Source organism: Orcinus orca, chromosome 11 (assembly GCF_937001465.1).
Source record: "Orcinus orca chromosome 11, mOrcOrc1.1, whole genome shotgun sequence".
Lineage (NCBI taxonomy): Eukaryota > Metazoa > Chordata > Mammalia > Artiodactyla > Delphinidae > Orcinus > Orcinus orca.
Genome location: NC_064569.1, coordinates 8107428 through 8251606, shown reverse-complemented (window position 1 = coordinate 8251606; position 144179 = coordinate 8107428). Strand labels below are relative to the sequence as shown.

Sequence of the window (144179 nt, the reverse complement as noted above, 5' to 3'; positions counted from 1 at the left end):
GTTATTCAAGAAAACAGCTGCATCTCATCAAGAACAGTGACTGTTGTGGAGTTTTCACTTGCTCTGTTCCCATCCCCTTCTTCTCAGCTTCATAGTAGCCTTGAAAACCAACAGTCTTGCAACTACAGTAGCTGTGAAAACCAGCAGCAGAACAGGAACTGGAGGGGACAGAAAGAATTTGGAAGTCCTCAAAAAATGAATCTCAGAGTAGTCATTATTTGAACTAGCTGGATTCCCTGGAAATTCCCATCTGTAGGGCATGATTTTTCTTGACCTGAGAGAGTCAAACATAACTTGCTCAGTGCAAACAGCCTTTTCCCCAGGGGCATTTGTCAAAAACGATCTGTACCAATTGCTGAACATTATAGCTTCCTGAGGTAGCAATAAGTGTTGGGGCAAAGAAAAGGCTGATTAAAAAAAAAACTTAAGAGAGAAACATGGGGATAAGATGCTCATAGAGGGCTTTGAAAAATTTAACATACTGCTAAAAATATGGAATGCTTCGTGCATGTTTATGGCTGTGAACATGCTCAAGGAAGACCTGAGAAGGCCCTAAATTCTCACTTCTGACTGACCTTAAGGCTCTGTGCAAGCAAAGGTTAAGACAGAGCTTTTCAATCAGCTATTTTAAATATGTTCAAAGGACTAAAGCAACCATGTTCTCAACCATGTATGAGAATAACGTCTCAGCAAGTAGAAAATCTCAATAAAGATATAGAAATCACAAAAAAGAAACAAATAGAATTTCTGGAGTTGAAAATTACAAGAAGTGAAATTAAAAATTGACTAGAAGGGCTCAACAGCAGTTTTGGCTAAAGAAAGAATCAGTGAACTTGAAGGTGAATTGACTGAGATTATCAAGTCTGGGGAACAGAAGAAAAAAAAAGAATGAAGAAAAATGAACTGAGCCTCAGAGAGCTGTGGAACACTAACAAGCATATCAATCTAGGTATATAGGAGCCTCAGAGGAGAGGAGGGGTGGAAAGGAGTAGAAAATTTGTTTAATTATAAGTATATAAGTTTCAGGTGTACAGCATTATAATTCAATGCCTGTATACACTACAAAGTGATCACTAAATACCAACCATTATTTTACAGTTGAACTTCTTCAACCGTTTCACCCAGCCCACCAACCCCCTTCCCCTCTGGTAACCAATAATCTGACCTCTTTACCTGTGAGTTTGTTTTTGTTTATTATTTTTGTTCATTTTGTTTTGTTTTTTTGATTCCGCATATAAGTGAAATCATATGGTATTTGTCTTTCTTCCTCTGATTTATTTCCCTTAGCATAATACCTTCAAGTTGCATCCATATTGTTGCAAATGGCAGGATTTCATTATTTTTTATGGCTGAATAGTATTCCATTGTATATATATATCACAGCTTCCTTACCCTTTCATTCACTGATGCACACTGTGCCGTTTCCATATCTTTGTTATTGTAAATAATGATACAATGAACATGGGGATGCATATATCTCTTCAAATTAGTCTTCCAATAAATACCCAGAAGTGGAATAGCTGGCTCATACGGTAGTTGTATTCATAATTTTTTGAGGACTCTCCATACTGTTTTCCATAGTAGCTGCCCCAATTTACAGTTCCACCAACAGTGTACAAAGGTTCCCTTTTCTCCACATCCTCTCTAACATTTGTTATTTTTTGCCTTTTTGATGATAGCCTATTCTAACGGGTGTGTGGTGATATCCCATGGTGCTTTTCATTTGATTTGCATCATGAATAATTAGTGATGCTGAACATCTTTTCATGTTCCTGTGGCCATCTATCTGTCTTCCTTGAAAAAATGTCTATTCAGGTCTTCTGCTCATTTTTAAGTTGGGTTGTTTGGGTGGTTTTTTTTTTTTTTTTGAGGTGTATGAGTTGATAATATATTTTAGATATTAACCTCTTGTTGGATATGTGATTTGCAAATATCTTCTACTATTCAATAGGTTACCTTTTTTGTTTTGACAGTGGTTTCCTTTGCTTTGCACAAGTTTTTAACTTAATATACTCCCATTTGTTTATTTTTGCTTTTGTTTCCCTTGTTTTTGGAGTCAGATCCACAAAAACACCATGAAGACTTATGTCAAGGGGTGTACTGCCTACACTGGGAATTTTGTGGCTTCATGTCTTACATTTAAGTCTTTAATCCACTTTGAGTTTTTTTGTGTGTATGATATAAGATAGTAGTCTAGTTTCATTCTTTTGCATATAGCTGTCCAGTTTTCACAGTATCATTTTACTAAAGAGTCTATCTTTTCTCCATTGTATGTTCTTGGTTCCTTTGTCATAAATCTATTGTCCATAATAATGCAGGTTTATTTCTGGGCTCTTAATTCTATTCCACTGACCTCTGTGTCTGTTTTTGTGTTAGTACCATAGTATATATGTTTGTTTCCTATAGCTTTGTAGTATGGTTCAACATCAGGGAGAGTAATACTTCCAGTGCTGCTTTTCTTTCTCAAGGTTGCTTTGTCTGTTTGTGGTCTCTTGTAGTTCCATACAAACTTTAGGATGATTTGTTCTAGTTTTGTGAAAAATGTCATGGGTATTTTGATAAGCATTGCATTGAATCTGTAGACTGTTTGCAGTACAGACATTTTAACAATATTAGTTCCCAATACATGAGCACAGGATATCTTTCCATTTATTTGTGTCTTCTTCAATTCCTTTCATCAGTATCTTATAGTTTTCAGAGGCAGATCTTTTGCCTACTTTGTTAAATTTATTCCTAGGTATTTTATTCTTTCTGGGCCATTGAAAATGGGACTTATATTCTCTGATAGTTTGTTATTAGTGTGTAGAAATGCCACAGATTTCTGTATATTGATTTCGAATCCTATGACTTTGCCGAATTCATTTACTACTTCTAGCAAGTTTCTTGGGGTGGAGTTGTTAGGGTTTCTTGTTCCTGACCTTAGAGGAAAAGCTTTCAGCATTCACCATTGAGTACGATGTTAGCTGTGGGTTTGTCATATATGACCTTTATCGTGTTAAGGTACGTATTTCCATGCCCGCTTTGTTGAGAGTTTTTGTCATAAATGGATGTTGAACTCCATCAAATGCTTTCTCTGCATCTATTGAAATGATGTGATTTTTACCTTACAGTTTGTTAATGTTGGAGTACCAGTCCTTAAATAATTTGATTACATAATAAATTTCTAGTTGCCTAACTTGAGGGCAATAATCTTGCAGTATGGAAATGCAGCAACAATGACAGCCACACAGACAAAAGCAGTATGTGAAACAACAGTTGAAAACATGGGTTCAAAAGTCAGGTTGTTTAGTAAAATGTACTTCTTTTTTTTTGGCGGTACACGGGCCTCTCACTACTGTGGCCTCTCCCGTTGCAGAGCACAGCCTCCGGACGCGCAGGCTCAGCAGCCATGGCTCACGAGCCCAGCCGCTCTGGGGCATGTGGGATCTTCCTGGACCGGGGCACGAACCCGCTTCCCCTGCATCGACAGGCGGACTCTCAACCACTGCGCCACCAGGGAAGCCCAATAAAATGTACTTCTAATGAGCAAGTTATTTATTTATTTGAGGTAAAAAAAAAACCTGTTGTGTTTGTTTCTGTGCAGTGTTTACAATATAAATAGAGCTGGCTGAATGAATTGTGAAATATTGAATTAAATGTGGTTATTTAAAAGTAGCTTGTGTTTTTTTAATATTTCTCATATTTTCCCTTTCACTGTTCTCTGTCCCCTTACAGTTACTTCTTTATTATAGAAACTATTCTTAGATATAGATTTATGTCATATAATTGAAATATTTCTCTAGCAATAGATACTGTAAGATGTTTAGAAGAAAAGATATTATGCAAAAGAATTAGGAAGATTAAACCATTCATAGGAGTGGGGAAGAAAACCATAGAAGATAGAAGAAGAAAATAAAATCAGCAGTTAAGCAGTAACGTCAGTAGACAAGAAATAAAATTTATGGGCTTGGCAATAAAGGAAAATTAGCTCTGAGGTGGCTTTTAGAAAGCAGTCAAAAAAAGTTCAAACTGAATATAGGGAGAAACGCTATATCCATGAATTATGGTTGCCAGATATATTCACTTTCAGCATGATTTTATATGTGTGTCATTGTGTGTTTTGTATAGGAAAATATTGTAGGAGAAACGGGAGAGGTTGATTATTCTCACAGCAGGGACTTTTAGCTTATGCTTCTGTAAATATATCATATTGAACTATAACATCCTTCTTTTATCATAAACACAAAGTTAGGCTGGATAAATATCACAATAATACTAAATCTTTGTCAGTTTGCTTTTCATATTTAGGTCTACAATCCATGAGGAATCAATCTGTGTGTGTGTCATAGGAATCAAGTTAGTTTTTTCTCACATGGACATCCAATGTCCCAGCACATTTATTGGAAAGGGCATCACCTAGTCAATACCTTGCCATATCACTTGTATCATAAAATAATCTTTGCGTACGAATGGGTGTCTCTACTCTGCTCTGTATATCAACTTCTCTATCTGTACCATGACACACACTCTCTAAACTACTGTAGGTTTATAACTATTGATGACTGGTAAAGCAGGTCTTGCAATCTTGTTCTTTGTTAAGAGTGCCTGGACCACTTACAGACTTTTGAAAAGTTAACTAAACTTAGTACCAGTTTGTCAACTTTCAGTTTAAAACTTGTTAAGATTTTTGAGTGGGATTACAATGAATTTAAAAATCAATTTGAGAAGAACGGTCAAGCTTACAATATTAAGTTCTCTAATCCTTAAATAGGATATGTTTATTATTTGTGTCAATATTTCATAGTTTTGTTAAATGTCTTTTGCTAGACTTATTCTTTTTTTTTTTTTTTTTGCGGTACGCGGGCCTCTCACTGTTGTGGCCTCTCCCGTTGCGGAGCACAGGCTCCGGACGCGCAGGCTCAGCGGCCATGGCTCACGAGCCCAGCCACTCCGCGGCATGTGGGATCTTCCCGGACTGGGGCACGAACCCATGTCCCCTGCATCGGCAGGCGGACTCTCAACCACTGCGCCACCAGGGAAGCCCCTAGACTTATTCTTTAATATTTGATTTTTTGATACAGTTGAGCATGTCTCTTTTAAAAAATTTATCTTATATTTCTTATTCATTTATATAAATTCAATTATATATACATTTATTCCTCTACTATCAAGAAAATTAGGTAAACTGTCTTAAATATTCTAATAGTTTACTTAACAGTTTATAGATTCATTGGGGTTTCTTATGTACTCAATAATATCAACTGTGAAAACTAAAATTTATGAATCTACTTCTGAGAAGATATGAAGTATTTTCCCTATTCTCCCCACTAAGTACAACAAAATCCCTGGATATTACATATGAAATAACCATAAGAAGAGTGAAAGATGGTGAGGATAAGGCTAACGGGAGAATTCAGGACTAGAAAAGTGGTGCGGTGGTGAGTGCCATGGGTTTTCTTTTCGTCTCATTTATCCCCGACACGGAGCTGAAGAAGCCAGCAACCCAGAAATGCCAACCAGTGAAAACAGAAAACCATCCACAAAACCCTGCTCTCCACCAAAAATCCAGGAAAAGGGCAGCCTAGCAAAACAGAAAACTTGTAGCTAACAACTACTCTACTCCAGCCAAGCACCACAGGAAAAAAGCATGGTCCCACCGTCATGCACAGCAGCAAAGTCCAAGGTGCAAACCTGAATTGCCACACTTGCCTATCTGTAACAAGACACTCCAACTGCCGCCACTCCTAACGGGATGGTGTTAGAGACAGCCACCCAAGGGCCCAAGACATTCATTCTCACTGGGCAGTAATGAATGCCCTCCCTCCCCAGGGAGTCACTGGCAACTCTGTGCAAAAACTAGACTTCTCCTACCCAGCAGCTGGTGTCAGAGGAGGACTTTTACCAATGCCCAGTGGTGTTAGGTTGTACAAATATTTGCAAATGAAACAACACGTTTCTAAATCATTCGTGGATCAAATGGGAAATCTGAAGAAAAGTTAAAAGGACATTGAACTGAATGCAGTGTTTTTCTGACTTGATCTTTTTATATTCTCTAGAAGAATCTGAAATTTCTTATTTCTTCCTTAAATGTTTGGTAGGTGGGAACGTAAAACTATCCGGGCATGGTGTTTTTTACTTACGTTTTCATGTTTTATTTATTTCCCAAGGAGGATGTATTTAATTATGGGTTCAATTTATTTTAAAATTTATAAAACAATTAAGATTTTTAAAAATTCTTCTTGTTTCAGTTTTGTAAGAGGTGTTTATCTAGGATGTGTCCATTTTACTTAAATTGTCGAGTATGTTAGCTTAAAATTATACATGATACACTATTATGACTTCATGTCTGCCTCGACTTCTCCCACTTTCTGGCAAATTCCCTTCCATGGGTTTCATTTTCCTTTCCTAACATCTTGCCTCAGTAAAGGCTAATTCAATCCATCAAGAAATATTTTAATACATACATTCAAACTTTAAATTTATTGGGCAAAAGTGTGGTAATAATCCCTGAATGTCTTCTACCTGGAGATTTTTCTCTATGTCAGTAGGTACAAACATATCCACAGGAGGTGGGAGGAGCAGCTCTGTTCAAATTCATTGTGTATCTATCAAGATTCAGATACAAATGGATATATATTTTTCATCACCTAGTGACACAGGCCCTTACCTACCTAAAATTTCTACATGTTATATTTGCCATTTCAACACTATTGTCTTTGAGAATATTCCCCCAAAATATTTCCTACATGTAAGAAGCCTGGAATTAAGTTACATAAAGATATATCTCATCTTTGCTATAGTTCTTTTATGCCTTTTACTTTGAAAAATAGTCAGATTTTTCAGGGTCCAAGTTTATGTATTCATGAACATTGTATTTTACTATCACTATGTCAAGTTAGGAAGAAGGAACATACCAGCTCATACTTTCCAAACGAACTCATTTCTATGTTTTAGATGTTCTACCAAAGAGGAAAATTAGAAAGTTCAAAGGGTGAATTCAGAGAGGAGAGAAGGTTGGAAAGTGGTTACAAGTGGAAATTCCCCACTTACTTACTCATGGTTCCCTCTTCTGACCCTTTACAATAACCAGTGGGAGAGCACACACACATCTGTGATTTAAAAATAAATTTTACCAATTTACATAATTTGTATAATTCAATAGGTAAGACATTAGAAATGGCAGCTTTGATTCCCAAGGAGATTAAAAGCCATTCAGAAACCCAATTCACCCACTGAAAGAAAAAAAGATGATTAAAAAAAGATGAAGAGGTAGCCTCTGGAAATTCTATCAGGTCTGAAGTTTGCGGTCTCTGTGAACGTGGGCCACCAGAGCATCCTGCCGAGCTGCTGCCTGATAAGGACTGTATATCCTGTCTTCTTTGCATGCAGCTCACATTACTTCATTTCCTTTCTGGAACCTTTCCCCGGATTCTTCATATAAGGTCAAACATGAAAGAGACGTGCGTTGAGTTCTGGTGTCCTGAGTGACTTCTTCCAAATTTGTCCAGGCACTAATTTCTCTCTAAAACTCGGCTTTCTCAACTGAACTATGAGATCTTAATGATCATCTTTGCCCTGTGGATATCCCTTAATGTTTTGATGTATTCTTTATGAAATAAAACATAGAAAATATCTCTGAAAAATTTGAAAGTTATGTATTATGCCCACGTGTGTTTTGTAAGGAGATTTTAAAGAGTTTATTTGCCCAAGTTTTCTTTCTTTAGGTTTCTTGATGTGTTTCTTTGCTTTAGAGAATTGAAGCCATCAGGGCTGACCACACAGGAAGTTGGCTTTCACATTTAGATAAATAAGGAGGCAACTGAAAAACCTTCTGACCCCAAAATCTCTACCACACTGCATCCTGACCCTCTACACTTTGCTTTGTCCTAGTTAGTGTAATTTCACAGGTGAGATACCTTCCTTTGATTTAACAAATACTGATTAGTAATGTAAACTTGTAATTCATTATATATACATAGGAAGACACTCTTGCAAGTGAAATAACATGCTTTTAATAATCAGGACAACAGGTATCAAGCAGGACTGTGCTGGGCAACCCCTCTTCACTGTTCATGCCTCTGCATGGATTTAAGTTGACTGCTTTCTCAGGCAGATTTCTTACACTTAAAAAATTGATTATGAAAGGGGATGGAGGAGTAATAAGAAAATAATTAATTTTGCAATAAAGTTATTGTGGAGGGCTTGAATAGCATGAGGGCCAGTGGATACCTACAAAGCCCACTGATAGCATATGTTCTTGGTAATTTGGCTGGTTTTTATGTTTTCAATGTCTGCTTACTGCCACCTGTATGAGTGCTGATTTCAACAAAATACTTTGGCCGCTCTCCTAAAAACAAGTAGAGAAAAATGATTTCAGAACAAAAATAATAGATTTTGATCAATGTTATAATGTTTAAAAATATTTATTTTCATAAAGTAAGATCTCTAGACATCACTTTCCTGTGTCCAAGGGCATATAAAACAAATATTACATATATTATACATATATATGTTATATATAACATCAATTACATGTATTACACAATGGCATATATAACATATATTGCATATATTATACATTTATTATTACATATATTATACATTAATATATAAATATATATGCATGTGTTTGTATATATAGACATATGTAAATATATATATATAATATCTATTCACCTGATTATGGCTGTGGAAGCAAGAAAACTTGAACACATAAAAAAGTGTTTTAGTGTCACAAAAGCTGCTACAGTTGGTTGTAGGAGACGGCAGCTTCCTCTGTCTGTCTGTACCCTAGACAGACAAGCGTCACATTACATCATATCAGCAATTAGGCTGAGACTGCTCAGTTATTATCTGTTAACATCTTACATGAAATGAGGAACTTTTCTTTCTCATGACCTGAATCAAGCTGTTAATCCTTTACTTATCGCTAAATACCTAATCTACACAAACACTGTGGTAGAAAGTTAATTTTCTCATTTATGATGTTTTCTTCCCAAAAACTTTATAAGTTGGATGCTGATACCTTCATTGTACACATAACGAAGCCAAAATCCAGTGGAGTTGTATAACGTTCCCAAATCTGCATAGCTAACAAATGCTTGAGTTGATATTCACATACATTATTTCATGTATATATCCAACAAATATTCGTTGAACTCCTTCTATGTTCTAAGCCTTATTATAGGTACAGGTTATTCATTGTTGTATAAGACAGCCATGTCCCTGCTCTTAAAGACCTTACTTTCCGGTAAGGGAAGTAAATATTAATAATTATTATCTTAAAAACTATATATATATATTTATATACAACTGAACTACAAAGTCTCAGATGATATTATGTTCTATAAAATAAAAGAGTGAGGTAATAAGTCATGACCAATGGGAGGTAATTTGTGCGGGTGGTCATGGAAGGTCTTATTGAGTAGGTAACATGTAAGGTAAATATAGATGAGAAGAAAGACTTAGCCATGAAAAATCTGAGATCAGAGGGAATAAGGGCAAGAGCACAGCCTATAAAATGAAAATAAGTTCAGCTTTTTCGAGGAACAGAGTGAAAGTCAACACAGCTGGGCTATAAGGAGTAAGAGGCAACATTGTGGGAGACAACTATCTGTAAACACTACTCTATTTTGCGTGCCTGTTAGCCTGCTAATTGTTCTGAAACATTCAAACTTCGCAGGTAGTCTGTGTCCAGCTAAGAAAATTAGAATTTCACACTTACATGGGAATCATCAGAGGGGAAAACGTACACTGGAAAGTGGTATAACTGGACCATGGCTTTTGTGTCAGTCCAATAAGCTGTTGAAACAACCTGCTTTGCACTGGAAGAGACACAGCAAAGGTTATCAGTGTGTGTAAGTATGTATTCTTTCCTTCTCTTTATATCCCATGGACTTGGAAGATTGCAGATATATATATATATATATATATATATTTTCTCATGAATTCTTCACAACGTGCTGTGCGTAATTAGTGTCAAAGTGCGGACATTAACCCAGATTCCCAACTCTAGGAGATGAAATAAACATTTAAAAGATCGAAGTTTCTTTAACCCAAAGAAATTAGTAAAAACATCAGCTATTCCCTTAAGTACCAAACTTCACTTCCCCTTTGTCATTCATCAGCAGTACTCAAGTATGCCCTTGCTACCCACTGGCAGTGTAAAGGCATTCATTTCTCAGCCCTACGATCCCACTAACCTCCCTGAGCAGCACTTTATATTTTGGAACTTTTATGTTTTTTATACATACTCTTTCATTAACTCATATTTATTAATTCACTCATTCAACAATATGTACTGAGTACATACTAGGTCCTGTTACTACGTCACATGTTAGAGTCACAGAAGGGACAAGTCAGAAAAAGTCTTTACCCCCAAGCAGCTTACAGTCTGGTAAAGAAAGTAGGTGATAATAATGTAATGTCAGATCTTGACAAGTGACATAGAGAGAGATAAAGTCATGTGGAGTCATAGAGTAGGAGGTTCTATTTTACATAGAGAAGGCAAGTGAAGACCTCTCTGGGTAAATGATAGTTGAACAGTGAGTGAACTGAATTAAAGGGAGGGCAAAACATGCAACTAGATGGAGGAAGAACCTTTTAGAGAAAATGCATGACCCTGTAGTGGGAGGATGCTTGACATTTTTGTGGAACAGCAAAGCTGTGACTATTGGAGAGGGCAGTGGCTATGGTAGGAGAGGTAGCCAGGGGCCAGATCATGGATAAGGCAAAGTCTTCTCAAACATACAAGAAGGTCTTTGCATTGTATGGTAATTTTGATAAGAAGCCGTGTCTAGTGGGAGAAGTGAAGAAGTGAACTTCTCACTAAAATGATACTACTTAATTATAAAACAACCCCTCTAGCTGCTATGTGGAAAACATACTAGGAACTGAGTGAAAAATAAAGAAGAACAAAGAGAGTTTTAGGACCAACGTGTACCTCTTCATGTCTTAGGTAAACAAATAAATATGACGGTCTAACTAGCCTACAGTAGATGGTAATTTTCTACCCACTTAATCATAACATTTTCACAAAGGCTTTATTCTGAAAACAGAATATCTGTACTCTAGTCATATTAATGATAAAATTTGAGAGCACTAAGATTATTAACCAGAGTGATATTTTTATCCTTATCCTGATTTATCCTTAAATCACTAGACACAGATATTCTACATTCATTTTGTGTTGACCTTAATAACTTATCTGGATGATATTAATACTATGGCAGTATATTTTTATAATAATCATTCTCAGATGTCCAAAGTGTCAGAGATATATGAAAATAATAATCTAGAAGATTGGAGAAAAATAGAATAAGATATTACTGAGGGGAAATAGGGCAGTCTAAATGACAGTAAAATATGACATGAAAATTAACAGGAGATAAATGAAACAGATCATTTAAGATAAACAATTTTAGAGCATAGAAAGGAAGTACCAGCCACAAGGTCTATTTCCTCCATTAAGCCAGCTACTTACTAAATGATACCTTGAAAAACTAGTCCCCAGGGAAGAATCAAATGACACATTTCTGAAAGCCAGTTTATAGCTTGCTAAGTTAAACGCTTCCAGACTGGAGAAAGATCCATGAGAATAGAGGTGGTAACTTTCTTATTCAACAATACATCCTCTAACCCCAAACAGTGTCAGGTTCATAGTAGATGTTCAATAAAATAATAGTTGTTAAGTATATGATTATATGAATGAATGGGATTCCAGGGATATATTCCTCCCCACATTATTTCCATCTCAAAGATAGGAATCCCTAACTTTTAATTCTTTGCTTAGATATTCTGTTCCCTAAATTATTTGTTTTCTACCAATTTAAGAAAGGATATCTCGGATTCTGGGAAAACCGCGCTTGTCTCTTCACGCTGCACCTACAATTGTGAGAAAGCACGTTTCAGACAGCAGGGAAAACCCGTAGCTCACCACAACACCGCATTGTAAACTGTTTGGGCCACTAGAGCATGAATTAAAGAGGACAGGAGTAGCTGAACGATCAGGAGGTGAGAGGAAGTGGGTGGAGACAATGTAACTGAATATAAATGCTAAGATATCTCAGAGACTCAGAGACTGAACAAGAGCTCCAGCAAAGACTCACTGCAGACTGGCCTGACCTGAGATTAACCAAGGGATCGTGAGGAGGATAAAGATGAATTCTGAAGATTGTTCTGCAACAGAGACCAGCTCCTTGCATCTGAAAAGAGGACAACAAAGTAAGTCAGGTCTTACTCCTCATATACTGGTAGCATCTATCAATATATCTATATTTATATCTATCTACCTACCTATCTATCTATCTATGATATATAACGGTAGTTAGGGGGAAAATGAAGCTTGTCTTTTGAAGAACTTGGTTACATTCTATTTCAGTTGGAATAAAGGAGAAAATGGGGAAGAAGTAAATATTTCTTTTTCTATGAGAAGACAAATAGAAACTTGAGAGGAAATCACAAGGGTGAATTTCAGAAGCTCTCTAAAGGTTTGTTTCTTTGTTTTAGTTTATATCATCTCAATTTTTCATATTTAATTAGAAACCTCACTGCCCTAGCCCAGTGAACTGGCCATCATTTTCCCATATCCATCCTACAGGAAGCACTGACTCTCTTTATGGAAAACTCTGTTTTCCACATAAACAATTACATTCTTGATTGCCTTTACCTTGTACCATTTTGTGCTTTCTGTGTGGGCCTTCTCTGGTGTTCTCAAGACAGCATCCTCCAGTTGCTGGGAACAAAGGTTTCTAATTTTTGAGAGAATATCCATATAAACATCTGAACATTTACAGTGTCCAATGGTAACTTATTAGGAGAAAGTCATGAAAGAATTCTTGAAAATGAAATCTTCTATATTGTTCATGGGACTCTTTTCCTCCATTTCGCTCTTCTATTTCACCCTTCTAATCGTGGGCTTCAAATTCTACATGAATCAGATGTTTTTCTTCCTTTCTTTTATTTTTCATCAAAACATGATCATCTTTGCTATATGCTTTTTCTTCTTTTCTATTTGTCTATTCTGTCCTCAGACCTTTCATTTTCGATTACCAGGATTGTCCCATTGTTTTACAATAATTTGTTTTGGTGAGGCTTTCTTGATTGGTTTCATTTCTCTCTCTCTTCCTCTCTAATTAATGAGGTGCCCCAAGCACCAGCATGTAGGAACTAGAGTTTACTTGTAAGCAAACCTAACCAGTAACAAAGAATGTGTTATGAACAGCAGAGCTAAAAAAATCTAGAGGAAGGGATTGTTTTCTGAGTATGGGTCTACTAGAGTGGTTTGATTTAGAAAAGCATTCATTACCTCTGATAAACCCATCTTTCACTTAAGAACACAAAATCAAGTGTGGATAACACGTACAAGCCACAAAAATTTTTTGGTAACCAGATAGCCATAACTTGATGGCTCAGCTGAGCTGCCCCAAAAGAAAAAATATATTTAAGAATAAAACCACTCAATAAACAGCATAGTTGAAAGAAGAAGGAGCTATTGTAGTAATTCTTAACTTTTCCTGAGATCATTCCAATTTTCTGTTGAATATTTAATTTATGAATGTGTAGTCTACGCTGCTATTTGTACTTGCTTCATTAGTATAAACAATTATTGAGCACCACCCTTGGTGATTCAATATGTACTAGTGGATTTGTTTTCAATTTCTCCATTAATGGACAGGGCTTGTAATCCGAGCAGAAGTATGCTCTTAGGGGAGTGTTTTCTTACCTAGGGGATAAGTCAAACTGTGAGTAGCAATAGCCCTCACTAATGGATATAAAGTACAGTCTGAGAATCATCTCCATAGCTTACCCACTGGATAAGCCAATAGAGTGAGTCCAGTGGATAAGCCAATGGGCTCTGGCGTCCATGAGTTACTTGGATGTGTTGGCACTTGCTGAAGAGCCAGAGCTGTTCCTGCATTGAGTTTGAACCCCATGATCGAGTCTCACATGGTAAGAAGTGAAACTAGACAGAGAGCTCTGAACTTGCTACCCTAGCTACGAAAGGCTGCTTCCGGTGACAGTTGTATGCTGGTGAAAAAAGGAAGGTTTGCTTTAAGAAGCTGAGAGAAATAGAACCAGATGGGAGTGAAGTAAAGCCCTCTCTTGCAAAACCTGAATGCAGATCTATACTGGGAGAAACAATCCTCAGAAGAAGCAACAGTTGATGCTGACATCCATTACATAGCAAAATTACTGTGAAAGAAAGCAGTATCTCTTTGCCTAGTTTAACCTTAAAGAAAGGCTTTAAGGAAAAAAAATACACGAATTTCAAGTTGTGTCTGTATAGACATCCTTTTAATTATGAAAGCCACCCATACTGAAAAATAGGATATTTTTGCATATTGAGACTATCTTTCATGGTAAGTTTTAATATCATTCAAGTAGTTATTTTACATTTCAGTTTTTGAGAGCATAATAGGGATCTATATATTTCCTGTGAGGCCGAATTTTAAATATCCTGATAGCTCATCCTAGCAAAAATCAAATTCAAACTCTGAGTCACAAAATTCCCCTCTCTCCTTTCTCAATTATTTATTTCTAATCTAGAACAGATATCTTTCTAGCTTTGTTGGTGGTGGTGGTGGGTTTTTTTTGGTAACTAAGAATCATCATTCACATCATATTCATATTCTAAATCCTTCCACAAAAATATTTCTCATTGATGAAATAAAACTTTTACTTGGTTTTAGCATTATACAAAGGATAAATGAAAAAACCTATTTCCACCCAATATTTAGTCTATAGTACTGTTAAATTTCCTCTATTATTTAACTTCTCTTGGAAAATTCAAACATCTTATTTTTCAGTCACCTGTTATTTTTAAATGAGGTAAAATTGACATACAATGTATGCACAGATCATACATGTACAGTTTAATGAGTTATAACTACAACTCCAATCAACATTTGGCATTTTCCATCACCCCAGAAAGTTTCCCTGTGTTCCTTTCCAGTCAAATTAATTTTCCAACACATAAAAGCAATCACTTTTCTCATTTCTATCATCAAGTTTAGTTCAGCTATTCCTGAATGTCATATAAATGAACATATACAGTATATAATTGTGGCTGGATTTTTTTTTGCTCAACATTTTTTTTTGCGATTCATCCATTTTGTTGCATGCATCAGTTGTTCCAATTTTTTAATTTCTGAGTAGAATTTCTTGTATGGGTATACCATAATTTGTTTATCCATTTTCCTGTTGATGGATACTTGGTTTATTTCTGGGATTTGGCTGTTAAGAATAAAGTTGCTCTGAACATTCTTATATAAAACATTTTGAAGATGTATTTTCATTTCTCTTGAGAAAATAATAGGAGTAGAGTTTCTGGATCATAGGATAAGTGTATATTTAATTATGTAAGAAATAGTTTTCCAAAGTATTTTTTTCCATTCTACTCTCCCATTCAGTAAAATTTGGAAATTTCAATGCTTCACATCTACCAAATTCACAAAAAAGTACCATCCATCTTTTTTTTTAATTTTTAGTCTTTCCAGTTGTATATATTTTTATATCAATTCAACATTTTTTATTATATCACCCACATTTATACCCATTTATACCATCTCCCTTAAACAGTAACTACAGAGAATGTAAGGGATTGTACATAGGATGTTCTTTTTATATGTCTTCTAGGGTAATCAGATATTTATTAAATGTTCTTATTGTGATTAAAACAATACAATTATGATATATTTAGAATTTTCATAGCTACTGAGTACGTATTTGGGGGAGATATTTTATGATATCATTATTGTGACTGGATTGTTTTATTTCTAGCCAAAAGTAAACTATCCAAATTCACTCAACACTTGAGGGAAATTAACTTATAAATTTCATATAAGAAGATAGGGAGACACATAGCTATTTTTTTATTTTAAATGCCTCAAGAGAAAATCAAATGTCTCTTTCTTACTTCTATAGCCTGCTTGAATTCATCATCTACTTTCTCTCTTCAGATAATGCCACCAGGCTTCATTTTGCGGCATATCATGAAGGGTCCATTCAAGTTCCCATCCCATGTGCTGTAGTGAACGTGGTCTTCATCACCACTCTAATCATAGCTCTCGTTGCTTTATCAGGTGGGTCTGCACTTCATGAATTCATCAAAAGTTCTGATTAATTTAGGACAATCTCATTTTTCATACATGGTCAATTTCCTAGGAAATGCTAAATATGATTCCACATTCCTTGAATAATTGATGCAATACTTTAGTTTTCTAGTGCTTTAGAAATATTAAAAGTTCTTATGATTTATACAATACTGTGGGAGAAAATTACATGTGAGCAGATGTTTAAATCTGGAATAAAAGGGGCCGATTTAGAGTCTAAATATATAGACGTTTAACTGGAAAAATGTGGGCTGCACGTTCATTGTTGATGAAAAAAATAATACCTAAGCCATAGATTAATCAGGAATTGGTCAGTCTCTTATCTCAAAAGGAACAGAATATAGATATAGATATAGAATATATCTAGAAGCTCCCAGAGAGTCAGTTGTGTTATGGTATTCGAAACATACAGCTATACCAAGATACATTTGTGTCTTATACAAACATGAAATTTTACAGTTTTATGATACATCCCCAACCATAAATTTTTGTGTATTCTGAATTGCTCCTCTGCAAAGTATTCTCTCCTCTACCTTCCAGTATAGGTCTGTATATACTATGTCTTCAAATTCTTCCCCATCTGCATTTAGATACAAAACCTTACTTGGAAGTTTAATGTATTTTAGCCTTTCTAGTCCAAAGACTATTTTCAAGATTTTAAAATTTACCCTCCACTTTCTGACCAAAGTGACTCCCTCTTATTTCTTATACCTAGTACCATAATGATTAGGCACAATGAGAGATCAGATAAAGTGAGAAACTGCCTTCTTATTACTCTTTCCAAAATTCACCTTCCTTTTTTATAATTTTAAATGGAGTATATATAACGTATAAAAATTTTGAATCACCGTGTTGTACACCCGAAACTAATATAACATCTCTCGTCAACTATACTTCAACAAAATTTTTTTTAAAAAAGAATTCATTAAAAAAAAAAAAGAATTCACCTTCTTTCCTCTCTTCGTTTATCACCCAGCACAGCACAGCATCCCCTGAACTAGTTTTGCACACTGTTTGGTTTCTTGTGTTACTAAAACAAACACTTTTCTTGTTCACAGTGGGCCAGTACAACTGTCCAGGCCAATATATGTCCTCGGTGTCACCAAACACCCATGTTTCTTCTTGCTCAGATGATTGGATAGTATACCAGGGGAAATGCTATCTTATTTCCAAGAAAACAAGGAACTGGACTTTGGCCCAAAACTTTTGCTCCAAACACGGTGCCACTCTTGCTGTCATTGATTCTGAAGAGGACATGGTAAGATAGTATTCAAAAACAATTCCGTAAGATATTGCTATTCTATTTTATATAGCTACTCTGTGGTTTCCTTCTAAGGGAAGACATTGTATCTGTCTCTCACCCAGGAAAATTTAGTCACAGAAAGCCACATGATCAGTCTGAGGTCAAAATGAGAGTTCAATTTAGTCTTTAAATGTGATTTGTTTAGCCTCAAAGGCCAAAAATCCACATGAGCTGAACCTACGTAGAACTAGTAAATAATCAGCTTAGCTATCATGCCTACGAGTTGCAGATTTAAGAAACAAGATTTATTACATACTTATCAAGAGGGGTGGTTTAACATACAGTTCCTTTGTGCTTTCTTCAAGATCTTTTTAAAACAACATGTGGGTAGAACTGAACACTGGATTGGGCTGAAAAATGAAGCTGACCAGATGTGGAAATGGTCAAATGGCAAAAAATTTAATAACTGGTGAGTTTCAAGATATCTCTTTATCCTCCCCAGGATGGCAGCTCAAGGGAACCACTTTCCTTTTTTCCTTTAGAAGTACTATTCTACATGAAGATTGAGCTCTTTATAAGCAGAACTTTAACAATCTCTTTTGTATGTTATACTCTACGGACTTCTTTAAAGAAGGGCTTTAATATTATCATTTTTTTCTTTTTATCTGCTTGGAATTCATACGATAAATGCTTCTTAGTAAATTGATCTCAGCAAATTTGAGTGGAATAAAACTCAGAAATATTCCAGGTATAAATATGATGGGAAAAAAATCCAACATTTCCAATCTCGTATTTATATTTTATTGACAAGCTAGTAATTCCCTTTTTGCTTTGCCAGTTCTCCTCTCCACAGAGATAAAGAACAGTATTTTCAATACCTAATTAGAAGCTTCTATGGATCTGAGAGAAAACCTGCCCCAGAATTAAAGATGCTGACTTTATGGCCATTACCTGCACATTTTAAAGTTTGAAGGACACCGTATAAGTTTAGTGTTAATCTTTGTCATCTGAAAACTCAGACTTGAAACAATTTCTAGCTCCCTAAATAGTTTTATGAAAATTAAAGATACAGAAAATTACTTTAAATCTCTAGAAAAGGAATCCTTGGTATGTATCACACCCACAAATGGGCACCAGGGACTGTTACCTTCTAAAACTCTATGCGCTAGTACACATGATTGTTGAATGTTTATACTTTCTGGGAATGGTTTGTGAACTCAAAAATGAACGAGTCACTCCTGTGGTGATACACCAAGCAAACAAATGGAGACGTCTACTCTTAATTTTGTATCTTCTCACCACATACTATTCTTTTGGGTCTTTGTCTACTGTCTCTGCAGATTACTCTGTGATCATTTGATTGGCACACTGGCCTCATGCATTCCTACTAAGAAAAAAAAAAAAGCAGAAACCACCACCTCCACCACCACAAAGTTGATTCTCATGTAACTGAACGGAAATGATAAACTGACAATAATTCTGGTTTCTTTATTGTTGACAGGTTCAACCTTACAGGATCTGAGAACTGTGCATTTCTGAACAGCACAGAGGTCAGCAGCACAGAATGTGAAAAGAATTTACACTGGATATGTAGCAAACCCTCCAAATAAAGAGGAATCATATTTGCTTATATACTATTCTATCATGGAACTCAAGGAAATGTGTGTTGATGAATGGCACTCTATGGTCAGAAGTTTCCCATAAAGACTTTGTGAAAAAAACTTTTTACTATTTTGGAAATTTTCTTCCAAACAAGACTGTGGAAAAAAGGGAGAAAAATTCCAGGAATATCTGCACTGTGGAACACTTCTGCCATGAGCTGAAAATGTTACAGGTTGACTAATTTTGTCCAAGAATGAGAAAAATGACTTCAAAGCTTTTGAATGCACTTTATATTTTTTTAATTCAGAAATAATAAGGTAACTAAGTTTAGAGTTATTATTTATTGTTGAATGACTGTGAACAACGTGTGCCCTTCATGCATTTGCACTGGATGAAGGCATTAAATAGTAGTATTAAAAGCTGAATGTAAACAGAGGAAATTTTAACTGGCAACAGAGGTATTTAGTCTAAATGCATTTTTCTTGAACTCAGAGGACATTTATCAATGGGCAAATGCTTATGAAATGAAGCTTTGTAATGTTTCTCTCTTTTTAAAGAAGTTTGTCAAGTTACTTTGTCATTTGCCCCCCAAAGAATGGGGTGATCATATATTTACGCCGGTCTTTTTTTTTTCACTTCTTCAGCGTAGACTTGTCTTTTTCAATGGTACATAATTTATTGCCTTATACACAGTGTTTTACAGAGATAAGGACAAAAACAAAGAATATGAGGAATATTTGTAAAACAGATAAAAGTGTTGGAAAATGTGCAATATGTGATGTGGCAAATCTCTATCAGGAAAAAGTCTGTATTGTTCAAATCTGAAATAATGCTAGTCCTATCTGTTTATAACCTTGTGCCTTTCCTGATCTATTCTCCTTTCCTGATCTATTCTATCATGTGCAATACTTCATGAGAAGTATTTTCTAAGTGCAATAACGTGTGTTTATTTGTTTGTCTTTTGTATCCAGTACAATCATAACCTGCTTTTATGTATGTTAAAATGAAAGTAGAATAAACAAAATGGTTTCTAAAAAGTGGTCATTCCTTCAAAATATATTAAAACATATCTCATGCTAGAAAGGAAGAAACAGAATACTGTAACTTTTTTTCAAAGACATTTCTATTGTAAAACCTTAGATTTATAATATGGTTTGTACTTTGTAAGTTGTTGTCATGTGTGTTTTCAAAGGGCTGTATCTACTTTTCTGTAAACAGCAAAAGTTCAGTAAATATTCTAATTGACTTTAGAGGAATTTATGTCATTTAAGAATTTTTGACTCTATCACTTTCTCTCTTTCTTTTATTGTTTATCACCCTGAAGAGGCACAGAGAAATTTGGAGGCGGCTAACGTCACTTTGCAAGGATTTATTTATAAGCTCGTCCTCTCTCCAAAAGAGAGCATAATTTGTCCTTGTAACTGATGTTCTGAAAGCATCTTATTCATTTCTGAAATGCTATACTCGTAGTTATTTACATAAAATAATTCATTCAATAGAAATAAGGCACTCCATAATCTTCATGAGATTTTTCAATAAGGAAAAATAATACTACCTTCAAAATTGTTTTATGAATGTATTTCACAGTATTCTCCTTCTCTGAAAGTTGGAAATGTACGCTATATGTAGTATCTTTAAACTGTTGTCGCTAGTATGGCATATTGAAAAGAAATCTGGATTCCAGACACTGCTTAGCGATAAATAATATAGAGTTTCTTAATCTCAGTGTCCTTCAGTTCCTACAGGCTCCAAACTCTGATATCCTATCATTAATAACAACAATCTACTCCTGGGTCATGTTAGAAAGCAACGTCTTGGATCCACGCACTATGAAATGTGTAAGGGAAAGTGTAGATGTTGAGAGCTGGAGTGAAAGAGAAATACTGTCCAAGTTTCATTTCTGCCTCTCTCTAGTTGACTGGCTGTTTTAGTTAGAATTAGGTAGAAATTTTGTTAAAATTAGCTAGAAGTTAAGCTAGTTAATACATGAAAATGGACGTAGAAGAGCACCTGGCTCACAGTGAACCCCAAAGATGTATTAAACTTCAGTGGTCATCATTATAAATGGGAACACCATGCCCTCAAAGTAAGTTTAGCAAAAAGCAGCATTTCTACATGAAGTGTCTATTTCTACATAGCATTTTTTGAGGGTTTTTTTTAAAAAAAATTTATTCAGTGAATGATTATTAAGCAACACTGTGGTGGACAGTAAAGTTAAAACACTAAGCAAATTTGGCATGAAAACTAGTCTTGGGGAATTTATGGTCTATTTGTAAAACAAACAGTAAGTAAAGTGTTATATTATGGTGGTGATGGAGTCTTATAGCAGGGAATATGTAGGATGCTGTGGAAATATATAACAGATATCCTACTTTATTTGGTCCTGTATTCAAACTTTTAACTATCACTTTTCTGTGTTTTATTTGGTTTTTCCAACATAATTTCAATTTCTTCCTCTGGAAAGGGGAGTAATAGTTTACCTGCTTATCTCAGATGATTATAGGGATTCAATAAGTTTAAAAGTATTTTTTAAAGGTTAAAAGCTGGGTTTCCCTGGTGGCGCAGTGGTTGGGAGTCCGCCTGCTGATGCAGGGGACACGGGTTCATGCCCCGGTCTGGGAAGATCCCACATGCCGCAGAGTGGCTGGGCCCTTGAGCCATGGCCGCTGAGCCTGCGCGTCTGGAGCCTGTGCACCGCAACAGGAGAAGCCACAACAGTGAGAGGCCCGCGGACCGAAAAAAAAACCAACCAAACAAAAAAACCCACCAAAGTTGGCAAAAATTGACATCTTTATTAAGTCTTTTACTCCATGCCATGATTTAATTCTCCATTAAATTCTTTAATTTTAGTCTTCTTTAATTTCTATCTTTAATTTCTTTCTATACGTTATAGATTTTTGTATAGAACTCCTATATGTCTCTTTAAATTTATTCCTAGGTATATTACATGTGTATATATACATGTATATATTACGTGTGTATATTACCATTGCAAATGGTATCTGGTAGGTGAAGGGGAGCAGGATGTGTCACCTCAAAATATGTCTCTTTGGCTTAAGGATCATGTTACGCCGATTATTTAAAAAAAAAATTAAAAAACAGCATTCACAGGTGAAGCTCTGAAAACTGAATAGAAGTTACCCTTTTGTAAGCGACATTTACATTTATAAGAGAAATCTCCATTTGTAAGGGTGTCTCCCTTTCTGTACAGGAAGAGAAGGGACTCTAGAAAATCTTAGTGGAGAAGGCAACAACTTAAATCTGTGTAACAACCTTACCCTTGTTTACTGTGCGTTTCCTGGTGGCCTCCATACCTGGCCGCCCTCTCCCTCCCCAACATCTTCTTTTGTCTTTACCTGGAAATATTATTTAAGGTTATGGTTTGGATCGTTTTGAGGAGTTACTTGGTTTTCCTGGTTCTCTCCCACATACGCAGGAGGTATGCATGTTATTAAACGTCTGCTTGCTTTTCTCCCATTAATCTGCCTTTTATTACAGGAGATGTCTCAACCAAGAACCTAGAAGGGGAGAGGGAAGATTATTTTCCCTCCCCCACGTAGACAAGATAGTCGCCCCAAAAGATTCACGACTTGGAAAGTGTAAATATGTAACATTACACGGAAAGAAATTCAGATGGAATTAATGTTGCCGACTTTCAGATAGATTCTCCTGAATTGGCCAGGTAGTCCCAAACTAATTACAAACATACCTCGGAGTTTTACTGTGCTTTGCTCTATGGCATTTTTCACAAATTGAGGGTTTGTGGCAACCCTGCATCAAACAAACCGATCGGTGCCATTTTTCCAACAGCATTTTCTTGCTTCACATCTTTGTTAACACCTTTTGGTAATTCTCGAAATATTTCGTTATATTATGGTGACCTGGGATCGGTGATCTCTGGTGTTACTACTGCAAAAAGATTATGACTCATTGATGGCTCAGATGGTTCCCGGTGGATTTAAGATTCTTGCCTTGTCGTGAAAGAATTCGGAGACAAAGCGGGGAGGTTAAGAAAGTAAAGTGATTATTTACTTATGCAAGAATACGTTCTCAGAGGGAGAGAGCGGACAGGTGAGGAACTGCTACCCAGGGTTTCTTTGGCGAGCCAGTTACGAGAAGCTTACAAACGAAGGAGCGGAATATTCACTGGGGAGGGAGGAGTTTGGGGGTCGTATTCCCTGATTTTCATCCCAGCTCCTTCTTCCTAAGGGGAGGAGGGATTTTTGTCCTTATTTAGCTTAGACCAGAAGTGTCATGGCGTCAGTGCATGGCGGATACTTCTTATCTGCAAGGCTAATTCTATTGCAATGAGAATAAAATGAGCAACACGTTACATTCGGATGCAGGAGATTCCCACTTTCCTCACCTTTCTTTGTCTGCTTCCAGGATACTTACCACCCAAAATGTCTGGCTTCCTTTCAGTCTGGAGGCCGTTGCTTTTCTTTGTCTACCCTTGGACCCCCGCTGTTTACAAGATGCGTGATTTCCTGCCCCCTGCCCCCATTTCTCTGCTCACATCTAGCTATCTGCCTGCTGCAACAAGATGATGGCTAGCATTTTTTAGCAAGAAAGTATTTTTAAATTTAGGTATGTTTGTTGATTTCTTAGCCGTAATTGCTATTGCTCACGTAATAGACTACAGTATAGTCCAAACGTACCTTTTATATGCACTAGGAAACAAAAAAATCTGTGTGACTCACTTTATTGTGATATTCCCTTTATTGTGGTGGTCTGGAACCAAACTGAGGCAGGAGGTAGATGGGCCCCAGGCTGAATAGCCGGAGTCCGTCCCCTGTCGACAGATACTCCAAAATAGCAGGAGAGAGGAGAAGCTGAGTCCTCCCAGATGAGAGATAAAAGACCACATATTCCTCATTCTCGAAGTCAAGGAGACCTTCCTGACTACACATGCGCAGAAAGGCCCCTTGAAGATCAAAAAGGGAGGGGGCGCCACCTCCTAATAAGTGATGCCAGCTACCCATAGGCCTCTTCACTAGAATCCATCTTGGCTAAGAGATGTGGGCACACATATGGGAGGACCCTGAGATAATCCAAATACGGACCCAGAACCAGGTGAAGCAAGACGATTGGCCAAAGGAAACCCAGAAGAAATGCCCCATAAAAGTGATTCAAACCACCACGAGGGTGCGAATCTCTGAGGCCACCCATGTGTCTATCCTCCTAATAAACACTTTACTTGTTTCACTACTTTGCATCTCTATGTGGAAATTCATTTCTACACAGCAGACAGTACAGGGCCTTGGCATTGGCCACTGGTCCCTGGTGGTCTTGTGGCTAGGGTTCAGCACTCTCACTGCCGAGGACTGACATCAGTCTCTGGCTGGGAACAGAAACCCTGCTTCAAGCCGCTGCAGGCCGAGGCCACTGGGATAAGAACCTACAATATCTCTGAGGTTTGCCTATATATGAGCCTTTAAAAGCAGAGAGATTCTCTAGCTGGAGTTACCGAAAAAGAGGTCAAAGAAATGAGAAGCAGTTTTGCTGACTTGAAGACGGAGCAGGCAGCAGGATAAAGAAGGTTGTTGGCCTTAAGAAGATGAGAGAGGCTGACAGTCAGCGAGTAAGTGAGGACTCAAACACTTCAGCCAAAGACAATGGCATTTCCAACGACCTGCACCAACTTAGAAGTGATTCTTTCCGAGGTCCTCCACAGGGAAAGGAGGCCCTGCTGAAACCTTGATTTTGCCCTCATAGACCCTAAGCAAAGAACTAACCGAGTCACACTGAGCCTGAACTTCTGAGCTACAGAAACAGCCAGAAAAGAAATACGTGTTGTTTTAAGATGACGGATTTGTAGTAATTTGTTAAAGCACCAACAGAAAACTAATACAAAGTATTTTTAAATTTTCATTTTCAGCTAGTTTCTGCTGAAGAAAAGTACAATTGATTTTTTATATTGATTTTGCATCCAGGGATCTTCTCAACTCACTTATTAATTCTAATAATTTATCAGTAGATTCCCTTGGGTTTTCTATAAGCAGAATTGTGTCTATGGCTGATGTGTGCTATGATTTTTCCTTTCAAATCTTTATAACTTTGTATTTGCTAAGGCCACCAGTAATGATGTTAAATAGACGTGATGATCATGAACATTTTGTCTGGTTCTCGATCTCAGAGGGGAAGTTTTCAACATTTAACCTTTAACATGATGTTTACTATAGTTTTCTTTGCTTGTTTTGTTCTTTTTTCTTTTGGTGGTGGTGGGGATACATATTATCATATTAAGAAAAATCTCTTCTATTTCTTCTGAGATCTTAATTTTAATTGTTATAGTCTTTAGTTCTAGAATTTCCACTTTCATCTTTTTTTAATAATTTCCAAGTTTCAGCCTAAATTCTAATATACGTATTTTGTTTCCTTGAGCTCATTTTAAATAAGTTATTATTTCAAAATATTTATATTTACTTTTAAAATATGAAATATCTATATTTTAGAAATTATATGTATGTAAATCTAATTTTCTTTAAATTATATTTGAACATTCTTATGTCAAAGTCTGTGTCTCACTTTGCACTTTCTGGAGCCCTTGAAGGTCTTTAACAGCTGTCTATTATGTCTATTATTTCTATTTGTTAGTTTTCATGTTGCCTTATTTACTCAAATACCCATTTTTTTGTCATTGTTGTTGAGGGCTAGATCTTGTCTGTGAAGCATGGTATTAACTGTCTGAGAACTGAAATAAGGTTATATTATTTGACCAAGTTGGACTGAATATTTCTCTCACTGTAACTAAATCTTAGGTTTCTTCCTGACGACAGGCTCCTGACCTCCCTTTTCTTAGAGCACTTACTTGAAAAAACTTGTAATTGGAAATTCTTTCCCTGTCCCTTTGAGATGTAAATCTTCTTCCAGCCTTTTGCCGGTTTGACAGCCCAGAAATGTTTTTCTGAAGGACCTGTGAGCCATCCCTTCGAAATGTGATCACCAAGGAGAGAGCACCCCTACCTCCCAGTCTCTGCAGGAGGGTAGGGACCTAAACTAGGAGCAAAATACCAATGAACATATGAGCACCAATTAGTAAATACAAATGGCCTAAGCACATTGACCAGCTCCCCTAACATCCTCCAGCACCTTCTGACCCCAGCACTTGAAAATCTTCTTGCCGTTTGTTTCAGCAGAATTGACCTCGATTTCTTCACTTATTGCAATAGTTTTGAATAAAGTCTTCCTCTCCTGTTCAACTCAGTATAATTTTTCTTTGACATCTTGCAGAAGTTAAATTTGCTTCCAGCAAATCATCACAGTCACTAACAATCTGGGATCACTTCCTTTAACTCTTTAGAGACTGAAGGAATTTGAAGTTCAGCTCTTCCTCCTTCAAAGACCAGTCTACTCTCAAATCAACCTTACTCCTAGGGTGAAGTTTTTCAACCTGGGAGGATTTTGTCCCTCAAAGGATATTTAGCAACATCTAGAGATATTTTTGGTTCTTCAACATGGTATGGAGTAAAGGTGGAGGGAAGTTGCTACTGGCATCTAGAAGGTAGAAGTAAGAGATGAAGGGATGCTTCTAAACATCATACAACACACAGGACACCCCCCAACAGGAAAGAATAATCTGACTCAAATTGTCAATAGTTCCAAGGTTGGAAAATCTTGTCCTTGGGTATAGATTTTGGTGAACCAACTCGGTGAGATATACTGATTTTTCAGTCCCTTACCCCTGCTTGAAGACCAGAGTTACCCTCGCTTCTAAGACACCAAAGCCCTGTTCGGGAACTCAGCTTCCTTTTCTGTCTTTGAAAATCTTCTATAGGAAAAGCAACTCTTCTTTTCAGGTTTCAACTTTCTCTTGGACTTGCATTATGTTATTCTTCACTACTTTCTATCTCACTGATGCCTTTAATATGGTTTAAAATATTTTACCTACTTTACAGGTTGCTCTCAGTGGGGACAGGGTTGGTATCACCTAGTGAATGATTATCCATGCTTTTTAGGAATAGTCAAATAAGACTACTTGAAGTCTCCTGCTGCCTTTAAGAAGTCTCTTCTGAATAATTCCCAAAGTTCTTGGGGAGTGCTTAAAATCTTGTTTGTTGCTTAATATTTCTCACCCTTAACTGTTGTTCCAGGCTTTCCATTAGTTACATTTTGCTGAATTATACCTGATTCCATGTGGTGCAGTCTTCAACTCACGCTACTTTGATAAGTTTGAGGACATTTGCTCCCTGTGTTATCCAAAGCACCAAAAATATAAAAGTAACAAAAGTTTGCATTGAATGATGATATTGTTCCAATAAACATAATAAAAATATAGCTATGGGGCTTCCCTGGTGGCGCAGTGGTTGGGAGTCCGCCTGCCGATGCAGGGGACGCGGGTTTGTGCCCCGGTCCGGGAGGATCCCACGTGCCGCGGAGCGGCTGGGCCCGTGAGCCATGGCCGCTGAGCCTGCGCGTCTGGAGCCTGTGCTCCGTAACGGGAGAGGCCACGGCAGTGAGAGGCCTGCGTACCGAAAAAAAAAAAAAAAAAAAAAAAATATATATATATATAGCTATGGTTCTAAGCAACATTATTTGGTGCTTCTATATGTCAGGGACTACTTTGCATATGATCCATTTACTTAATCCTGACAACAACCCTAGAATTTAGGTGTTAATTGAGATCTCATTTTATATGCAAGGAAACCAAGTCATAAGGAAACTAAGTATTTTGCCCAAAGCCTTTACATTTCAGATCTAGGACTCATACCCAGACAATTTGACACTGAGAAAATATGACTTATTTAGGCACATAAAAATATAGAATATTTAAAACCGAATATATCAGATTTCATTGCTGCTACTGTTTATGCCAACCACAATCACACAGCGCCCCCTACCGACATGACATGTTTTTCCTTCAGCTTCCACCCTGTTGCTAAAGCTTGCCTGTTCATCTTCAGATGAGATGCTTTTAAAACCAACTACTCTTTCCCTAATTCCTATAAGTGTTTGTCAAAAACATCAGTGACTATTGCTTCACTTTCTAAAGCAGCAATAGTAACAGTGGAGACAAAAAGCTGACCAAAATTTAAAAGGAAAAACTTTCCTCATCAGTAGATTTTTGATACTTATTTGTGTTGTTGCATGTGGATTTTGAAAAGCAGGCTTTGAACCTATTCCTGGGAATCTGGAATGTCATACACATGTAACGTGTGCGTGTCCAGGAATGATTTGAAAAGGTCCAAAGGTCTCACCTCCGACTGACCTTGAGACTGTAGCAATAGGAAGTGAAGGCTAAGGAAAAGTTTTAACTGTGTGCCTGAGTGCTGAAGCTGCGTTTCAATAGCCACCCAGATTCCCTTAGCAAAGACTGTGAGATATAGACCTTAAAAAACTGAGAAATCAATAAGAAAAAGACAGACAACACAAAATTTTAAAGGGGCAATAAACTTGAAAGGGAATTGCATAAAAAAGGACATCAGAATGGGACATCAGCTTTTCAAAACCCTCAAATCTGTCATCAGAGGAATGGAAATCAAAGCTAAAAGGAGTGACTGCACACCTACTGCAACATCAAATTCTTTTTAATAAAAAGAAATGAACAAAAACTAAGAATACTAAATGCCGGTGAGAATTTACATCAGTTGGAAAAAAAACTTCTGGAAGGAGTGTAAATTGGTGACTACTTCCTTGGTTTGGTAGTCTCTACTAAAATTGAACATACAGATGCCTCATCCAGAAATTCCACTTCTTTGCTAACAAAAATAAATGTGATACGCGTCCAAAGAAAGGTGCAAAAAATTCACAGCAGTTTTATTCATCACAGCCCCGAACTGGAAACAAAGCAGATGTCCACCCACTGTAAAACAGATAAATCGTTGTGCAACTGCATTATGAAGCTCTGAACTCATCACAGTGCTGTGACAGCACAAATAAGTATCGAAAATCTGATGAGGGGAGAAGCTAGACATAAAAGACTACAAACTGTACGTTTCTATTTTTTTGAAACTTTTTGAAAGCTTGGAATGACAAGGGAAACCAGCCTAACACAAATTGTTGCATATCCTGAAAGCACTTCTTTATTGCACATTTCCATGTGGTTTGTCCACTTATTCATCAGGTTTATTTCTTAATAAAGCTAAGTGCTCTTTTTTCTTCAATGTTTACATCTCATTTCAAGTTTCACTTTCTCTCTGACTCACTTCCAGGCTGCAATAGAACCTTGTGCATGCTCTGTTGGATAATTTTTTGTTTCATATATTAATTGTTAGTAAATGGTGTGTCTAATTCACTAAAAACTCAGCTCCCTGGGGGGAGGACACTGTTTTGAATCTCAGCTTCCAGTTCTAGGAGAAGCCCATGAGTTTAGTCATTGAGTTTACATGCACTGGTGTCAAATAATGTTTCAAATTTCTGCTCAGCTCCTATCCTTCTGTGTGACGTTAGGTAAGTTACTTTGCTTTCTCGGCAATAAATAGGGATAATAAAATCACCTAGCTTTTATATTTGTTGTAATGCTATGAGGTTTAAATGAGCTAATGTCTGAAACACAAACTGATCTTAATAAATGTTAGCTTTTAGCTAATACAATTACCAGAATATATTTACAGATTTAATGTAAATGGAGGCTACTTTATTTATGTAAATATCTTTACAATAAATTTGTTAAAATTTAAAAAACTTTACATAACATTTCATGAAAATTAATCTACTAATAGAAATACACCCAATGTTTCCCTGAGCAGAAAATATTTGGCGATATCTATCTATCTATCTGCAAATAGATATGTACCTTACAACATACATATAACTCCAGGAATAGGATCAGAAATTGGAAAGATATTGTACTTTTTAATAACAATATGTCATCTGACAGAAAGTACCACTAAAATTCAGAGGAAATGTGATACCAATCTAATTATATTCAGTCAAACTATATTTCAAGTTCATATGTGTAAAAACACATTCAGACAAATTACTGAGAACTGTAATTTCTCTCTCTCTGATTCATATGTTTTCTTTGTTGACAAAAATCTCTTGACCTTATTTTGATCGATTTTCTGTGCTGATAACTAAATAAATGTCTCAGGTATTTTTTTACGCGGGCCTCTCACTGTTGTGGCCTCTCCCATTGCGGAGCACAGGCTCCGGACGCGCAGGCTCAGCGGCCGTGGCTCAGGGGCCCAGCCGCTCCGCGGCATGTGGGATCTTCCCGGCCCGGGGCACGAACCCGTGTCCCCTGCATCGGTAGGCGGACTCTCAACCACTGCGCCACCAGGGAAGCCCAGTCTCAGGTATTTTTGACATTAGTTACTAGTTGAGACTATTGGTTGTCCCTCCACTTCTGCTTAAAACTCAGTCTCTCTGTGTGTACTTCAAATTGATGATTTAATGGTTTCTTTTAAGGTAAAATTTTGCTCTTTATTTTAGAACATATTTCTTCTTTTTGTGACTGTCTGACATTCCTGATTTGCACAACTTCCTTTTCTTAGATATTCCCCGAAATGTGGTTAATTACTTAACACATTATATTATCTGTTCTGTGTCTTTGACATTTACCATTATTGACATTCATCTTTACTGTGCTGTTGTATCCTATTTTTCTTCGTTGTACTTTAATAACTGGTAGAAAAAGGGACTTTTCCAAATTCTTAAAAATGCATACAAGTTATTATTAAATAACCATTCTTCCTTAAGCATTATTATTTTTAGTCTCTTTTTCTAAACACAAAAATGCCTATTTTAGAACACGAGATTAATGGAAGGGGAAAAGTAAAATAAAGCACCATAAAAGGGTAAGAAAGAAGTTAGAGAAATAGTAAGGTAAATGTCAAAGGAAGCCAGTGGTGTATAAGAAAAAAATAGCAATATTTATATAGTTTACATGTTATAATGTTCTATATCATACAATAGTACTTTCATATTATTATATCTGTTGTAGATTAGAACTTTGGCATTAAAGAGATAAATTTGTCCAAAGTTGTTTAGCTACTACATTTTGAAGTCAAGACTCAGGCCCAGGCTTTTAAAATTCCTAATCCAGCATGCTTGCAATGGACTGTGATGGAAACTTGTAACCAAATAATATAGAAAAATTGAAACCAAAACAATTTAGCCATATAATATACACTTTTAAAAAACACTTGTTTAGGGGGGGCTTCCCTGGTGGCGCAGTGGTTGAAAGTCCGCCTGCCGATGCAGGGGACGCGGGTTCGTGCCCCGGTCCGGGAAGATCCCACATTGCCGCAGAGCGGCTGGGCCCGTGAGCCATGGCCGCTGAGCCTGCGCGTCTGGAGCCTGTGCTCCGCAACGGGAGAGGCCACAACAGTGAGAGGCCCGCGTACCGCAAAACAAAACAAAAAAAAGTGGACAAAAATTTGAAAAGACATTTCTCGCAAGAAGATATATATACAAAGGGCCAATAAGTACCTGAAAAGATGCTCCAAAGGATCAGGGGAATGTAAATCAAAACCACTTCTCACCCAGTAGGACAGCTATAATTGAAAAGGTGAAAAAATAACAAGCGTTGATGAGGATGTGAAGGAAATGAAATACTCATACATTGATGATGACAATGTATAATGGTGCAGCCTCAGGAGAAAACTATTTGGCAATTTTTCAAAAGTTTAAACATAGAGTTAACAAATGACCCAACAATTCCACTTCTATGTATACATCTAAAAGAATTGAAGACATGTTCACACAAAAACGCATAGCAGCATTATTAATGAAAGCCAAAAGTGGAAATAAATCACATGTCTATCAACTGATGAATGTGTAAACAAAATGTGGTATACCCATACAATGGAACAGTATTCTGCTCTAAAAAAGAATGAAGTACTGATACATATTACAATCTGGATGAACCTTGAAAACATTAAATGAAACAGCCAGACACAAAAGGCTACATATTATATGATTCCATTTACGTGAATTGTCCAGAATACACACATCATGAGAATTATATCAGTATGAAAATGTTACTTAAATATAATGCAACTGGCTGTACTATTATTTTTCCTCTCAGAAGAACTTCTTTGTTCACTGCTCTAGATCACCATTGGCAAATATTTCCTGTCTGGGGTTAGTAGCCACATCTCTTAGGTGGCTTCTGTACCTTCTTTTCTTTCAAGGATGCTAACTTAGATTTCAGCACCTCCATTATTTTAGGGATAGAGTGAACTCCTCCAGAAGTAAGCAACACGCTAAAACATCTTGATCTTTTCTTTAAAAGTCCCTAAGTAAACGTTAAGTAAACAGATCCTTAAGGCCCATCTAAGTTAACATATAGTCAGTTACTTCCAAAAATATTGCTGTGCCACAGCAGAGTACAAACTGGTGGTTGAAATAAGAAAATACTGACTATCCTGTACTCCTACTAAATTTAGGATCTGCAGATTTAGGACCTGTAACATGCAACATCATACTTCTCAAATTAATTAATGTGCTGTAATAACCAATGAAAATTCTCAAACATCTATCTACTTTTCCTCCAGTATAAGGTAAGTGTTATTGCTATACACACTGCCTCTGTTGTTTTATTTCTGTAGACTGAATTTCCAAGACACAGTCTCTAGGTCATGGAGACACCTGGGCACCCATGGACCAAAACCAATCCGTGGATGCATTTCCTTTAGTTCACATTGAGTTGTGGATCCTGTTTTGAAAAAGAAATCAAGGCCAACTTTTGAGTCAGGTTTTTCCCTCAGATCTGGTCTCTACTACTAAGGAGTTCCCCTGGTGTGGGAAAAATGATGGACCTTGTCATTGTTGTTGGTTTGGCATATAGGAAACGTGGTCTCTTATTCATCAGTGCTGCTGCTATTTCTGCTCCTGTTACAGCTGCCTGAGTTTTTCTTCTCCTCATTGCTGAACCTGTACATCACTCTAAACTCATGTGTGGTAGCTCGACAGTGTTCAACTCTGGCTATATATAGAATCACATATAGGAGAGATTTTTAAAATTCTGATGCAGACAAATGAAAAAAGTTTTTAAAGTCTCATGTGAAGTCCAGATATCTGTATTTAAAAAAACAAACAAAAAAAACTGTCCAGGAAATTTCAATGTGCAGTCAAGGTTGAGAACCACTAGCCTAGAATATTTGACAGTGTTGTAGATTACTGAAAAAGGCAAAAGGTATGTCATTTCTATATAAAATTAAATCGTTTCATGCATGCATACAAGCATATGCTTTTTAAAAAATATATATCATATTGTTGACCTTAAAAATGTATACACATACATACACACGAATACAAATATAGCATAGGACACATAATTCTTTTCCTGTCTTCGTATTCCAAAGTAGATATTTATCTGAAAAATAAAATTTTCTCTCCCCTCAGAAGTATTCAGAGAAAACACTTTCTGCCTTCCTCTCTTGCCAGCAAGCACAGGAGGAATTACTTTTCTGATTGGTAAACTTTCAATCATTCACTAAGTTCTTCCTGATTCCAGATGGCAGTATCTTCTCTGAGCATGTTCTTTGTCACAAGTTCATCTAAGTTGAAAAAGACTCCTTCAACTCAAATGAATGACTTATTACATGCCACCCTACCTCACTCACCCACACATAACTTCAAAAAGTGAGAGAAGCGGGAATCAAAGGAAAGATATTAAGCCCGAGTTTCTCCAAAGGAAGGGAGCCAACAAAAGAAAGAAGTGACACAGTGGAAAGAGCAGTAAAGTCTGGGTTACTTTTGATTGTTTCGAGTTTGACATACCGAAAAGCAGTTGGAAATGAGGACTTGTACTCCAGGAAATAGGCTGGGATTGAGAATTCGATTTGGAATCCATGCACAGAAAAGTGATTGGCAAAATTATTATTAACGTTAGGGCAGTGATAAAGATTATTTCAAGTACATATTACTCCATTATTTAGAAGTAGTATCTATCAATAATGATAACACCACACTAATGCTTAAACTTGACATTGAAAAAAGTTATACCCATGAAAGTTGTGTCACCAAATTTGAGAATATCACTATGGACACATAATACCTAAAATACAGCAGCTTAACTAAATATCTGTTACCCTTTCACATCTTTGCTGATGAGCATTTGATGAGTTTAGACTATTTAACTAAACAGATTTATTTTGTTTCCAGATGTGTTTTGTTTGGATTACTTAATAACATGCTTTCCAAGGCACTGCTACTTTTAACATTCCATTATGTAATTCATCCACAAGTTGACTTTATATAAACGGTCTTTCTGGCTAAGCGAACCCTACCTATAGGGATTATGACACTCAATTAAAAGCCATATCTCATCGAATTTATAGATTACTACAGAATGCATACCCTTTGTTACTTGGGAGCAGAGAGAGGAGACAGGGATCATTAATATTAAATTTGTATATTCCAAGGATTTATTATATAACTTATAATAGGTTCTCCACATACCAGTATTTGTTTTAGTTGTACATGGCTAGATCATCAATATTACTTTTCATATGATTAGAAGTCTACTTTTTAGTGAAAGGTAATTGCTCTCATTATGGAATGTTATAGTCCAGTAATAAAATTCAGTGTAGCGTTAACTGATTTGATAATCCAACACGTAATTACTAAGTGTCTGTTATGTTTCAGGCATAGATTGAACGATGGAAATAACAAGAATAATAAAACATGATTCTTACCCTCAAAATCTAGAAAGCATTATTGTATTATGGCCTAGGCTTTGGATTCAGTTTGTGATGAGTTCAAATCCTCACTCTGAAAATGGTTACGCAAACCATCTGCATATAACTTCTCAAAGTCAGTTTTTCATACATAAAATGCAGAACAACATATAAAGTGTTATAACAGCCCAGAAAAGAGGGAGTGTCAAAGTGGTGTTAGGAGACAGAGGTTGGTGTTCAAGGCTGACCTTCAAGGTCAGAAGCCTTGTGGGGTTAGTCTTTATACTGAGAGACCCCTACATGTCAAGAAGCCAAGATATGTTCTCTAGCTATTTGATGAATGTAGGTTAAATTACTTGGACTGGGGTCTGGGAGAGATGACTACAGTTTAAATAATTGTATGCAGTGCATTTGGGTGGAGCTTGAGGAAATCAACCCTATTGGCTATCAGCTAAGGTCTCCTGTCATTTTTCATACCTGCCATTTCTGAGCTCTGAGTGTTATGAGGGTTTCATGGGTAGCTGGGCTATCTCCTCAGTTATTTACCTTTAAATATTCTAGGCTTCACTTTCTTTTGCTTTGTTCCATCAAATATCACATCTCCATCTACTCTCCATTTTCCAGGAATTCACTGAATTTTTTCATCTGTTAGAACCCATTCACTTTTTTTTTTTTTTTTTAATTTTTTTTTTTTAATTGGGGTATAGTTGTTTTTTTTATAATGTTGTGCTAGTTTCTACTGTACAGCGAAGTGGAGTTCCCTGTGCTATACAGCAGGTTCTTATTAGTTATCTATTTTATACATATTAGTATATATATGTCAATCCAAATCTCCCAGTGCATAAACTTTTTTTTTTTTTTTTTTTTTTGCGGTATGCGGGCCTCTCACCGCTGCGGCCTCTCCTGCTGCGGAGCACAGGCTCCGGACGCGCAGGCCCAGCGGCCATGGCTCACGGGCCCAGCCGCTCCGCAGCATGTGGGATCCTCCCGGACCGGGGCACGAACCCGTGTCCCCTGCATCGGCAGGCGGACTCTCAACCACTGCGCCACCAGGGAAGCCCCCATTCACTTTTTAAATTGTTTTGAACTTATACATTTTTATTCCTTTAATATAAATTTAGTGGAGTTTTAGAAGAAATGGGAGATTAAAATCTATGCTTAATACATTGCATTCAGTGCTAAATTTCTGTGAACCTCATTTAAAAATGAGATTCATTTTCTTTTATGACAGAACCTTGAATTATTTTGACATAGGGTTATTTCTGTCTCATATAGATTATTTTGCAGTTTGGAAATCCACTGCATAATCTATGCCTCAACTTACTTTGATGTTAATATTATAAAGCATAGATGAGAAGAAATAGCTTTAAGGGTATTTTTAAAGTATTACCTAATTAATTACAGTGCATTTCAAGATGAGGAGTCTATCAATTCTTTCTATTACATTCATATTAAAAACCCTCTTTTTTTCTTGTCCTCCCTTCTAAATTGCTATTCCACTTTGGAGAAAATGCTGGAGGTCAAAGAGCTTCTGCCAGAGAATATTTCTTAGCTAAAAGAGCAAGTGGTTTATAGAGGAAAGTGAGGCAATATCTTCTGTAGTATTACTAAAAGTTAAAATTATTCCAAATGTAGGCAGAAAACTAACTGAAGAGCAAGAAAATACTGCATGGATAGTAGTTTTCTTCCATATCATGCACGTGTTCAAAAATCTATTGCCTTGATTGATAAGGCTGAACACATTGCTCTTATCTTTTATTCACAGGGGAAACCCACCAAACTCTGGAGAGGGGAAGGAAATCATCCATCTCAATTTATCTCACTTACAGGAAGTTTGCAAAAATACGGAACTCCTTCAGCAGACTACTACTTGTGATTTTTCTCTCTTTTTAATATATGCAATGGCTGGAGATATAATCTATGCTGATATCAAACATTCATCTTCAGAACATTCATCTTCACGTCAGAGATCTGGTAAGTTGGATTTAGACCTCTTATTAAAATTAAAGTTTTGTTTTTAATCTCCCTTATTTCTGTCCTGTGTCTGTACTTGTCTTACCGGAATTAGGAGACTGGATTCAAAGCAAAAGTTACTGAATGCAAGAATAAGGGTGAATGTTTTTAATGACACCAAGTGTTATAAAGTTAATTGTAACTTTAGTCTTAATATGTAGAACTTTGCTTTTGGTTTTCATAGAAGTTTAGAATTAACGACTATCTGAGTAATAGAATATGTTTGGAACATGAATAGATAGGCACACAGCTAAAGATAAGATTGTAACCTTAAACACAAACCACCTCAGAAATAATAGATTTTCAAATCCAGTGTATTTATACATGAAGCCTTAGGAAAATGTCCATGTTGCATTTATATTCTCTTCTCTAGGGTAAGAATTTTTATATTGTAAAGTTTATAAAAATGTTTAAATATCTTAAAGTCTCCTCATGGTGCTTTGTCCTTGTGGAGTGGATCTGATGTTTTGCTTTCCTATTATTTCCCAAGAATGTATTTTTTCTTCTATATTTATGCGTTTGCAGTTTTCAGGTGGATCTGGTGAGTTGCTTTCTCCAGTTGCAAGAGTCTGTTATTTTCTGTGTTTAAATATTATCTCTCTTAACTTGCGGAATAGAGGCTTTTCTGCTTTATTTTCTCAATAGACTGGGAGCTTTCATTTTATACGCGTTAACAGAACTTCGTTTGAAAAATAACATGGACTAGAACCTTACTCTTATTCCCCCCATTCCCCCCAAATCTCATATAATTGGTCCATTTTTCTAGAGGTTATTTTAACTCAGTTCAAGCAACAAAACCAGTATTTTTGATTCTACATTCCAGGATTTAATTTCTTCTGTTTGGAAAGAGCATTACTCTTTTCCTGGTTTAAAGATTTTGGGACAACATCTTTAATGCTGTCCAGTCCAATATTCTAATCTTAAAAATGAAGAAATATGAATATATAAAAATTAAGTTATCTACCTGCAGTCATGCTTATGACCAGAAGTCAAATATCATATTACTCTTTCACTGCATGTCTCTGTTGTGGATAAACGCAACTTCTGTTCTCATGTGTCATATTATTGAAGAGGGAAAGAACTATTTGATACATTGGATTGTAATGTCCTACAGAGTCCTACACAATTATCCCTGGCCTTTCTCTTCTAACTCGGTAAATTTCACTTATTTTGCTCTGGTTGTTGGCTTTCTCTTGCTCTTTAAAATTACCATATTCTTTTCCATTTCAGAGGCTCATATGTGCTGAAACCCTCTCCCTAATCTCTTAATCTTTGTATACCCAGCACCTCACACAGTACTAAGTACATAGCAGGCAATCGATAGATGCTGGGTAGGCGGATGAATAAATGGATGACTAAATAAATGGATTTCATTTATACTAAACACTTTAAATATTGTAGGTTCATCAGTTCTCCAAGATATAAAACAAAGAGGGCTATCACCATGACACTGAGTGAAATCTCAGTAACAAAGTATGATTCCACTGAGAATATCCCAGGCTAAGATTCAGAAATTCATGCCTTTATAACCTTTACTTCAGGGGCCTAAAAGAATGACCTAGTACCCCTTATATTAGTCCTTTCATGAACTCTGATGCTTTATTCTCCAGCTTTTTAAGTCTGTAACCCCAGTTCTTCACACTAGAAATGTGTGTTGGGATAGTATCACATTCTTCTGGTGATGGCCTTGACTGGTATACTTTGCATTGTTTTGCCTAATAAAAGAAAATACATGGATTTCTTTTAGTGCTTTGAGAATTAATAAATTCTTACTAAAGATGTTTTACTTAATAACAATAATAATGTGGACAAAACATTCTATAATAGGATTCCACTAAATAAAAACTCAGGTTAATATCTCAACACTTGGTTTTGTAATTGGTTATACTTCAACATCAGTTATAGTAGTGCACTCTCAGTATATTGTATGTGTGTGTGTATATATCACATATCTAGTGGAATTGATATACTGTAACTATTTGGGATAAGAGCCTATTGGTTTTAACTATCAACCCAAAGCTAAAAATGCCAGTTTCTTTTTATGATTTATTTATCTTTCAAGTACAAGAGATAGAGTAGATAGTGAACCCCGTACTAATTTTGGTAGTCAAGACACCCAAGGTACAGTCTCACTTCTGCTATCAAGTAACTGTGTGACTGTGGACTTGAAATCCCCATTTTTAACATGCGAATGTTGGACAAGATTATCCCTAAAATTACTTTTATTTTAAAATGTATGATTTTATGCAATTACAATTACATGTCACAGGAAATAGGTGTATTGTATAAAGGAGGAGGCATGAAAGAACGGATCAATCCAAATAAGTGAGTGTTGTCAGTAAACTTATTAGAGACCGGAGAATTTCACAGTCTTATATAAAAATTTAGGGATACAGAGAGTAAATTATAGTTAAGATTAATACTGAGGAATATGTATGGTAAATCAACAAGGAAAAATTTACATCTATTCACAGTTTTCTAGGTCCCCCTTTTCACAAACCAGGGGACCAAATATGCTGTGTGTGTGTGTGTGTGTGTGTGTGTGTAACAGGAAGCTGGATCTACATATTTCAAAGGAAAGTGACTCAAGAGCATAACTGACAAAGTTTATTCAGCCCTTCCCTACCTCTTACTACCTAAGGAATTATTTACTGGGCTTATTAGTGAAATCTATCCAATTTTATAGATTCTCACCACCATGGAATTTTCCTGAAAGTTGAATGTGCAATGATTATCATCCTTCTTGTAATAGTAATTGTGCTGAGCATTTTTGGTAAGTAATTATCAATACCATTTATTTATCCCAAAGTATTTTAGCACCACCTATTGTAATTGTGTTTGCTGTTCAAGTTATAACTTCACAAAAAGCATGAAATTTGATACACAATTAAAATTAGAGATTTTCCATAGAACTTCAGATTGTGATATAATACATATTATGGATTCATTTCATTGATAAAGAGATTAGATTTATATTTTATGACCAAAATCATAAAGTGCATTTTATGCACAATGCATTTCCCAATGCCGTTGATTATGAGTTATACACCATCTTCTCTGAAGCTGCGGTCAGTGAAAGCAAATTAAATAATGAAGCATATTTCTGTTTAAGCTTATCCATATTAGTTACTCCTGGACATCATCATCAATCTTGTATTCATGGATGGGAAATTTGTCTAAAATCAATCAATTCAATCAAGTATTTTAAAATTATACTCATATACTGTGGATATAGCTAAACATAGTCCAATTTCATGTGACAATTATTTAAATATTTTATTGAATAAATGCTTGGAGAAAAACTCCCAGATGATATATATATTCTAAGGAATTCAAATTTCCAGATTAAACCAAACTCTAGAACAGACAAAGGCCGTGTCTGCCTATGTTGCCCTTGTGAATGATATTAGTAATTATGAATGTCATTAGTAACTCGAGGTCAGTAGGCAGAGTCATAGAATTCAGAACTGAATGGGGCTCTAGAAATCAGCAAGGTCAAACCTCCAGTTGAGGTGAACAGTCTAAAACCCAGAGTGATAAGTGGTTTGACTAGTTTAATGTAACTAGTCAATGGCTGAATTGGGGCTTTAACATTGAGGGGAGGAAGCAAAAATACTTAGCATTAAACATCTCTGCTAGGACTTCCCTGGTGGTCCAGTGGTTAAGACTCCACGCTTCCACTGCAGAGGGCACGGGTTCAATCCCTGGTCAGGGAACTAAGATCCCACCATGCCAGGCAGCGGGGCCAAAACAAAAAACAAGAAACCATCTCTGCTATGTTTCCTTTTGTTATAAGATAATAGATTTGTTATCAAAACAGTTTTTTGTTAGTAAAACAGATTTGTTTGTTACTACAATAGATTTTAAAGATTTAATTGCCTAATACACACTATTGTGACATTATAAATTACCAAAACTAATTCCAGTTAAGTGGCCATCAGAAAGACAGCTGTCTTCTTCATGGTCGAAAAATACTCTGGGCTCACCCTACCCTTCTATGTGTACGATTTACATGCACAATCTCAAAAGGAACAGAATCATGAACTGAAGTCAAAACACATAAAACCCTTTCCATGAATCAAGTGATACCTGATACAGTTAATAAGAACTCACAAAATACAAGCTATCCAAATGAGGCTTATATCCAGAGCTGGTTATTTTGTGTTTATTAAAATAAATATGAAAAGTCCGAAAAAAAAAAGTGAGTATCCTTCTGGTCCCAGGTCATATTTTTCCAATTCCCCTAAAGTTAGCATTAATAAGGTTAACAAGAATGCTTGCAAAGGAACGTCCAAATCTTGGAAAAAGTAATGTTGTTTTTCCCTCTAAATTTTTAATCATTTAAATTACTATGGAGTTTCCACATTAATGAACTTCAGAGTCTCTAGAACCCAATGAATTTCTGCTTTGTATTTAATACAGAAAATATGTTTCTTCTTTTATTAGTTATCCGGTTCAAATCTGCAAGACATACTAAAGTAAATAATGAATCAAAAGAGAAATACTGTACTGGGCAAAATAAATCTGAAACAAGCACCTCAAAAGGTAATGTTATTTTATATTGCCTAATTCCTGAGTAAACAAGTATGGACAGTAGTGTGGATTTTACTTGGGTATATCTGAATAAAGAGGAGATTCCTCTACCCCTACAGAGGGATGGTTTAGACCATTGTTTTTCAGGGACCTATTACAGTCCTTGACAAAAATATTTAAAGATCCAAGACAAATGAGAAAAATAAGCTTATATAATGAGTTGTAAATGAATTTAGAGGTATTATATTGGAATAATTGCATTTTCTTTTTTTAACTTCTTTTGGGACATGTGCAGGCACAGAATGTAATCAAAATATTTTCATTCTTAAAATTCATGATCATATCAGGTAGCTTTTTGTCCATTTTTAATGTCATTACATGTAAAAAACTGTAAATGGTAACCTTTATCTTGCTTTCTTATCTGAATGTATTTACCTACTTTTTAAAGTCGAGAAGACACTCAGTCATTTGTCCTTTCTGTTTTCTTTTTCTTTCCAGCTGTTTTCTTTATTATTTTTAATCCATTAATTTAATTCTATATTGAAAAACGATATACCTTTCTTTTTTTGAACATGCATATATAATTCTATTAGAAAGACTCACCAGTCCATGTTATAGGATACATTCAAATTCTAGGAATTCATTAAAACTTTAAAATAGATTTTGATGTTCCCAAGCCCCCTTGACCACATTCTAAAAACTTTAATTTTTTTTAACTAGTGAGACTATGAGGGCAAATTCTGTGGGACATTATCCCCAGAACAAAAGCGTATTACTGTACTCCTATACCCTTGATACAAGTGGTAACAGTGGTATTTAATAAAGCCTCTAGCTTTAAATTCTGTCTAACTTGTTTTCTAATCCTTCTATTGTTACAGATAATCCTATCTATAACAGGCCCTAGAATCCTAGTTTCAATCCAGCAGGAAAGGATACCAACTCTAAATTTCTTTCATCTTAATAAAATAATATTTTGTTGATTTGAGTCCTCTCCCTCTTTTTCTTGATGAGTCTGGCTAATGGTTTATCAATTTTGTTTATCTTCTCAAAGAACCAGCTTTTAGTTTTACTGATCTTCACTATTGTTTTCTTTGTTTCTATTTCATTTATTTCTGCTCTGATCTTTATGATTTCTTTCATTCTACTAACTTTGGTTTTGTTTGTTCTTCTTTCTCTAGTTCCTTTAGGTGTAAGTTTAGATTGTTTATTTGAGATTTATCTTCTTTCTTGAGGTAGGCTTGTATTGACCTATGGTCAACTAATCTATGACAAAGGAGGCAAGGATATACAATGGAGAAAAGACAGTCTCTTCAATAAGTAGTGCTGGGAAAACTGGACAGCTACAGGTAAAAGAATGAAATTAGAACACTCCCTAACCCCATACACAAAAATAAACTCAAAATGGATTAAAGACCTAAATGTAAGACCAGACACTATAAAACTCTTAGAGGAAAACATATGAAGAACACTCTTTGACATAAATCACAGCAAGATCTTTTTTGATCCACCTCCTAGAGCAATGGAAATAAAAACAAAAATAAACAAATGGGATCTAATGAAACTTCAAAGCTTTTGCAAAGCAAACTACAAACAAGACAAAAAGACAACCCTCAGACTGGGAGAAAATATTTGCAAATGAATCGAAGGACAAAGGATCAATCTCCAAAATATATATATCAGCTCATGCTGCTCAATATTAAAAAACAAACAACCCAATCAAAAAATGGGCAGAAGACCTAAATAGACGTTTCTCCAAAGAAGACATACAGATGGCCAAGAGGCACATGAAAAGCTGCTCAACATCACTAATTATTAGAGAAATGCAAATCAAAACTACAATGAGATATCATCTCACACCAGTTAGAATGGGCATCATCAGACAATCTACAAACAACAAATGCTGGAGAGGGTGTGGAGAAAAGGGAACCCTCCTGCACTGTTGGTGGGAATGTAAATTGCTACAGCCACTATGAAGAACAGTATGGAGGTTCCTTAAAAAACAAAAAATAGAATTACCATATGACCCAGTAATCCTACTATTGGGCATATACCCAGAGAAAACCATAATTCAAAAAGACACATGCAGCCCAATGTTCACTGCAGCACTATTTACAATAGCCAGGTCATGGAAGCAACCTAAATGCCCATCAACAGAGGAATGGATAAAGAAGACATGGTACATATATATAATGGAATAGTACTCAGCCATAAAAAGGAACGAAATTGGGTCATTTGTAGAGACTTGGATGGATCTAGAGACTGTCATACAGAGTGAAGTAAGTCAGAAAGAGAAAAACAAATATCTTATATCAATGCACATATGTGGAACCTAGAAAAATGGTACAGATGAACCAGTTTGCAGGGCAGAAATAGACACAGAGATGTAGAGAACAAACGTATGGACATCAAGGGGGGAAAGTGGCCAGGGGGGTGGTGGTGGGATAAATTGGGAGATTGGGATTGACATATATAGACTAATATGTATAAAATGCTTAACTAATAAGAACCTGCTATATAAAAAAATAAATAAAATAAAATTCAAAAAATAAAAAATAAATAAAATAATAGAATAAACTTAAAATATGTAAAGTATAACTTAATAGAACTAGTCAGCCATCATTCCTAATTCTTTGTCTACCTTCTCTGTATTTTATTTCTAGGACTTAAATTAGATGTTCGATAGGCCTTTGCTTTCTATCTTCCATTTCACTTAACCTCTCATTTTTGTCCTCATGATTGTCAATTTGTGCTGAATTCTTGGCAATGTTTTCAGATATACCTTGTGGTTCACAAATTCTCTCTGTTCCTGTTTCTAAGCTGTAGGCTCATTCACTGAGTCTAATTTGAATGATTATAGTTTTCAAACCTAAGGACTTAGTTTCAAACCCTCCAGTTAGCTTGTGATAGTCTCCTGTTATCTGATCATTTTGTAATTTATTCTTTTATTTCTTAAAATAATGTAAACATTATTATTTATGATACATATAATTATTTAAATATCTAAAGTCCTCAGTGACCAAATCTCTTGTTTGTATTTCCTGCTAAAAAATGTTGGCTTGTTTTTTAAAGTATTTGATTTTTTAAAATTTGACTGATCCTGATACATTTCTCCAAAAAGTGTTGATTTTTCTTGGTATGGTTTGATTCATTTAAATTTCTATTTTGGGGGCAGCAGTTTAAATCTCAAGTCAGTTTTTTTTTCTTTTTCTTTTTTAATTTTTATCTGTAATCTAGCTTCCACATTCATCAGCCAGGGACTTAGAAAATTTTTATACACAGCAGTTGATGCACACCTTTTGTTTATTTCTTTTATGGAATTTACTCTTTATTTTCAACATCTGTAGTTGCCCCCAATTCTGTTCTTTGGTTATTCAGACTAGAGAGACTTCAAGTTGTCTACCAAAATTTTGCTCATTCTACATGGCACCAACATTGGTCTGTCTTAGGCTAAAAGTTGTAAAAACAGGAAATTTCTAAATTGTCATACCTTATTTCAAGTGTCAGCTACTCTCCAAAATCTGCCTGCTTTTTTTACTCTTCAATGGCTTCAAGTCATTGTGTGTATGTATATGTGTGTTTTTAAAGAATATTTATTTCAGGGGACAATAAATTATTGGTATGTGTAGGATACCTATGTGTCATCATCTAAATCTACTGGCAAATATTATAAATTAGATCTATTTGTTACCAGCACATTTTTGGATGCCAGGATCCATTTGTACATGGGTAGATCATGAGTTTGTGGGGACATCTATTACACAATTTTTTCCCAAGAAAAATTCTTCCAGTGTGATATATAATTCTCAAAAGGTCTGGTTCATTGGCAGACCACTAATTAAATTCTCTAATTTCTACTTTTCCTCCAAATTTTTATCTCCCTGAGGCTTGGATGTCCATTACTTTATCCTAGTGTCTGTGCATTGCCTAGCTGATAGAAAGCGTAATATATTTTTAAGAGAATTAAACTAAATGGAGAAAGAAAAAAGAAACAAGAAAGAGAGAAAGAAACAATATACACATATTGCAATTCTGTTAATCTTTATTTTTTTTCAAAATCCACCTGGAGGAAAGCACTTACTTTTGTCAAAGAAAGCTTAGGCCATAATTTAACACATTTTGAGAATCTTTAATTAGTATACACACAGTATTAGGGATACAGTCGCAAGTTCCTTTTAATTACTTATCCTTTTTCCTTCCAGGTTATTTCAACTCTTCTACTGCTAGTAAATCATGCCCCTCTGAAGACTGGAAGCTACATGGGGGGAAATGTTACTGGGTTGCTAAAAGTGAGAAATCTTGGAATGAAAGTAAAAATGACTGTGTCATGAAAAATTCACATCTCATGGTGATCCAAGACTTCATTGATATGGTGAGATATAAAATTTGGAGATTATAGCATCCTTCACAACTGCAATACCTTCTTTATGTTACAAATTTGAAAATTTCTGTGAAATAAATTTTTTAAACCTCATTGCTATTAACTACACAATTATTGGTTGAATGAATCATTGAACTATACTATTATCTCAGGCTTTTTTTTGGCTAGGTATAAGAGGAATTCATTTGGTATTATATACCTAAGTTCTTCTCTACAAGGGACCCCACTGCTTACCAGATTTCATTTTAAATGTATGACATAAAATATCTATCTCATCTCCCATGTTTAACCCATTGCTCACAAAGGTTGTAATCAGATTGCATGGCAGCTGAAATTAAAGATGATATTGGGGGAAAGGAAATACAGCATAGTCCTTCTCATGAGGTTTTGCTCTTTGTTGAAGAAAACAAGTATTTTTCTAGCTCTGGCTTAATTTAGATTGAAATTTTGCTACAAGAAGGTTGGACACTAAACTTTCTAAATAAGGCCAGTATTGATTTTATTTTTATAAATTTATTTTTTATTTTCTGGCTGCGTCGGGTCTTCGTTGCTGCGCGTGGGCTTTCTCTAATTGCGGCGAGCAGGGGCTGCTCTTCCTTGCGACGCACGGGCCTCTCATTGCGGTGGCTTCTCTTGCTGCGGAGCATGGGCTCTAGCCCTTAAAGCCCATTATAGTGATCAATTATACACGTGAATGCAACAAGGCAAACACTGATAGAACTGAAAGGGGAAATGGATAAATCCCCAATTATAGTTGGCGATGTCAACACTCTTCTCTGAGTAACTGACAAAACAAGTAGATAATAAATAAATAAATAAATGAATCTGAACAACACTATCAACCAATTACACCTAACGGATTCTACAGAATACTATCCAACACCAGCAGAATACACATTTTTTTCCAAGGAACTTTCATGAAGACAGATCATATTTTGGGACCTAAAAATTTACAAATACAGATATCACACAGGGTATGTCTCAGACCATAACAAAATTAAAGTGCAAATTAGAAACAGAAAGATGTTTGGAAATATCCCACACGTTTGAAAGTTAAACATCACACTTCTAGATAATGTATGGGTCAAAGAGGAAGCATCAGGGCAAATTTTTTTAAAGCATATTTTGAGTTGAATGAAAATAACACTATAATGTCAAAATTCATGGGTTTCAATTTAAGCAGTTTAGAGGGAAATTTATAGCATCAAATGCTTATATTTGAAAAGAAGATAATGTAGAATCATTACTCTAAGCTTCTACTTAAAAAAAAAACCTATGAAAAGAGCAAACTAACCCAAAGAAAGCAAGCGAATGGAAGACTTACACTACTCAATTTCAAGTCTTACTATAAACCTAAATTAATAAATATGGTATAGTATTGGCAAAGAAGAGAGTTATAGATCAACAAAAGTGAATAGAGAGGCCAGAAATAGACTCACACAAATATAGTCAACTGATTTCTTTTGACCGTAGGGCAAAGATAATTCAGTGGAGAAACACCATTCTCTCTTTTATATGCCTAATGACTATTTTCCAACAAACAGCTTTGTCATTTAGCATATGAGTTAAGCTGCATGTGACAGAGTTCCAGAATTGCTGTAGCTGAAACAAATGGATGTTTGCTTTATTCATTGAACCTAAGACACTTTCAATGATAAGATGTATCATTAGTACCCTTAAAAGAAATAGTGCAATTAAAAAGCAAAAACTGAGCTGCCAATGAAACTACCATAAGCCATTAGATTGTTCAATGTTTCCAAAGTCAAAGTGTTAAAATAGGGGAAAGATCTACCTTAGAATATATGTAATAAGTTATGTCACTCACATTGTAGTCTAAACTGCTATGAGATTTCTGCTCCCATCAGTAGGGTGCTGGGTCTACTTGTTTCTGATTGGTTCACCACTAGAACCAATCACAGTTCACAGTCTAGCCATCAGGGGAGAAGAAAATGATGAATAGAAGGATATGAACTTACTCTTTAAATGCTGAATTAGAATTTCAGTTTTTTGTTTTTTTTTTTCAGTATTTTTTGATTCTATCCCATTAGTCAGAAATTAGGTCAGTCACATTGTCACACTTAGCCAAAAGGGAGGCTGGGAAATGTCACCTTTATTATGGCTGGCCATATACTTTGGCTCAGGGGTTAATACAAAAAGAGATATTAAAAACCTATGGGGCTTCCCTGGTGGCACAGTGGTTGAGAGTCCGCCTGCCGATGCAGGGGACACAGGTTTGTGCCCCGGTCCAGGAAGATCCCACATGCTGCGGAGTGGCTGGGCCCGTGAGCCATGGCTGCTGAGCCTGCGCGTCCGGAGCCTGTGCTCCGCAACGGGAGAGGCCACAACCGTGAGAGGCCCGTGTACCGCAAAAAACAAAAAACAAAAAACAAAAAAAACCCCTATGAACAGGGCCTTCCCTGGCAGTCCAGTGGTTAAGACTTTGCCTTCCAATGCAGGGGGTGTGGGTTCGATCCCTGGTCGGGAGCTAAAATCCTACATGCCTCCTGGCCAAAAAACCAAAGCACGAAACAGAAGCAATATTGTAACAAATTCAATAAAGACTTTAAAATGGTCCACACCAAAAAAATCTTTAAAAAAACCAAAAACAAACAAAAAAACCTATGAACAGTATGTGTCCCATGAGCTCAGAGATTGCTTTCTTTCTGTAACTTTCCCTGTGTATTCTCTTGCTTCTAGATATTATTTCATACTTGTATTTAGTAGTAATCATTAACATTTATGCAAGGAGCATTTATTATGTGCCAGGAAGTGTTTAATAATATTATTATTTATTAACAAATCAATAATAGCTCTTTGAGATAGTACTATTATAATCTGAATTTTAGTGATTGGAAAAATACAGAAGTAAAAAGATTGAATAACTGTGCAAAGATGTGTAGTAGTAAATAGTAGTGCTAGGACTCAAATCAGGGAGCTGGACTCCACAGCTTTGATATCTACTAACATTGTACGTAATTGTTGTTTAGCAGTCATCCCATTGAGTTGCAGTAAAATTTCCCTCCACTGTGATCTATTTGAAAGCATGGAGCATGTCTAACCTGTTCATTCCCAGCTTCTAGTGCAGTGCCAAGCACACAGAAGGTGCACTTGCGCTATTTTTCTTGCATCTGTCAGAATCACTTTGTTTCATGTAACATTTCCTATTCTCTTTAGAGTTTCCTATGGCGGAACCTACAGGCTTCAGCCTCTTATTGGGTTGGTTTGAGGATCCCTCCTGGAGAGGAATTATGGACCTGGGTGGACAATAGCACTTTTGACCCCCAGCTGTAAGTTTTGTCGCATTTTTTGTGGTTTTAATCCCATATTGTATGTGACAAGATAGAGACGTTTGACATTGTTGGCCCTGAACTGATAGAACAGGTATAAATTTCCTACACTCTGATAAATATTTCTATAAAATGGTTCACACAGAAAGTTGAGAAAGAAAAGAAATCTCCCTCCAGCCACTCAGAAGATTTATGTGAGAAACAGGATTTGCCCCACTGCCTGATTTTGTCTTTTTATCTAAAAGGTAAATTAGCAAGTATAAACTCTCTTATGAGTGCACAGGTTTAGTTTACGAAACATAACTTCCTGCTTATTTCTTACAGTGATCAATTTTCAAATGATAAAAAAGTCAGAGGTAATATTTTAGCTATCTCTAATGAACTATGAACTTCTCTGGAGAGAGGTTTTGAGAAATAAAGCTAAAAGTGGGAAGAATTGCTTTACCCATCATACTGTTGTGTATTTAAATTGTTTGAATGATTATGTTTTCACCAAAAAATTAAAAAATATTTCCTTTTAAGTCTCTTGACATAAGCATATATTCATGGCTGACGTAAAGGTAACCATTTGCTTTCTTTCTATAGGTTTTCAAAGAAAAAAAAAAAGCCACGGACCAGGAGTATGAAATGTGTCCTGGTGTCTTATACTGAGATAGCTGGAGAAAGTTGTGAGAACCATCATCAGTGGATTTGTCAACTGTAATCCACTCGGCAGAAAATTGGTCTCCATTTGTCTGACTGAGAGACACCACATGAAGCTTGAGCTCAGATCATAAGAAAGTTCAGAGGGTTGCATGTGTCCTAGAGGGCTGTGTGTGTGTGTGTGTGTGTGTGTGTGTGTCCATTTATGATTCATGTGGGTATAATAATATTTCTCAGAAGTGTGGAAAGGGTAATAGAGAAAATGTTTTAGAAAATGAGTAGTTATGATGAATAGATTTTTACATGTGAATGATCAATGTAGTTATTCAATCATCCGTTTTGTTTTGCCCGTATTTTTGGAACTTCAGTCTTTATCTTTTCTGCATCTTCCCTCTATGATATCCTTAGCTAATCACCTACATTCTCATGATTTCAACTACCACATACAATGCAATGCCTATCAATGTTATATCTCTAGTCCAGATCATTCCCTGATCACTAGACCTGTATACCGTCCTGCCTGTTTAACGTAGCAAATCTACAATCTCAAAGGTACTCCGAACCCAACATATAAATATAATTCATTAAATTTCATCATAAAAGGAACCATCTTCCAGCACTCCATATCTCAATAAAGGACATGCCATACAAGACAATTATGCCATCTATAAACCAGCTGTGGTCTTGTTATAACCCTCTCTTTCACACACAGCTCTAGGCTGCTATCCCCTTTCCATCTCATATCACCAAGTTTTACTTATTTTTTTTATTAAATCTCTCTCAAACTTGTCCTCCTCTCTCCATCACCCCTTTCACGATCTTAATACAAAGGTACTAAAATATTAAATAACTGCAATAACAACATCTTCCTGTTTTACTTTTCTTCCATTTCAATCATTCCCTGCCTTGAATTCTGTGATGTTTTTAAAAATATATACTGACAATTCAATCTTCCCTTTAAAAAATACCTCAATATCTTCCTTATAATAATACCAAATTCCATAACATAGCCTAGAAATCCCTATCAGGTTTAACCTTTCCTTACTTATTCTGTCTCTTCCTACACCAAACACCCAAACTCTCAGGACCACAACTCCATTAAACTAATTTCTGGAACTCATGCTGTATTTCACCACATTGCCTTCACAGAAATTGTTCTCTAGACCTGAAATTCTCCTTCTTCTCTTCTCCATCAGGTTACCTCCCAAATATTCTCTATATCTCTGCTCAGTTTTTAAGAGCTTTTCCTTGAGCTCCATGACAAGGTCAAATATTCTGACATTATATTCCCCTCCCCAGTACTTACCACATTTTAGGTCTTACCTATACAAGTCTTTTGAGTGAATATTTGATTAATGTCCTCTGCCCTCACTTGACTGTAGATCACATAAAGACCCAATATCTGTTTTTATATTTTTAGTGCCTTTTAAATTACCTACTACATAATAACTACTCAAAAAATATTTATTATATTAAGTTTTCTCTAAGAGATCACAGGAGTAAAACGCTGATACGTGGCTAGGGAGATGGGGTGCAAAAGAAAAAGACTCAGCTGATGGAGGTCTAATTGTTAGGTCATTAAAAGTCAACTGAAGGGGGCTTCCCTGGTGGCGCAGTGGTTGAGAGTCCGCCTGCCGATGCAGGGGACACGGGTTCGGGCCCCGGTCCGGGAGGATCCCACATGCCGTGGAGCGGCTGGGCCCGTGAGCCATGGCCGCTGAGCCTGCGTGTCCGGAGCCTGTGCTCCGCGGTGGGAGAGGCCACGGCAGTGAGAGGCCCGCGTACCGCAAAAAAAAAAGTCAACTGAAAACCCAAGTATTTGTCTGCTCTGTGACTGATATAGAAAGAGAATCCTATAAATACCGAAGAAGTTTATAAGAAGGGTTAAGTGCTTCAGAGACAAACATTTTTGTGATGTTTATGCTCACCTCTTTACCTTGATTATATCCTTACAAGTTTTCTTGTGTATTATCTCATAACACAAACCACCTTATATATGCTGAGTTGGACATTGTGTATAAACTGGTAAGCAAACCATTTACATTGTGGCATGTTGGTACTACATCCCAACAACAAAAAAACATGTTTTATTTTATGGACACAGTAGTGTTCATAAAACAATTATGAAGGTCAACAAAGAACACATGAAAGATTAACAGAACCCAGTGGCCAAGAAGACTCAAGGCAGAGGTTATAAGACCATTGGTGCAGCACAAGGAAGTTGATTTGTCCGTATGTGCTGACCAATGTCAGAGTGGTGTCTAGTGGCAGGGAAGCCCAATGATTGAGTAAAAGGAGCTCTTTGGGAGCAAGACCCAGAGTGAAGTTATGACAAAATGAGAAGAAGGGAGATAGTGAGAGAGAATAGATCACAGCTGAGATAGGAACCAATAAGGACAGAAGGGCCCTATAGAGCACTCAGGAAAAGAGGGGACAGAAACACCAGAACTAGAGAGTGCTCAGCAGGGGTGGTTAGTGACTTCGAAATGTTTGCTGAGAGGGTGGACACCAGAGATAGAGAAGGCTAAAGACAGAGTTGTGGAGGCCAAAGAAGTTCCCCGCACAAGTTCCTTACACAACAGCCCAGCTTCCACCATTGCTACAGCAGAGATCTTGCTGCAAGAGCTGCCAGCAGCCACCCTTAAGGTAGAGCTTGTTCCGGTGGCTGCAAGAGACAGAAGATACAAGCTCCAGCCAGAAGCAGAACAGGAACTGGAGGACCCGGCCATCCTAGCAGGATTCATATTTCCCAATATCCCTGACTTCACCACATCCTTTCACTCTCGCCCTAGGGCTTTCTTCATGTTGCCTTTCCTGTGGTTTCTCCTACTCAATGTCAACCCAAGCTGTGCTGGGGCCCTGGAACTCCACATATCATGTGAGGAAAAAGGATACAGGAAAGAATGAAAGTAAATTCATCAGTTTTTTAGAAAAGAAAGCCAGTCTTGGGTCAAGCTCTCCAAGCTTGGAAACCAAGAGAATCTATCACAAGTGTTCAAGATCACTTATGTTATCATCTTACGTGAGGCTGAGTAGAACTAGTCCTTGGGGAAAACCCTTAAGAGATTAGACTTTGGTATCTCCAACCTTTAGCATACAAGGTCAAATGGTCAATGCCGAAAGGGTGAGATGTGTGTGTGTGTGTATGTGTTGTATTATCATACACAAAGTGATTTTATATACATTATCCTATGAGAAACTCACAATAATTCTGTGTGGTATGGAGTCTAGTTTTTATTTTTGTTTTTCTCAATTAGGAATCAAAGACATAAGAAAATGAAACCACTTGTCCAAAATCCAAGTCAACTTCTCCCTCTGATTACACCCGATATGGGAGGGTGACTGATTAATATTGGTAAAATACTCTCTTTCTGCAAGTATCCTGAACTCTTGTAATAAATCATGGCCATTGAATCTTCTGTGTTTAGATTTCATTCTGGAGCCCTAAACCATACTTACATGGTCTGAAAGCTCCTATCCATACTACCCCTGCCTTGTGCAATCTACCTCCTGAGAAGAATGATATCCTATTATTTTCTAAGAGTTTCTGTCTTGGTTGTCTCTCTGAGTTTACATAATCGATGTAGAAAAGTGGGAAGACAGCAGGACCAATATAGAATCAATATCTGCTGGGGGCTGAGCCTAGACTTCCCTTACCTAATTGACGTCTTTCACAAATATTAGCAAAAACTGATACAGTAAGGGTAAAGGTGACATATAGAGAAAGAAATGCACATCATACTCCAAGTGTGATTTTTTCCCCCAAGACTCTTTTGTACTCTGCCCTTGATGGTCTCAACTCCCCCCCCATCTCCAACCATTCAGGTCCTCACTTTTCTGGTCCCACTCTCTCAGGTATCCACCCTTCTCCTAACACTTTATTCTTCTCATTCATTTTAAGGAGAAATCCACCTCTGTCAAGTCCCTATATTAGCCTGACCCCACAAATCCACCATGTTTTGGAGAGCATCTGGGAACCCGCACTAACATAACCTAATTTCTTACAAGAGCAGTCAATATTATATATAACAATGCATTTTGGTTAATTCCATTAAGAAGAGTTCTTTGATTTTTCTCATATACTTTCTATTTTTTTTGACAAAAACTCCCTTTGACATCTCATTACTCATTTTTAAGAAAGCAACAGCCAGGACTTCCCTGGTGGCGCAGTGGTTAAGAATCCGCCTGCCAATGCAGGGCACACGGGTTCGAGCCCTGGTCCAGGAAGATCCCACATGCCGTGGAGCAGCTAAGCCCGTGTGCCACAACTACTGAGACCGCGTGCCACAACTACTGAAGCCCGTGCGTCTAGACCCCAAGTTCCACAACAAGAGAAGCCACCGCAATGAAAAGCCCGTGCACCACAACCAAGAGTAGACCCTGTTTGATGCAACTGGAGAAAGCCCGCGTGCAGCAAAGAAGACCCAACACAGACAAAAAAAAAAAAGAAAAGAAAGCAACTGCTAAGAGATTTACACCCAAATATAAAAGTAATTATATTGAATGTAAGTCAACAAATACTACAAGTAAAAAATATTGTCAGGGTATATTTAAAAACAAGGAAAACAAAAGCTAGTCTCTCAAAAAATGGCTAAGACAAATAAAAAATTTAAAAGTATGTGAAAGATTTGAAAAACAATTAACAAATCTAATAGAAATGACCTATCAGGAGCAGTACATGAAACAATTGCAGTTTTCTTTTCAATTATACAAAGGACGTTTATAAAATGGACTTTCAGCTGGGCTATTAAAGAAAAGAAAAGAGCTCTACAAATTACAAAGGATTGAAATCATAAAATATATATCTTATCAATATCACTAAACAATATTAAGAAAGGAAAAAATAGGGCTTCCCTGGTGGCACAGTGGTTGAGAGTCCGCCTGAACATGCCCGATGCAGGGGACACGGGTTCGTGCCCCGGTCCGGGAAGATCCCACATGCCACGGAGCGGCTGGGCCCGTGAGCCATGGCCGCTGAGCCTGCGCGTCCAGAGCCTGTGCTCCGCAACGGGAGAGGCCACAATAGTGAGAGGCCAGCGTACCACAATAAAAAAAAAAAAAAAAAGGAAAAAATAACAAAAATATAATATGAAAAAATTTACTTGCTTGAAAATAGTCTGGATCATATTAAAAGATCACAATAATAATTACAAAATAATTTTAACTGAGTGGTAATGTATATCAAAACTTGGAAGTCAAATCTAAAGTTGTGCTTATAGGAAAATATATATCATATATATATATATATATATATATATATATATATGCTTATAGGAAATGCATATGATCCAGCAATCCCACTACTGGGCATATACCCAGAGAAAACCATAATTCAAAAAAATACATGCACCCAAATGTTCATTGCAACACTATTTACAATAGCCAGGTCATGGAAGCAACCTAAATGTCCATCGACAGACGAATGGATAAAGAAGATGTGGTACATATATACAACGGAATATTAGCCATAAGAAGGAACGAAATTGGGTCAGTTGTAGAGACGTGGATGGATCTAGAGACTGTCATATAGAGTGAAGTAAGTCAGAAAGAGAAAAACAAATATCGTATATTAACACATATATGTGGAACCTAGAAAAATGGTACAGATGAACCAGTTTGCAGGACAGAAAATGAGACACAGAAGTAGAGAACAAACGTATGGACACTAAGGGGGGAAAGCGGTGGGGGATGGGGGTGGGGGTGTGATGAATTGGGCAATTGGGATTGACATGTATACACTGATGTATAAAATGGGTAACTAATAAGAACCTGCTGTATAAAAAAATAAATTAAATTAAATTTAAAAATTAAAAAAATAAGAAATGCATATTCTGAAAATACTGAATATCAATGATCTGAACATTTGTACAAAAATATAAAAAGCAGCAAATTATATCCAAGATAAAGGAGAAAGAAATTACCAAATTAAGAGCAAAAATAATAAATTGAACATGAAATAGAGATATGAAATACAGTTGCATTTTTTAAAGCCAATTAAATTGTTAAAGCTACTTTTAGATTGATAAAGATAAAAAGATGGAAACACATATAAGCAATCTCAAAAATAAAAAGGATACATTTCAGCAGATTTTGTCCATGTTAAAAAGATAAAAGGATAATATAAACAATGTTATGACAATAAACTTGAAAATTTAGTTAGAACATTTTCTAGAAAAATAAACACAACTTACAAAACTTCATACAAGAAGAAACTTAAATTTTGTTTTCTTAACTATAATAAAATTGGATCTATAAATTATAACTTTCTACAAAATTCCAGGCCCTGGAAAACAAAAAAAAGTAAAGCAAATCTTCCACAATCTCTTTCAGAGATTATTTGAGAAGCAAAATATCCCAAATTGTTTTATACATCAAAAAAATTGTGACACTCAACCCAAAAGGATATAAATAAAGAAAAGAAATAAAGGTCAACCTCAGTCATAGATTAAAAAATCCCAACTAATTTATTAATATATAAAAAGATTACTATAAACAATCAAATTTGATTTATTCAAAGACCCTATGTCACCCTCTAGTGGCAGCCTGAAAGGATACATGGGGCCCCATGGCCAGGACCTCATGATTCATGGGGCCTGATTGCTATGAGGTATGGGTTTTACTTGTTCCCAATTGGTGGCCCTGTGTAAGCAGCAGAAGGGATCCGTGAGCCACTCATTAGACAGGAGACATTCCCTTGTGGTGAAGGAGGGTCACCAGAATTCTCAATGAAGAGAGTTGAATTAGGCAGGGTACCACCAGAGGAACAAAACTAGTAGGATAGATATACATGATAGATAGATAGCTATACAGAAATAGAGAAATTTATTGCAAGAAATTTGCTTATGCACTGTGGGAGCTAAAAATAGACAGATGATAGATAATTTAAGATATAGATAGATGATAGATAGATAGATAGATAGATAGATAGATGATAGATAGATGATAGATTGCAAAGAATTAGGTTACACAGTTATGGCGGCCGGCTAGGCAAATCTAAAATTTATAACCAGACAATTGGAAGGACAGGCTGAAAACTCTCCAGCAGGAGTTGATGCTTCAGTCCACGGAAGGAATTTCTTCTTCCTCAGGAAACTTCAGTTCTGTTTTTAAGGCCTTTCAACTGACTGGATCAGGCTCACCCAGGTTACCTCTGGATAATATTCTTAGCTTAAAGCCTATTTATTATAGATGATAATGAGATATACAAAATACCTTCACAGCAGCACCAGGATTAATGTTTGTTGAATGACGGAGTGCTATACCTTAGCCATGGCCAAGCTGACACACAAAACTTACCATCACATCCCATGCTTTGTCGATTTGGCACCCATATTTAATCTTCTTAAACCATACTTCATCTCCAAATAAAGACAATAACAAAGTTATGCTTCTGCCTAATATGATACAACTATCTTGCCTACAACTAAAAACATGTTAAGCTTTCCACAGAAGAGGATGCAAAGTCCTTGGGCAATGTTCAGTCTTCTCCTTGACAATCATGGAATTTAAATACTGAGATTAAAGTTAACTACTATAAATACATCTTATTTAACATATGATATGAAGATAAGGGAGGAAAACAACAAATATTATGTGTAAATATACATATACATACATTCACATATTCATAGCAAAATAATGCAGAAATACTTATAACAATTACAGTCTTCATTTTGCAACCGGTCACATGATCATAGTTGGTATTTACAACTACCTTCTTCCACTATGCATTCCATATTCCCTTGGCCCTCAGCAAGCACCCCAGCTGGTTGTAATTCTTCGCCTGGTAGAGTGATTGAAACATTCATTCCACAAATTCTGCTTGAATTGAGCTGTTGTAATTTTCCTTGAGTTTAATCACAGGATATGGTAGTACTAAGAGATGTCCTAAGGAATTTCCTGTATCCCAGACATACTTTTCCTCTCCTCTAATGTGTTGTAGCAGTCCAATTATTCCTTAGAATCTGAATCAATTAACCCAGTCAGGATGGCAACTCCCTTTTTCACCCATTGATTCAGAGGCATGAGAAACCCAAACTGCTTGGGTGGCAGTATTCACTTCCAGTTTAATGGAATCACTGCTGTGGTCCTGATGGAAACATTCCTCCTTTTGGAACTAAGACCTATAGACAAGTAAAGCATACTAAGGTCACAGGGATAGGAAGCAAAAGTTTTCCAGTGAATGGATAGAGGTAATAGCGCGGTGCCACTCTCATTTCCACTCCTTGATTCCTGGGTTCTTGAATCCTGGCTATGGGAAAAACAGAATGATATCATATATTCTGATTTAAAACACATACTGCCTCCAAAACTGGTTGTAGGAGGGTCAAGATGCATCAACTTCTTCACCTTAGACGGGTTAACCTGACATGCCCTTCACTACTAGACTCCTAGAAATTTCACTAAGGTCAAAGGCCCCTGAATTTTTGTTGGATTTATTTCCCACCCTCTGACATGCAAATTACCAATATGTCTAGATTAGCTGAGACTTCTTGGTCCAATCAGCAAAACATCATCATTAAAATGGACTGGTGTGATATCTTGTAGAACAGAAAGGTGATCAAGATTTCTGCAGACTAAATTATAAGTCTGGAGAGGCGATATATCCCTGAGGTAGGACAGTGAAGATGTATTGCTGGCCTTGCCAGCTGAAAGCAAACTTTTGTGTTTATTGTTTTTATTGGAACCCATCTGAACATCAGGTTTACCTGGTGTCGGTTAGCAAAAACCATTTGTACAATTGATATTGATGGTGCCAAAACCAAAACAGTGACTGGACTTGATGGGGAAAGACATTGGGAACAAAAACCTGATTTTGGAGAGGAAAATGAAAGCCAGTCAGATTCAGTGAGGATGCAAAACCTGATACAACAAAATCCTTGTACAAAATATAAATTTATTATGAATACCTGGAAGGATAATCTGAGAAAGGAAAAGATAAAAGGAGGCCAACACGGGGCTTCCCTGGTGGCGCAGTGGTTGAGAGTCCGCCTGCCGATGCAGGGGACACGGGTTCGTGCCCCGGTCCGGGAAGATCCCACATGCCGCGGAGTGGCTGGGCCCGTGAGCCATGGCCGCTGAGCCTGCGCGTCCAGAGCCTGTGCTCCGCAACAGGAGAGGTCACAACACTGAGAGGCCCACATACCACAAAAAACAAAACAAAACAAAACAAAAAGCCTGATACAACAAAATCCTTGTACAAAATATAAATTTATTGTGAATACCTGGAAGGATAATCTGAGAAAGGAAAAGATAAAAGGAGGCCAACACAAAGGAGGCAGGAGGAGGGGGAGAGGAAAAGAGAGAAGACAAAGGTGAAATGAGAGGAAGAAGAAAATACAGCTGAGCACAGCAGAGGTGCAAAGCTTACCTGCCCAAATGGCATTAAAGTCTTGCTATGTAATCTCAACTTCTGGTAGTCTTTACTAACAAACAGGTATTGAGAAAAAAGCATTTACCAGGTCAGTAGGTGCATATCAGGTACCAGGGGATGTGTTAATTTCCTCAAGCAATGAAATCACATCTGGAATAGCAGCTGCAATAAGAGTCACCACCTGGTTAAGTTTACAATAATTGACTGTCATTCTTCAAGATTCTTTTTTTCTGCACAGGACAAATAGGTGCGTTGAATGAACGTTTGTTGGAAATCACCACCCCTGTTTCTTTCAGTCCTTTATGGTGGCAGTAGTCTCTGTGTTCCCTCCAGTAATGTGGTTGACTATTTTCCTTGAAAGAGGCAGTTCTAAGTGGCTTCCACTTGGTTTTTCCTACCGTAACAACTCTTACCCCACAGGTCATTGAATCAATGTGGGGATTCTTCCAGTTGTCCAGTAGGTCTATTCCAATTTTACATTCCAGATTTGGGAGAAAAACCACATGATGGGTTCTGGGACCCACTGGACTCACTGTGAGGCGGATCTAAGCCTCAACTTCATTGATCATCTGATCTCCTTATATTGACCTACTCTGATTAGTGTAATACAGTGATGTCTTTGGTCTCCTGAAATTAATGTCAGGTCAGAGTCAGTGCCCATAACTCCCCCAAAGTCTGATTCTTTTCGCAATGCACAGTCACCCAGGTAAATTGTCATAGATCTCTTTGGGGAAACGTGGGGAAAAGATTAACTATAAAAAGTTTGCCAGTTTAGCAGGGCCCTTCCTCAAGGGATTTGCCCCCCGACCCTTAATTAAGGAGGTTCTGGCTCTGTAAACTGACTCATGTCTAGGAATTGATTGAGGGGACAGTGGTCTGTTGATTCAAGTTAGCCCCCTGTTCACTCACCTCAGGACTCTTCTGCTTAAGGGAGGCCATTACAGTTTCTTCAGGCAAAACAAAGTTAACCTCCTCACACAGGGGTCACGGGGATACTTCTAATGGCAAAAAGGACTCGATAGAATTTAGTTTCCTATCCCTAGTTTGATTGGAATCTTCCCCTATGTCCCCATTCTAGTTTTCAAGATCTCGTTCTTTCCTAATCAGTGCCCTCATTTTAACAGAAGATGTCTGCAATGTTGAAAGCGCAGAACAACCCTATCTCCAGCCCCCTCACAATGCAGCTAGCAGTGGTTTCAGGAAATTTCATTTCCTGGAAAATTCCAGATATTTCTAGGAACTTGGCTAGCTTGTCCCTGCACAAGTTGTAGCTGATAACAACAAGCAGTGCAGACTCTCTCCAGCAGAGGGAGCCATTATACAAGGGCATTCTTTAAAAACATCATTAGGGGCTTCCCTGGTGGTGCAGTGGTTGAGAGTCTGCCTGCCGATGCTAAGGGACACGGGTTCGTGCCCCGGTCTGGGAAGATCCCACATGCCGCGGAGCGGCTAGGCCCGTGAGCCATGGCCGCTGAGCCTGCACGTCTGGAGCCTGTGCTCCGCAACGGGAGAGGCCACAGCAGTGAGAGGCCCGCGTACCGCAAAAAAAAAAAAAAAAAAAAAGCATCATTAGAAAAATTTTCTGTTTCTCTCAATCAAGACATTGAGAGCAACTCAACATAAGTAACTGATAAGTTAGACAAGAAAGAAAAGACATCCAAACTGGAAAGGAAGAAGTAAAACTGACACTATTGCAGATGACATGATATTGTATACAGAAAACCTTAAAGATTCTACCAACTGTTAGGACTAATAAATGAATTCAGTAAAGTTGCAGGACACAAAATCAATATACAGAAATCTGTTGCATTTCTATACACTATTAACAAACTATCAGAAAGAGAAAGTAAGAAAACAATTGCATTTACAATTGTATCATAAAGAATAAAATACCTAGGAATAAATTTAACCAAGGAGCTGAAAGACCTATACACTGAAAATTATAAGACATTGATGAAAGAAATTAAAGAACACAAATAAATGGAAAGATAGTCCATGCTTATGGATTAGAAGAATAAATACTGTTAAAATGTCCCTACTACCAAAGCAATGTGCAGATTCAATGCAATCTCTGTCAAAGTTACAAAGTCATTTTTCAGAAATAGAACAAACAATCCTAAAATTTGTATGGAACCACAAAAGACCTTGAGTAGCCAAAGCAATCTTGATAAAGAAGAGCAGAGCTGGAAACATCATACTCTCTGATTTCAAATTTTATTACAAAGCTATAGTAATCAAAACAGTATGATATTGGCATAAAAATGGACACACAGATCAATGGAACATAATAGAGATCCCAGAAATAAAGCCACACATGTATGGTCAATTAATTCATGACGAAGGAGCCAGGAATATACAATGAGGAAAGGACAATCTCTTCAGTGAATGGTGTTGGGAAAACTGGACAGCCACATAAAAAGTAATGAAACCGAACCACTATATTACCTCATACACAAAGTTAACTCAAAGTGAATTAAAGACTTGAATGTAAGACCTGAAACCAAAAATCTCTTAGAGTTAAAAATAGGCAATAAGCTCCTTAATATTAGTCTTGGTGATGATATTTTGGATTTGACACCAAAAGCAAAGGAAATAAAAAAAAAAACAAGTGGGACTACATCAAACTAAAAAGCCTCTGAACAGCAAAGGAAACCATCAGCAAAATAAAAAGGCGATCTACTGAATGGGAGAAAACATTTTCAAATTATATATCTGATATGAGATTAACATGCAAAATATATAAAGAACTCATACAGCTCAACAGCAAAAAAAAAAAAAAAAAAATCCAATCTGATTTATAAATGGGCAGAGAATCTAAGTAGACATTTTCCAAAGAAGATATACAGATGGCCAATGGATACAAAAAAAGATGTTTAACATCACTAATTATCAGGGAAAAAGAAAGTCAAAATCACAAGGATTATCCCCTCACACCTGTTAGAATGGCTACTATCAAAAAGTCAAGAAATAACAAGTGCAGGAAAGGATGTAGAGGAAATAGAATCCTTGTGCACTGTTGATGGGAATGTAAATCAGTGCAGTCACTATGGAAAACAATATGGAAGTTCCTCAAAAAATTAAAAATAGAACTACTATACAATCTGGCAATCCCACTTCTAGATGTTTATCCAAAGAAAATGAAAACACTAACTTGAGGGACTTCCCTGGTGGTCCAGTAGTTAGGACTCTGCACTTTCACTGCCGAGGGCCCGGGTTCAATTCCTGATTGGGGAACTAAGATCCCACAAGCCATGCAGCACAGCCAAAAGAAGAAAGAAAAAAACCACTAACTTGAATATGCGCCCCCATATTCACTGCAGCATTATTTACAATAGGCAAGACATGGAAACAATCTAAGTGTCCACTGATGGCTGAATAGATAAAGAAAATGTGGTATATACACAAGAGAATATAATTCAGCCATAAAAAAGAATGAAACTTTGCCATCTGTGACAACACAGATGGACCTTATGCTAAGTGAAATAAATCAGACAGAGCAGACGGAGAGAGACAAATACATCATTTCTTGAAAAAAAAATTTTCCCAAAGATACTTATTCTATACCACCTAAGTGTCTTTACTTAATTTTCCTTTATCCTGTGAGAAACTTTACCATGAATATTCATGTGTGAATAATCATCCTTTTTAATCACCTACTGTGAATTTTGTTCAACCAAGAATAATATTCTCCTAATTACTTGATACTGAGGAAGCAACATTTTGATAGGTAAAACAATCAAAAGAAGCATTAGGAAATTTAGGGTCTCCAAGACCAAGAGAGTAGAGCAAAGTGGTCTTTGTACAGCCATAGAACAATTTAGTCATCTAGAGACTGGACCAAAACATTCAAAAAGAGAAATAAATTATATAGAGAATAATTTTCTATAACTGTCAAAAAAAGACAGGAACAATAAAGAAAGAAATGGATAGATTTATTGACAATCATATGTAAAATATGTTTACACCATAACAAAAATTTAAAGACAAATAACATGGAAAACATTTGCAATGTATATGTAAAACAAGGAGTTATAGCCTTGATATATAATGGGCTCTTTCTTTTCAGCTTAAAAAAAACAGCAGTAGAAACGTGGAAGAAAACATGAAGTAACAATATGTGAAAAAAGGAAATAGGCTGTCAATAATATTTGAAAAAATTCTTATTTGTATAAATAAATAGGCCAGCTGAGAGCATTGAGTGTCTCTCCATTTGTTTATGAGAAGAGGCACAGTTGATACAAAGGCACAAATAAAACATAAAAACATAAACAAAAACCCACCAAAGTGTGTATCTAACCACATCAAATTATTTCAGCAATTTCCAAATCTTATTTTATTTTTTCCTAAATAAGTCACCTTAATATGTACTAGAAGTCCTCATTGTATAGCTGATATTAGATGAAGTCCAGTTGTACAAACTAATGTAAAAGAAAGACCAATATTTCATAATAAATGGTGGGGCAGGGGAGTTCAGTAAGCTTTATCTTGAAAAATAAAAAAAAAATAGTTTTGAAAATAAGTTTATCTTATACTTCCAAGATTTAAGGGGCTTCCCTGGTGGTGCAGTGGTTAAGAATCCCCCTGCCAGTGCAGGGGACATGGGTTTGAGCCCTGGTCCAGGAAGATCCCACATGCCACGGAGCAACTAAGCCCGTGCACCACAACTACTGAGCCTGCGCTCTAGAGCCCGCGAGCCACTACTACTGAGCCCGCGTGCCTAGAGCCCGTGCTCCGCAACAAGAAAAACCACGGCAATGAGAAGCCGGCGCACCACAACAAAGTAGCCCCCGCTAGCCCCGCAAGCAGCAATGAAGACCCAACGCAGCGATAAATAAGATTTAAGCTACAATTGTGTATATGCAGTAATTATTAGACTGAGAAAGACTCAAGGGTTGAGAGGGCCATTATTTCTCAACCTAATTTTATAATAGCGGAGTAGCACGACTCTAACTCTTGTTTGACTTCTGTAACATGTATAATGTGTCATTTTTGCAAAAAAAATAGAATACTTTTGGATTTTATTTTTACCAAGAGCATCTCTCACTACTTCGTGCTTCAATTCATTCTCCTTTGAAGCACCTGCCAATCTTCTTAGTGTCCCTGTTGATTTTCTATATTTAAATCATTAACGTGTTTAATTCTGATGTTCTCCCATTTGTCAATAACTTTGCCTTTGATTTAGACAAATCTCTACTACTACTTTCATGGCTTTCGTAAAATCTGAATTACTTTGAAAGTAAATGTAATTGCCATAGTACACACTGTGTTCAGTATTATCAAGTGTTAGCGTCTGACAGCTGGTGAAAGGCAGTCCACAATGTCCTTGATGTCATGACACAGATGAAGGAAGGCTAATGCCAGGTAGGAAGGGTGAGTGAGTGGCAGGCAATTTGCAAGTGTCAGCTCATCAGTAAATAATTTGGCTTCTATTGCTTTTAACGTTTATTGCTTCCTTATACAACCTCATAACTGCAATGATTCTGTGAATGAAAGTTTGGAGAATGGGGACTTCCTGTATAATATGGTAAAATTGAAGATGCTTTAACACATTCTTAAGTGATTCTCTTAGCTCTAATGTGATGTAGTCAAGACAGACATCATTACTTCCACTTTATACTTGACTTAGAGAGCTTACACAATTTGCTTGAGTTCACGGAATCATTGAATAATGTAGCTGAGATTTGAACCCAAATCTGTTTCTGTACTAAAATCCTGTTTAATCTAATGTATTATACTGCCTCCCAGTGGTATGAACTTATATTCACAGATATCTGTAATGAATAGTTACGTTATTTCCATTCTTCTGGATTTGGGAAGGTTGAAGATTTGTCTATTAGCAAAGTAATTTTTCCCTGCATACCAAGGATGCTCTTTTTAAATATTCACATCTTTCTGAATTTGTACAATTTTATGCTTTAGACATGCAAGGAGAAGTTAATTATACGAAAAGTTGACATGTATAGTGTTTATTTTATCCAAGACATTGTATCCTAAAAGGTATGAAACTATGATTATTATTCCTACTTTAAGAGTAAAATGAATGAATCTTGTAGTCTACGAAACTTGCCTATATTACACAGCTAACAGTGGCCAAGCTAAGGCTCACACTCTCCTGTTCATCTCTAAATCCAAACCATACCTTTAGAGCTGCTTTCCAATATAGTAGCCATTAATCACATTTGAGTATTTAAATTTAAATCAATTATAATTAAATAAAATTTTTAAAATCTAGCCACATTTCAAGCGCTCATGAGCCCCACTGTGGCTCGTGGCTACAGTTTCGGTTGCACTGATGTGGAATATTTCCACCATTGCAGAAAGCTGATTCAACAGTGTTAGTCTAGAATAAAGATAATAGTTTTCTTCCAGATGTTGAACAAAAGGAACTCCAGCTAATTTGTTTTTAAACCATGAATTATATATAGCTCAACACATTTTACAGCAATTAGAAACAATAGCCTTCTTCAGTATGTGTGCTTGTAAGAGGTGTAGACGATAAGAACCAAGTGAAGGAGGACTGAATACAATGATGGTGTTTAAAGAGAACCTGAATATAGGAGAGCAATGTCATACATGTTTTTAGTCCTTTACTGAGATCAAGTAGATACCTTTAAAGTAAATAACAGCACATGTCTAAAATGACAGAGTCTTCTGGTGAAGAATGACTTGTCTACCCTTCCAATTTCTCATTGAAATACCCAGCAATACATAGGACTTGGGGAAAGTCCAGAATGGTACCATAAATTAAATTTTAAACTGAATATGTGTCACAATACGGAAGAAATTTCTAGAGCTATAGCAGTTGATGGGATAGAATTAGTCAAGTTCCTTAATGGCCAGCAGAAATTTTCCCACCTGAACCACGACACATAGAGATCTGGGGAGTGACCTAAAAGCAGCTTTTGAGCACTGCTAATGACAGTCTTTAAAACAGGCATGGATAATTGAAGGAGAAACTGCCCAGAGGAGAAACGCTTCACTAACTTAGGGAATGAGATCGGGACAGTGCAGGAGGCCAGTGAAGAGCCCCTACGTCACGTGAGGGCCCCTTTGACTTTTGCACGCTAGCGGCACCGCAACTCTGCAGATGGAATAAATAAGTCCTAGAATTCCCACGGCTGAGGGTAGAAGATAGCCCATATCTCCACCTAGAGAGCTGGAATACAGATTTCAGCAAAAAGCCCCTTTGCATCACGTTTGGTTCTGCCAACAGTGGTGACACAAGGCTTGGGCTTGTCTGTCCTGCCCGCCTCCTTCTCTGAACCAAAAGCACAATTTATGGTTTTCTACCAGCCTCAAGAGGCCACTTAGGTTTACCCATGGAAAAAAAGTAGCAACGGGGCTTCCCCGGTGGCGCAGTGCTTGAGAGTCCGCCTGCCGATGCAGGGGGCACGGGTTCGTGCCCCGGTCCGGGAAGATCCCACGTGCCGCGGAGCGGCTGGGCCCGTGAGCCATGGCCGCTGAGCCTGCGCGTCCGGAGCCTGTGCTCTGCAACGGGAGAGGCCACAGCAGTGAGAGGCCCGCGTACCGCAAAAAAAAAAAAAAAAAAAAAAAAAAAAAAGAAAAAGAGTAACAACGTTTGGTAGTACAGTAATTCCCCTACATACAAATGAATTCTGTTTCAAGAGCACATTTGCAAGTCCAATTTATTCATTTTAAGTCCAACAAAGTTAGCCTTGGTACCCAACTAACACAATTGGCTATATAGCACTGTACTGTAATGGGTTTATAATACTTTTCACACAAATACTACATAAAAAACAAACAAACAAACACAAAAAATAGTGAAAACATTTTTAACTTACAGTACAGTACCTTGAAAAGTACAGTAGTGCAGCACAACAGCTGGCATACAAGGGCTGGCATCGAGTGAACAGGCAAGAAGAGTTACTGACTGGAGGAGGGAGAGGAGGTGGGAGATGGTAGAGCTGAAGGATCGTCAGCAACAGGAGACGGAGAACAAGCTGCAATTTCACTCACGCCTGACGTTGATGGCGCAGGGTCTGGTTCCTTGCTGGGTTCAATTTTATCTACCCTCTTGAAAAAACGATCCAGTGATGTCTGGGTAGTACCGTACCAGCTACATCACCACCACTTTTATGCTTCCTTCTGGACATCCTGGGCTTGAAATAAAGGTACTGTACTACTGTACTCTATACAGTAAAATACATAGAAGCACAACCATTTGTAGAGGATGCACACACATAACAACGTATACCAGACACGTGAGCTAACTTATGTGATTGGACATGTGAACGCACGTTTGCATCTCTGAAAGTTCGCAGATCGAAGTTTCCTATGTAAAGGACTTACTGTAACTCATTTATTTTGTAAAGTGGAGGGTTTTCCTCTCAATCTCCCTCACATATTTCCTTCCTTATGTTCCCCCTCTCCTTTCTGGCAAATACCTGTTTGTTCTGTGTATCTATAACTGTTTATATAATCTATATCTGTTTATGTTTTGTTATGTTTATTTTTTTAATATTTCACATATAAGTGAAATCATCTAGTAGTTGTCTTTTTCTGTCTAATTTCATTTAGCGTAATACCTTCTAGGACCATCCATGTTGTTATGAATGGCAAGATTTCATTCTTTTTTATGGCTGAGTAATAGTACATTGTATTATATATACCACATCTTCTTTATCCATTTATCTATCCATAGACCCTTAGGTTGCTTCCATAATTAGGGTATTTTAAATAATGCTGCAATGAACATAGGGGTGCATATATCTTTTCTAATTAGAGTTTTTGTATTCTTCAGATAAATACCCAGGAATGGTAATACTGGATCATATGATAGTTCTATTTTTAATTTTTTGAGGAATCTCCATACTGTTTTTCATAATGCCTGCACCAATTTACATTCCCATAAATAGTGTACAAAGGTTCCCTTTTCTCAGCCTCTTGCCAACACTTGCTATTGGTTGGCTTTCTGACAGGTGTGAAGTGCTATCTCATTTTTGCTTTTCCCTAGTGATAAGTGATGTTGAACATCTTTTCGTGTGCTTGTTGGCCATATGTGTGTCTTCCTTGGAAAACGTCTATTCAGATTCTCTGCCCATTTTTTAATTGCGTCTTTGTTTTTTTTGATGTTGAGTTGTGTGAGTTCTTTGTATGCTTTGGATATTAATCCCTTATCACATATTATTTGCAAATATCTTTTCTCATTCAGTAGGTGGCTTTTTGATTTTGTTGATAGTTTCCTTTGCTTGCAAAAGTGTTTTAGTTTGATGTAGTCCTGTTTGTTTATTTTTGCTTTTGCTTCCCTTGCCAGAGGAGACATATTTTAAAAAAAATATTACAAAGACCAATGTCAAAAAGCATACTCCCTATGTTTTCTTCTAGAAGTTTTATCTTTTCAGGTCTTATATTTAAGTTTTTAATCCATTTTGAATGTATTCCTTTGCAAGGTGTGAGACAGTAGTCCAGTTTGATTATTTCACATGTAATTGTCTAATTTTCCCAACACCATTTGTTGTTGTCTTTTCCCCATTGTATATTCTTGCCTCCTTTTTCATAGATTAATTGCCCACATAAGTGTGGGTTCATTTCTGGGTGTTCCACTCTGTTCCATTGATCTATGTGCTTGGTTTTGTGCCACTACCATATTGTTTTGATTACCGTAGCTTTGCAGGACCCTTTGAAATCAGGGAGTGTGATACCTCTAGTTCTGTTCTTTCTCAAGATTGTTTTGACTATTCAGGATCTTTTCTGTTTCTGTACAAATGTTAGAATTATTTGTTCTAGTTCTGTAAAAAAAAAATGCCATTTATATTTTGATAGGTAGTGCATTGAATCTGTAGAGTGTCTTGGGTAGTATGGTCATTTTAACAATATTAATTCTTCCAATCCATGAACATTATATACCTTTCCATCTGTTTGTGTCATCTTCAGTTTCTTTCATCAGTGGCTTATAGTTTTCCAAGTACAGTGTCTTATAATCTTCCTTAGAGGGACTTATTTCTAGGTATTTTATTCTTTTTGATACAATGGTAAATGGGATTGTTTTCTTGATTTCACTTTCTGATAGTTCATTGTTAGTATATAGAAATCCAACAGATTTCTGTGTATTGATTTTATACCCTGCAAGTTTATCAAATTCAATGATGAGCTCTCATAGTTTTTTGGTGGCTCAAATATTTGCATCATTAAATTATTCTTTCATTATTGATATTTGTCTTATTTCCACTGTGGATGATAAAACACTCTGAATTATTTTATTCCCTTAAAATACATTAAAATTTGTTTTATAGTGTCAGGGAGAGGGAAATTTCCATCCTACCCCTCTTGAGTTGTTGTGGCTGGACTAATAATAAAAATTAACACATGACAGGTTAACAGAAAAAAAAGAAGCAAATATTAATTTGTATGCACAGAGGTCTCATAGAAAAGGGACCTAAGAAGTGGCCAAAGCAGGCTTTTATACTTTTTAGAAGAGTAAACAATAAATTTGTGAGGAATTGACAGGAAAAAAAAAACCCGCAAAACTTAGGCTTAATTAGTGAAGAATCTAGACAGTTTGGGCTTGGGGTAATAAATTAAAGAAGTAACAAGATACCCTATCTCTGGTGATAAGTGCAACCTACCTCCAGACACAGAGAGTGCACTTTTCATATGAGAGATTTATTTTCTGTTTTCACGGAGACAGACAGGAGATTCAAATTGTTCTTAAGTAACTTTAATTCAAAATAGTCAATATCCATTGAGGTATATTTGGGGGTAGTCTGTCCTGGGCCCAAATGATAACCTGCGTGTAATCAATTTTTCTGAGCATTTCCAATTCCATAGAAAAAATGTGTATTCACTCAGCGTTGGTTAGCATGTTCTCTGTGTGACAATTAGTCAACCATTATTTTACTATTGTTTTTGTGCTTATTTGAAGATTAAAATCATATCCTTGACTTCATGTTGTCTCATATATTTTAGTACTTTACCACTCCCAAGAAATACTAGAACCCTAGAACACTTTAACTCAAATTACTTCTTTCCCAACATTTTATTGTGGTCATGCATCTAATTCTAGTTTTACTCTTTGCACTTCTCAAGGTATTTTTATTACTGCTTTGTATAATCGATATTAATTTATATTACCCTTTCCATGGCTTTTCATTTCTTGGCCACATTTCCATGTTTCTACCTGAAATCATTTTCCTCCTGCTTGAGGAATTCCTTTTAATGTTTCTTTCAGTGTAGATTTGGGGGTGATAAATGTCTTTGTGCTGACTTCACTTCCAAAACGTATCTTCACTTGTTATAAAAATCTAGGTTTTCTGTTGTTTTCTTTCACCACTTTAAAAAAATATTATTTTCTCATGTTTCCATTATAAAGGCACTGGCCATTCTTACTATACCTCCTTCTTTGTGCTGCTTTTTCTTTTTAACTTTGCCTTTAATTTACAGTCATTTTACTATAACGTTCCTAGGTATAATTTTCAAAAGTCTATCTTGTTTTAAATTTGCCAAGCTTCTTTTTTTTTTTTTCAATATTTATTTATTTATTTATGGCTGTGTCAGTTCTTAGTTGCACCACATGGGACCTTTCATTTGTCTGTTTGTTTGTTTTACCTCTTGGTACAATAAAAGAATTTTTGCTTGACTGTTTTCACTGTAATTATACATATATAAAATATGAAACCTTCTTCCAGATAGTATTCACATAATCCTCTGGTAAGTATTAGATTCTACAGATATTGTCTTAATCCAACAGTGACTGAGTTGATTAAGTCTAAATTGCAGTTTCTGCAAAATTCTATCTACCTTTTTCTTACCAATTCACCACTTCTTCTTTACCCCAGCACCTATGACTAAAGCTTCTAGAAATTCCATCTGAGATCCTGGATAATTACTACAGCTCCTTTTCCTTGTTGGAGACTGAATCTAAATTTTTTTCTCCTCAATACCACATGACTGTCACAACTCTGCTCTGCTTTTCACATTTTTCTTCTTAGTCTCTTTCCCTGTGAAGTTTAATAATTTGGCAAACGGCTTGAAGGAAAAATATTAATCTCACTTCTTTGGTCCTCTTTTGTCTTCAGGATTTTGGCCTTTCAAGTGCATTGGCAGAGATTTTTATCTCATCTAGGAGAGTGCCTGCTAGCCATGGCCCTCTGCCCAGATTCTGAGCAGGTGACCCTTCACCAAAATACCTCTAGGAGACGAGGGACTCCCAAAATGTTTACTCACTTCTCTGAATCTTTCCTGTTCCTCCAGTTACCTTAAAAACTTTCCAGTGCCTTTAAAATTTGTTTGTTTGTTTGTTTGAATCTGGCTCTTCTAATTCTTCTCAACATCAGGTTGCTCTCTCTCAACTTGCATTATTATAGACAGAAGTACATATGAACTTGCAAGTTTATCCTTTTTACATCATTTCATGATTTTGTTGTCAAAGAGAAAAGGAAGTAACCTTAATAAATTTCACATTTTCTTGGAATTCCCAATCAGCTGACAGAACTAATAACATTACTTTTACCATTATTATCATGGTATGACAACATAAAGCTACAGTTTATTGTCACTTACCGTGATCCAGAAACATGGACAAAAGATTTAAATATGTCTTATTTAATTGGTCAAACTACATAATGAGGCTGATATTATTACTTTTATTTTAAGATGAACTCCTTGAGTGAGGGACCAAGTAAATTTGTTCTAAATTCACAGTTAGTGACAGAGTCCACGATTAAATGATCTGATTTGGAAATTAGTTTGAAATTAAGGCAATAAATAAAGGTCAGTGCTAACTCAGTGTGGAATCTGTTAATATCAAATCTCTCAGTTTCACAGTGCTGTAACCGTTCCTCATTCCGAGAAAAGGAAACTGAAAACTAAGTGGCCAGATAATGATGTGGTTATTCACTTGACATTTATCACATATTTTTGAAGTTTAGTACATTTGAGTCACCAGGCCTCATGGTGGATTCTGAGTGTAGAATAATGAAAAGATATAGTCCCTTCCTTTGAGGAACTTAATAGAAAACTGAATAGTTAAGTTGGTATATATGATTCATTGTGACAAGTTATTGATACAAAAGGCAGTGGAATTAGTTATTATGAGAGCACTTAATGAGATACCTAACCGAGGGAAATTTTCCCAAAGAAGTGTTAAATAAATTTGCAAACTGAAGACTTGAATAGGCGTTGGCTAAATGAAAAAGTGAGGCATTTGAGTTTGAAAGGGGAAATGTTCCAGTTGAAGGGAACTGCAAAAGAGAAGAGAATGTATATAGCACAGTTGGAAAACCCCTTGAAATTTAAGATGACTCAAGCACAAATTATAAAAGAAGCATGAGAAAAGAACTTTCCAAATAACACAAAGGCTCTTTATTAAACTACACAAATTTTGTCATTCCTACACCTTATTGTCCTGTTTACTTTCTTATGAAAACCTATATCCGATACCTGATACCATGCGTAAGATACAGTGACATGTTTTTCCATGGTTCCTAGGGAGCTGCAGTGTGCAGGGAGAAAGTACACAGAATGTTGTTTTAATTTCACTGAGGAAAAACATTTTTTAGCAGGTGCCAGATGAGGAACCTAGGACAGCTAGTGCTCAAAAAACCCTAATTCTCTGATGGGTTTTGGGAAAAGCATTTTTAAAGGGGGGTGTCAGGGTGTGCGGTCAGCTTGATTCTGATTGGTTGATGGTCAGGTAACAGGGTGGTGTCACAGGGGTTAACATCAGTCCTTGGGCTCCAGTAGGTCTGGGGGCTAGTAGTCATGGTCATCAAGTAGTTAACTTCTGCCATTAGGTTGCGCGGTGGGGGGGTGGGGTGGGGGTGGGGTGGGGGGGTGGGGGGGTGTGTTAAGCATCTGTAAAACAGCTCAGGAAATGCGCATCAGATACTACCATCTAGGTAATCCAGAGAGGAGCTAAAGATTCTATGACTGCCATAGGGCTGATTGCTGTCTAAATTGTTACCTGGCCCAGCTGCTGTTTCTGTGACTACATGTTCATGTCCTTTCAATCATTAATTCTTGAGCCAGCTTTTTGTGACCCAGGAGAGGCCTGGGAGACTACAACTTTTCTCCAAACAAGAGGCAGGCAGAGGACATGGCGGGAGGGGTGTGTCCCAGGAAGACCCCACAATGTCCTGCTCAGTCACAATTATTCATGCTGGCTTAAGGAGATATTATGAACTTTATTTTTCTTTTTTGAATTTTTTTAATACAGCAGGTTCTTATTCGTTATCTATTTTATACATATTAGTGTATGTATGTCAATCCCAATCTCCCAATTCATCCCACCACTCCCAGTGAAGCTTTGGTCTGGAGAATATCTACAACCTTTTCCTTCAGGGCTCAGTTAAAGCTATATCCCTCAAGAATAGAACACTGGCCAGAGACTCTTTTGATGGGCCAGTGCCTGGGTTTAAATGTTCTGAATACCAGTGTTCCTTCAAGGGTAGGAGAAATGGTATATTTCATCCTAGGGTATCATGAAAAGGATCTGAGAGAAATGATTGAAGCCCACTTGATCTCAGAGAGACAGCAGAGAGCGGTGGCTTAAAGAGAGTTCTTAGTTCCCTGCCCAGGAATTGAACCTGGGTAGCCTGGATGAAAACCAGGAAACCTAGCCACTAGTCCACCAGGGGCTAGAGGCTAGAAGCAAAATTCCCCTGGCTCTTGCCCCATTGAAAAATGCATTTCTCAAGGAGGCAAAAACTGTAAAGCCAGGTACAAAGTTTTTTATTAGAGACACAGCACAAGTGTGAGAGCACAGAGAGAAACCGTTTGTTTAGTTAAGACAGAAGCAAGACAGAGATGCACACCCGGAGAGCAAGGGTATGGGCATCCTTCCTAATGAGGAGGAAAGCGGTAAAGAGGTGGTTAAGTAATTTACACAGGGCAGTTCTTCCGGGTCTTTGTTTATCTTTTGCCAATTATCTTGTTTCTTTTTCCACACCTGACCTGCCCTAAGACCCTCCCCAACATGTATGCACAACTTTTTTCCAAGATGGATTCCAGCCCAGAGGCCTATGGGGGGCCTTGGCATCACATATTATGGGGTGGTGTCCCCTCCTTTTTGACCGCCAAAGACCCTTTCTGTGCATGTGCAGTTGGGGAGGTCTCCCTTGCCCCAAGGAGAGGAAATATGTGACCTCTTGATCTTTTGCTCAAACAGCGTTTAGCCCCTCTCTGTCCTTGCCATGACTGTTACCTTAAAGTGTCCACAGGAAACAAAGTCCAGCTATTTACCCCGTTCCTGTTGTTATTTCTGTCTCAAAGTGCAGACAGGAAGTTGGTCATAAATATCTAGCCTGGAGCCCACTTGTCTCCTCTCTCAAGAAATGTAGGGGTCTTCCCTGGTGGCGCAGTGGTTGAGAGTCCGCCTGCCGATGCAGGGGACACGGGTTCGTGCCCCGGTCCGGGAAGATCCCACATGCCGCGGAGCGGCTGGGCCCGTGAGCCATGACCACTGAGCCTGCGCGTCCAGAGCCTGTGCTCCGCAACGGGAGAGGCCACAACAGTGAGAGGCCCGCGTACCGCAAAAAAAAAAACTAAGTTACAATATGGCTTTGATAAAATGACAAGGAGAAAAGCTTCCTGCTGAGGGCTGTTTTCTGTAAAGAGCTGCTTACATGCAGGAGACCCCTCTGTCTTATCACTAACCTCAGACTACTATTACCAGACTATCAGCTCTCTTCCCTAGTTTCCCCTTCAGTAATCTCGTAAACAAACTGTGCGAACAAGATAGCATTGAAAGAAAGGTCACAAGAAGTCAACAAGCCTGCACGACAAGTCTGCACACAGTGGAGGATGGCAATGATTCTGACCCTCCATCTCAATGATTAACGAGGTTGTTTCCTTTTATCCCTTTAAAAACATTCATGACCAAACAGAATCTTTGGAGGTGGTTCTGGGGGACACCGAGTCCACCATCTCCCCAGATTGCCAGCATTCTGATTAAAAGCAACTTTCCTTTTTACCGACACTTGCCTCTGTCCAGTATTGGTTTTTGGAGCAGTGCGCAGTGGAACCTCATTTGGTAACATTATTTTTAAATTAAACTTTAAAAAACTTTTCAGATCATTTTAGATTCACATGCAGTTGTAAGAAATACTACAGAAAGATCCAATGTCGTTTTTACCCATTGTCCCCCATGGTAACATCTTAAAAGCTGCCATATGAAATCACAACTAAGATGAGGATACTGACATAGTCGAGATGCAGAATGATTCCATCACCACATAGATCCATCCTCTGGCTCTTTCATGGCCACACTCCCTTTTCCTCTCCCTTCACCCGTCCTTTGCCCCTGTTCTTCATCTCTATAATTTTGTCATTTCAAGAATGTTATAAAAATGAACTCAAACAGTATGTAAACTTTTGTGATTGGCTTTTTGACTTTTAACATTGATTCAACCATATTGTTCCATGTATCAACAGTCCATTCCTTTTTTATTGCCGAGTAGTATTCCTTTGTATGGTTGTAACAGCATTTGCTTAATCATTCATCCATTGCAGAACATCTGGTTCTTTACAGGTTTGGGCTATTACAAACAAAGATGTGTGTTTAGTATTAAAAGAAACTGTCAATGTCACAACAAGATGACAAAATAGGAGGTTCTGGACTCTTCTTTCCTGCCACAATACACCAATTCAACAGCCACACATAGATTAATTCCTTTGTGAGAAATCCAGAAGCTGGTAGAGAGCCTTTTTTACCCTGGATGAGTGTGAAACTAATCACATCAAAACTGGTAGAAAATGCTGACAACACTTTTTCACCACATTCCCCATCCCGTGAGCCTCTACATATAATCAGGAGGGCATGTCCTGCTCCCAGATTCCCCCGAGGAGCAAAGGGTTTGGTCTGCACATCTAGTACCCCAACTTTTCTAGGTGCTGCCTGAGGGGCTGGGCATACCTAATACCCTGAGGACTGCCAAGAACAAAGGGGTGTTATTTTTTATTTTAACTGAAGTATAGTTGGTTTACAATGTTGTGTGTGTACAGCACAGTGATTCGGTTGTACACATATATATTCTTTTCAGATTTTTTTGCTCGTGTGTTATTACAAAATATTGAGTATAGTTCCCTGTGTTATACAGTAATTCCTTGTTGGTTATCTATATCTGTATCTATATACAGTAGTGTGTATATATTAATCCCAACCTCTTAATCTATCCCTCCCCCTGCTTCCCCTTTGGTACCCATAAGTTTGTTTTCTATGTCTATGAGTCTCTTTCTGTTTTGTGTAATAAGTTCATGTTTACCTTTTTTTTTAGATCCCACATATAAGTGATATCATATATTTGTTTTTCTCTGGCTGATTTATTTCACTTAGCATGTTAATCTCTAGGTCCAACCATGTTGCTGCAAGTGGCATTATTTCATTCTTTTTCATGGCTGAGTAATATTCCACTGTATATATGTACCACATCTTCTTTATCCATTCATCTGTTGATAGACATTTAGGTTGCTTCCATGTCTTGACTATTGTAAATAGTGCTGCTATGAACATTGAGGTGCCTGTATCTTTTCAAATTATAGTTTTCTTTGAATAGATGCTCAGGGGTTGCTGATAGATGCGAGTGGGGTCGCTGGGTCCTATGGGAACTCTAGCAAACGGGCTGTTTTAAATGAGCATGAGGGTACTTCCCACAGCTCCTCCCTTCAGCTCAGTGCAGAATGAAAAGATGATAAAGCCCACTCCCAGCTTTTCCTTAGAAGTTGGACTGCACAGCTTGTACCACAACTTTTTTGTCTGCTACCCAAGGATCTGGTTTCTAATTTGCCTGTCTCAGGGAACTAAGGAGGCTCAGCATATGCTAATCCTGCTGGACCCTAACATCCTCTAAACTCCTGGGGGCCACCAAGAACAAAGACAGAGGTTTGGATGAACAAAAGTTTAAAACATTGTATATGCATACAATGGACTATTATTCAACCTTAGATAAGAAGGAAATCCTGAAATATGCAACCACATGGATGAATCTTGAAGACATTATGAGAACTGAATTAAGCCACTCACAGGACAAACACTGCATGATTCCAGTTACTGAGGTACCTACAGTAATCAAACTCATAGAAGAAAAGAACAGAATGGTGGTTGCCAGAAACAGGGGGAGGGAAAAATTGGAGTTGCTAATCAACATGTATAAAATTTCAGTTATGCAAGATGAATAACTTTTAGATATCTGCTGTACAACATTGTGCCTATAGATAAAAATACTATACTGTATACTTAAAAATTGGTGAAGAGGGGGTTTCCTGTTAAGTGTTCTTACCACACACACACAAAAAAATTGTCAAACTATTTTCCAGAAAGTCTGTAATATTTTATATTCCCATCAGCAATGTATGATCCAGTTTCTCTGCATCCTCATCAGAATTTTGCATTGTCATTCTTTTTTTTTTAATAATTCTGGCATGTATATAGTTACTTATCACTGTTGTTTTAATTTGCATTTCTCTAGTGGCTGATGACCACGAGCATCTATTCTTGGTCTTATTTGCCCTCTGAACATTCTCTTCTGGAAAATGTCTGCTCGTGTCTCTTGCCCATTGTGTGGTGAAGAATTAACTTTACTCAAAGTGAGGTCTGACCTTTGTCCCAGTTCCTGGAGGTAACTGCTAAACCTTTGGATTTTCCCAAGTAATAGCAACATCCTGGCTAGATAGCGTGGACAAAGAATGACCCCTGCCATTTCAGTAAACAGAGGATGCTGTGGCCATAAATCCATCAGCCCATTTCAGCCGCCTCCAGCGGTGCACCCTGAGAGGAATCCAGGAAGAAGAAAAACAGGATACTGGCCCTAGATAGTCAAGATGCACATCAAAGGAATAATTTCAATGAGTCCAGACTCTTGCATCTTCCCATACATAGAAAAGCACTAAAATTACTCATTTGAGATGTCTGGTTTTTATGTGGTTAGCAGTAACCTTCTGATGTTCAACTACATCATCTTTTTTTTTTCAGCAAAAACTCCTATATACTCTGGCTTCTCCCTTACCTCTTACCCCTTACCCCTTACCCCTTTGGAACAGTCCCTCAGAGCTATCTAAGAGGCTGCCAACTGTGGGCTATAGTCCTCAGTAAGTCTGTCGAATAAAACATAAGTATCAACTTTTAGGTTATGCATATTTTTCAGCCAACAATAGTTTATGCTAATGTGAGGATAGTCACACCAGAAAGAACAACCATGTGAGTACATGTGAGAAGAGGGTTGGGGCTTTGAGTCACGTGATATTAGCCTTATGTTCACGAGTGAGAGGAGACTATACCAAAGTCAATTGTTTTCCATGACCCCAAAAATGAGCAAGCAAAATGTGGAATTAACAAAATATCATTTATTTTTATTAGCACCCTAAAAAATGAAATGCTTAGGTATACATCTAACAAAATATGTTCAAGTTCTATATGAGGAAAAGTACAAAACTCGGAAGAACAAAATCAAAGAAGTAAATAAATGGAGAGATACTCTATATTTACAGATAGGAAAACTCAATATTGTCAAGATGTCAGTTCTTCCCAACATGATCTATAGATTCAATATAATCACAATTTAAAATGCAGCAAGTTATTTTATGGATTTTGACAAAATAATTCTAAAGTTTATATGGAGAGGCAAAAGACCCAGAATAGCCAACCCAATATTGAAGGAGAAGAAAATTGGTGAGCAGACCTTACTCAATGTCAAGACTTACTATCTAGCTATAGTAATCGAGACAGTGTGGTGAAATAAGACAAATAGATCAATGGGACAGAATAGAGAGACCAGAAACAGACCCTCATAAACGTAGTCAACTGAACTTGGACAAAAGAGCAAAGGCAATACAATGGAGAAATGGTGATTGAACAATTGAAACTCCACATACAACAACAACCAAAAAATGATCTAGACGTTGATCTAACACCCTTCACAAAAAAATAACATAAAATGGATCATAGACCTAAAGGTAAAATGCAGAACCATAAAACTCCTAGAAGATAACATAAGAGAAAACCTAGATGCCCTTGGGTATGATGATGTCTTTTTAGCTACAATATCAAAGACACTATACATGAAAGAAATAATTAATAAGCTGGACTTCATTAAAATTAAAAACTTCTGTTCTGCAAAAAGGCAATATTAAGAGAATTAAAAGCAAACCAGACTGGGAGAAAATATTTGCCAAAGACACATCCACTAAATGACTGTTATTCAAAATATATATACAAAGGACTCTTAAACTCAACCTTAACAGACACCTCATCAAAGAAGATATACAGAGGGCAAATAAGCAAATATGAAAAAGATGTTTCATATCATATGCCATCAGGGAAATGAAATTAGAATAATGAATAATGATGAGGTACTACTACACATCTATTATGGTCAGAATCTGGAAAACTGACAACACCAAATGCTTACAAAGATATGAAGCAACAGGAACTCTCATACATTGCTTTTGGGAATGTAAAATGATACCATTTGTTTGGAAAGAGTTTGGTGGTTTCTTACACAACTAAATATACTGACGCTATGATTTAGCAGTTGCACTCCTTGGTATTTACCCAAAGGAGTCGGAAACTTCTGTCCACATAAAAATCTGCATGAGGATGTTTTTAGCAGCTTTATTCATAATTACTAAAATTTGGAAGCAAGCAAGAGATCTTTCGTGGATGAATGGATAAACTGTGGAACATTCAGGCAAAAGAAATGTTATTCAGAGCTATTAAAAAATGAGCTACCAATTCATGAAAAGACATGGAGAAAACTTAGATGCATATTACTAAGTGAAAGAAATCAATCTGAAAACGCTGTATGATGCCAGTCGTATGATATTCTGGAAGAGGTAAAACTATGGAGACAATAAAAAGATCAGTGGTTACAGGGGTCAGGGAATGGAGGAAGATAAATTGACAAAGCAAAAAGAATTTTGAGGGCAGTGAAATTGTAACTGTGCATATATGTCGATATACTTTTGTCCAAACCCATAAAATGCACAACACCAAGAATAAACACTTAAGTAAACTGTAGACTTTGGGTGATTATAATGTGTCAATGTAGGTTCATCCCTGGTGATAATAATATCAATATTATTATTGATAATGTGGGAGCTACGTATGTGTCTGGTTAGGGGGTATATGCAATGTCTCTGACCTGTCCTCTCAATTTCATTGTAAACCTGAAATTTACCTAAAAGAAAATCTTTTTTTAAAAAAGTTATCTATTTTCTAGTTGGATTTTTTATTATTGAGTTTGGAGAGTTTGCTATATTCTAGATACTAGTCCTTTGTCAGACAACTTATGTGCCAACTCTTCTCCCAGTTTCTAGCTTGTCTTTTTATTGTCTTCACAGGGTATTAGGCAAACAAAAAAGTATCTAATTTTGATGAGGTGTAGTTTATTAATTTTTTCTTTTATGAATCATGCTTTTGATGTCAGGTCTAAGAATTTATTGCCTTGCTCTATATCCAAAAATTTTTCTCCTATATTTTTTTCTAAAATCTTTCTAGTTTTATGTTTTAGATTTATGCCTGGAGTCCCTTTGGGGCTAATATTGGTTTCAGATGTAAGGTTTAGGTCAAAGTTCATTTTTTGCCAGAGGATGTCCAAGTGCTCCAGCATCATTTACTCACTGAATTGCTTTGGTACCCTTGTGAAAATTCAGTTGGTCATATTTATGTGGGTCTATTTATGGGTTCTCTGTTCTTTTGTATTAATCTATGTGTCCAGCACTCTGCCAACATTGTTTAATGACCTTAGCAATGTAGTAAACCTTAACATCATATAAAATGATTCCCTCCAATTTGTTCTTTTTCAAGATTGTTTTGTTATTCTAGGGCCTATGTCTTTCCATTTGAATTCTGGAATAGTCTATTTCTTTGAAAATCCTGCTGGATTTTGACATAAATTGCATTAAACCTATAGATCACTTTGGGAAGAACTGATATTTTTACTATATTAAGTCTTCAAATCCACAAACACAGTCTGTACCTCCATTTATCCAGTTTTCTTTCATTTTTTTAATCAGCGTTTTAAAATTTCAGCATTCATTTCCTGAATGTGTTTTAATTTTGTACATAAATATTTCACTTTCTTTGGAATGACAGGTGCTATTGTGTTTCTCATTTGTTTCCACTTCTTAATTGTTAGTATATAAAAAGTGATTTAAGTTTTGTGTCTTGAACTTGTATCCTGCAACCTTTCTGGACTCATTAATTCTAGGAGGCTTTTGTTTTGTTTTTTATATTTTGGAGAGGCAGTGACACAATTATATTATATGACCCTGATTAGCCTTAGGAGTTTGGGTGGTACACTGAGAGTAAAGGAGAAGTCATTAGTAGATTTTATTTAAAGGAGTGACCCGATCACACTTTGCATTAGAATAATCCATCTGGTTACAATATAAAGAATGAATCAGAATGAATTTAAAGGGGAAGAATGGGTAAGTCCCAAATTATGTAGATGTTTTTCTAGGTACTTTTGCAGGCTTGTTCCTGTGAAGAAATGTTTTCCTCATGAGCTTTGAATGATTAATTCAACCAGTAGTGATTTCTACTGAAGCACTAGAAATTGATTTATACAGCTCACTGACTTCCTGCTGGTAGCAGCAGGAAAGTGACAATGGATTTATCATCACTTAGACATTCCCACACTGGTAGCAGAATATTTGCTGTTATTTTTACTTTTATTTCCATAGAGCAATAATGGAAGAAAAACTATTTATTAAATATTTACTAAGTCAGATATAGTGACAAGAGACTTTCATCTGTTACCTCATTTGAATCTTAAAAACTAGCCAGTGAAACTGGTAGTCACACACACACACATATATATACATTTTTTTTCTGGTTGAAGTCTGATTTTATTTCAGATTGAAACTAGAGTTAAGGTCTATGAAATATAGAAACATTAGCATTTAGAAGAAAAAGTTCTTTTATGTCAGAAAGTCATCTCAATTTGTACAGAATATCCTTCTTAATATTATTTAGACTTACTTGTACCCCTCCCCATCCAAGATTGACAGTTTTGTCAGGAACTGTGAAGGTTCTGAGACTGCTTTGTCTGCACGCTCCCAAGTGAGTTTGGGATAGTTTCATATCCATCAAAGGTTTGATTTCAACATGTTTTCTTTTTTTTTGTTAATTTTTATTGGGGTATAGTTTCTTTACAACGTTGTCTTAGTTTCTGTTGTAAGTAAAATGAATCAGGTATACTTATATCCTCTCTTTTTTAGGTTTCCTTCCCATTTAGCAAAGGGAACTCTACACTTATATTTATTTTCCACGGGAAGAAACTCTACTTTGAGGGGCTATGTAATTTATAAAGGTCACAGCTAAGAAACAGAATTCACGCTTTAGATACATGGCTTGGAAAATAGTTTGTAAAAGAATACAGTTAGGGTCACAGTTTGACTCAAATTTCATTTGTAAGTTAGTCACACTAACTTAAACTTTCATATGTAAGTTTATCAATATAAAATCTTTTTTTTTTTTTTTACTTTCCAGATTTCTGTGGAAATTTAGCTTTCTTTATGAGAAAGTTAGCAGAAACTAAGCAAAGGTAAGCAAATAGGAAAGGTTCTCATAGTCATGAAGATATATCCACAGGTATATTTAGAACATATGCTATACCTGAGGCATTGTATTGGGTTGGCCAAAAAGTTCGTTCGGGTTTTTCCATCTCACAAAACCTGAACGAACTTTTTGGCCAACCCAATACTAGTCTCCGAGGACACAGAAGTGAACTAGACATAGTCCCTGCTTCTTAGAAAACCTGAGATAAAATGAACTGTAAGCCAAAAAGCATCCATACATAATCTCAAGTGTATATAAAAATATATAATATATATAAATATATACAAAACTGTATATAGAATTACAAAAGGAAACTGACAAGAAAGACAAATATCATACAATATTGCTTACATGTGGAATCTAAAAAAGTGTACAAATGAACTTATCTACAAAACAGAGACAAACTTATGGTTAACAGGTGTGCCAGGTCTTAGTTGCGGTACTTGGGATCTTCAAACTTTGTTGAGGCATGCAGAATCTTTAGTTGCGGCATGTGGAATCTTTAGTTGTGGCATGTGGGATCTAGTTCCCTGACCAGGGATCAAACCCAGGCCCCCTGCATTGGGAGCATAGAGTCTTAGCCACTGGACCACCAGGGAAGTCCCTAGTCTTAGTGCTTTTTAAAATTTCCCTATATATTTTTAACTGACAGTAAGAGAATTTTGAATGTGTCAACCAATTGTATCTTTTCTCATTGGTTATTAAAATCATTTTGCATGGTTTCAGCTGTCATAGTCATTTTTATGGTCCCATGTGTACAAATACAGGGCTGTCTGTACAGAAAAGGAGGAACTCGTTCATATTTATAGGGTTCAAAATACAAATATCAGCTCATATTACTTAACACCCACTTAGTTTAGAATCATGCTCTTCCAAATCCCTATATTACATCATTCAAGGATAGCTTGCCTCTTTGCTGTTAACAAGGATTATAAATGCACATTGTTAATATTTTTGGCAGGCCAAGAAATACAGCAGCAGCTGTATATAACAATTTATAATGCATCTCTTGGAAATGGTGCGTGAAATTCCCTAAAAAGTCCTTAAAGTATTAACTCCACGGTGACATTATTATTTGTCTTGCTGCAAATCCAGTTTCTATCTGTGTAGCTCCTGGCGCTACTAAGTCCAATGTCATTCAGGTAGGCACATTCCCCAACTCCTTTGATAACAAACCTAAAACCAAACACAAAAATATTAAAAAAGCATAGGTTGGACAGACATCTACATTCATTCCTCCTCTGTATTCTTCAGCACCCCTACTCCAGGTATTTTTCATGTGAACAAGAGAAAAGTGAAAATCTGTCATTCATATGGCTTCTTCGTAAATATATACCACGTCTGTATTTCGTTCCTTTTCTATTCTCAGAGTCCCTGCTTGAATATCAGAAGATTATCATCGTCCATACCAAATCCAGTTATGTTGTTTATCAGGTATTTAACTAGTGCTTGCTGTTGTAGCCAAGTGAACTGCTGCCATCAGCGGTGATAAAAGAAATTATCACATTTTGAGATATAGGGAAGTCATTCTGGCTTATACATGAGTTAACTTGAATTTTATGCTATCTAAAATGTGGCCTATCAAACATACATTTGTACATCCGCTTTAATTATTAAAGAAAAGGGCACATTGACCAGAAGTAAAGAATGACCATGTTAAAAATAAAAATTAGGGGCTTCCCTGGTGGCGCAGTGGTTGAGAGTCCGCCTGCCGATGCAGGGGACGCGGGTTCGTGCCCCGGTCTGGGAAGATCCCACATGCCGCAGAGCGGCTGGGCCCGTGAGCCAGGGCCGCTGAGCCTGCGCGTCCGGAGCCTGTCCTCCGCGACGGGAGAGGCCACAACAGTGAGAGGCCCGCGTACCGCAAAAAAATAAAAAAATAAAGATTAAATGCCCCTCTTCTTGGGACACCAATGCTTGTCCTCATTCAATGATAAGACTCCCTTCCCAGGGGCCAAGGCCATACTGGCCGGCTGTGTACATGCTGGTCCTTTTTTTTTTTATTTGAAACCTTGAAGAAATGTAACCCTGACTTGTTTAATGTTCTCTGTTCTGACAAGATATTAAATATAAAATATAAAACTCTGCTGGAAACGCTGCTTCTCTGGAGCAGTTTCTCAGAGTAATCTGCGAAGCAGGCTTCCGGGCTACTCCTCAGCTTGGCTCAAATAAAACTCTTTTCTATTCTTATTATTGATTGTTTATTGATTACTTCCATTGTCAGTGGCCATCAGTGAAGATTATTTTCAGTGTTGTCCTGACCTGTTTCATATAAGTGTGAAAATAAAACTATTTACTTAATAGTAAATTCTTAAAACGGCTTAGCTGTGATTGATGGAAGCGACAGGGCCCTTATATTTTATCTGCTCCAATGTAATGGTTAAATTCAAAATACCCCCACTGAAGTGTTCAGAATCCAAGGTATGCTCCTAAGTTCCTTCCAGAGATAATTTAGGGGGGATTCCCACGGGTTCCCTGACGACCTCCCTTTTGTGAATGGACGCAGCCGCTGGGAGAGTGGACTGAGGGTCTGTGGATATCAATGCTTCAGTGGCTTTTTGGGATTGTAGGACCCCTGCTGTGCATCAGCTGTTCTCTCTACATTCTAAATAGGGATTTCAGCACAGTTTAAGTCAGTGGATGAAAGTGGAAAAACTATGTCAAATGTCATCATTCTGCTAAGATTTCAATTGAAATCACAATAAGTGTTTCCAAAGGCACAGCTAATAAGTGGAAGAGCATACAAAGGATTTCTATTTTGCACCTCATAGAGCAGTAAGCCTTCCATGCTATTAAATTTATTTTCCCATAAGCACAACGCACACACATAACCACATGTAAACACAATAGAAGGAAAAGAAGACTAAAAACGTACGAGGCGTTATATTCAGTGCTGTCTGTCCATTTCCAAACATGATGTGATGATTCTCTTCTAAGGCCAATCCAATGGTCAGAAGGGCCTTTATATCTTTTCAGGAAGTTCTATTATAAAACACAGAAAGTAAAAACACGTGTCTCTTTCATATTACTCTTGAGTCTCTCTTCCCTCCAGCCTTCTCTCTTTGGGTGGCAGCCTGGTATAATTGAAAAGCTTAGACTCTGGAGGGAAACTATTCCCCGCTTCTCAGCTTAAGTCACTCAAATATCTCTAATCCTAAATTACATTAAAGTGACCATACATCCCAATTTGGGAAAGTCCCAGGTTATGCCTGTGGTTCCAGCATAATATTAATATTCTCACTTTCACTTCCCAAAATGTCCCAATTTGGATGATAAATTACATGATTACCATATTTCTTTGTACAATGGGAACAATACATCTAATTGAAGGTCAGCTATGAGGATTACATGAGAGAATGTATCTGAATTGTCTCACAGGGTTCCAGGCAGAGAATATACCCCAAACAAATATTAGGCACTAATATGCATCCCATGCCCCCAAGTCTACCCGGAATGGGGTCCTTCCTTATCTTTCAGCTTTCACCCTATGCAGCCTATATCTTTCTCAGGGTGCTAAGTATTCAACAAAGAACATGATCCAATAATATTTCTTACCAGCTCCTCCTTGGTTTCAAACTGACCAAGACCAGCTTCTAATGAGGTACAGAATGTCTGGCTGAACGTCCAATTCCTTGCGTCTTCAGAAAAATAAAAACACTTATTTCCAAATCCAATCCATTCTTTTGGGCAGGTAACATACAGAACATGTGAGACCGTCTTCGTGTTTCTCACTAAAAGTTGGACAGACACAGTGAATCATAACAAACACATTTTCTCATCCCTTTTATCTATTTTTCCACTTACCATCCTGAGGTCAGTCTTTTTTTTTACATATGTATATATACACACACATATATATATATACATGTGTATGTGTAGGTACAGTATAACCTAATTCCAAAATGAGGGATTTGAAGAAAAACATGGTCAAATATCAACTAGACTCTTGTACTTTTATGGCCTCCGCTAGTAGCATTTTGTTTTTCTTAAAATCTGAACAGGAGCTACTTTCTATAGGTAGACAAATTGTTAAAAATGTCTTCCATGCCCAAATGCGTGTGTTTTTCCCAATGAATAGTTTTCCTTTATACGTATTTTGGCACCACTCATTACATAATTTCCCTTATCATCATCTTATTTTGCTTCCAGAAACATATTCTTAAGTGCCTGGCTACATAATAAATACTCTCTGTGGATGCTGCCCAACTCTTGGTTATGTGCAGAATTGCTGAGCTGTAATGCACTACCAACTAATATTTCTAATGCCTCTTGGAATGCTACCAGCCTTAGCCACTTATAAAATACCAACTGCTACTCAATATGTGGAAATATGATTGCATTTCACTGCTTGTCAAAACAGCAGGCCTTTCTGAGATCATTTTTCTTTTTTTGGTTTCTGGGAGAATACAATATCGAGATCCATGATCACTTGCTGAGGGCAAGCTAGCAGTAGTTGGTTTTTCCTAAATGATTTTATTATATTGAGGATTTGCCTTGGAACAGAATGGTCTACAGAAACTAATATGTGAATAAATATATATTTTTTATATGGTGATCTTTTACCCCCGAGGTCAGTCTTGAAATACGTACATTCAATTGTTGCCTTCCTAAGTCATCACTAACAGTCTTATCCCAGGCACAAAAGTCACCAGTCCACTGGACTTCAAGCAGAGTACCTATGTATCTGACTTCCCAGGGGTACACGGACACTAATGGCTTTAAGGAATCAATTTCTGTAGCATTTAATTTCTGTAGTACTCTTTCCTAGTATCATACAGATCCCCTTTCCCACATCTTCCTTAGTATCAGTCCTTCTTACTCTTGACAAAAGAAAGGCAAACTCCTTGCCTTTCCTAGATTTTACTATGGTACATTTCTTAGGGGGTATAAAACCTTCTAGTAGGGCTTCCCTGGTGGTGCAGTGGTTGGGAGTCTGCCTGCTGATGCAGGGGACACGGGTTTGTGCCCCGGTCTGGGAAGATCCCACATGCCGCGGAGCGGCTGGGCCCGTGAGCCATGGCCGCTGAGCCTGCGCGTGCTCCGTAACGGGAGAGGCCACAACAGTGAGAGGCCCGCGTACCACACACACACACACAAAAAACCCAAAAACAAAAAACAAAAAAAACCCTTCTAGTAGACAAAACATAACACAGTTCAAATATTGATTTTAGTACCAAAAATACAACGTAGGGTTTCCTATGTCGTTTTTTGTTTTATACATATTTCTGCTAAATATATATGAAAATATTTGGGCCCTTGTTAGTTGCTCTGAAACCAGCAAGATTTCAGAGTGTAGGCTATGGGAAGAATAGATGTTTTTGTTCCATAACCTCACTTTTTCCTCCCTTATCCAATCTGATAGGAAATACTGTTGACTCAACTTTCAAAGTAGATAGATTCTGACACCTAGTCCCACCTCCACTTTTACCATCACTTTACCAAGCCACGGTCCTCTCTGGCCTGGATCTCTACAAGTTTTCCCTAATAGGTGTTCCTGAGTCTACTTTTACTTCTAACAATCTTTTCTCAAAGTAGCTGTCAAAATGATTATTCTACAGTGAAATGCAGATCATGGCATTCCTCTCCTACAATTTCCCTCTTCCTCATCCTCCCCACTACATTCAAAATAAAAGCTGAAGTCTTTTTTTTTTTTTTTTTTTTTTTTTTGCGGTACGCGGGCCTCTCACCGTTGTGGCCTCTCCCGTTGCGGAGCACAGGCTCCGGACGCGCAGGCTCAGTGGCCATGGCTCACGGGCCCAGCCGCTCCGCGGCATGTGGGATCTTCCAGGAACGGGGCACGAACCCGTGTCCCCTGTATCAGCAGGCGGACTCTCAACCACTGCGCCACCAGGGAAGCCCAAAGCTGAAATTTTTAACTGACTCATAAGGCTATTATCTCCCTGACCCCCAGCCCATTACTCTCCCTCATTCTCATTTTGCTTTAGCTGAAGAAGCCTCCTTGCTTTTCCTCCAACATACCAAGGAGATTCCTCCTTTGATTCTGCTTGTTCCTGCCACCTGGAATGCTTTCCCCATATAGCCACATGGCTCCTTCATCACCTTCAAAAGTTTGCTGAAAAGTCATCCTTTCAAGGAGGCTTACCCTGGCCCCTTGTATTCTTCAAACTGTTACCCCTATATTATAGTATCTGTGTCTTCCTGCTACAATATGAGTTCCCTGGGAGCAGGGATTTTTTTGTGTGTTTTGTTCACTGATATACCTCAGGCACTTCACACAGTGCCTGGCACATAATGGAGCTCAGTAACTATTTATCGACAACATGAACGTGTGAAGAACATAGTAAAGTTTGGAGAACAGGTAACTTACCTGACAAAAAAATGGAAAGTACCATCACAATTGTAGTCAGGACAATAATAATGATGATGCAAGGGTAAAACAGGATTAGAGGAGATGTAATTAGTAGGCGTTTTCTTTGGAGGTCTTTACCTATAAATACAAATGTCATAATCTCAATCTCATGAAGGTATTAGGAAGAAAAACTTAAATTTATCACAGAACCAACCTGTACAGTCAGCTGTACCTCAACTCCCCTATTGCCAACCCCCTTCACAAAAGGTCCAGGTCCACAAATGAGAACCACGGCCCAAGAAACTGTTTGTTTTCCCCTAGAGAATCTTCCAGTTATTGAAAGAAGAGCTAATGAGAGAATAAGAATCAGGGCGTCTCTGGTGGCGCAGCGGTTTAGAGTCCGTCTGCCGATGCAGGGGACACGGGTTCGTGCCCCGGTCCGGGAAGATCCCACATGCCACGGAGCGGCTGGGCCCGTGAGCCATGGCCGCTGAGCCTGCGCGTCCGGAAACAGGAGAGTCCACAGCGGTGAGAGGCCCGCGTACGGCAAAAAAAAAAAAAGGATAAGTGTTGACACTGCAATTTCCTTACAGCTGGAGAAGCGTGGATCAATGTACTTGTTTAGTCCTGTTCTACTGAACAGGACAGCGTCAGGTCTGAATAACTGAGAATTGTACTATTTACTAAAACTTCTAAGAATTATTCCCTGCCCAATGCTGATCAATTCCGTTCCACGATCACCCCTCATCATCCCTACAGGGCAGGAAGTAGCTAAGAGTGGTCACCGCCCCTTATCCCACAAGATTGTGGAATGGAAATTGACAGTGGGGAATTTTAATAGGGAAAAGCTAAATCAGACTCCATGTTCAATCTGTTTCTTTGATTTTAACCTTTGCTTTTTGTTGCTTTTCTTATTATAATCATACCTCATGGTTTGCCTCAGGGAACCCTGCCCCTCTGCCTGAATGTTATACTAAAGTGCCTTGGTTGGGCTCACAGGGAGACAATCTGACCCTGCCCACCTGTGAATGGCTGCAAGAAAGAAGAAATTAACCATCCCCTCACCGAGGCTGGTCATTCCAGGATATGTTTTGCAAGACTGATGGCCCTTTTACTTTACTTCCTCACCACCTCTGATTCTATAAAAGAAACTGGCATCCAGACCTGACAAGACAGTTTACTGGAGACACTAGTCTGCCATCTTCTCGGTCTGCCAGCTTTCCGAGTACAGTTGTATTCCCTGCCTCAACATCTCCTCTCTGATTCATTGGCCTGTCGTGTGGCGAGCTAAGTGAGCTGGCACTCAGTAACATGTTCAAAATTCTTCATTTCTTATTTTGCTTTGGCTTGATAAATTTTAGTGAGGCCCTCTCCTCCCCAAAGACCCCCGAACTCTGGCTTGCCTGAAAATGCAAACAAGCACTAAAGAAAGCACTGAGATGCATAACAGCTCATGTGTGCTCATGACCACGTGTCCCTGGGACACAAGTGAGAAGTGTTAACTCTGGAAATGACACCTGCTCTTCACACTCATGCTCTCTTTCCCCACAGGTGTTCTGTTCCCCTTCTTGCCCTATTTATAACATGAGAACCTTTTTAGAGCCCTTTTCCTATTGTAAGAGTCCTTGTGAATAATGTCTCTCTTTACTAAGTCCACACTATTGATACACAGTACAATATGGATGAATTTAAATGCATTACGCCAAGTGAAAAACAGTCAGACTCCGTAGACATTCTTCTAAAGCAAGAGTGTAAGAACTGAAAACAGATCAGTGGTTGCCAAAGGGTGAGGGAACGGGAAAGAAATGTTTACAAAGGGCATGGGCGTGGCCGGTGTGGAGCTGTTCTATATCTTGATTGTGATGTGGTTACATGATTATATGTATTTGTCGAAACTCATAGAAATGTAACCCAAGAGAGTGAATTTTACTGAATGTCAACTATACTTTGAAAAAGTTCTTGCTGACTTTCTTTTAACCACTACATTTCACGTATATCTTCCAGAATGATAGGGAACCTCAGTTTAAATGCTAGGCAGGGGAAAACAATATCGCATTGGCTTGTTTAAACAGTATACAACGACATTTGGATTTTGCCTCCATAAGAAAATCTCGACCTTCATTCTTTCTGGTTCTACATTAAAGCAAAATTGTCTTAGAAACTCAGTATGTTATGACTTCCATAATTTTTTTCATTGTTAGAAGAGTAAGACGTACATCTCCCCTTACACCTCTCCAATAAATCTCCTATTTGCCCCCTTACTAATCTTCTAAAAGTCCCCCCTTTTTCTTCTCCTTTATTTCCCTATATCTAGCTCCTAACACCCTCCCTTGTTTCATGTTCCATTTCTCTTTCTTGCTTACTTATTAATACTTCTCTTCTCCTTTTTTGTAGGGGAATAAAATTTGCCACCCCCAAATGTCTCTTTGGCACGTGGATTATTTCAAGCTGAAAACCATCAAGGCCCAAAAGACTCAGGAAGAATCTTTGACCATCCCCCTAACTGCCTAAAACAATTTAGATAGAAGGCCTGTTCCTGGAATAGAGCTATCACCAGAGATATCTGCAAAGATTAAGAGGTGAGTGTGATGATTTTAAACTGAACATGGCCTAAAGATCAGAGTCTACTCTTGTGTCCCTTGTCTCTGTGTGGCCCAGCAGACATTTATTCACCAAACATTTGCTTTTCCATATCCTTGTCAATGACCTTCCTCCCCTTTGAAGTCCCAAACCACTACCCCCAACATCTTTTGTCATTAGCTGGAGACAGTATTTAAGGTGAAGTTTTTGGCCATTTTAGTCTGTTACTCATTTTCCTGTGTCTCTCCCATGTATACATGTTATTAAACTTTTGTTTGATTTTCTCCTGTTATTTATCTCATGTCAATTTAATTCTTAAACCAGCCAGAAGAGCAGAGGAAAATTGCTTCCTTCCTAACACTCCTCTGGTGTGTCCTTTTTTTGTCTCCCTCTAAATTTGTATGCCTCTTATATTACACTCTGAACACAACAACCTTCAAATTTCTAGTTTGAAAAATGGTGTCAGAAATTATCTCACAGAAGAACAGAGAAATGAACCATATTACTGGTCTACTGGTTTTAACTTTTATTTTCATGTTCTAGAAAACTTAGTTAACTTACAGGAACAGTTTAAATTTCAAAAGAATAGGTTTCACATTTGCACTGGTCAAATAGTTTCGGTTATGTAATCACTTGACTTAGCTAGAAAAACATTAACGTTAAGAACTTCCTTTTTCATTAAGCATGAACCCTGTGTTTCAGGAACTACAATATCCTGTTGATAAAAAATAAAATTCAGGGAGGGGGGAAGGGAAGAAGAAAGAAGGAAATGTTTGTTTTTAGCAGAAAACAGAGGTTCAGTAAAAGGTATTCTTTCTGCTGGACTGAAATACAAGCACGTGTGAGCTATGTTCTTTTTCTTTCTCATCAAATTTGCTATAAACTACAAATGCTAAAGGGTTTGCTGGCGGTTGGGTTTAGCCTCCAACTCCCACCCTCAAACACCCACATCGGTTTTTAAATGACAAAGGATCTATATACCAATAGTTCCAGTTTCTGCAGGGACTTTTTTTTTGAGTCAATAATTATTCATGGTTTTATTAAACAAAAGTCTCCTTAGAGAACAGTAAGAAATTAATTCTCAGCTAACATCAACTGGGGCGAGGGGAAGGAGGTTACAATTTTTTTTTTTAATGCATGGATGTTGATAAATAACAAAATTAAACAGATACTATATTTCAACAAATGCTTTTACTAATCACTATGTTGTTTTAATACTCTGATGTCTCATTAAATCAAAACTCTTTAACTAAAATGATTATGTTTAAAAAATGCTCATATCATTTTTATGATCACTCCTGAAAATTTCTGGTAAGGCACATTTTATAAACTACTTTGGTAAGGTACTCTAAACAGGATGACATAAGGCTAGCTGAAGAGCCACCATAATCAAAGGGCCAGGGAATGAATAGGAAAGAGAGAAAGAGAGAGAGGAAGAGAGAGAGAGAGAGGAAACACAAAAGTACACCAGAGCCTGTGAGACAGAGAGAGAGAGACATAAAGAGGAAGAGAGACAAAGGGGGAAGCAAAGAGAAAATCATTTGGACACAGAAATGAGCCTCAATAGATTTTAGCTGAAATAGTTAATGATATCACTGAATATCAGATTTACCCTTGATTCCAAAAGGAAATTTTGTGGGGCACTTTTGTACCCAAAGGAAAGAAAATATACTTTTGTACTTAGTTAGAATTACTTTTTGAACAAAAAATTATGACTTTTATTTCTCCAAAGAAGACACACAGATGGCCAACAAACACATGAAAGATGCTCAACATCACTAATTATTAGAGAAACGCAAATCAAAACTACAATGAGGTATCACCTCACACTGGTGAGAATGAGGAAGGAAGTAGCTAAGAGTGGTCACCGCCCCTTATCCCACAAGAAGAAGAAAGAAGAAGTTAACCATCACACTGGTCAGAATGACCATCATCACACTGGTCAGAATGACCATCATCATACTGGTCACACTGGTCAGAATGACCATCATCAAAAAATCTACAAACGATAAATGCTGGAGAAGATGTGAAGAAAAGGAAACCTTCCTACACTGTTGGTGGGTATGTAAACTGGTACAGCCACTATGGAAGCTCCTCAAAAAACTAAAAACAGAACTACAATCCCACTCCTGGGCATATACCTGGAGAAAACCATAATTCAAAAAGATGCATGTACCCTAATGTTCATTGCAGCACTATTTACAATAGCCAGGACATGGAAGCAACCTAAATGTCCATCAACAGAGGAATGGATAAAGAAGATGTGTTACAAATATACAATGGAATATTACTCAGCCATAAAAAGGAACGAAATAGTGCCATTTGCAGAGACATGGATAGACCTAGAGACTGTTATACAGAGTGAAGTAAGTCAGAAAGAGAAAAACAAATATCATATAATATCACTTATATGTGGAATCTAGAAAAATGGTACAGATGAACTTATTTGCAAAGCAGAAATAGAGACACAGATGTAGAGAACAAACTTACAGATGCCAAGGGGGGGAAGGGAGGGGTGGCATGAATTGGGAGATTGGGGTTGACATATACACACTACTATGTATAAAATAGATAACTAGTGAGAACCTACTGTATACCACAGGGAACTCTACTCAGTGCTCTGTGCTGAACTAACTGGGAAGGAAAACTAAGAAAGAGGGGATATATGTATAACTGATTCACTTTGCTGCACAGCAGAAACGAAGACAACACTGTAAAGCAACCATACTGCAATAAATATTTCTTTTAAAATTGTGAGTTTTAATCCTATTTCTTCTAGAAAATGTGACACCAGGTCAAAGGTCACTTCAGAAGTGAAGCCATCTCCAACTCCCTAGGTTTCATTAAATATATTGTAGCACTAATCACATCAAATTGGAGTAACTCATTTGGCTGTCCTTGAGATGATGAAACCCTGAAATCAGGGTCTAAATACAATTTGTCTTTGTAGCCCAGTGTCTAACAAATAACAAATTCCAAGTATATGATTACTAGATTCAATCAGACTACAGAATAGGTGTCATGGTTAATTTTGTTTTTTTACATATACATGTATCTATTCTTTTTCAAATTCTTTTCCCATTTAGGTTGTTACCTAATATTGAGCTGAGTCCCCTGTCTATACAGTAGGTACTGGCAACTTTTATTAGTATATGTATTTCCAAATTGTTAGATATACCAAAAAAAAAAAAAAACCTCAAAAATAAATAAACAAAGGGGTGGGATAGGGAGGATGAGAGAAAAGCTCAAGAGGGAGGGGATATGGGGATATTCGTATACTTATAACTGATTCACTTTGTTGTACAACAGAAACTAACACAACATTGTAAAGCAGTTATACTCCAATAAAGATATATTAAATAAATAAATAAAAATTAAAAAAACAAATCCATTGTTGTCTGTTTGCCATGACTCTGGGATATAATGATCTGTTATTTAATATCATAATGTGACTTGCCAGGGTGCAGGTTGCCAGCAAGGACTAATAAAATAAACCCAGAGAACATTTTTCTCTTAGCCTCCTGTAACCTAATTCACTGTGCAGAAATATTTAAGTAACGTACACAGTAACACAATCACCAACACAACAATTACACACTTGTCCTCTCACCCACCTCTAGTCCCTCAAAACATCTCTCCTTCTATGGAGGTTAACTGTGAAGAATTATATTCCTGCAGTGCAATTTCTATCCTGCTGTCAGTGGTCAGTGGAATAAAAGCTGTTTTGTTTTGTCAAAGCTTATCAATTTTACCTTACCAGATCGTCCCTCCTCCATGCTTTCTCTGGAGGTAGGTTCTGTCTGTAAGATTTTCAAAGAAGCTTCCTCCACATTCATGCTTCTGCTTCATCAGGAGCACTTGGCACTGTCTCGAAATAGTTGCAAAAGCATGAACTGGGAGGGGAAACAGTTTGAATCTGAACAATCAGCTAAAAGAGAAGCAAAACTACCGCCCAGTAAGTGGGCTGTAAAGGAAATAAATGAAGCTGACAAGTCCTTTAGAATTTTAAAACGCAAAGTGCTTTTAACTTAGAAAGATTGGGGCTTCTCTAGTGGAGCAGTGGTTGAGAATCTGCCTGCCAATGCAGGGGACACGGGTTTGAGCCCTGGTCTGGGAAGATCCCACATTCCACAGAGCAACTAGACCCGTGAGCCACAACTACTGAGCCTGCGCGTCTGCAGCCTATACCCCACAACAAGAGAGGCCACGATAGTGAGAGGCCCGCGCACTGCGATGAAGAGTGACCCCCGCTCACCGCAACTAGGGAAAGCCCTCGCACAGAAACGAAGACCCAACACAGCCAAAAATAAATTAATTAATTAATTAATTAAAAAAAAAAAGATCAACTCCACAGACTTCTGTTCCCTGTCAAAATGGAATAACAGGGACCAGATTTACTTTCTTGCCTGAATCAACTAAAAAGAAAAAAAAGAAAATGTGTGAAAAAAAAATACTTTTCAATCACTGGGCATCAATCAATGAAGGGCAGTGATCTTCTGAAAACAAATTTGGTGAGTCCTGCAATTGCCCCAGCTACTGCCCAGAGACAGTTCTGTATGTGTGATTTAAGCAGGGGAAAACCAGAGAAATGCCAAGAGATTCCCTGAGGTGAAGAGGGGAAGCTCAGAGACAAGGGCTATGCAGATAGAGTATCAGAAAAGAAAGAGATACACAGCCAGAGGATTCTGGGGGTGTACAGAGTGTCCCCCTTGGGTATTCAGCAGTGTACTGATCAGCACTTGTGTATGAGGATGGAGGGAAAAAAACAGGAAATCACTAGAGGAAGCAGTATCCAGTGTTCCCATCCAGATGGGAATAGTGCCTGTTCAGACCAGCCAGACTGGGAAACCTCATCATTTATGGGGCCTTTTAGGAGTACTCATAAATATCTTGCTTCAGTGGTGGCGAACGATTAGCCATAGACTAAATGGTGACCTGATTGCTTCTAACAAATTGAGATGATAGGAAAAATACATATATCTTTTATATATGTAAAATGTTCCTGTTCCTGGCGCAAAGCTCCTAAAACCCTTGTAAATTCCTAAGTGATAATTGCACGAGGAGCATCTTTTGTTCTGATGAGGTGACTCTGGGTGGATGGGTTCCTGGAGGGGGTTGGTCACCAGCAAGACCATGTCATGATTCAGAAGCTTGGAATTATCAGCTCCACCCCCATCCTCCAGAGAGTGGAGAGGAGCTGGAAATGGAGTTAACCACCGATCATGCCTATTCAAGGAAGCCTCCATAAAATCTCAATTGCATGGCATTCAGAGAGCTTCCAAACTGATGAACGCATTCACACCAGGAGGGTGATGCCCCCAACTTCATGGGGATAGAGGCTCCTGCCCTCAAGACCCTCCCAGATCTCACCCTATATAATCTCTTCATCAAGCTGTTTATCTGTATCCTTTATCACACCCTCTAATAAACTGGTAAGCATAAGGGTTTCCCTGAACTCTATGAGCCACTCTGGCAAATTAATCAAAATCGAGGAGGGGGTCATGGTAATCTCTGATTTGTAGTCAAATTGAACAGAAGTTATGGGTAACCTGGGGGCCTACTACTTGCACTGGCATCTGAAGTGGGAAGCAATCTTGTGGGACTGGGCCCTTAACCTGTGGGATCTGATGCTATCTCCAGGTTGATAGTATTAGAATTGAGTTAAATCGTGGGACACCAGGCTAGTGTCATAGAGAATTGCTTGTTTAGGGGAAAAATCTCGTGCATTTGGTGACCAGAAGTGAACAGAAGTGAAGAGTTCTGTGTGCATAGTAAAGGAGATTCACGGGGAAGAAACACCAATTAGGAAGGACTGTAGACTTTTCCTTTACACAAATCTTAAAAGGAAGACTCAAAAGGCTAGAACCATTTCCAAATAATTTAACTGTGTCTCAGAACAAATTCAAGAATACTTAGAGAAATGCAAAAATATCCAATACCCAACAAGGTAAAAACTCACAATCTCTGGAATGCTATCAAAGATTGCAAAGAAGCAGGAAATCATGACCCATGATGTGAAGAAAATGAGCCAATACAAACAGGCCCAGGAATGAAACGGAGCAGGACCCTGTGGGACTCCTGGGCATGGAAGTCTTTCTGTCCCCCATTTCTTGTTTGTAAGGAATAGACTCCAGCCTCCATGACCTTCCCTGAGTTCTAAAGGCAGATTAGAACAGTTGCTAATCAGGGAAGGGAGGGGATGCAGAGACAAGGGAGGAACAGTCAAGAAACAACAGTGCAGCCTTGGGGCAGGGCGCTGGTTCTGCCTCAAGGGATACACATAACAATATCTTTAAGGTCTTTATAGAACTAAACCCCCCAACAAGTGAAAGATGTCAGCATTCTTCATTCCAGATTAAAGTAACCAGAGAAGCTCTTCGAGCAGACCACCTGAGGCCAGATTTAAGGAACCACAGAAACTCATTAGATTACCTGAGACCAGATTAAAGGAGTGCAGTCCCTGCACACACCCTAATCTTATCAGCAACCCCAGTTCTTGAACCATTGCTAAAACTCCACACCAAATTCCCCTGGATTGGGACACACAGTTTTTCAGGGCATGGGCCCGCTGTGTCCCCCTTTGCCTGGCAAAGCAATAAAGCTATTCTTTTCTACTGCACCCAAAATTCTGTCTCTGAGATTTGATTAGGCAGTGTGGGACTCGAGGGACATTGTTCCAGCTAATGATTAAGAACTCTCCAGACAATAGGGGCTTCTTAGACAATGGGTGAATTTCCAGGATGTCCGGCCCCCTTCCGAGAAGGAGGGAGATAAACAAAATGTAAAAAAGGTATCTGTCAAAGACCAATCAGGAAGCTGGGGACAAGTTCCCTCTCTGGTCCGAGCCTAAGCCGGGACCAATCAGCAGGAAAACACAACCAAATCTGTAATTTACATACGGGGAAGTGGGAACCTATAAAACTGACATATTCGCGCCCAAAAGGGGTTCCTTCTTCGACCTCCTGCGTGAGGACCAAGGAACCCCGGTGCACCGGCCTTCAATAAACCTCTTGCGTTTTGCATCGACTTCCGACTCTTGTTGTTTCCTGGGCGAGTCGAAACTCCTAGGAGACCGCGCAGGTCTAACAGCACCAGTGCACAAAGGGCTGAGCTTTCAGCATCAGGAATAATACAGATATTACAAATAGCAGATAAGGAAATCAAAATGTTTCTATAACTATTAAGTACAGTCACAGAAGATATTTAAGAAAAGGTACAAACCCAACTTCTAGTGACAAAAACTGCAATTTCTTGCGATGAAAAATTCCCTGACTAGATTAATGGCAGGTTAGACTTGCAGGAGAAAAGATTGGTGACCTTGAAAACATAGCAACAGATGTTTGAATAAATTCCATAACAAATTGTCACCGAATCCCTAAGGAGAAGATCATTTCCTGTTGACAAAAGTTACTATTAGTAACTTTATTATTAAGCATTACTCCTTAGTATTATTTTGTGAAACGTCCAGAATTTTGCCATACCAGACAACATGAATGAGATTTACTTTACCTTGGTATAGAAAAAAACATTTTCACAGGGAAAATATTCCACAGATATCACTAAACATCTACTCTAATGGATAAAATGAAAAAGGTCAGTATATAATTTCTTAGGGATGATATAAAACAACTGGAACGCTTATACACTGTTGGTGGGGGTATAAATATTTATAGAAATTTTGGAACACTCTTTGACATAACAACTAAAGTTGATCATAGCTAAACCATGATCCAGAAATTTTAGTCACATTGCCCCCCCCCAAATAAACACATATGTACATAAAAAGACATACACAAAATCGCTATAGCAGAATTATTTGTAATAGCCAACAACTGAAAACTCAGATGCCCATTAATAGGAGAATGGAAAAATATTGTGGTATATTAATACAATGGGATACTATTCAGCAATGAGCATGAACAAACTCTTGCTATAGGCAACGACATGGGTGAATCTCAAAAACATAATGTTCAATACAAGAAAACAGGCACAATAGAATACACCTTGAACTGTTCAAGTTATAAAAAGCTCTGAAACAAGCAAAAGTAATCTCTGGGGTTAAGAAGATTCTTTTGGCGGCAAGAAGGGAATAGTGATTTGCAGAACAAGAAGGCTTGAGTGCGGCCGGTAATATCCTATTTAACGATTAGGGTGGTGGTTATAGTTACATGAAAATTAAGTATAATCTTGTGATACGTAACTGTTCACTATACTAAAATAATAATATTTATTAAATATATCTGTGTGAGAAACAATATCTGTTTAAAAAAAATAGTGCACATCAAATGCGCAAGAATAGGTGCCTATGGAGGGGCAAAAATGGGACTTAAAGGAGGATAAGTGAAACAGGAGAGGCTTTAAACGGTCCATAATGATAGTGTGACATCAACTTGGTCTGCAACTAACTTACCAACTATACTGCTTGTGGCCCAAGGGCCAGGGAGTGTTTCTCTTTGGGAAAAGACTTCATGGGGGTTGACGGCACTTACACTGAAGCTTAAAGGAAAGATAGGATTTAGACAAAGTTGAACTTGTTATTTCAGCTATAGGGAACGAGGTAGAATTATGATTCTATACCCTGCTTACACATTTGAATCACTAGGAGGCTTTTAAAAAATGATTCTAAAGCACCAGGAGAGCCTAATTAAATCAGGATCTCTGGGGGATGGTATTTGAGCGTCCATATTTTCTGAGATGTTCCCCCACCACCGCCCCCCCCCCGCCCCCCGGCTCGACCAAAATGATTCTAAAAGGGAGCCTATACTGGGAACCGCTCGTGTAGAGTGCATCAATAAGGGAAGTTTAAATATTGATAACAATGGTGTTTGGTGCTATAAAGGTAGATTAGAGACAGTAAATGGCCATGGATATAGCCACTGGGGACCATGCAATGGGGTATCAATAATCAGAATGGTGCTTTGAGATCTAGTATGGCAGTGGCTTGTAAGATGGCAGAGAGGTGGAAGAAATTAGATGTAAGTTAATGATAGCATATTTCATTTGTAAAAAAAATATTTTTTCGTATGTTCTTTTCTTTTTCTATATTTTAAGTTTTAAACTTCTCAAGCCCAGTTTTTCTTTTGGTGTTTACACTTGGAATGCTGGTCATTCTAATGACTGCCAGTAGAAAGCAGCTCTGAAAGGTAAGAGAATAGAATATTGTGATTAGCTTTTTTTAACTCAGCATAGTTCTCTGGCAATTCATCCAAATTGTTATGTGTATTAAGACTTCACTCCTTTTTTTTTTAAAATTAATTAATTAATTAATTTACTTTTGGCTATGTTGGGTCTTCGTTTCTGCGCGAGGACTTTCTCTAGTTGCGGCGAGCTGGGGCCACTCTTCATCGCGGTGCGCGAGCCTCTCACTGTCGCGGCCTCTCTTGTTGCGGAGCACATGCTCCAGACGCGCAGGCTCAGTAGTTGTGGCTCACGGGCCTAGTTGCTCCGCGGCATGTGGGATCCTCCCAGACCAGGGCTCGAACCCGTGTCCCCTGCATTGGCAGGCAGATTCTCAACCACTGCGCCACCAGGGAAGCATGGGACTTCACTCCTTTTTATTGCTGAGTAGTATTCCATGGTGTGGATGTATGCTAGTTTGTTTAACCATTCCTCTATTAAAGGACATCTCTTTCTTTTTTCCAGTTTTGGATTATCATGAATAAAATGGCTATAAACATTTGTGCAGAGGTATTTGTGTGAAATACGTGTTCCTTTCTCTGGGATAAATACTCAGAATTATGATTGGGTTGTATGGTAATTGTACATTTACTTTAAAAAAAAAAGCCAAACTTTTCCAGAGTCACTATTCTATTATACATTCCCACCAGCAACGTATGAGTGAATCAGGTTCTCCACATCTTCCCTGCATTTGAGGTCAGAGTTTTTTTGTTTTGTTTTGTTTTTTGCGGTACGCGGGCCTCTCACTGTTGTGGCCTCTCCCGTTGTGGAGCACAGGCTCCGGACGCGCAGGCTCAGTGGCCATGGCTCACAGGCCCAGCCGCTCCACGGCATGTGGGATCTTCCCGGACCGGGGCATGAACCCGTGTCCCCTGCATCGGCAGGTGGACTCTCAACCACTGCACCACCAGGGAAGCCCATGTCAGTGTTTTTTAATTTAGCTGTACTGAGGGTTGTGGAGTAGTCTCTCACTGTGGTTTTAATTAGCATTTCCGTAATGGCTAAAGATGTTGAGCATCTTTTCATGTGTTTATTTGTTCTGTTTATCCTCTTCAGTGAAATGTATCTTTATGATTTTTGCCCATTTTGTAATTAGAGTCTTTGCATTTTTGCTGTTGGGTTTTGAGGATTTTTTCTATATTATAAATATACATTTCCACCAACCCTTTCATCTAGATGTGGCCACAGAAATAATTCTCACTAATGTGAATGTGAATCAAGGTGAGGTATGTCGCTATGTCACTGGGCACAGACCTTCCAGAAATGGACTTGAGGCAGGAGATAGATGGGCCCCAGGCTGAAGAGCTGGAGTTTGTCCCCTGTGGACAGATACTCCAAGTTGAAGAGGAGAAGCTAAGCCCTGCCCAGATAAGAGACCATATATTTCTCATTTTCAAGGTCAAGGAGACCTTCCCGACTGTACATGCTCAGAGAGGCTCTTTGGAGGTCAAAAAGGGGAGTGATGTCAACCTACCCATAGGCCTCTTGGCTAGAATCCATCTTGGCTAAGAGATGCACACACACACATGGGAGAACCCTGAGATGTACCAAATATGGACTCAGAACCAGGCAAAGCAAGATGATTGGCCAAAGGAAACCCAGAAGAAATGCCCCATAAAAGTGATTCAAACTACCATGAGGGCGCAACTCTCTCTTGAGCCTGCCCACATGTGCCTATTCACACGTACTCTTTTTCTCCCTAATAAACACTTCACGTGTTTCACTACTTTCCGTTTCTTTGTGGAAATTCATTTTCTGCAAAGCCGTACTGACCAGGGCCTTGTCGCTGGCCACTGGTCTAGTGGTTAGGATTCAGCCCTCTCACTGCCACGACCTGACTTCAATCTCTGGTCAGGAACCAAAATCCTGCTTCAAGCTGCTTCAGGCTGAGGACACCCAAGCTCAGACATGTCTTCACAAAAGCTTTCCCCTTTCTCTATTTAGGTGAAAATATCAAGGAGACCTTAGAGGTGGCGGCACAGCCTCAAGATAAAAGAAACTTATGTCCCTGAATTTCCAGGAAAGAAAGCTGCACTCTGACCAGTAATTCCTGTGACCAGTAATTCCACAGCTACATGAGTTATAAGTAAACATATACTGTGCTATCAATGAAATTTAGGGAGTTATCTACTGCAGCAGCTGTGTAACACATCTAGTTAGAGTGGCAGCCCCATTTCTTCATGTTTTTTGTATTCCTAATCATTTATCATCCAATCACGCAACACAACAGAGTAGCCCCACTCACCACAACTAGAGAAAGCCTGCGCACAGCAAAGAAGAACCCATACAGCCAAAAGTAAATAAATAAATTTATGTAAAAAAAAAGAAAAGAAATTATTATGGAGTAATCACAGTTCAGCATACAAAAATGGAGTTGGGAGGCCACTGAGGGCCTGATTTCAGAACTAAAGAACTTGAACTTTGTTTGTATTGTACCAGATCCAAGGACAGAACATCTGCCACCTTCTTCGGTTTCAAGGGCGCCCCTCCCCGCCTTGCTTCCTTTTGGTTTCAAGTTTCCCCCTCCTGCCTTGTGGCCTTGTGGTTATGCAACTATTTCAAATTCAACCAATCCTTGCTTAACAAGCACCCTCAACTTCTCCAATGATAGCTCTTGACAAGGTTTAAAACTAACCGGGGCTTCTTGCTTTTGTCTCTTATAAACTTCCTCCATTTTTTTAGCCTGGCAGGTCACAACTCCAGAGCTTCCTGAATCTGTGTCTCCAGGCTTTAGCTCTAACAATTCCCCAATAAATGCCTCTTTATCTCAACCAGGTCTTTGTTTCTGAAATTTCAGTTAATAAGAGCAGTATGTTAAGAAGACAGTGGCACAATTAACCTGTATGACACCTGGATGGGAACTTTTTGTTTTAACATACGGTATTCTGCCAGAGGGAGCTCGAGGATATTCAGACCCAGCTTAAAGGCAATTCTCCCCAAGAAAGTTGGGAGATTTGTGTTCCTGGAATGGAGGGGGCCAGTTCTAGAGGGGGCCATGCCAGTTCCAAAGGGATCTCTATTTTCCAATTAAGATACCAACCTGGGGTTGGGGTGCACTGAGACATAAAAAGAGGGAGGGACCCTGAACCAGGTCACTAGGAATGCCTGCCGCAGTCTCCCAGTCTTTCAAAGCCCTTAATCCCCAGACCACAGGGCCTGTCCTAAGGAATCTCCCACTCACTCCCTAAAGTTGCGCAAACTCCCATGAAGAGGGCGGCTTAGGGGCCCAGGCATCTGGGGAGAAATCAGGTCACATTTCTTGAAATCATCTGTCTAGGCCAGACCCTCACCCCTGTTGGGAAAGCCCTGGAGAGTTCACAGCCTGGGTGAAACCAAGGAAGGCGTTTTCTTCTTCCTCTTCTCGGTTCTCCCGTTGGCGGCTCCTCTTTTCACTGTGACCTGGTGCTGGAGCGGTGGCGGCCCAGTGGGGATGGCTGGTCTCAGGGCTATGAACTCTCTGCCCCCCCCCCCCCCCCCCGCGCGCTCTCCAGGGGGCTCCAGCTTCGGGGTCTGCGCCCACATCCCTCCCCATCCGCGGCCCCTCCTGGACGGTCTCTGGCTTCCAGGCCTCAACCTTCTGCCACCGCCTGGGGCAGGCCAGGAAGCAGGCACTGGCAGTAGACCAGAGGGCAGTAGATATCCCACGGCCGGATGTCACGCCCAGCTTTTTTTAACCCAGTTTTGCTTCCTGTTTTTCATTTGCCAGGGCTTCGAGGCAGAAGAGAAAGTCAGAACCGTTGTAAACAGGATGCCTTCAGGTTAGGGGTCTTTAGTTCCTTTCCAAAGTCGCCTGAGGACACTGAAACTTGCGGAGCGCCTGATGGGGTCCTGGTGGGTTAACAGTGGATCAAAGAAGACTGCCCGCTGCTCAGGCTGTCTCCCAAACCGGGTCCCTTCCTGGCAAAGCAGGGGAAAGTCTGCAGCAGGCCACAGGCTGGTTGCCACGCTGGCCTACCAGAGGTGGGGACGAGGCTGTCTAACCTGTGTTAACCAAGACTTTTGAGAACAGAAAACCCTGCTTGTGACCACACACACACACACACACACACACACACACACACCCGAAAGGTGTTAGCTCAGGTCTCAGGAGGCACAGATCAAAAAGCATTGAGTTGCATGCGTTCCAGGACTACAAAATGGGGAAAGCTCACAGAGGCAAAAAACTGCAAGGTTACATAAATTGTCAAGAATTCGGATTGGAGCTGGCAAGAAATAAGGGTGCTTGTTTAAACAAGAATGTGTTGGGGTTCAAAATGGTTATACAGTTGCAGGGCAGGGAGGGGGGCACTTGGAAACAGTGTCTGCAGCCGGCAGCTGCTTGCAAATATCGTGAAAATGGCTGGTGGTGTTCTTAAATTAGATACAGTTCCGAAAGTTCAAGTCCTCAGTGATGCAAGAATGCATCTGAAACCACATCCACCGATGGCCACCTGGCTCCATTCTGGATGTGTGAACCATAGTTACTCCATTTTGATTTTTAAATGATCTTAAATATAGCATCACCTGTCTCCATCACACTTTCTCGGACTTCCTTGGGGTGATCAGATCTCAAAGCTGAGGATCTGTCCACAGTGAGATTGGTCCAGGTGGAAAGGAGTTTAGGAACATGTTCTCAAAACAATACCATAACTGCAAACATCAGTCTTTGATCAACAGATTTTTTTTTTCTGGTGGCTTATTTTCATCCCTGAAATGATTTAGAAGTTTCATCAAGGGGTTATAATAAAAAGCAGATGACTCTTTAGAAGACAGCTTGGCAGTCTCTTAAGAAATGAATACACTCATCATATGATCCAACAATCTCACTTTTTGGCATTTACACGAATGAGTTGAAAACTGAAGTTTAGGGGCTTCCCTGGTGGCGCAGTGGTTGAGAGTCCGCCTGCCGATGCAGGGGACGCAGGTTCGTGCCCCGGTCCGGGAAGATCCCACGTGCCGCAGAGCGGTTGGGCCCGTGAGCCATGGCCGCTGAGCCTGCGCGTCCGGAGCCTGTGCTCCGCAACGGGAGAGGCCGCAGCAGTGAGAGGCCCGCGTACTGCAAAAACAAAAACAAAAACAAAAACCTGAAGTTTATGCCAAACCTACACAGGTGTGTTTATAGCAGCTATATTCATGACTGCCAAAACTTGGAAGCAACCAAGATGCCTGTCAATATATACACGGCTAAACACACTGTAGACGCTCCAAACAATGGCATCATATTCAGGGACTTTGTTAGGAGGACTGAAATGGAAGTCGCCTTGTTCAGGCTTCAGAGGCGATATTAGGCCGCTAACTGATTTGTGATCTTGCCTGGACCACGTGCCTGTTTGGGAGCTGTGGCCAGCAAGGCCGGCGGCACTTAAGATAAAGAAGGGAGAGGATCGTGCAGTTCCATGAGCCTCAGGGACCTGGCCAGTTCCCGGGGATCTAGAAATTCTTATGATACACGAAATGAGATAAACAGCATCGTTGAAGAAACCCCAAGCTGCGTATTTGCAGGCACACTGATGATACCAGTTTGTGGCCTGGTATTATCAGCGGGACTCCCCTAAACTGCAATTTGAAGTCTCACCCGTGGAGTGGACGCACTGCCCGGGACCTTGCCCAGTTGGGACTCCGGATTGCTGTTTTTGGGAATTCCCAGCGCCGTTCGAGTCTGGACGTAGGTGGCGGCCCAGTTTGGTGAGGTACACGCTTTTACTGTTCTCTCCCTTTTCATTTCTATTTCTTTCTTTTTAATGATTTTCTATTAAAGTTAAGTTGAAATTGTCTATTTGTGTGACGAGCGGTGTCTCTTCGTTAACGAATTCTTCGAAACTAAAACAAAAGTAAAACTTTTGGCAAAACAGACTTAAAAAAAGTTCTCGAATCAAGAAAAGACATAAAAGAACCTTTAATGCAGGTTACTAAGTGAAAGAAGGCAATCTGAAAAGGCTACGTACTGTAAAATTCCAACGATTTGACATTCAGGAAAAGACAAAACTATGCAGACAGTGAAAAGGTCTGTCTAAGGGGCCGATGGTGGGAAGGTTGGGAGGGATGAACAGGTGGAGGCCAGGGGTTTTTTTTTTTTTTTTTTGCGGTACGCAGGCCTCTCACTGTTGTGGCTTCTCCCGTTGCGGAGCACAGGTTCCGGACGCGCAGGCTCAGCGGCCATGGCTCACGGGCCCAGCCGCTCCGCGGCATGTGGGATCCTCCCGGACTGGGGCACGAACCCGCGTCCCCTGCATCGGCAGGCGGACTCTCAACCACTGCGCCACCAGGGAAGCCCTTACTCATTGTTGAGTAGACGTCAAGCTTCCATCATCAGCTCCTCCTCCAGGTCCAGCTGGGGAGTTTTCTTGTCCCTACGTGGTTAATCCAGGACTGTCATGGCACTATGGAAAAATTATTTCAGGCCTCAGTACCATGAGGGTCTTTCACTTTGCAATGCAATGTCACCTTTCCATAAATTATTGTTTTTTATGTGCAGAGAGCATGTCCTAGGGGTCATTAACTTACTGAGCTCACTGAGCAGGATGTGGGTCTCATGCCACCATTGTTTTATTGTTTTGGGGCACGTCTCATGCTTCGGTTGCATGGCTTTGTTGATACACAAGCCTGCTTCATTTTGTGGTTAAGCAAACCTGCTTTCTTAAGTGATCGTTAACTTACAGGGGTCTCCCATACTTTTCTTACTTACAATCCCCTAGTGGGGTTAACTATTTAATTACCGACTTTGTCCCTTGACTGTGTCCCTTTCAGATTCATGTCATTATACATTTTTCAAAATCCATAGCATATAGAACACAAAGAGTGAACCCTCATTTAGACTATGGACTTCGGTTAATAATAGTGTAGCGAAATTTGTTCATCAGCTGTAACCAGTGTAACACAATAATGGAAGGTGTTAAAAATAGGGGAAGATGCATAAGAGGAAGAAACGCATACGGGAACTCTGTATTTTCTACTAAAATTTTCTGCAGACCTAAACTGCTTTTTTTCTTATAAAGCTAAAATGAAGTCTGTTAATTTTAAAAAGCAGGTGACTTTTAGTCAGCATTATAACTGTTTTTAGCACAGTGACCTAAGAACCCACTCATCCTTAACCTAGAACTGAAAGTTATACATGTTACATGTACAGAGCTCCAGTGAGTGTGCTCTGTACACGTGACATAAGTTAAGGGTCAAAGATCATTTGCTGCCACAATTCTTTAAACGAAAATCAGAAAAAGGCACTTTATTTTTTTACTTTTTAAAGTTATTTCTTTTTGGCTGCATTGGATCTTCATTGCTGAGTGCAGGCTTTCTCTAGTTGCAGCAAGCAGGGGGGGCTACTCTTCGTTGCGGTGCATGGGCTTCTCATTGCAGTGGCTTCTCTTGTTGTGGAGCATGGGCTCTAGGTTCACGGGCTTCAGTGGTTGCAGTGCGTGGGCTCAGTAGTTGTGGCACATGGGTTTAGTTGCTCCATGGCATGTGGGATCTTCCTGGACCAGGGATCGAACCCGTGTCCCCTGCATCGGCAGGCAGATTCTTAACCACTGCACCATGAGGGAAGTCCCTGAAAAAGGCACTTTAGAAACTGCTGGAGACACTGCTAAACAAATTGAAGCACTAACAAATTAAAGCTGGAGACACTGCTAAACAAATTAAAGCACTAAACAAATTAAAGCACTAACTATCAAGAGGAAAAGATTGAGGCTGAAATCTGTATTTTTGCTTGGCTATGACCATAGTAACTTTTGAAAGAGAATTTTTACCCATCCATCTACACTTGCTGAAGGGTAAATATAATTTTAAAGATGTTTATTTTATAACAGAGGCCCAGCTTACAAAGCAGTGTATCAGAATTACCTGTGGGGTAAACAAAAAAACAGCAGCAGAAGGAGCACCAACATGGCTGTTCCCTGACAACAGAGAACATGAAGGAGAAGGTCAGGAGAAGAATGAACAGATTATCTTCATAAGCAAAGAAAATTGACTTCCTTTTCTTGAAGGTACCTAATTAGAGGTAACAATAGTGTCCTGACCATCCAGATTATTGCACTTGATAAAGCAAACAAAACTTTATCATTACAGGAAAAAACAAAAGATATATATATATAGCTCTTTTATGTTTTATGGAAACCAGACTCCTATCCTCCAACTGAGACTGGGGTGAAAGGGAAACTGTCTCTCTTGATGATTATATTTCAAAGAGATGGCTCCCAAGTCTTTGGGAAAGACGTTCTTGGGTCTTTCCCAAAGACCCAGGCAAGAGGCTATGAGATTTACCTCTCAAACAGGCCGAAAGAAAGAATTTACAATTGTACAATTGCAAGTTTTCTAAGGTAAATGCTCTAAGAAAAGGGAAGTGAGGGATCTATAGTTAGGTAGACACCTGTCTAAAGTTTATACAAGTTTAGGGAAATATCAGGGCTGTCCAGGTCATCATATACATGCATCAATCTTGTTCAGAGGTACCGTGATACCCTTTAAATTTCTAGCAGAAGACCTAACAGAATATTTTATATGAATTTGCAGTATGGGTTGCATTTTGTGTTGCAAACAATTAAAAGACTCTTAGCAAAGCAACACAATAAATATTGTTTCCATCCACTCGAATTTAGACAAACTACTTACCCAGCCTTGGGCAAAATTTTATTTTAGTTCTTTCTCTGTATAACTTCATATTGAAGTTATCATAAGAGCAACAAGTGGTGCGGTAGGCTGCAAAAGGAGCCTGGGTTTTGGAGATTGGAAACAGATGGTCAGTCTTGCTCTTTACTCATCCATAAAGTCAAAAGACCCAATACCTGGATAATGCAGGTATTGATGTATCAAATGAAATAATGTGGATTGAAGCATTTACCAATAATTTGAGCTTTCTGACTTCAGTATACAGAAGTTTTAAGGACAAAAAAAAAGAAAGGCCTGCAGCGCCCCCTGGTACGAACTCTTAGTAAATGAACTCAGGTAAAGCAAACAAACAAACAAACAACAACAAAACAAAACAAAAAAACACAAACCAAAAAAACCCTTGGGTTTTTGGAGCAGCTACACAAGTTTCACTCTAGCAATCACTACTCCATTTCTTTACGTACAAATACCCTCAGAGGTGCGGACAAACATCAAATGCAAACTCAATGAGCAGCGCCAATGTTCACCTCCTTCCCTTTCCCACTCCCACAGCCTGTGCACATGCACACACACACAGACACACACACACACCAAGGGGGGCTTTGGAATAAAATCCTCGAAATAACTGATTCTGGCTGTGTCATTTACAGCCGTGGTTTAAACACTTTGCTATGGTGCCTGAGAATCATCTGGAGATCCTGTTAACTGCAGATTTGAATTCACTGGGTCCGAGGTAGGACCTGAGGTCCTGTATTTTTAACAATCTCCCAGGCAAGGCCTCTGCTGCTGGTGATGGGACATCCAACAACTTCCAGCCCTGGCATCTGTGCAGGCAGAAACACTCACTGCCAGGTCAGTAAAAGGAGCAGGTTCGTGAAGTCCTTAGAAGAATCCCCTCCCAGAGCAGGAGGCTGTGGAGGTGATCAGGGGAAGTTTGCTTCGGGTAAAGAAGAGGGTGCCACACAACATAAAGAGGGGACCATCCCCCGGGAGCAAGCAGATCTTGTTTTCAGGTATCATCACATCCACCCCTCCCCCACCCTTATTTTGCAAAACTCAGGTTCAAGAAGGGAGGCAGACCACTCACCTGGGACAGATTTCAGAATTTCTACTCAGACTTCTTCAAAGCCCAAGGAATTATTCTTCCTAAAACTCCACTTCTTCTGAGCCTGCCCTTGTGGAAAGGGGAGAGGAACAACTTAGTGGCTTTGAAAGTGACTTAGGGAGACCCGGGAAGTGACTTCCTTGATTTGGAAAGGGATGGCTACATGCTCTGGGTACTTCCCTCCTGCCTCTGGTGTATCTGGGAGGTGAATAAAGGGAAATGCACTTCAGGAGTAGGTGGAGGGAATTAGGGGTTCTTGGAATGGTGTTCATGGTGTTAAAAACAAGACGAGCCCAAAACGCAGTCACTTGTGCTAAGTCACTAGCAACCATTTCACCAAACTGAGGCTTAACTATAGTTTTGGTTCCCCCAGAAATGGAATCTTACACCAGTTGATCAAGAATTACCTGACCAGCAATAGCTATGTAATCTTGACATCACCTAAAGGAAAGTAACTTTGCATTAACTAACCCACTTTCTTTGCCTGGTATAATTTCCTTGATGCTATTCCCCTCTGTCTGAAAGTTTTTCATTTTGTACAGCCCCTTGGAGCTCCTTTCTGTCTGCTAGATTGGATGCTGCCCAGTTTGAATCAATTTTTGCTCAAATAAACTCTTTAAATTTTTAATATTCCTCATTTTAACTTTTAACAATAAGACAATGTCTGCAGAGAGCAGGTCACAGGAGAAGGTAGGAATTTTAGTGGCCAAGGTAACAAGTCCACTTAACCACCTACCTTTACATCATACAGACAAAAACCAAGTTGTTGACTGAGCAGATCAGGCCTTATACACTGTGATAAAGCTTAGTGTTTCCTGTGCAAAACTAAAAATAAGAATCCCTTCCAGGTCAAAACTCCGACATAAGGAATAATGATTTTTCTTCCTACTTCACCAATTACTTAAAATAAATAATAACACTTTTTTCAATGATTTTTGAATGACTAAAGAATGCTATATACATACTTTATATGTGTTATTTATTATTTATTTTATAGTGGCTGTAACACAGAGTGTAGGCAACACATATTAGGACTACCATAGAGTGAGCTTTTCACCAGCCAGAAGCTGTGGGCAAAAATCTTGAATGTCACTTCTGAGATTAGGTTAATGACTATGTTTTTTTTCTTGTTTTTTTTTTTAATTAATTTTTGTTGGATTATATTTGCTTTACAATGTGTTAGTTTCTGCTGTACAGCAAAGTGAATCAGTTATACGTATACATATGTCTCCTCTTTGGGTCACCACAGAGCACTGAGTAGGGTTCCCTGTGCTGTACAGTAGGTTCTCATTAGTTATCTGTTTTATACATAGTAGTGTACATATGTCAATCCCAATCTCCCAAGTCATCCCACGCCCCCCTTCTCCCCTTAGTACCCATAAGTTTGTTCTCTACATCTGTGTCTCTATTTCTGCTTTGCAAATAAGTTCATCTGTACCATTTTTCTAGATTCCACATATAAGTGATATTATACGATATTTGTGTTTCTCTTTCTGACTTCACTCTGTATAACAGTCTCTAGGTCCATCCATGTCTCTGTAAATGGCACTATTTCGTTCCTTTTTATGGCTGAGTGATATTCCATTGTATATATGTACCACATCTTCTTATCCATTCCTCTGTCGATGGACATTTAGGTTGTTTCCACCTCCTGCCTATTGTAAATAGTGTTGCAATGAACATTGGGGCGCGTGTATCTTTTTGAATTATGGTTTTCTCTGGGTATATGCCCAGGAGTGGGATTGCTGGGTTTCTTGTTGTTTTTATTGTTTTTTCTTTTTCTCTTTTTATTTTCCCCCTAGGCCTGCCATAACAAATTACCACAAACTGGGTGGCAGCAGAAATTTATTTTCACACAGTTATGGAGGTTAAAATTCTGAGATCAAGTTGTCAGGAAGATGATGCTCTATTGAAGTCTATCAAGGAGAGTCTGTTCCCTGCCTTTCTCTTAACTTCTGATATCACCAGGAATCCTTGGCATTCCTTGGCCTGTACCAGTGTAATTCCTCACATGGTATTCTTCTCTCTGTGTCTGTGTCAGTGTCCAGTTTTCCCTCTTCTTATATGGATACCAGTCATTTTGGATTAAGGGCCCAGCCTACTCCAGGATGACCTTGTCTTAATGAATTATATCTACAATGCTCCCATTCCTGAATGAGATTAAATTCTGAGGTGGTGGGGGTTAGGAATTCAACATATCTTATAGGGGGACACAATTCAACCCATAACACTATAGGAGCCCTTACTCTAGGGGCCGCAAGATGCCATGTTGTGAATAGCTGTATGGAGTGTCCCACTGGCAAGGAATTGATGTTTCTGGCCACCTGACGGCTCCCGACTTCCAGATGAGTGAGCTGGGCAGCAAATCCTTTTCCAGCCAACCTTGAGATCACTAACCCCGGTCAACCAGACTTATAAAAGAGCCGGAGGCACCTAATAACTCTGTGCCCAGATTCCTGAGCCATAGAGACTGAGACGCTAAATGTTTGTTTTGTTATGCTGTGGTTGGGGTAATTGGTGAGGCGGCAGTTGGCAATTTATACATATTTTGGTATGCAGCAGGATGTGTTGCCATAACAAAGACCTAAAAATGTGGGAGTGGTTTGAGAACTGGGAATGAACAGAAACGGGAAGGATTTTGAGGGATGCAGTAGAGAATGTCCAGATTCCCTTGAACAGATTTTTTTTTTTTGCTGTACGCGGGCCTCTCACTGTTGCGGCCTCTCCCGTTGCGGAGAACAGGCTCCGGACGCGCAGGCTCAGCGGCCATGGCTCACGGGCCCAGCCGCTCCGCGGCACGTGGGATCCTCCCGGACCGGGGCACGAACCCGTGTCCCCTGCATCGGCAGGCGGACTCCCAACCACTGCGCCACCAGGGAAGCCCCCTTGAACAGATTTTTAATAGAAATCAGGATTTTGGGGATGCTGTTAGTGAGGGTTTAAAAGAAAGTGAAGAACATGTTATTGGAAACTGGGGGAAAGAAGATTCTTGTTAAATACTGTCAGAAAGTTTAGCAATCCTGTTATCTGCAGTTATGTGGAAAGCAGAGAATCTCCTAAATTGAATGGGTCGATCGAGCTAAGGGGATTTCCAGGCAAAATGTTGAAGGCACAATCTCATTCCTTCTTGCTGTTTTGAGTGAAATGAGAGAAGAGAGACAGAAATGGAGGAAGGCATGTTTTAAACAAAATGGAGCCAGGGCTTTATGGATTTTAAAACTCCCAGCCTCTCCATAGGGCACAGGATGGTAACATGAACAAATGGTTTCTTCACAAAGACCAAGTCAATGGTAATACCAGGAGTACTGTGGTCTAACAATGAAGCCTAGGCTATTACTGTAAAAACTATTGTTTAGATTTCAGAAAAATTGAAACTAATGCCGAGAGAACTATAGTCACGCTAAAGGTCCTTCAATGAGCTTAAGGCTATAACCCACAGATATTCCCAACCAAACAACAGGATGCTTACAGCATTGTCCCTCAGTGTGTCAGCAGGGGTCCAAGTTAGAAAAAGGTTTGAGTTGTTGTTGTTGTTTAGTGGCAATTGCCCTAATGAAAGTCACAGGGGATGCACAAGGTTTTTGAGAGAATCATATCAGCAGAAACACTGCCAATTTGGATCGAAAGGTCAGGGACAATATAAAATGAAAGAGGCATTTTATTGCCTCTTGACAATAAAGGTGGACCCCCAAATTTCTACTCTGGTGAAGTAGGCTGAGAACATTTCTCAGCTACAAATATGTGCTACCTTTTGTGATAAAAGAAAGATGACATAGCAGGTGAACAAAGAACACAGAGGGTGGAGCTGAGAGACACAGAGCATTATTCCCACATCTTGAAACATAATCAAAGAGCTTCAGGTGTTTGTCTGGCTGGATATTAGAATTGCTATGGACCAGTCACTCCTGTGTGCCTACCACTTGATCCCTTTTTCAACAAGAATGTCTATAGTTCTTATTCTATATCCCACCCTTGTATGTGGAGTGTGTGGGGAGCAAATAGCTTGTCTCTTTAGTTTCTCTGATCTATATTTCTACAGAAACTGTGCTCAGAGAACTACATCCAAAGGAACATCCACTTATGAATCTGATTTATTTGATAAAATTCTGCACTTTGAGCTAATGTTTTAGTGGGATTAGATGCTTGGGAATGTTGGGAGGGTGAATGTACTTTGCATGTAGGAGAGATGTGAATTATTGCACGTCAAGAGTGAATTGCACTAGACAGCCTCTAGGGGCCCCCAATGATCCTGCATCCTTATGTTCATGCCTTTGTGAAATCCCCTCTACTTGAGTCTGTGCTGGCCCTAGTAACTAATATCTGATGAATATAATGCAGCAAAATGAATACATGCCACTTTTGAGATTAAGTTACCAAAAAAACTGTGAATCCTGTCTTGTGTGAACTCTCTTACTCTATTTCCTGTAACTTTATGAAGAGGTCCGTGCGTGAAACAACTGCTGTCTACAGCCAACAACCATCAGGGGCCTGAGGCCAACTAACAGCCGTGTGAGTGAGGTTGGAAGCAGATTTTCCTCCAGTTAAGCCTTGAAATGACTGCATCCCTGGCCGGCACCTTGATTGAGAAACCTTACATCAGAGTGTCCAGCTAAGTTGCACCCAGGTTCCTGAGCCACAGATGCTGTGATATAATAAATGCTTGTTGTTTTAAGCTGTGAAATTTTGGATGTAATTTTTGAAACAGTAATAAAGCCAATAAAACCATCAAACGTGTCAACAAATACAGGGAAAACGTAGAGTGAAGTTAGGAGAGGATTAAACGTAGATAATACTGAGCTAGACTGCTGAAATTTCTGAATTAGAATATTATTATTGTTAGTGCTTAAAATATTTTTCTCATAAATGATATATTATGTATTTTAAAAATTCACTCAGGGATCTGAAGGTGGAGTCCGTTTAAATACCATCGGAAAAATATTTTCTGACAATCAGCTGATATTAAAGCATTCTACACGGGTGTTTGGAGCAGACAAATGATTCTTCTTATCAATTATTTGAAAATGGTATTACATTTATTTATATAATCTCTTCTTTTGTATTCCACCCAGATTCTACTTGCATTGTTCTTCACGTGTGCATATAGAGTTTACCTATTCCTCAAAATCCTTTGACAGTTTCATATTATACCTGGTGTAAAATTGAAAATTCCTGACCCATCCATATTACTATACCCATCACTTCCAAAACTATCTTTGAACAAATGACTGGCTTAGAGAGCTTCCCCCACACACAGCAAATTTCCAGAAATAATTTACAGGGGACCTATGCATAGATGCTCCCTTTGCACCGTTTTACTGCCATCCCCACCACAATTAGGATAAAAAGAATCCAAAAGCAGATCAAGAATTTGTATTTGAATAAATGTTTCGGGAAAAATAAGATAATTTCATAAAAATACTTCTTCATTCTTTAAGAAATCATGGACAACTTAGACTGAAAAAATGCTTAGATGAAATTAAAAGGATAAGACATAATACAGAGATGAAAAATGAGCTGGCAGGGCTTCCCTGGTGGCACAGTGGTTGAGAATCTGCCTGCCAATGCAGGGAACACGGGTTCGAGCCCTGATCTGGGAGGCTCCCACATGCCGCGGAGCAACTAGGCCCGTGAGCCACAACTACTGAGCCTGCGCGTCTGGAGCCTGTGCTCCGCAACAAGAGAGGCCGCGACAGTGAGAGGCCCACGCACCGCGATGAAGAGTAGCCCCCGCTCGCCGCAACTAGAGAAACCCCTCGCACAGAAACGAAGACCCAACACAGCCAAATAAATAAATACATTTATTAAAAAAAAAAAAATGAGCTGGCATCTCTCAGCACAGAAAAGGAAGGTGAAAGGTGTTTCCTTATCAGAAACAAAGGAATGCCTTCTGATATTCTGTAGAAACGTCATGAAGTAGAATTGACTCTGCCAAACAAGTAAAAGCACTTTAAAAGGTGATTGTTACAAAAGAAGGAATAAGGAGATCTGACAAGTCTAAAATCAGTATTTCTGAAGACTAGAACACCACAGAAAAAAAGTTAAGCATTAATAGAAGATAACTCTACCCAAATAAGAGGACAACTAAGTCTGAGCATTAATAGAAAAAAAGCACATCCTGGTGATGTCCCTTATTTTTAGGTATAAAGAAAAAGTATCCTGCTCACCTTAGACTTTGTCACAGCCCCATCAATGACTGAAAATAAAAGAATAATGTCTACCCTGTCCGAGGAACACAGCAAATGAGCCGAGCTCTTACACCCTCCTGTTCTCATGCAAATGTAAAATCAAAACCTGACATTAGGAACTTACTGAATGCAACATATATAGACTCCTTCTGAAAATAAACTACTTAACAAAGAAATCCAGACAACCAGTGGCTAGTTGGAAATAAGAATCTCAAAAAAATGTGAAGACATTGTACAAAATGACTGGAACTATAGATTCTCCACTGGGGCTAATGACTCTACTTAATATTGAAGTTTAAGTAAACACATAATTAATATTACACTGTATATGATGAAGTATAGACCTGAGGTTAAACCACAGTTGAAATTATTATTACCCCCCAAAAAGGGATGCAAATATAAGAAATATAAATGTGACTAAGTTCTTCCTCTGACAAAAGCAGGAATTCATTTGATAGACTTTTGATCAACCAACAAATATAAAAATTAAGACTATTAATTTAAATTATAAAACTTACAGAGTAATATTTTGGTTCCATAAGACACCCGTGATCTCTGTCCCCTCTTTAACTTCTAAAATTTGGCATCTATCCGTGAGCAAAAGTGCCTCTGTGGGAGCTGTGGTACGCAGCACCACACACCAAGGTACTCAGGAAGAGTACCTCTGCATTGGGTAACAGGCAGATATACCCCAATAAAACTGTGGAACCTCTGGAAAATGCTGGCTTGCACAGATACATCTGGACAAGAGAGCCTTTATAGATGTTCAGGTTTCTAAAGAAGTTCTAGAACTCCGTAGGAGCAAAAAAACAAACAACAACAAAAAAACCCCACTGAAATGGGTAAGAGGAATTTTACAAACATCACCTCTCCCTCAAGGTGGTACAGCTTAGATAAGAAGGAAGCTGAGGGCTTCCCTGGTGGCGCCGTGGTTGAGAGTCCGCCTGCCGATGCAGGGGACACGGGTTCGTGCCCCGGTCCGGGAAGATCCCACATGCCGCAGAGCGGCTGGGCCCGTGAGCCATGGCCACTGAGCCTGTGTGTCCGGAGCCTGTGCTCCTCAACGGGAGAGGCCACAACAGTGAGAGGCCCGCGTACCGCAAAAAAAAAAAAAAAAAAAAAGAAGGAGGCTGAGAATCCCTCCCAAGGGGAAAAGAGACAGCGGTGAGTGAACATCGGGATTCCCCAGCCGTGATGGCTCTCGACTACAGAGTATGAAAGAAAGAGGCAGATAAGAATATCAGAGGGCATTAAAGAGATGCCTACTGACTGTGGTCTAGACTCGAGCAGGAGACCCACCCAGGGTGGGTCTTCACTTGAGGATGCCCCCAACTGCCTGTGGGTGCCCTCAATGCCCCAAGTGCCAAACCTACACCTTCTCCCACTCTGTGCTTCGTTCTTTGGGTGTGTTCCTGAGGGTGGTGTTGGAAGCAAGCTTGTATAGACAGAGAGGACACACAGAAAATAGGGCATGGTCTGAACACAAGTGAGAAACCACAATCTTGAGCTACAGCACCAGCTTCTAGAAGAGAAAAAGGAGGTTACCAACAGTCAGCCTGGTGTGTTGTAAGGTGGAGAGAAGGCATAGAAGCTTAAGAATTCTGCCAAAAGAGGGAGCAGGAAGTGTGCAGGAAGTGTGTCCATACAAGATGGAAGAAAGCCTCCGCATATAAGCAGGACCAACAAAAAGTATCTCTCACTTGAAGGCAGCTAGCAAAGATTGGAGAGGGTGACTGCTACTTCAAATGTGAAAACACTAATACAAACCTCCGAGGAACACAGAATCAAAGACAGGAGGGAGGACTGACGCTGAACCCGCCCACCTGCCCTCTCACCGGTGCCGCCGCCCGACCAGGTTTCTTTAAAAGTGATTGAAGACAGTAATTCAAGGTGCCTGAAAATCCTGCTACAGGTAAACTGCAGGCCCTACAAGTTCTTGATCACTTGGAAATGAAATTACAGGAGAAGGGTGACACTTTGCAGAATGAGAAGCTATCTATGTTTTATAAAACGCTAGTCCTCTCTTCATCCAGATACACACACTTCAACAGTCCATCAAGCAACTGAAGGGGCAGCTCAGCCATATACCCTCAGCTTGTTCAGCCAACTTTGATTTTTCTAGGAAAGGCTTATTGATGATCATGGATGGTGCCATTACTAATGGGAATGCCCAAAGGTCCTCTAACAACTTGACTGTGTCTGGGTTATTTCCTTGGACCCCAAAGTCGGGAAATGAAGATATTAATTCAATCATGCAACAGATGGCTCAGGGCCAGCAAATTGAATACATAGATATAGAACAGCCCTCAACTGGAGGCCTTGGATTCAGTGTGGTGATGCTCAGAGGTCAAAATCTGGGAGAAGCTGATATCTTCGTGAAGGAAGTGCAGCCAGGGAGTATAGCTGGCAGGGATCAAAGGTTGAAGGAAAATGACCAAATATTGGCTATTAATCACATACTTACCACTGGGTCAGGACATTTCCCAACAGCAAGCAATTGCATTGTTAGAACAAACCATTAGATCTTTATGTCTGGTTGTGGCCAAGGAACCAGTCCATGCAAAAAAACAGTACTTCTACCAGCCTAATCAATGCAACTCTGCCTGAAACAGTGAGTTGCAAATTTGGAAAAATACTTAATTGTGAATTATGCCTTTGATTTTAAGAAGTGTAAAGACATTTAGAAGGTGTTAGTTTACTCGTCATAGTTCAAGATAGATGATTATATCTCCAAATGCAGCATTAACATGTTAAACAAGATATTTCACAGAGGATTTTTGTTCTGTTTTGTTTTTTCAATGTCCTATGATTCTCGTTGTTTAAGATTATTATTTAATATAGAGGGCAAATTGTAGAATTGGGTATAATTTGGTGATGGAAAGAGTTCCTTGGTGATATAGCCACTTAATTAAGCTGAGAGTTTTTATTAGAGATTTACTGTTGAGTATCTTAAGTAAGATTTGGTTATTTGTTTCAAAAGCATGATTTTTATAAATTATATTGGGTGTTTATGAGTAGATTATGGATACTGCACAATTATAGAAGTTTTTCTTTTTTTCATGTAATGATGTATACTGAACAATTTAAAAGAATAAAAGTTTATGTCTCCTTTGGGAATCTTTAAACTTGTTTTATAACATTTAACAGATTTTGGCCTGCATCTTCAGAACACAAGCTAATAACTCTTATTTTCTTATTAAAAAAAAAAGAATCAAAGACACATGACATCAGCAAAAGTCATAGTAATCCTTCAATAATAAAAGTCAAAGACACAGAGATTTATTATTTACCAGATAAAAAATTCAAAATAGTTGTTTTGAAGAAATTCAGTGAGCTACAAGAAAGCACAGAAAGGAAATTCAGTGAAATCAGAAAAACAATATATGAACAAAATGAGAAATTTAACAAAGAGGTAGAAACCACAAAATCAAACAGAAATTCTGAACCTGAAGAATTCAATGAATAAAAAGAAGAATGCAGTAGAAAGCATCAATAGCACTTAATATATTAAGCAAATACCAGATCTGAAGGGAGAAACAGGGGCAATACAATAATAGTAGGGGACTTCAAACCCCACTTTCAACAATGGACAGATTGCTGAATCAACAGGGAAAAGCTGAACTTGAACCATACTTTAGACCAAATGGACCTAACAGACACTTACAGAGCATTCCATGCAACAGCAGCAGAATATACATTCTTCTCAAATGCACGTGGAACATTCTCCAGGACAGATCATATGACAGGTCGCCAAACAAGTCTTAGCAAATTTAAAAAGACTGAAATCATACCAAGTTTCTTTTCCAACCACAAGAGTGTGAAAAGAGAAGTCAACAACATGAGGAAAGCTGGAAAAATTACAAACATTTGGGAGTTAAACAACACTCCCAAACAAACAATGAATGAGAAAAGAACTCAAAGGGGAAATTTTAAAGTATCTTGAAAAAATGAAAATGGAAACAACACACAAAAATCAATGGGATGCTGCAAAAACTGTTCTTAGAGAGACATTTTAGTGATAAATGCATGTATTAAGACAGAAGAAAGATCTCAAACAAACAACCCAACTTCAAAGCTCAAGGAGCTAGAAAAAGAAAGACAAACTAAGCCCAAGGTTAGCAGAAAAAAAGGAAATAACAAATGAGAGCAGAAATAAATGAAATAGAGACTAGAAAAACAATAGAAAAGATCAATGAAAATTATTTGACACCCATATATGATGAAAACTAACAATAAGATGGGTATAGAAGAAATATAACTCAACATAATATAGGCCATATATGACAAACCCACAGCTAACATCATACTCAACAGTGAAAAACTGAAAGTTATCTCTCTAAGATTAGGAATAAGACAAGCATGTCCATTCTCACCACTTTTAATTAACATCATATTGGAAGCCCTAGGTAGAGAAATTAGGCAAGAAAAAGAAATAAAATTCATCCAAACTGGGCTTCCCTGGTGGCGCAGTGGTTGACAGTCTGCCTGCCAACGCAGGGGACACGGGTTCGTGCCCCAGTCTGGGAAGATCCCGCATGCCGTGGAGCGGCTGGGCCCGTGAGCCATGGCCGCTGGGCCTGCGCGTCCGGAGCCTGTGCTCCGCAACAGGAGAGGCCGCGGTGGTGAGAGGCCCGAATACTGCAAAAAAAAAAAAGTCATCCAAACTGATAAGGAAAGAAGTAAAACTGTCACTATTAGTGGAAGAAATATTTTATAGATAGAAAACCCTAAAGAATCTACCTAAAAACTATTAGAAATAATAAATGCCTACAGTAAAGTTGCAGTGTACAAAATCAATATACAAAAATCTGTTGTGTTTCTATACTTAACAATGAAGTAGACAGAGAAAACAATCCCATTTACAATTGCAACAAAAAATAAAATACCTAGGAAGAAATTTAACCAAGGAGGTAAAATACCTGTACATTGAAAACTGTGACATTGGGAATTCCCTGGTGGTCCAGTGGTCAGGACTCCACACTCTCACTTCTGAGGGCCCCAGTTCAATCCCTGGTCAGGGAACTAAGATCCCACAGGTCATGCTGCATGGTCAAAAAAAGAAAAAAAGAAAAAGAAAAGAAAAAAACTGTGACATTGTTGAAAGAAATTGAAGAAGACACAAAGAAATGGAAAGATATAGCATGCTTATGGAAAGAAAACAGAACAAACCTTTAGGCAACACATGACCTGATTTCAAATTATACTACAAAACTATAGTAATCAAAACAGCATAGTATTGGCAGAAGAACAGACTCACAGATCAATGGAACAGAATTGAGAACCCAGAAATAAATCCACAGGTATATGGATAATTAATTTACAATAAAGAAGCAAAGAACATACAATGGAAAAGGATAGTCTCCTCAATAAATGGTGTTGGGAAAATTGGACAGCCACATGCAAAAGAATGAAACTAGACCTTATCTTACACCATACACAAAAATCAACTAAAAGTTAATTAAAGACTTGAATGTAAGACTCAAAAACATAAAACCATAGAAGAAACATAGGCAGTATGTTCTTTGGCATCACTTTTAGCAATATCTTTCTGGATAGGTCTTCTCAAGCAAGGGAAACAATAGCAAAACTAAACAATTGGGACTACATCAAACTAAAATGCTTCTGAACATCAAAGGAAACCATCCACAAAAATTAAAAAAAAAAGAAAACCTACTGAATTGAAGACATTTGCAAATGATATATCTGATGCATGGTTAATATCCAAAATATATAAAGAATTCATACAACTCAACAACAAAAAAACAAGCAACCCAATTAAAAAATGGGCAGAGGAACTGAATGGACAGTTTTCCCAAGAAGACATATAGATGACCAATAGGTACATGAAAAGATGTTCAACATCACTCATTATTAGGAAAATGCAAATCAAAACCACAGTGTGATATCATCTCACAATCATTAGGATGGCTATTACCAAAAAGGCAGAAATAACAAATGCTGGCAGGGATGTGGAGAAAAGGAAACGCTCATACACTGTTGGTGAAAAGGTAAATTGATTTAATCTTTATGGATAACAGTATGGAGATTTCTTTAAAAATTAAGAATAGAACTACCATATGATACAGCTAATCCATTTCAGGATATTTATCCATAGAATACTAAAACACTAATTCAAAAAGATATATGTACTCCAACGTTCATTGCAACATTATTTACAATAGCCAAGGTATGGAAACAACCTAACTGCCCAATGATAGATGAATGGTTAAAGATATGGTACACACACACACACACACACACACACACACACATAAAATGGAATATTACTCAGCCATAAAAAAGATGAAACCTTGCCATTTGCGATGACATGTATGAACCTTGAGGGTATTAAACCAAGTGAAATAAGTCGAACAGAGAAAGACAAATACCATATGGTTTCATTCATATGTAGAATATAAAAATAAGTGAACAAACCAAACCAAACAAGACAAACACATGGATACACAGAGCAGAATAATAGTTACCAGAGGTAAAGGGGTGTGGAGGGGGAGGGCAAAATGGGTAAAGTGAGTCAACTGTATGGTGATGGATGGAAACTAAACTTTTGGTGGTGAGCACACTGTTAATATATATAGAAGTCAAAATATAATGTACATGTGAAACATATATAACATTATAAACCAGTGTTACCTCAATTAAACTCTAACAAAAAAACTTTATTTGCAAACATTTAAATTTGAATTGCATATAGATTTCTTATATCACAAGGTACTTTTCTTTTGATTTTTTCAACAATTAAAAATGTAAAAATTTTAAAAATATGTTTTGGTTTGCAGGCTACAAAAAAGCAGGTAGCAGGATAGATTTAATCCACTGTTCTATATTTGCTGATTCCTGATGTAAAGGTTATAAATTGGGAGAAAGGTGCCGTATGAGCTTGAGTCAAGTAATAACACTCAACAGTTTTGAGTACATACCAAAAAACTCTTAGAAATACATTTGGACTAAATTCATTAAGAACTCCTCTAAAATTCAATATAAAAATAGTCAAATGACAAAAGCAGAAAATTTACCAGAATGATCTACAAATGGCTCTAAAGCATTGAACAGATACTCAACCTCACTCAGAATAAAAGCAATGTAAATGTTCATCCAAAATGTAAATAAGTAAATAGTTACCACTAAAGACCTTAATAAGATTATAAAACTTTCAAATTTCCAAAAGAAGAATGCACACCTATATAGTACACAAAGAAAATATAGATCATATAGCAAAAGTTAAGTCTAACACACAAACACACACACACACACATAAGGAGATAAAATAATGGGTAATATGTTATACAACTAAAATAAATGGGATAAAATCACATTAGTTGAAGTTGATGTTTGTATAAAATAAAAATTGCTGATCATGAAATTCATGTAACCAAAATGACTAAAGATATTGAAAATAAAATTATGGCCAAGAGCATATTTGAGACTTAAAATGAAAAAAATCAGATAAAGTGATTCAAAACAATGTGACTCACATATAACATATATTGACAATTTTGCCCATAGTTTCTTCATATCAAGTTAAAAAATAAACAAATAAAATTCACAGATACAACTAAAGCCACTTTTCTCCTTTCTTCTCTCCCAGATGTAACATCTAATCTGAGATTGGTACAGATACCTTACATGCATTCTTTTTATGCATTCACTATAAATATTTATTGATAACACAGAGAATTGTTTTATGTAATTTTTGACATTGCATGATGCTCAAAACCCAAGTCTCTTGGCCTCTAGCTTTAAGACTTTTGTTTTTCCACTTTAGATAAATTCTCTTATTTTTACCACCATCCCCAACGCAGCAGCCACACGATATTAGCTGGAAATTCACCCCACCCCTTTATTATTTTCTGAAGACGTAGATTGTGCTTTACATTTTTTGTAGCTAAGTTTGTATTGTGTATATGTACTTTATATTTGAATTTTACTTACAAAACCCTCCCAACAAATAATATGGAGTGTAACCTAGTAGATGTTTTATGAACACAGACTGAATGACTGTATGAGTAACCTCGTGAGAAGGTGATCATATCACTTTATAAAAGGACTTTGAGAATTTAACTTCTAGCAGCTGCCTTATCTTCCATTTACATGCTCTGTATTTAACAACACAGAAACAATAGGAGAACTGTGTACTCTAAAAATAAATGCAATTCTTAGATTATAAAAGTTAGTTTTAACACTATTGATACACATTTTAGTGACTGAACTTCAGGCAAATGCTAAATTGGCATTCTGCTAGCTGACACACTTATTGACCATAGATGTAAATACTTAAATGTCTCTAGGGAGATATTTGTGGTAAGTATTTCCTGTGCATAAAGTCAACTGACCTAATTTTGTTTGCAGTGGAAATTTCTGAACCTTAAACACAAAAAATTTCTGTGCAGTATCTTTTTCTCATCAAAATGTTGAAAATGTTCTGAATATTGGTATAATCCATTATGGAACAAGCTAGAGAAAGTACATTTACTCTTTGGAAGAGTTTGTATTTGGTCTGGTGTTAATCAGTAGGTTCAGTTGGTGTTCAGAAGTCTTCAATTTTTGCAGTATGATCTGCTCCCCGCTGCAAATGTGAAGCATAGAATACATCTCACATTCATTTATTCCTTCAATATATATCCACGTAATTGTGTTACTGAGTCCAAGCTTGTACTGCTTGCTGCACAACAGGCCAGTAAGTCGAGAGATAAGGTATTGGGGCAAGGAATAGTGACTTTATTTGGAAAACCAGCAGCCTGAGAAGATGGTGGACTAACGTCTCAAAGAACCATCTTACCTGAATTGGATATCAGGCTTCTTTTATACAAAAAGGGGAGGGGGGTAGCTGTTTGTTGCAGACTTGTTGGTGCTGGCCAGACCCCAGAGACAATGTGATAATCCTTTGTTTTTGCAGCTGTCCACATAGGTCTGGTCATGATGTTCCCATAAACCTCCAACAAGACAAATGTTATTTTCTGTTTTGTAACTTTTAATCTCTATACCAATGAAAAATGTTATGGCTTTAAAGATCAAGCCTGGGAGGCAGAGCCTTGAGAAAGGGATATTCTGTATACTTCAGGCAACATTCTTTTTCAAAGGTGCAGAGCCAGCATGACTAAGCACAGGCAACAGGACATAATGGTGAGAGCTAAAGGAATAGATCCAATATGAAGTCAGGTTTATTCTTCTCTGTTACAATTATTCTCTGGCATGAGAAAACAGTCATGATTCAAGGGAAAATTTCCCTTTAATAGCAAAACAGACAAAAGTTGGGCTTCCCTGCTGGCACAGGTGTTGCGAGTCCGCCTGAACATGCCCGATGCAGGGGACACGGGTTCATGCCCCGGTCCGGGAAGATCCCACATGCTGCAGAACGTCTAGGCCCATGAGCCATAGCCACTGACCCTGCGCGTCCGGAGCCTGTGCTCCGCGACGGGAGAGGCCACAGCGGTAAGAGGCCCGCGTACCGCAAAAAAAAAAACAACAAAAAACAGACAAAAGTTGATATTACCACATTGCAAATAAATTACAAATATGTTTTCTGTGCCAGATCTGCAGGAACACAGAAGAAGAAGGGATAAAATGTATTTGATTTTACAATGAAGTACTGAGACTTAAACCAAAATTTGATACTTAAGCAGTACAGCTAGATGTTAATGAGTGAGCGGGTCATGCAAAGTGATACTCTATAGCTACATGATGAATTCTTCAGTGGTTAGAATTTATCTATCTTCTCTAAAACCACATCTAATTTTCTAATATTTAAAAATTTTCTTAGAAGGCGTTAAGTATTGTTTAATTGTTTAAATTTAGCAGGAATCATTTTGTTTATGATTCCATATGTGAATAAGCTAGTTCATGGTGCACACAGGTTAATGTGTCAATCTAGGACATAAATGCAGTGACCCTGCTGTACATTTTAACCCTTAGAGGCTTTTACTCCATCTCCCATCTCCATTGTCCCATTGCATTCCTCCAACAATTGACCATTTCCTATCCTCTAGTAGGGGAGAGGGAAGAGATCCTATCGAAAACACTGCCCTTACGTCTCGAATATTTTTAGACAATATACCCTCCCTTCCCTTATTTATCATTACTGAACGCTAGTTTTCCATCAGCTATGAAAGTTTTCTTTTGTATTTTTTTCTTTTTTCTATTGTGGTAAAAGCACATAATGTAAAATTTACCTTCTTAATAATTTTTAAGCATACAGTTAAACAGTATTAACTATATTCTTGTTGTTGTAAGACAGAGCTCCAGAATTTTTTCATCTTGCAAATCTGAAACTCTATACCCATTAAGTAACTCCCTTTTCTCCCTCCCTCCAGCCAGTAGTCTACTTTCTGTTTCTGTGAATTTTATTACCTTAGATACCTCTTATAAGTGGAATAATATACTGTCTTTTTATAACTGACTTATTTCACATAACATAGTAGCCTCAAGATTCATTAATATTGCAATATGTGACAGAATTTCCTTCTGCTTTAAGGATGAATAATATTCCATTGCATGTATATACCACATTTTCTTTAACCATTTATCTGTTGATAGACATTTGGATTGCTTCAACTCTTGGCTATTGTGAATAGTGTTGTTATGAACATGAGTATATTTCTTTGAGACCCTGTTTTCAATTCTTTTGAATATATTCCTAGAAGTTGGATTACTGGATCATTTAATAGTTCTATTTTTAAACTTTAAGAAACTATGTTTAAAAATACCATACCACTACCATAGTGGTTGCACCATTTTGCTATCCAACCAACAAGATACAAGGGTTCCAAATTCTCCACATCTTGCCAACACTTGTTACTTTCTGTAATTTTTAAAATATTAATCATCTTAACATGTGTGAGCTGATATCACATTGTGGTTTTGATTTGCTTTTCTCAGATGGTTAGTGATGATGATCATCTTTTAATATGTTTGTTGACCATTTGGATATCAATTTGGAGAAATATCTATTCAAATCCTTTGCTCATTTTTTAATCAGGCTTTTTGATTTTTGTTGATGAGTCATAGAAGTTCTTTATATATGTTGGATATTAACCCCTTATCATATGATTTGCAAATATTTTCTCCCATTTTGTAGGTTACCTTTTTACTCTGTTGATTGTGTTCTTTGATGCACAAAATTTTTTAAGTTTGATGCTGTCCCATTCATCAATTTACACTTTTGTTTTCTGTGTTTCTGGTATTATATAAAAGAAAGTATTACCAAGTCATGAAGCTTTTCCTGTATGTTTTCTTCTAGGAGTTTTTTAGTTATAGGTATTACTTTCTTATAGGTCTTTAATCCATTTTGAGTTAATTGTTGTATATAATGTAAGATAAGGGTCAACTTCATTATCTGGCATGTAAACATCTAGTTTTCCCAACATCCTTTGTTGAAGAGATGGTCTTTTGCCCATTGAGTTGTCTTGGCACTGCTGTTGAAGATCCAATGGTCATAAACCTGGAGGTTTATTTCTGGGCTCTTTATTCTATTTCATTGGTTTATTTGTTTTTATGCCACTACTACACTGTTTTGGTTACTGTCACTTTGTAATATGTTTTGAAATCAGGAAGTTGAGTCCTCCAACTTTGTTCTTCTTTTCCAGAATTGTTTATTTGAGGTTCCTTAGAGATTCCATGTGACTTTTAGAATGACTTGTTTTCTATTTCTGAAAAAAAATGCCATTGGGATTTTGATAGGGATTGTGTTGAACATCACTGTGGATAGTATACACATTTTTTTTTAAATTGAGGTATAGCTGACATAAAATTTTGTATGTTTCAGGGCTTCCCTGGTGGCTCAGTTGTTGAGAGTCCGCCTGCTGATGTGGGGGACATGGGTTTGTGCTCCGGTCTGGGAAGGTCCCACATGCCGCGGAGCAGCTGGGCCCGTGAGCCATGGCCGCTGAGCCTGCGCGTCCGGAGCCTGTGCTCCACAGTGGGAGAGGCCACAACAGTGAGAGGCCCGCATACTGCAGAAAAACAAAAAAAAACAACAAAAAAAATTTTTGTATGTTTCAGGTGTACAACACAGTGATTCACAATTTTTAAAGGCTATACTCCATGTATAGTTATAAAATATTGGCTATATTCCCTGTGTTGTACAATATATCCTTGTAGCTTGTTTATTTTTTACATAGTAGTTTGTACCTCTTAATCCCCTACCCCTACCTTGCCCCTCTTGCCTTCCCTCTAGCTACTAGTAACCACTGGTTTGTTCTCTATGAGTCTGTTTCTTTTTTGTTGTATTCACTAGTTCATTATATTTTCTAGATTCCACTTAGAAGTGATATCATACAGTATTTGTCTTTCTCTGACTTATTTCACTCAGCATAATACCTTCCAAGTCCATTCATGTTGTTGCAAATGGCAAAATTTCATTCTTTTTATGTCTGAGTAGTATTCCATTGTATATATACACCACATCTTCTTTATCCATTCATCTACTGATGTACACTTAGGTTAATTCCATATCTTGGCAACTGTAAAGTTTAATTCCATACCTTGGCAACTGTAATTAATGATGCTATAAACACTGGAGTGCATGTATCTTTTCAAATTAGTGTTTTCATTTTTTTAAAATATATATACCCAGGAGTGGAATTGCTGGATCATATGGTAGTTCTAGTATGCACATGTTAACAATGTTAAGTCTTCCAATCCATGAACACGGGATGACTCTTCATGTATCTATGTCTTCTTTAATTTCTTTCAGCAATATTTTGTACTTTTCTGTGTACAAGTCTTTAACCTCCTTAATTAGGTTTCTTCTGAGTATTTTATTCTTTTTGATACTATTGCAAATTAGTTAATTTCATTTCCTTTCCAGATCATTAATTAGTGTATAAAAATGCAACTGATTTCTGTGTATTGACTTTTTATTCTGAAACTTAGCCAAATTCATCTATTAGTCTAACAGATTTTTGCATGTGTGGAGTCTTGACAATTTTCTACATATAAGATTATGTCCTCTCTGAACAGAGATAATTTTACTTCTCTTTTTTTTTTCCCAACTTAGATGTCTTTATTTCTTTTTTTTGTCTAACTGGTTTGACTAGGATTTCCAATACTATGTTGAATAGAAGTGGTGAGAGCAGGCGTCCTTGTCTTGTTCTTGACCTTAGAGGAAAAGCTTTCAGTTTTTTACCATTGATTGTGCTGTTAGCTGTGGGCTTTTCATAAGTGACCTTTATTATGTTGAGGTAGTTTCCTTCTATTCCTAGTTTGTTGAGTATTTTTATCATAAAAGGGTGTGGAATTTTGTCAAATGGTTTTTCTCCATCAGTTAAGATAATCATGTGGTTTTTGTCTTTCATTCTATTAATGTGGTGTAGTACATTGGTGATTTTCCTATGCTAACCAGTCATCTATTCCAGAAATAAATCCACTTTGTCATCATGTATAAGCTTTCTAATGTGCCGTTGAATTCAGTTTGTTAGTATTTTGTTGAAAATTTTTGTTTTAATATTCATCAGGAATACTAGTCTATAGTCTTCTTTTCTTGTAATGTCTTTATCTCTCTTTGGTATCAGGGTAATGCTGGTCTCAAAGAACTTAGAAGTGTTCCATCCTCTTCAGATTTTTGGAAGATTTTCAGAAGAATTAGTGTTAATTTTTATTTAAATATCAAGTAGAATTCTCCAATGAATTCGTCTGGTCCTGGGCTTTTCTTTGTTAGGAGGTTTTTTAATACTATTTAAATCTTACCCATTGTTGAATTGTTCAGATTTTCTGCTTCTTCATGATTCAGTCTTAGTACATTTCTAGGGATTTATCCATTTCCTCTAGGTTATCCAACTTGTTGGTATACAATTATTCATAGTATTCTCTTCATTAAGTTGTTTCTCTGTGTTCTCACTAATTACTTTAAATTCTTTGTCGGGCAGTTCATAGATCTGACTTTTTTTTTTTAAATCAGTTTCAGTTTTTGGGGTTTTTGTTTGTTCCTTTGATTGGGCCATGTTTCTGTGTGTTGTGTGTGTGTGTGTGTGTGTGTGTGTGTATTTTTTTTTTTCTGGGATTGGCACTCCTAGGCTTTGTATAGAGCCTTTGTGAAGATTAAGACCTTTCACCAGTTAGCCCAGCTGGAGGTTCCTGAACTTCTCAAACCTTTTTTCACCTCTTGCTTTCCCCATGTCTGCCTGCAGAACTGCAGCTCTGCATCTCCTTGCTTCAGCTTTCACTAGCTTCCAAACTTCTTCTGGTCCTATAAGCACTCTGTGTCAGGCAAGACAGAAACCAGTCCCTTGAGTAGCCACCAGACAATCCAGGCTGTTGGATATACAGTTCACTCTTGTTTTAATCTCAAAGAAGGATCCCTGCTATACAGGGTTTCTTCTTGGTGCCTCCACACCAAATGCTGAGATTCCTACCCCTTTTGTTGGAATCTCTTCTTGGTTTTGCAAAGGCCTGGGTGCTGTAATTTTTCAACTGGTCTCTAGAGCTCTCACAAAGGTATTCTGTCCACATACTGTTGTTAACTCAGCGTCTCTGTGGGATAAAGAGGGCGTAGCTTCCTAGTCGGCCATCTTACTAAAGTCACCATTTTCTAAGTCTAGAGTGGATTATCTTGTTTTACGATCACCACTTGTTGCCTTTTGTATTTTCACCTTCTTGCACAAATGATTCTCTTATCACTCTTTTCTCCATGTCGTAGCCATAATATAGCCTCTATTGTACTTATTCATATTCAAAATTAACTTTGTTTTTATTTTACTCTATTTTCCTATCCACTCAAACTCCCACTATTAACTCAGCAGATCTCAATGTCAAGATAGATGACATAGGCAAAATCAAAAATCTATCTTTATTGGGGCTTCCCTGGTGGTGCAGTGGGACACAGGTTCAAGCCCTGGTCCAGGAGGATCCCACATGCCATGGAGCAACTAAGCCCGTGTGCCACAACTACTGAGCCTGTGCTCTAGAGCCTGCGAGCTACAACTACTGAGCCCATGTGCCACAACTACTGAAGCCCACATGCCTACAGCCCATGCTCCATCACAAGAGAAGCCACCGCAATGAGACGCCTGTGTACCGCAACAAAGAGTAACCCCCGCTCGCCACAACTAGAGAAAGCCCACGCAGCAACGAAGACCCAATGCAGCCAAAAATAAATAAATAAAATAAAATTTAAAAGTAATCTATCTTGGGCTTCCCTGGTGGCGCAGTGGTTGAGAGTCCCCCTACCGATGCAGGGGACACGGGTGCGTGCCCCAGTCCAGGAAGATCCCACATGCCGCGGAGCAGCTGGGCCCGTGAGCCATGGCCGCTGAGCCTGCGCGTCCGGAGCCTGTGCTCCGCAACGGGAGAGGTCACAACAGTGAGAGGCCCGCGTACCGCAAAAAAAAAAAAAGTAATCTATCTTTATTGTTCCTTGAGCTATTCAATATTATAGCTACTATTGCCACATCCTAAATCTCAGTTACTTATAATCATTTACCCTCTGAAAACTTTAATAACATATATATCCCATGCACATGTGTATGTGTATATTCTGTATCTATCTCTCTGTCTATTATCTATCTATAATAGTGACAGTAAATTTCTGAATTCTGATATGTTGTGTTTAGAAAGTGTCATGTAGGGAATTAGATGATCGATGAATGCATTAACATAATGAGAAAAATTCTCCAGGTGTGAATTCTCATGAACGATTTATTTTATATGTATACAATCTCGATTTCATAGTAAGGATCTTTTGTGATAGAAGATCATTGTGAAGATAGTTGTAACAAAGAAAAGGGTCCATCAATCTAGTTCATACTACATATGGACAAGTGAAGGCTCTTCTTTGGTTTATATTTCTAGCCAGTTTATACTTTTGGAGCTCACAAAGTTTTGCAAGCTTCTGGTTGAAGGGAACACTTTTTCCTCAATCGTTTCTAACATGGCCACTGTGGATTCCTAGTGGTCACAGTCATGCTTCATAACTTGAAATTAAACTTCAGTGCACTAAAAACATTATTTTAAGCGAAGAGTCGTTTTGATCTTTAGCTCTTTGCTTTCTCTGTTGTATTATTCAGCAGCCTTTTCCACATTTACGACTCCATTTTCCACATTTTGCCTCTTTTGGGGGGAGCACAAATATTTCAGGAAGACTTTAGAGCTTTGGAAAGGCATCCTGCAGTTTTTTTGCATTAGTGTTTACTTTTTACAGCATTACATTTAATATTGTTTATCTTGACTCCTGACTTTTTTGGAGGGAAATGAGAGTGCTTCATTTCCCTCGCGCTGGTCCTGGCCCTGAGAAAAGTACTCAAAGAGGATGGTTACAAAGACAACAAACAAACCTTCCCAGAATTCTGTCAAACAGGCCAATTAATTAAACAAAGTAGATATTACATATCTAAGTATACTGGACAGCCAGTAAGTGGATTTTCTCACTGATTTATAGAGAAAACCCACTGCTAGAAGTGTGGGTAGGTAAGAAAGATAATAAAGCTTTTCAAGGCTGAGCACTTCCTTTTGCTTCTCTTGCCTCATAGAACTGTAGTTTTTTCTTTTATGCAAGTCTAGTGCCTCATTCTTCTCTTTGCAATGGACAAACCTGTGATATATGCTGATTTAAACATATCCAGGAATGCTGGCCTTGAAAGCTCGTCACCCCCATCTCTTCCTCAGAGTAAGTGGCTTTAATTTTCCTTTTGGCATTTGTATATCTTCCATAGTTAGATTTTTCTCTTGAATTTGTAGCTTTAAATCATGGCTTTGAAGATGAGCAGCAGCTATATTAATGTTAAACAGATATAGCATGGCCTGTCGGTAGGTAATCACAAATGTGGGAAAAATCACATACTTTATAGATTTCTTTTTTATCAAGATACTTTTGTGGAAAATGAATATAGTTCCTATTACTGAGCCTTGGCTAAAGGATCCTGAAGAAATATTTTACATGCATTAACAAGGGAATATTTTGATTTTTTTATTTGTTTTTTTTTTTTGCCACACCATGAGGGATGTGGGATCTTTGCTCCCTGACTGGGGATAGAATCCGTGCCCCCTGCAATGGAAGCACAGAATCTTAACCACTGGACCACCAGAGAAGTCCCTTTTTTGTTGTTTTTGCTTTTGTTTTTTTTTTAACAAATGAATATTTTTAGAGATTTTTTACTACCTTGCTGTAATAGTAACCTACCTTATTTCAAATCCCTCTATAAAATACTGTGATTAAGTTCCAATGCATTTGCATCCGTAGCATTCCTTTAAGAATACAAAGTGTAGGCTCAATGATTAACATCGTTCACCCTTCAAAGGGAAGGGAAAAAAGTGTTCTGAAAGAAAATTATATTCAAGATCAAAAACTTGAATATAATAACAATCTGATGTTTTTTTAAATTGAAAAGTATAACAGTTTAGAAGGATTTAAGGCACAAACCACAGGAGAATACCACTGATGCACTTATTTCATACTTGTTGAATTTGGCAATTTTCTGTATGTCAAAGGAGTTAGTATTCTGAGTGAAAGAGATGGGGTATTCTAATGTGAGGTCATAGGTGATGGATTCCATGGCCTGGGGATAGATGAAGAGAAACTACAAATTAAGCAGAAAAAAAATGTATAAAATCATCAGGACATAGTATTACATTCTGAAGTCAAACCAAACTTACTAAACATCAATGACATTGCAATTTTTATCCAACCTGATATTCATTCCATAGTGTGCTTGGCAAGTGGGTTGTATCTTTTTAGGATGGTTTGGTATAATTTGAAAGTATTAAGTTATCAATGTTCTAAATTGGAGATTGAAAAGTCTTAGGGTTATCAAATAGTTTCATGATACCCTTCATTTGGGGGTTACGGGAAATTGGAGAATTTTGATAACTACAGTGAGAATTTGTCAAGCCATGGTTATTTTTTGATGCGAAAGAGAAAGACTTTCTGTTCCCTATTCAGATCTAGCAGAAGTGGAGAGAAAGGAGGATGGTGTTGGAAGATATTGGAGAATGAAAATAGAGAAAGACAGCGAGATTTTCCTTAAAAGCTACTGTCTGTGATCCCAAATCAATGAGGCCAGAAAATCTGTCTATTCTAATTGTCGTCATTATTCCACAAAATATCATTCTAAAAGTAAATCTGAGAAAACATAGAATAAAGTCAGAATAAAATGTGTGACTACAAAACGCTTGTCAACTGAAAAAAATGCCTAACCTAAAAGTTGAGAATTATGTATTTGGTGGCTTTACAGAGGACTATAGCTGAGAAGGCAGCCTCTCTGATAGTTCTGAGGAAATGTCCCCAAGAGGTAAGGGAGGAGCTGGGATATATAGGAGATTTTGCTAAAAAAAAATGTAGTAAAACATCAAAAGATTACTGCTAAACACAGAAACAGACACCTCAAGTTAATGATTTTAGTGTTTTTCTATATGTGGGAAGATGCAAAAGTCTGGGCTCATTGAAATAATTCCTTTGACATGCATCTTAACTATCTAGGGCCAGTATCCTGTTTTTCTCCATCCTGAATTCCCCTCAAGTTATACTATCCGGGCAGCTGCACTGGCTGGTGGCTTTAAGGTCGCAACATCCTTTGTTTACTGAAATGGCAGGTGACCTTCTTTCGCCACACATTGATCTGGTATTACAATTATTGTGAAACTACCAATAAGCTCTTTGGCTAAACAGGTTAGCCAAAATGGTAACTGTAGAATAGTGATTATATCAAAAGCAGTCAGGAAAACCAGAGAGAGATGTGAGTGGTGACGAATCTCGTTTATGGCCCAGGATTTGGTCTCTTAGAAAAGTAGATAGGTGTTGGCAAAAATGCCTCTAGAGTTTATTTATTCATCCAAAAATAAACACCTGTGTCAGGCATGCCCTAGGTGCTGAGAATACAACAGTGAACAAAATAGTGAAAAAATAGTTTCCTTTATTGCGTTTATATTATACTACTAGGAAGGCTTACAAATAAATGAATAACTAAGAACATATATGTATACATATATGTGTTAGATAATATTAAGTGCAATAGAGAAAATATTTTTTAAAAAATGGAATTGAGAGTTAGCTTTTGGAGAGGGTATGATATCAAATGGAATAATCATAGAAGCCTGCCTGACAAGATGACATTTGAGTCAAGACCTGAAAGAATTGAGAGACAAAGGTATGCTTCCTGGGAGAAGAGCCTTTTAAAAGATGGACCAGTGCAGATGCAAGATCCGTGGGATGAGAACATGCCTGTCATCTTGTAGAAAGAGCTCATAGGTTAGTGTGAAATGACAGAGCATGTCTGCATGGAAAGCAGCAGGAGATAAAGTTAGAGATATAAAGGGAAGCCGGAATGAATAGGGATTTGTAGGCTATTCTACAGACGTACAGACTTAGATCTGCTTGAGAGAAAGCTATGGAAAGGTTTAGAGAAAAAAAGTGAGATGATTTGGCATACTGTTTATATCCAAACAAAAAACTAGCCTTATGTGGGTATTTCCAGATGACTAAAGTTTACCTGGCCTCTTCAATTTGTTATTGTAACTCTATTGTTACAATAACTCTATTGTTGTTATTAGTTCTAATGTAGTGCAGCAGAAAAACAACACAGAACCCTCCACTCAGTTCTTTAAATTTTAGATGCACGGTTATTATGTATCACACACCATGTCTAGAAGAACTATTTCATACAACCCTTTCCAAAACCTCATGAAGTAGTATTATTCTACATTTCACAGGTGAGGAAATTTGTAGTTTATGAAGGTTACGTTGCCCGAAGTAACATGCTCTACTACAAATCTGCTAGATTTGAGAGCTCTGCTCTTAACCACTGCTATCCTTCAGTACTAAATGTTAAAATAGTGACTATATAGGGCTTTCTCCATTTTTCAAAATTTCAAGGGAGGAAAGGCTGAGGAAGAAAAAATGGTAGAATAGTAGATACAACTGTGAGGAAACGTCATGTAGGACTAGTCTTAGGTTCACTAAGTTTAGTTGCTCTGTGTCACACGAGCTCGCCTTAGAAGTTCTAGGTTAATATTCTCCAGTCTGGTTCTCCCATTTTCGGATGTACACCCAGGACCTTGGAGCTCCTCTAATTGTCTACTCTTGTCTCTCCCCTCCAGATGATAATCCAGGTGTCACTACCTGAAATCTAATCTATTATCTGTTTCCTCCCATAATCTTTTATCACATTTAGTTATCTTAAATTCCATCTCCCCAGGGACATTTTAGAAAGAGCTAACTCTTATGAATGTCCACATCCTAATGAAGAGACCATGAGCAGTTGTCTGAAAACTGGGTTGCACAACTTAATCGCCAGGGAGAGTGTAAAAAACTAAAGTAGAAATGGATTTGTGGGTCACTCTGGAACATTTAATGAGAATAAAGACAACATTTTAACATATCTGATGCTAAAGGTTTTAACAAGTGACTAAAAGCATGTATTCCTTTATATTGAGGAATATTAGAAAAAATATAAAAAGGAATAGATAACATAAATAAATGATAGATATAGTTAAATTAGTAAACCTTTACTTGTAAAGGCCCTTGGCTCTAATAATACAATTTAGAAAATAATTTATAATTGTAATATATATAACATATTATAAACCAAATGGGAATAAAAGGGGTCTTATAAATAAGTCAGGTATAGAAGTTGTCTAAGCACAACTTCAAGTAGAATAACCGAAGTACAGATTACCAGAATAATTCCTGTCAGAGCTGATATAATTTTGGAAGCGGTTGCTCAGTCTTTTACAAGAATTTTTTACATTAATAAGTTCCTCTTTGATTATTTTTCCCTATAAAATCCATTGATAAGGTTATTATGATCCCACTTTAATTAATACAATCACAACTTTTGATGAACATGAGATATACAGTACATCGTTATTGACATGATACAGAGAAAAACAAAGGTATTTGACATTTTTTAGACTATGCAATGTTGTAGACACAGGTTCATGTTATGTTATATTCATTGAAATACTGAAAATAACATGCAAGCTCGTAAAATACTCTTCCTTGAATTCCATCCATTTGGTCCAAATTGGAGATGATTGTTCCAGGCAACAGTAAAGCAGAGAAATCCACGTCTAAGAATAGAATTGTCTTATACCACCAGCACCTAACATGTTGTTTGGCATAAAACAGAGCCTCAACAAATATATCTTGAATGAATGAAGGCTTTCCTTGTTGGACAAAATTCTTGGACTTACTTTGTACGGTAGGGTATATGTTTCATTTTTGTATAGCATTTGGCATGTTTCAAAACACCGTCACATCTGTCTCATTTGATTCTTATACCAATCCTTCGTACACAAGACAGGCATAAATATTTCTATTTTATCTATAAGCAACTCTCAGTTGGATCTGAGATTCCATCTTGTGGGACCCTACTTTAAGATGACTGATAAATGTCCTTTCCTGCCCCTACCCCCAACATGAATCTAGCTCTTTCTTATGTGATCCAAACAACCTCTGCTTTTTGTATTAGATGAACTCAACTGAGTTAATCAAGTATATTTTCTTAATGTCTCAGATGTTTGTCAGGGTCCACCTTGGCATAAATTTGCTCTGAAACTTTGTTGTGCCGGGATTATTCTTCTTGCCTTGACTGTGATTGGGTTGAGTGTTTCAGGTAAGTGATGCAAGATCATTGATTTCTTGTTCTACTGATTCTACTTTACCATAAATATTAAAGTATGTTAACATTTGGCCACCCCAAATTTAGTGGAAGACCCATGAAACAAAAACAATTATGAAACAGTGCTCTAACAGTGCTCAGCCGGTACCTACTAAGCAAATGTCATCCTTTGTCATATTTCTCTTCCTAACTGTTCTGATAGGCTTCACGGGGGATTTCACATGTGCTCCAAGGACATTTAAAAAGTCACAATTATGATAAAACCATGACAATAACAAAGAAAATAAAAATTTCCAATTATTTACAGTTCCTTAAGTGCCTACTAAATTCCAGATTGTCCTAGGCAATCTCTCCCGTGGGGTATAGGCACAATTATACTTATTCTGAAGATGGAACATTAGGCAAGGAGTGGAAGCAATTTAAGAGTTTAAGTAACACCTGGGAGCTTACTTATATAGTTGAAACCGCTAACTCAATGTCTGTGTGCGTTCACTTGTTATGTGTGTGTTTGTTTATGTTGTCTTCTAAGTAGACCCTTTGTTACTACACTGCTATTGCTCTTATCTTCTGTGCATTTCAAGCTTGTTGAGATAAAAATTTCGTGAAGTGATAAATATAACATATCCATTTCACTGCACCATTCAGCATTAATCTTCTTAATGATTTCTCCTGATTTATTAGTGATATTCTTGAGACAAAAATCAACAGAGAAAAGCAGCATGGATGTTCAAGAGAACAGGAAGGAAACAACAGGTATATTTTGTGGCTTGACTTTCCTAAGAATAATGGCTAAAATTTGATAGGTATCATGCATTATCTTAATTAAGGTTCATAACAACCCACACATTAAGATAGTATGATCGCTCTGATTTTATGTTTGACAAAACTGAGGCATGGAAAGGCTAAGCAACTCATCCAGGGTCATACAGGTACTAAGTGGTGACACTGGGAATTGTACGTCAGTGGTCTAACTTCAGAGCCTACGATCTTAACCAACAGATAACACTGCCTTATGAGAAGCTGCTGCTAGGATATTCAATAATTAATAGCCAAAACCCAAGCTATAAAGTAAAATATGCATTGAAGTGGGATATTTGATGATTTTAATGAATATGTCAAGCAGCTAACTCTGGTCCGAAGTTAATTAATGGAACACGACATAAAATGAATAATTTAATATTTATTGTATTAAACATTAAGACATTGATCTCGTCCATGTACTTATTAAGTAGTGTGTGTTAATAAAGACACTATTGTTGAGTGACTGTAGCAGAATGTGATCATTTATTATATACATTCGTACATAACAGAAATTTTAAGAAACTATGAAAATCCTTCTGGAAAATGCTATCCAATAGATTCCATTAATAGGCAAATATATAATTCAGCAATTAGAAATTTTCTTATAATTTTTCTTCATGGTATTTGCCATTAACTTATGGAAATGAATTGTTATTTGCTTTTCATTTTACATGTTGTTTAAAGTAGCCATTTTTTAGAGAAGTTTGATATTGTCATCATGGAGTAGAAAGAACTCTTGTAATGGATTTACAGAATCTCAGAAAGAGTTTTGACTCTACCAGCATCTGCTTTGTGTGGACTTGAACAAGTTATTCTGTCTGTCAGTGTTTTAATTTGTCACTAATTTTCAACTCTTAGTACCAGAATGAACTATGTCTCAAAACCCTCAAAGTTATATTAAATTCATGAATTGTTCTCACTGTGATGATCAACGACTTCCCTGAATTTATAATGACTTGTGCATGTGTGATTAATGTTAGTGGGGTGGGGGGCAGGTTAGAAACATAACATTTATTCTTCTTCCTCTTTCTTACTTTAGAGAGACCAGTTCTGTTAAAGTGCCCAACAAATTGGCAACTAATCGGAGATAAATGCTTGCTTTTTTATGACACTTACAAACCTTGGAATGACAGTCTAGCCGACTGTTTCACAAAAGAATCCCGTCTGCTGCTTATTCAAGATCAGGAAGAATTGGTAAATAATTAAGTAAAATACTTTAATACGGCTTAGCCCTTGCTTCTAACCATATCGAGATCTTCGTGCTTTAGCCCGGAGGGTTCTATGCAGATGGAAGTATTAATTTTGACTTCAAGAAGCTCACAATCTGAGACACTAAACGGACATGTAAGCAAAATAAATATAATTTAATGAATACAACAACATTAATACAAATATTTGGATATATATAAGTATGCAGACAGAAATATCACAAATAAGGAATAATTAACTCCGATGGGGAGTTAGGAAAGGCTTCAGAGAGGAGGTGATACTTGAACTGGGTTTCAGAGGATGGGTAGAAGGATGCAAACCAGTAATAGATAAACAGATTCAATATTCAGTCATTTCTTCTGTTTTATTTATAGAGGCTCATACAAAACCGGATAGACAAAGGAGCAATTATGTTTTGGATTGGATTAAATTTTACATTACCAGAAAAGAACTGGAAGTGGATAAATGGATCCTTTTTAAATTCTAATATGTGAGTATTGGGATAAGCTAATTTGAATATTCAATTTACATCAGGTTTACATGGCAAGATAGTAACATTGTTATTGAAGATTGAGATTTATCATTTTAATTTAGTTTAGAAATGTTCAGGAGGATCAGAATAGTCTGAGAAGAAGAATGATTCTGAAGTTGGTTGAAAAGTTTCACATATGAAAAGACATCAACCCTTTGCAACAATATATATTTTTACCAGCAATGGAGTTTTAGGAGACAAGGAAGAGACTAACTCCTTTGGGTGGGGGCACATGAAACAGTTTTTAAAATAACAACATTTAAAAATTAAGAAATTTCTAGCTGGAAGCTATCGGCATGAAGAATTGTTGAAGTAGTGTTTTTCAAACTGTGGGACCACATACCTTAGTGGGTCACAACCAGCATTGGCACAATGAATACAAGAGGAAAAAATAAAGTAAATATCAGCGTGGGGTATCCAGACATTTGAGAGAAACTACCCACATTGTAACAAGTATTGTAGCTTATTTCAACCAGCGGTGTGAAAGGAGGGTTGTTTGAAGAGATGTAGTCAATCTGCATAAGCCACAAAAGAGCTATTTGCCGTTTTTTTGGTTGTCTCATAGTTTCTTGTGTGAGATGGTCAAGTTAACCATCGGTGTTATAGGAGGATTGATGTTACACAGTTAAATTATAAATTTTTAATGGACCTCATCGTTATTTGTACAACAAAGGGCAGGACATTTTTTTCCCTAGAAAGTGAAAGTGTGCAGACATTCAACCAAGTTTCTGAAAAGAAATCTGATGAGTTTTTCAGGACAGATGATATTGTGTTACATTTTTTGAGTCTGTGAATGCTTTATTCACATTTGTATAAATAACAGTTAAAATGGATTTTTTTATCATTGAAAAAACAAGAGGTTAAAATTCAAGACACAGGAGCATGTTCAAGTTTATCTAAAATATAGTAATAATTTATTGTGTGGAAAATTATTAGACATTAAAAGAAATGTTGATTTAATTAGCACATTTTGACATTGTTTGACCCATGTTCTAAAATATTTTTTTAGATGCCATACTTTAAAATGAAGATTATTTTAAAATAAAGTGTTCTGGACTAGGATAAATGTATGAAAAGGCAAACATATTTTGGTAAATAAACTACACTCTGATTTTTTTGTTTTTCTAGGGATTATTTTCTATATTTTATTTACACATAAGTGCAACTTTTATATTAACTTATTTTTTTTTTGTACATAGTAAAGGTTAATTTTGGTTTGTGTGTGTGTATGCTTCTTATTGGGCCATTACGTTTATTTTATTAAGGTTTATAATAAAACTGGAAAACTCTGAAGTGTCTATGAGCAGAAATATAGGCAAAGATGATGGATTAAATTCGATTGAACACTCTACTTTATTCTGAGGATAAAAATGATGATTTGGTTAAGATAGTGATCAGGTAAACCTGGAAGGTATCATATTATAGTAGAAAGAACGTCAGTTAGACTCTGCTTTTATTTTAGTTCTCTACCTTGGTTTTCAGGTAAAGAAAAACATAAAGGGTGTTTTGTGAAACTAACACCCTTTATGTGTTAGTTATATTATCATAACATAATATAAAAAACTAAAAAAACTAATTTTTTAGTTTTTTGTGAAAATAATTTTTGTGAAATTAAGTTTTTTGTGAAATTAAGTTTTTTGTGAAATTAATTTTTTTCACAAGACTGTTTTGGGGATTAAATGAGATAATGTTAGACAACTAGGCAGAGATCTGGTCAAAGAAGGCCTGGGAAGTCACCTAGGGCCTTTTAGAAGGGCACTTGGCCAGATGAGCGGTAAAAAAGTTATCTTGAAATTCAAAGGAAGGACCGGAAGGGTGGAAGAGATAAAATACAGGGGACCTTTGCAATAGCTTGGTCAAGAGAAATTCTGATTTGACTAGGGTGTCAGGCACTAGGAGAGAATCAGGTTGGCTTCTCAGGGCCAAGGGGCTCCAAGGAGAAATGGAACAAAGGAACAAATTAAAACTGTGATGGAGCCCTGCCCACTGCCACCACTTCACTTTCTATTTGAGACAAATAGGTGAATGTCTTGCACACACCCCATCCTGGCACCCCAGCTCTATCTTGCCATCCCACTGTTTAACTTCTACTCATGCCCCACCTGCAATGAGCCATAAGACTCTGCTTCTTTGGAACTAACAGTACATATATTGTAGCAGACACTCACCAACCTGTTTGGAATGGAAAAAAAGGGAACCTCCTACTACATCCAATACGTACTGAGCCTCCTTTTCTCACTATTGATATATTCAAATTCTGTAGACACTGAGTATCTACGTACTTATTACATTTACTGAACACATTCTTTGTTTAAGCATGATCACCCTTTCATATACATGATCTCAATGTCTCCCCAAATATCTATACACTATATATTTAAGAAAATCGAGGCTCAGTGAAGGTAGGAAATTTTCATATAACATGTTAATAGGAGATTCAATTCCCAGTTTCCAAAGCTTCTCCTTTGTTTGTATCATTATGACATTTCTTTTCAGAACTATTCTTTTCCAGTGAAGATGAGCTTGCAAGTTCCAGAGGTTTATATTAGCTTTCTATTAAAAGCTTATATCATTATATTTGTGACTGGGTACTTATTCCATGCTTAATAACCAGCACCTTGTTGTTTGCTGAAAATTACAGAACATACTGGCTGGATGAGGAGAATTATGTGAGAAAATCACAAACACTAAAGAGAGGCTTTTCTTCTGCTCCACAGGTTACAAATTACTGGTGACGCTAAAGAAAACAGTTGTGTTTACATCTCAAGGACACAAATTATTTCCGAGAACTGTGCTACAGAAAATAAATGGATTTGTCAAAAAGAACTAAAACCTGTCAAAAATAAAGTATGTTCTGCCACTTGACTACACATCTCCTCTCCATTTCTTTTTTAATCTTTATTTATTAGGCGGAACTCTTAGTTGAGGCATGCATGTGGGATCTAGTTCCCTGACCGGGGATCAAACCTGGGCTCCCTGCATTGGGAGCATGGAGTCTTACCCACTGCGCCACCAGGGAGGTCCCCCCTCTCCAATTCTTTAATTTCCATTTCACGTCTCTCTCATTTTAACTGTATATACTCTTAGCATGGCCTAATGTGCATTTTGTGGTACAAAGTGGAACAAACACTGAGAATTTTAACTGTTGTTAGTCTTACAGACATTCAAGTTTAATCTCCTCATTCAATAAATGGGAAAACAGGGCTTCCCTGGTGGCGCAGTGGTTGGGGGTCCGCCTGCCGATGCAGGGGACACGGGTTCGTGCCCCGGTCTGGGAAGATCCCACATGCCGCGGAGCGGCTGGGCCCATGAGCCATGGCCGCTGAGCCTGCGCGTCCGGAGCCTGTGCCCCGCAACTGGAGAGGCCACAACAGTGAGAGGCCTGTGTACCGCAAAAAAAAAAACAAAACAAACAAACAAACAAACAAACAAAAAAAATAAATAAATAAATGGGAAAACAGATACAGAAAGAAAACACCTCATTTTAAGAGACAGTGATTCTCTATGGAACAAAGCCCAGACCAGCTAAGAGAAATGGTTTCTAATCCTGTAGACTTCATCCATCCCCTCTATGCCTTCGCTCACCTCCAGAAAAATTTTAGTAAATGATTTCTGAAGTCCTCTGCTTCTCCCACAGCCTATGCTTTTTTTTTTCAATACCATCACACAATTGGGTTGTGGCAGAACACTGATTAAAATCCATTCTCTTGACTCCTATCAGAGACGCATTACTAAAGGAGTTTGGGAAGGGACCCTAACTCTTTCCATTTTAATTTCCTCATTGCTTTTTTATTTTCCTTCTATGTTTCCTTCTTTCTATGGCTCACACTGTAGGAAATATGTAATCAAATTTTTCATTATTCTAATGGAAAATGTGATATATTTTTCAATTCT

General features: G+C 37.8%; 4 protein-coding genes and 1 long non-coding RNA gene across 8 annotated transcripts; 3 read left to right on the top strand and 2 right to left on the bottom strand.

Annotated features, from left to right (window-relative positions):
- Positions 1–12051: 12051 nt before the first annotated feature.
- Positions 12052–19974, top strand: LOC101270825 (early activation antigen CD69). Its single transcript, XM_004281155.3, has 5 exons — positions 12052–12201; positions 15939–16061; positions 17150–17349; positions 17700–17803; positions 18836–19974. Exons 1-5 carry the CDS (start codon positions 12138–12140, stop codon positions 18942–18944), a joined length of 600 nt encoding a protein of 199 aa, XP_004281203.1. The 5' UTR covers positions 12052–12137; the 3' UTR covers positions 18945–19974.
- Positions 19975–36351: 16377 nt separating this feature from the next.
- On the top strand, positions 36352–50219 carry LOC101271057 (killer cell lectin-like receptor subfamily F member 1). Of its 3 annotated transcripts, none has more exons than XM_004281156.4 (6): positions 36352–36476; positions 39202–39288; positions 40962–41060; positions 45248–45417; positions 48601–48713; positions 49299–50219. In XM_004281156.4, the coding sequence occupies exons 1-6, from the start codon at positions 36404–36406 to the stop codon at positions 49414–49416; spliced, it is 660 nt and encodes a 219-aa protein (XP_004281204.1). In that variant the 5' UTR covers positions 36352–36403; the 3' UTR covers positions 49417–50219. The 3 variants fall into 3 exon arrangements, with proteins under 3 accessions (XP_004281204.1, XP_049550860.1, XP_012392667.1); XM_049694903.1 differs by having other exon boundaries at positions 48601–48722; positions 49309–49381; XM_012537213.3 differs by lacking the exon at positions 40962–41060.
- Positions 50220–82487: 32268 nt separating this feature from the next.
- On the bottom strand, positions 82488–95044 carry CLEC2D (C-type lectin domain family 2 member D). Its single transcript, XM_012537233.3, has 5 exons — positions 94891–95044; positions 88572–88691; positions 85799–85974; positions 85119–85225; positions 82488–83419 (listed from the first exon to the last, which is right to left on the bottom strand). Exons 1-5 carry the CDS (start codon positions 94967–94969, stop codon positions 83287–83289), a joined length of 615 nt encoding a protein of 204 aa, XP_012392687.1. The 5' UTR covers positions 94970–95044; the 3' UTR covers positions 82488–83286.
- Positions 95045–107513: 12469 nt separating this feature from the next.
- LOC105748598 (uncharacterized) lies at positions 107514–117084 on the bottom strand. The gene is made up of 3 exons (XR_004477664.2): positions 116699–117084; positions 109978–110064; positions 107514–107785 (listed from the first exon to the last, which is right to left on the bottom strand). It is a non-coding gene; the product is annotated as an uncharacterized LOC105748598 (long non-coding RNA).
- Positions 117085–132625: 15541 nt separating this feature from the next.
- Positions 132626–143305, top strand: KLRB1 (killer cell lectin like receptor B1). 2 transcript variants are annotated; one of them, XM_012537205.3, is made up of 6 exons: positions 132628–132795; positions 137639–137737; positions 138425–138496; positions 139584–139738; positions 140128–140243; positions 143003–143304. In XM_012537205.3, exons 1-6 carry the CDS (start codon positions 132711–132713, stop codon positions 143148–143150), a joined length of 675 nt encoding a protein of 224 aa, XP_012392659.1. In that variant the 5' UTR covers positions 132628–132710; the 3' UTR covers positions 143151–143304. The 2 variants fall into 2 exon arrangements, with proteins under 2 accessions (XP_033264057.1, XP_012392659.1); XM_033408166.2 differs by lacking the exon at positions 137639–137737 and having other exon boundaries at positions 132626–132795; positions 143003–143305.
- The last annotated feature ends 874 nt before the right edge of the window (positions 143306–144179 follow it).

What these genes read in the sequence shown, in the direction of transcription:
- LOC101270825 (XM_004281155.3), top strand. Translation starts at nt 12,138, where the DNA reads ATGAATTCTGAAGATTGTTCTGCAACAGAGACCAGCTCCTTGCATCTG. An exon ending in TCTGAAAAGAGGACAACAAA is followed by an intron (nt 12,202 to 15,938) that starts GTAAGTCAGGTC and finishes TTCTCTCTTCAG; the next exon opens with ATAATGCCACCAGGCTTCAT. An exon ending in GGCAAAAAATTTAATAACTG is followed by an intron (nt 17,804 to 18,835) that starts GTGAGTTTCAAG and finishes TATTGTTGACAG; the next exon opens with GTTCAACCTTACAGGATCTG.
- LOC101271057 (XM_004281156.4), top strand. Translation starts at nt 36,404, where the DNA reads ATGGCTGGAGATATAATCTATGCTGATATCAAACATTCATCTTCAGAA. An exon ending in AATTGTGCTGAGCATTTTTG is followed by an intron (nt 39,289 to 40,961) that starts GTAAGTAATTAT and finishes TTCTTTTATTAG; the next exon opens with TTATCCGGTTCAAATCTGCA. An exon ending in TGAAACAAGCACCTCAAAAG is followed by an intron (nt 41,061 to 45,247) that starts GTAATGTTATTT and finishes TTTTCCTTCCAG; the next exon opens with GTTATTTCAACTCTTCTACT.
- CLEC2D (XM_012537233.3), bottom strand. Translation starts at nt 94,969, where the DNA reads ATGAATGTGGAGGAAGCTTCTTTGAAAATCTTACAGACAGAACCTACC. An exon ending in ACTTTCCATTTTTTTGTCAG is followed by an intron (nt 85,975 to 88,571) that starts GTAAGTTACCTG and finishes TCCAACTTTTAG; the next exon opens with TGAGAAACACGAAGACGGTC. An exon ending in AGCACTGAATATAACGCCTC is followed by an intron (nt 83,420 to 85,118) that starts GTACGTTTTTAG and finishes GTTTGGTTTTAG; the next exon opens with GTTTGTTATCAAAGGAGTTG.
- KLRB1 (XM_012537205.3), top strand. Translation starts at nt 132,711, where the DNA reads ATGGACAAACCTGTGATATATGCTGATTTAAACATATCCAGGAATGCT. An exon ending in ACCCCCATCTCTTCCTCAGA is followed by an intron (nt 132,796 to 137,638) that starts GTAAGTGGCTTT and finishes TTAATGTCTCAG; the next exon opens with ATGTTTGTCAGGGTCCACCT. An exon ending in GATTGGGTTGAGTGTTTCAG is followed by an intron (nt 137,738 to 138,424) that starts GTAAGTGATGCA and finishes CTGATTTATTAG; the next exon opens with TGATATTCTTGAGACAAAAA.